Source organism: Pseudophryne corroboree, chromosome 6, assembly GCF_028390025.1.
Source record: "Pseudophryne corroboree isolate aPseCor3 chromosome 6, aPseCor3.hap2, whole genome shotgun sequence".
Lineage (NCBI taxonomy): Eukaryota > Metazoa > Chordata > Amphibia > Anura > Myobatrachidae > Pseudophryne > Pseudophryne corroboree.
In genome coordinates, this window is record NC_086449.1 from 776917947 (window position 1) to 777062125 (window position 144179).

The 144179-nt window shown below is 47.6% G+C and overlaps 1 protein-coding gene across 8 annotated transcripts; it reads left to right on the plus strand.

The window, feature by feature from the left end:
* The first annotated feature begins 530 nt into the window (after positions 1–530).
* On the plus strand, positions 531–97109 carry LOC134933484 (transcription factor SPT20 homolog). Of its 8 annotated transcripts, XR_010179717.1 has the most exons (7): positions 531–670; positions 42278–42514; positions 50809–50943; positions 51963–52302; positions 94863–94931; positions 95007–95219; positions 96377–97109. XR_010179717.1 is itself a non-coding variant. In XM_063928721.1 (5 exons), exons 2-5 carry the CDS (start codon positions 89882–89884, stop codon positions 97051–97053), a joined length of 972 nt encoding a protein of 323 aa, XP_063784791.1. In that variant the 5' UTR covers positions 543–670; positions 89798–89881; the 3' UTR covers positions 97054–97109. The 8 variants fall into 8 exon arrangements, 1 of the variants encoding a protein (XP_063784791.1); XR_010179715.1 differs by lacking the exon at positions 42278–42514 and having other exon boundaries at positions 535–670; XR_010179716.1 differs by lacking the exons at positions 531–670; positions 42278–42514 and adding an exon at positions 696–859.
* The last annotated feature ends 47070 nt before the right edge of the window (positions 97110–144179 follow it).

Consider the following 144179-nt stretch of genomic DNA (forward strand, 5'->3'; position numbering starts at 1 on the left):
ATTAGACTAGGTCTACAAAAAGGTAGCAGTGACCAGCCGGTTGCTCGCCACTTCATACTAGCCAAACATGCTCTGGCAACTATCAAATACAGGATGATAGACCACATACCCCCGTCCCTTAGAGGGGGTGACCGTGGCAGTGCCTTACTAAGGTGTGAATCCAAATGGATTCATAAACTGGACACAGTTAGTCCTAGGGGCCTCAATGACAAGGCACCCCTTTCCTGCTTCATGTAATCCCAGCAACATGTAAACTCTACACCCTCAGTGATAACATTATGTATAACATGACACCTATTGGGTTTCTTGTGATCTGTCCATACTTTGTTTATTCTTCAATCTGTAGTTCTGATTCTCATTCTGTGTATATGGGCCGCGTCATGACATTTATATTTATATATCTATACCTTCATTACTATTATGCTGGCATTTAACTATCTGCTGCATTTTTAGACATGTTCATGTACCTATACCGCAGTGAACTACAAGTATTTGCACTTTGTTATTGTGTATAGCCGGTTTCCATGACACCCGACGTGCATCACGTGTAGCGCGATGACGTCACCAGACTGCGCCACAGCTGACGGGAGATTGCCGCCCGACGGACTCCGGCGGTAGGCGGTCCCCGCTCCGGCCCGCGCAACACACACCAGTGGTGAGGGGTTATAAGGTGAGTGCTTTTTTGTTTTTAAATGTATGTCTTGAAGAAAATTGAATAAATTGAAACGTTGACAGCTACCCAGGGCTCCCGTTCAGTTCGTCCATCAGCGTCTGAGTGCCGTACCACGCCAGTCTTGTCTACATCTTCCTGCACACGGAGGATCAGTAAGGGCACCGGACCAAATTGCCACCTCCATCAGTGAGTGCCAGATCACCACACCATATATATATATATATACATACATACACATACTGTGTATATATATACATACATATATACACATACATACATATACTGTGTGTGTGTGTGTATATATATATATATATATATATATATATATACACATACTATACATAGTATGCATGCATGGGATGCAGTCAGCATACCGGTGTTCAGGATATCGGCATTTGGAATGCTGATGCCGGAATACCAACATTGGTCAGAATGCTGGTGCGGGATACACACGTGGATAAAAACCCGAACGTAAGTGTGCTGTGGTAGGAGATGGAGGGGAAAGGTTTAGGCTGTGGGAGGGTTAGTATTAGGCTGCAGGAAGAGGGTTAGTTGTGGGGAGGGGGGGTTAGGCACCACCGGGAAGGGTTAGGCTGCAGGGGTGGAAAGGTTAGTTTTAGGCTACAGGTGTGTGGGGGGTGGGTTAGGTTTAGGCATCACCGAGTAAAGTTAGGGTCAGGCTGCGGGAAGGGAGGGTTAGGTGGGGGAGTAGATGAGGGTTAGTATACTTACCTTCCAGGTGTCAAGATTTGGCATGTAAGGGTGATGTCTGTATTCTGACCGCTGCCATCACAAAGATCCCGATACCATCCCTGCATGCATATATAGCGTATAGTGTATATATATATATATATTTTTTTTTTATTATTATTATTATTATTATTATTATATATATATATATAAAGTACACACATACAATACACATGCATATATACAGACCCTCCAACATGACCCGCCCCACTAGGTACAAAATGCTCTGTTTCTGGACTTCCCTCTTAATTTATGATTTCCATCACCTGTGTTGAACTAGTTAAATGATAAGAAAGCTGTTTCTTCACAGGTGATGGCAATAATAAATGAAGAGGGAAGTCCAGGAACAGAGCATTTTGTACCTAGTGGGGCGGGTCATGTTGGAGGGTATGTATATAGCGTATAGTATATTATATATATATATAATGCACACACATACAATACACATGCATAAAGCACACACATACAATACACGTACATAATATACATATATATGCAGAGTACATGTTGTATACATAGTATAGATAACTATACATCATACTTGCCTACCTGACCCTCTCCATGAGGGAGAAAATGCTCTGTTCCTGGACTTTCCTGGTAATGTATGATTGCCATCACCTGTGGTGAGCTAGGTAATTGATACGAAAGGTGTTTCACCACAGGTGATGGCAATCATACATTACCAGGAAAGTCCAGGAACAGAGCATTTTCTCCCTCATGGAGAGGGTCAGGTAGGCAAGCATGCTATACATACTGCAAAAGAGCAGGGAGGGTGTTACAGGAGGTGCTGGATAGAGATGGAGCTTGTAGGTTTTGGTGAGGGGAAATGAAGCTTATAAAAGTAATTATCCTGTACAGTACTATACACATGTATGTGTGTGTGACACACTGACAGGTGACTAGTAACCATCTCTCCTGTGTTGAGTTCCTGGCTGCAATATCATTCTTCAGCCTGCTGCCCGGGTAGTTGCTGGTCTGTGTGTGGGTGGGGGGTGTCTGTGCTCTGATTGGCTGAGTGACTGTGTGTGATGTGTCACTCAGCCAATCAGAGCACAGCAGATGCTGCTGAGGAGTTCCTGCACTGATCAGGAATCTCCTCAGCTTTACAGCAGGGCGCACCACGGCTTCAGCAGCTGATAGTGAGTACCTACCGTATACAGCTCGTCACCAGCCCGACCCTGCCTTGGCCACGCCCCCGATGATAGTGGGAGGAGTTACAGAGCAGGGGGCACACCTGGGATTAACCAACAACCCAGGCCGACTCTGATTGTGAGGATAGGCCAGTGGGCGGGGCTATGGACGGATTCGGGGGCAGAGCCTCAGAGGTATTCAGGACTGACTCGGGCCGGCAGAGTTTCAGACCTCTGTGGTCGGAACTTTGGCCAGCTGGTTTGGGGTGTTGTGGGCCTATTTTCAATGGGAGGCCTGGAGCTGCAGCTCCATCCGCCCCATTGTTAATCCGGCCCTGTGTATAGGTGTCAGTGTGTGTATGTCAGTGCATGTCGGTGTGTATGTATAGGTGTCAGTGTATGTCGGTGTGTATGTACAGGTGTCAGGGTGTGTATGTCAGTGTATGCCGGTGTGTATGTACAGGTGTCAGGGTGTGTATGTCAGTGTATGTCGGTGTGTATGTACAGGTGTCAGGGTGTGTATGTCAGTGTGTATGTACAGGTGTCAGGGTGTGTATGTCAGTGTATGTCGGTGTGTATGTACAGGTGTCTGGGTGTGTATGTCGGTGTCTGGGTGTGTATGTCGGTGTGTATGTACAGGTGTCAGTGTGTGTATGTCGGTGTGTATGTACAGGTGTCAGGGTGTGTATGTCAATGTATGTCGGTGTGTATGTACAGGTGTCAGTGTGTGTATGTCAGTGTATGTCGGTGTGTATGTACAGGTGTCAGTGTGTGTATGTCAGTGTATGTCGGTGTGTATGTACAGGCATCAGTGTGTGTATGTCAGTGTATGTCGGTGTGTATGTTAGAGATGAGCGGGTTCGGTTCCTCGGAATCCGAACCCCCCCGAACTTCAGCCTTTTCTCTATCGTCCTAAGTGGATGCTGGGGTTCCTGAAAGGACCATGGGGAATAGCGGCTCCGCAGGAGACAGGGCACAAAAAAATTAAAGCTTTTACCAGATCAGGAGGTGTGCACTGGCTCCTCCCCCTATGACCCTCCTCCAGACTCCAGTTAGATTTTGTGCCCGAACGAGAAGGGTGCAATCTAGGTGGCTCTCCTAAAGAGCTGCTTAGAGAAAGTTTAGCTTAGGTTTTTTACTTTACAGTGAGTCCTGCTGGCAACAGGATCACTGCAACGAGGGACTTAGGGGAGAAGTAGTGAACTCACCTGCGTGCAGAGTGGATTTGCTGCTTGGCTACTGGACACTAGCTCCAGAGGGACGATCACAGGTACAGCCTGGATGGTCACCGGAGCCGCGCCGCCGGCCCCCTTGCAGACGCTGAAGAGAGAAGAGGTCCAAAATCGGCGGCTGAAGACTCCTGAGTCTTCATAAAGGTAGCGCACAGCACTGCAGCTGTGCGCCATTTTCCTCTCAGCACACTTCACACAACAGTCACTGAGGGTGCAGAGCGCTGGGGGGGGCGCTCTGAGAGGCAAATAAAAACCTTATTAGAGGCAAAAAATACCTCACATATAGCCCACAGAGGCTATATGGAGATATTTAACCCCTGCCTAACTTCAAAAATAGCGGGAGACGAGCCCGCCGAAAAAGGGGCGGGGCCTATCTCCTCAGCACACAGCGCCATTTTCTCTCACAGAAAAGCTGGAGAGAAGGCTCCCAGGCTCTCCCCTGCACTGCACTACAGAAACAGGGTTAAAACAGAGAGGGGGGGCACTGATTTTGGCGATATTGTATATATATAAAAGATGCTATAAGGGAGAAACACTTATATAAGGTTGTCCCTATATAATTATAGCGTTTTTGGTGTGTGCTGGCAGACTCTCCCTCTGTCTCCCCAAAGGGCTAGTGGGTCCTGTCCTCTGTCAGAGCATTCCCGGTGTGTGTGCTGTGTGTCGGTACGTGTGTGTCGACATGTATGAGGACGATGTTGGTGAGGAGGCGGAGAAATTGCCTGTAATGGTGATGTCACTCTCTAGGGAGTCGACACCGGAATGGATGGCTTATTTAGAGAATTACGTGAGAATGTCAACACGCTGCAAGGTCGGTTGACGACATGAGACGGCCGACAATCTATTAGGACCGGTCCAGGCGTCTCAGAAACACCGTCAGGGGTTTTTAAAAAACGCCCATTTACCTCAGTCGGTCGACACAGACACAGACACGGACACTGAATACAGTGTCGACGGTGAATAAACAAACGTATTTCTCATTAGGGCCACACGTTAAGGGCAATGAAGGAGGTGTTACGTGTTTCTGATACTACAAGTACCACAAGAAAGGGTATTATGTGGGAGTGAAAAAACTACCTGTAGTTTTTCCTGAATCAGATAAAATAAAATGAAGTGTGTGATGATGCGTAGGGTTACCCCGATAGCAAATATTGGCGTTATACCCTTTCCCGCCAGAAATTAGGGTACGTTGGGAAACACCCCTTAGGGTGATAAGGCGCTCACACGCTTATCAAGTGGCGTTACCGTCTCCAGATACGGCCGCCCTCAAGGAGCCAGCTGATAGGAAGCTGGAAAAATATCCTAAAAAGTATATACACACATACGGTGGTTATACTGCGACCAGCGATCGCCATCAGCCTGGAGATGCAGTGCTGGGTTGGCTTGGTCGGATTCCCTGACTGAAAATATTTTATTCATGTAGAGCATTTAATAGGATGCATTCTATATATATGTATGTGAGATGCACAGAGGGATATTTGCTCTCTGGCATCAAGATAAGTGCGTTGTCCATATCTCCCAGAAGATGTCAGGGACACGACAGTGGTCAGGTGATACAGATCCCATACGGCAGATGGAAGTATTGCTGTATAAAGGGAAGGAGTTATTTGGGGGTCGGTCCATCGGACCTGGGGACCACAGCAACAGCTGGGAAATCCAACCTTTTTTACCCCAAGTTACATCTCAGCTAAAAAAGACACCGTCTTTTCAGCCTCAATCTTTCCTTTCCCATGAGGGCATGCAGGCAAAAGGCCAGTCATATCTGCCCAGACATAGAGGTAAGGGAAGTAGACTGCAGCAGGCAGCCCTTTCCCAGGAAAAGAAGCCCTCCACCGCGTCTGCCAAGTCCTCAGCATGACGCTGGGGCCGTGCAAGCGGACTCAAGGTGGGGGGGTAGTCTCAAGAGTCTCAGGGCGCAGTGGGATCACTCGCAAGTTGACCCCTAGATCGTACGAGTATTATCCCAGGGGTAAAGATTGGAGAGTCGAGACATCTTCTCCTCGCAGGTTCCTGAAGTCTGCTTTACCAACGGCTCCCTCCGACAGGGAGGCAGCATTGGAAACAATTCACAAGCTGTATATCCAGCAGGTGATAATCAAAGTACCCCTCCTACGACAAGGAAAAGGGTATTATTTTTCCACACTATATTGTGGTACTGAAGCCAGACGGCTTGGTGACACATAGTCTAAATCTAAAATGTTTTGAACACTTACATAAAAGGTTCAAATCGAGATAAAGTCACTCAGAGCAGTGATAGCGAACCGGAAAAAAGGGGACTATATGGTGTCCCTGGACATCAAGGATTACCTCCATGTCCAAATTTTGTCCTTCTCATCAAGGGTACCTCTGGTTCGTGGTACAGAACTGTCAATATCAGTTTCAGACGATGCCGTTTGAATTATCCACGGCACCCCGGGCCTTTTTACCAAGGTAATGGCCGAAAAGATGTTTCTTCAAAGAAAAAAGGCATCTAAATTATCCCTTACTTGCACGACCTAAAAAGGGCAAGTTCCAGAGAACAGTTGGAGGTCGGAAGAGCACTATCTAAAGTAGTTCTTCGACGGCACGACTGGATTCTAAATATTCCAAGAATCGCAGCTGTTTTCCGACGATACGTCTGCTGTTCCTAGGGATGATTCTGGACACGGTTCAGAAAAAGGTTTTTCTTCCCGAGGAAAAAGCCAAGGAGTTATCCGACCTGTCAGGAACCTCCTAAAACCAGGAAAGGTGTCTGTACATCAATGCACAAGAGTCCTGGGAAAAATGGTGGCTTTTTACGAAGCAATTCCATTCGGCAGATTCCATGCAAGAATTTTCCAAAGGGATCTGTTGGACAAATGGTCAGGGTCGCATCCTCAGATGCACCTGCGAATAACCCTGTCGCCAAGGACAAGGGTATATCTTCTGTGGTGGTTGCAAAAGGCTCATCTATTGGAGGGCCGCAGATTCGGCATACAGGATTTGATCCTGGTGACCACGGACGCCAGCCTGAGAGGTTGGGGAGCAGTCACACAAGGAAGAAACTTCCAGGGGGTATGGACGAACCTGGAAAAGTCTCTTCACATAAACATTCTGGTACTAAGAGCAATCTAAAATGCTCTAAGCCAGGCGGAACCACTCCTGCAAGGAAAACCGGTGTTGATTCAGTCGGACAACATCACGGCGGTCGCCCATGTAAACAGACAGGGCGGCACAAGAAGCAGGAGTGCAATGGCAGAAGCTGCCAAGATTCTTCGCTGGGCGGAGAATCACGTAATAGCACTGTCAGCAGTGTTCTTCCCGGGCGTGGACAACTGGGAAGCAGACTTCCTCAGCAGACACGATATTCACCCGGGAGAGGGGGGTCTTCATCCAGAAGTCTTCCACATGCTAATAAACTGTTGGGAAAGACCAATGGTAGACATGATGGCGTCTCGCCTCAACAAGAAACTGGACAAGTATTGCGCCAGGTCAAGAGATCCACAGGCAATAGCTGTGGACGCACTGGTAACACCTTGGGTGTACAAATCAGTATATGTGTTTCCTCCTCTGCCTCTCATACCAAAGGTATTGAAGATTATACGGTGAGGAGGAGTAAGAACAATAAAACTAGTGGCTCCGGATTGGCCAAGAAGGACTTGGTACCCGGAACTTCAAGAGTTGGTCACGGACGACCCGTGCCCTCTACTTCTGAGAAGGGACCTGCTACAACAGGGTCCCTGTCTCTTTCAAGACTTACCGCGGCTGCGTTTGACGGCATGGCGGTTGAACGCCAGATCCTAAAAGGGAAAGGCATTCCAGAAGAAGTCATTCCTACCTTGATTAAGGCAAGGAAGGAAGTCACCGCGAAACATTATCACCGCATTTGGCGAAAATATGTCGCGTGGTGCGAGGATCGGAGTGTTCCGACGGAGGAATTTCAACTGGGTCGTTTCCTACATTTCCTACAATCAGGATTGTCTATGGGTCTCAAATTGAGATCTATTAAGGTTCAAATTTCGGCCCTGTCAATATTCTTCCAAAAAGAATTGGCCTCAGTTCCTGAGGTACAGACTTTTGTTAAAGGAGTACTGCATATACAGCCTCCTGTGGTGCCTCCGGTGGCACCGTGGGATCTAAATGTAGTTTTAGATTTCCTCAAATCCCATTGGTTTGAACCATTGAAAAAGGTGGATTTTAAATATCTCACATGGAAAGTGACTATGTTACTGGCCCTGGCTTCCGCCAGGAGAGTATCTGAATTGGCGGCTTTATCTTATAAAAGCCCTTATCTAATCTTCCATTCGGATAGGGCAGAACTGAGGACTCGTCCGCATTTTCTCCCTAAGGTGGTATCAGCGTTTCACCTGAACCAACCTATTGTGGTGCCTGCGGCCACTGGCGACTTGGAGGACTCCAAGTTGTTGGACGTTGTCAGAGCCTTAAAAATATACATTTCAAGGACGGCTGAAGTCAGAAAATCTGACTCGCTGTTGTTACTATATGCACCCAACAAGTTGGGTGCCCCTGCTTCTAAGCAGACGATTGCTCGTTGGATTTGTAACACAATTCAACTTGCTCATTCTGTGGCAGGCCTGCCACAGCCTAAATCTGTTAAGGCCCATTCCACAAGGAAGGTGGGCTCATCTTGGGCGGCTGCCCGAGGGGTCTCGGCATTACAATTCTGCCGAGCAGCTACGTGGTCGGGGGAAAACACGTTTGTAAAATTCTACAAATTTGATACCCTGGCAAAAGAGGACTTGGAATTCTCTCATTCGGTGCTGCAGAGTCATCCGCACTCTCCCGCCCGTTTGGGAGCTTTGGTATAATCCCCATGGTCCTTTCAGGAACCCCAGCATCCACTTAGGACGATAGAGAAAATAAGAATTTACTTACCGATAATTCTATTTCTCGGAGTCCGTAGTGGATGCTGGGCGCCCATCCCAAGTGCGGATTATCTGCAATACTGTACATAGTTATTGTTAACAAATTCGGGTTATATTGTTAAGGAGCCATCTTTAAGAGGCTCTTTCTGTTATCATACTGTTAACTGGGTTTAGATCACAAGTTGTACGGTGTGATTGGTGTGGCTGGTATGAGTCTTACCCGGGATTCAAATTGCCTCCCTTATTGTGTACGCTCGTCCGGGCACAGTACCTAACTGGAGTCTGGAGGAGGGTCATAGGGGGAGGAGCCAGTGCACACCTCCTGATCTGGTAAAAGCTTTAATTTTTTTGTGCCCTGTCTCCTGCGGAGCCGCTATTCCCCATGGTCCTTTCAGGAACCCCAGCATCCACTACGGACTCCGAGAAATAGAATTATCGGTAAGTAAATTCTTATTTTTACACGGGTCCGAGGCAGACTCGGATCTTCCCGCCTTGCTCGGCTAACCCGAGCGCGCCCGAACGTCATCATCCCGCTGTCGGATTCTCGCGAGGCTCGTATTCTATCGCGAGACTCGGATTCTATATAAGGAGCCGCGCGTCGCCGCCATTTTCACACGTGCATTGAGATTGATAGGGAGAGGACGTGGCTGGCGTCCTCTCCGTTTAGATAGAGAGTGAGACACTTGATTTACTAGTAATTTAATTTTATTAATTTTGGGGAGCATTAGGAGTACTCAGAGAGTGCAGAGTTTTGCTGATAGTTATACTAGTGACCACCAGATTTATTTATTATTTAAAATCCGTTCTCTGCCTGAAAAAAAACGATACACAGTCACATACCATATCTGTGCTCAGCCTCAGTGTGCTGCATGATAATATCATCTATGTATATCTGACTGTGCTGAGTGCTCACTGCTCACACAGCTTAATTGTGGGGGAGACTGGGGAGCAGTTATAGCAGGAGTACATAACAGTGCACACTTTTGCTGCCAGTGTGACTGACCAGTGACCACCAGTATATTGTCTGCCTGAAAAAGTTAAACACTCGTGTGGTGTTTTTTTTTTCTATTCTATAAACGCATTCTGCTGACAGACAGTGTCCAGCAGGTCCGTCATTCATTATATTATAATATATACCTGCAGTAGTGATATATATATATATTTTTTATATCATTATCATCCAGTCTATACTAGCAGACGCAGTACGGTAGTCCACGGCTGTAGCTACCTCTGTGTCGGCAGTGCTCGTCCATAATTGTATACCTACCTGTGGTGGGTTTTTTTTTTCTATCTTCTTCATACTAGTAGTTTAGGAGTCTGCTGCTGACAGTGTCCAGCAGGTCCGTCATTATATAATATATACCTGTCCTGCAGTAGTGATATATATATATATATTTTTTATATCATTATCATCCAGTCTATACTAGCAGACGCAGTACGGTAGTCCACGGCTGTAGCTACCTCTGTGTCGGCAGTGCTCGTCCATAATTGTATACCTACCTGTGGTGGGTTTTTTTTTTCTCTATCTTCTTCATACTAGTAGTTTAGGAGTCTGCTGCTGACAGTGTCCAGCAGGTCCGTCGTTATATAATATATACCTGTCCTGCAGTAGTGATATATATATATTTTTTATATCATTATCATCCAGTCTATACTAGCAGACGCAGTACGGTAGTCCACGGCTGTAGCTACCTCTGTGTCGGCAGTGCTCGTCCATAATTGTATACCTACCTGTTTTGGGTTTTTTTTTTCTATCTTCTTCATACTAGTAGTTTAGGAGTCTGCTGCTGACAGTGTCCAGCAGGTCCATCATTATATAATATATACCTGTCCTGCAGTAGTGATATATATATATATTTTTTATATCATTATCATCCAGTCTATACTAGCAGACGCAGTACGGTAGTCCACGGCTGTAGCTACCTCTGTGTCGGCAGTCACTCGTCATCCATAAGTATACTAGTATCCATCCATCTCCATTGTTTACCTGAGGTGCCTTTTAGTTGTGCCTATTAAAATATGGAGAACAAAAATGTTGAGGTTCCAAAAATAGGGAAAGATCAAGATCCACTTCCACCTCGTGCTGAAGCTGCTGCCACTAGTCATGGCCGAGACGATGAAATGCCATCAACGTCGTCTGCCAAGGCCGATGCCCAATGTCATAGTACAGAGCATGTAAAATCCAAAACACCAAATATAAGTAAAAAAAGGACTCAAAAATCTAAAATAAAATCGTCGGAGGAGAAGCGTAAACTTGCCAATATGCCATTTACCACACGGAGTGGCAAGGAACGGCTGAGGCCCTGGCCTATGTTCATGGCTAGTGGTTCAGCTTCACATGAGGATGGAAGCACTCAGCCTCTCGCTAGAAAAATGAAAAGACTTAAGCTGGCAAAAGCACAGCAAAGAACTGTGCGTTCTTCGAAATCACAAATCCACAAGGAGAGTCCAATTGTGTCGGTTGCGATGCCTGACCTTCCCAACACTGGACGTGAAGAGCATGCGCCTTCCACCATTTGCACGCCCCCTGCAAGTGCTGGAAGGAGCACCCGCAGTCCAGTTCCTGATAGTCAGATTGAAGATGTCAGTGTTGAAGTACACCAGGATGAGGAGGATATGGGTGTTGCTGGCGCTGGGGAGGAAATTGACCAGGAGGATTCTGATGGTGAGGTGGTTTGTTTAAGTCAGGCACCCGGGGAGACACCTGTTGTCCGTGGGAGGAATATGGCCATTGACATGCCTGGTGAAAATACCAAAAAAATCAGCTCTTCAGTGTGGAAGTATTTCAACAGAAATGCGGACAACATTTGTCAAGCCGTGTGTTGCCTTTGTCAAGCTGTAATAAGTAGGGGTAAGGACGTTAACCACCTCGGAACATCCTCCCTTATACGTCACCTGCAGCGCATTCATCATAAGTCAGTGACAAGTTCAAAAACTTTGGGCGACAGCGGAAGCAGTCCACTGACCAGTAAATCCCTTCCTCTTGTAACCAAGCTCACGCAAACCACCCCACCAACTCCCTCAGTGTCAATTTCCTCCTTCCCCAGGAATGCCAATAGTCCTGCAGGCCATGTCACTGGCAATTCTGACGAGTCCTCTCCTGCCTGGGATTCCTCCGATGCATCCTTGCGTGTAACGCCTACTGCTGCTGGCGCTGCTGTTGTTGCTGCTGGGAGTCGATGGTCATCCCAGAGGGGAAGTCGTAAGACCACTTTTACTACTTCCACCAAGCAATTGACTGTCCAACAGTCCTTTGCGAGGAAGATGAAATATCACAGCAGTCATCCTGCTGCAAAGCGGATAACTGAGGCCTTGGCATCCTGGGCGGTGAGAAACGTGGTTCCGGTATCCATCATTACTGCAGAGCCAACTATAGACTTGTTTGAGGTACTGTGTCCCCGGTACCAAATACCATCTAGGTTCCATTTCTCTAGGCAGGCGATACCGAAAATGTACACAGACCTCAGAAAAAGACTCACCAGTGTCCTAAAAAATGCAGTTGTACCCAATGTCCACTTAACCATAGTGATGAGCACCGGAAATTTTTCGGGTTTTGTGTTTTGGTTTTGGGTTCGGTTCCGCGGCCGTGTTTTGGGTTCGAACGCGTTTTGGCAAAACCTCACCGAATTTTTTTTGTCGGATTCGGGTGTGTTTTGGATTCGGGTGTTTTTTTCAAAAAACCCTAAAAAACAGCTTAAATCATAGAATTTGGGGGTCATTTTGATCCCAAAGTATTATTAACCTCAATAACCATAATTTCCACTCATTTTCAGTCTATTCTGAACACCTCACACCTCACAATATTATTTTTAGTCCTAAAATTTGCACCGAGGTCGCTGGATGACTAAGCTCAGCGACCCAAGTGGCCGACACAAACACCTGGCCCATCTAGGAGTGGCACTGCAGTGTCACGCAGGATGGCCCTTCCAAAAAACACCCCCCAAACAGCACATGACGCAAAGAAGAAAAAAAAGAGGCGCAATGAGGTAGCTGTGTGAGTAAGCTAAGCGACCCTAGTGGCCGACACAAACACCTGGCCCATCTAGGAGTGGCACTGCAGTGTCACGCAGGATGGCCCTTCCAAAAAACACCCCCCAAACAGCACATGACGCAAAGAAAAAAAGAGGCGCAATGAGGTAGCTGTGTGACTAAGATAAGCGACCCAAGTGGCTGACACAAGCACCTGGCCCATCTAGGAGTGGCACTGCAGTGTCACGCAGGATGGCCCTTCCAAAAACTACTCCCCAAACAGCACATGACGCAAATAAAAATGAAAGAAAAAAGAGGTGCAAGATGGAATTGTCCTTGGGCCCTCCCACCCACCCTTATGTTGTATAAACAGGACATGCACACTTTAACCAACCCATCATTTCAGTGACAGGGTCTGCCACACGACTGTGACTGAAATGACGGGTTGGTTTGGACCCCCACCAAAAAAGAAGCAATTAATCTCTCCTTGCACAAACTGGCTCTACAGAGGCAAGATGTCCACCTCATCATCATCCTCCGATATATCACCGTGTACATCCCCCTCCTCACAGATTATCAATTCCTCCCCACTGGAATCCACCATCTCAGCTCCCTGTGTACTTTGTGGAGGCAATTGCTGCTGGTGAATGTCTCCACGGAGGAATTGATTATAATTCATTTTAATGAACATCATCTTCTCCACATTTTCTGGATGTAACCTCGTACGCCGATTGCTGACAAGGTGAGCGGCGGCACTAAACACTCTTTCGGAGTACACACTTGTGGGAGGGCAACTTAGGTAGAATAAAGCCAGTTTGTGCAAGGGCCTCCAAATTGCCTCTTTTTCCTGCCAGTATAAGTACGGACTGTCTGACGTGCCTACTTAGATGCGGTCACTCATATAATCCTCCACCATTCTTTCAATGGGGAGAGAATCATATGCAGTGACAGTAGACGACATGTCCGCCGTAATCGTTGTCAGGTCCTTCAGTCCGGACCAGATGTCAGCATCAGCAGTCGCTCCAGACTGCCCTGCATCACCGCCAGCGGGTGGGCTCGGAATTCTGAGCCTTTTCCTCGCACCCCCAGTTGCGGGAGAATGTGAAGGAGGAGATGTTGACAGGTCGCGTTCTGCTTGACTTGACAATTTTCTCACCAGCAGTTCTTTGAACCCCAGCAGACTTGTGTCTGCCGGAAAGAGAGATCCAAGGTAGGTTTTAAATCTAGGATCGAGCACGGTGGCCAAAATGTAGTGCTCTGATTTCAACAGATTGACCACCCGTGAATCCTTGTTAAGCGAATTAAGGGCTCCATCCACAAGTCCCACATGCCTAGCGGAATCGCTCTGTGTTAGCTCCTCCTTCAATGTCTCCAGCTTCTTCTGCAAAAGCCTGATGAGGGGAATGACCTGACTCAGGCTGGCAGTGTCTGAACTGACTTCACGTGTGGCAAGTTCAAAAGGTTGCAGAACCTTGCACAACGTTGAAATCATTCTCCACTGCGCTTGAGACAGGTGCATTCCACCTCCTATATCGTGCTCAGTTGTATAGGCTTGAATGGCCTTTTGCTGCTCCTCCAACCTCTGAAGCATATAGAGGGTTGAATTCCACCTCGTTACCACTTCTTGCTTCAGATGATGGCAGGGCAGGTTCAGGCGTTTTTGGTGGTGCTCCAGTCTTCTGTACGTGATGCCTGTACGCCGAAAGTGTGCCGCAATTCTTCTGGCCACCGACAGCATCTCTTGCACGCCCCTGTCGTTTTTTAAATAATTCTGCACCACCAAATTCAAGGTATGTGCAAAACATGGGACGTGCTGGAATTTGCCCAGATTTAATGCACACACAATATTGCTGGCGTTGTCCGATGCCACAAATCCACAGGAGAGTCCAATTGGGGTAAGCCATTCTGCGATGATCTTCCTCAGTTGCCGTAAGAGGTTTTCAGCTGTGTGCGTATTCTGGAAAGCGGTGATACAAAGCGTAGCCTGCCTAGGAAAGAGTTGGCGTTTGCGAGATGCTGCTACTGGTGCCGCCGCTGCTGTTCTTGCGGCGGGAGTCAATACATCTACCCAGTGGGCTGTCACAGTCATATAGTCTTGAGTCTGCCCTGCTTCACTTGTCCACATGTCCGTGGTTAAGTGGACATTGGGTACAACTGCATTTTTTAGGACACTGGTGACTCTTTTTCTGAGGTCTGTGTACATTTTCGGTATCGCCTGCCTAGAGAAATGGAACCTAGATGGTATTTGGTACCGGGGACACAGTACCTCCAACAAGTCTCTAGTTGGCTCTGCAGTAATGATGGATACCGGAACCACGTTTCTCACCGCCCAGGATGCCAAGGCCTCAGTTATCCGCTTTGCAGCAGGATGACTGCTGTGATATTTCATCTTCCTCGCAAAGGACTGTTGGACAGTCAATTGCTTGGTGGAAGTAGTAAAAGTGGTCTTACGACTTCCCCTCTGGGATGACGATCGACTCCCAGCAGCAACAACAGCAGCGCCAGCAGCAGTAGGCGTTACACGCAAGGATGTATCGGAGGAATCCCAGGCAGGAGAGGACTCGTCTGAATTGCCAGTGACATGGCCTGCAGGACTATTGGCATTCCTGGGGAAGGAGGAAATTGACACTGAGGGAGTTGGTGGGGTGGTTTGCGTGAGCTTGGTTACAAGAGGAAGGGATTTACTGGTCAGTGGACTGCTTCCGCTGTCGCCCAAAGTTTTTGAACTTGTCACTGACTTATGATGAATGCGCTGCAGGTGACGTATAAGGGAGGATGTTCCGAGGTGGTTAACGTCCTTACCCCTACTTATTACAGCTTGACAAAGGCAACACACGGCTTGACAAATGTTGTCCGCATTTCTGTTGAAATACTTCCACACTGAAGAGCTGATTTTTTTGGTATTTTCACCAGGCATGTCAATGGCCATATTCCTCCCACGGACAACAGGTGTCTCCCCGGGTGCCTGACTTAAACAAACCACCTCACCATCAGAATCCTCCTGGTCAATTTCCTCCCCAGCGCCAGCAACACCCATATCCTCCTCATCCTGGTGTACTTCAACACTGACATCTTCAATCTGACTATCAGGAACTGGACTGCGGGTGCTCCTTCCAGCACTTGCAGGGGGCGTGCAAATGGTGGAAGGCGCATGCTCTTCACGTCCAGTGTTGGGAAGGTCAGGCATCGCAACCGACACAATTGGACTCTCCTTGTGGATTTGTGATTTCGAAGAACGCACAGTTCTTTGCTGTGCTTTTGCCAGCTTAAGTCTTTTCCTTTTTCTAGCGAGAGGCTGAGTGCTTCCATCCTCATGTGAAGCTGAACCACTAGCCATGAACATAGGCCAGGGCCTCAGCCGTTCCTTGCCACTCCGTGTGGTAAATGGCATATTGGCAAGTTTACGCTTCTCCTCCGACGATTTTATTTTAGATTTTTGAGTCCTTTTTTTACTGATATTTGGTGTTTTGGATTTTACATGCTGTGTACTATGACATTGGGCATCGGCCTTGGCAGACGACGTTGATGGCATTTCATCGTCTCGGCCATGACTAGTGGCAGCAGCTTCAGCACGAGGTGGAAGTGGATCTTGATCTTTCCCTATTTTTGGAACCTCAACATTTTTGTTCTCCATATTTTAATAGGCACAACTAAAAGGCACCTCAGGTAAACAATGGAGATAGATGGATAGTAGTATACTTATGGATGACGAGCGACTGCCGACACAGAGGTAGCTACAGCCGTGGACTACCGTACTGCGTCTGCTAGTATAGACTGGATGATAATGATATAAAAATATATATATATATCACTACTGCAGGACAGGTATATATTGTATAATGACGGACCTGCTGGACACTGTCAGCACTGCAGACTCCTAAACTACTAGTATGAAGAAGATAGAAAAAAAAAAACCCACCACAGGTAGGTATACAATTATGGACGAGCGACTGCCAGTGCCGACACAGAGGTAGCTACAGCCGTGGACTACCGTACTGCGTCTGCTAGTATAGACTGGATGATAAAGATATAAAAAATATATATATATCACTACTGCAGGACAGGTATATATTATATAATGACGGACCTGCTGGACACTGTCAGCACTGCAGACTCCTAAACTACTAGTATGAAGAAGATAGAAAAAAAAAACCCACCACAGGTAGGTATACAATTATGGACGAGCGACTGCCAGTGCCGACACAGAGGTAGCTACAGCCGTGGACTACCGTACTGCGTATGCTAGTATAGACTGGATGATAATGATATAAAAAATATATATATATATCACTACTGCAGGACAGGTATATATTGTAAAATGACGGACCTGCTGGACACTGTCAGCACTGCAGACTCCTAAACTACTAGTATGAAGAAGATAGAAAAAAAAAAAAACACCACAGGTAGGTATACAATTATGGACGAGCGACTGCCAGTGCCGACACAGAGGTAGCTACAGCCGTGGACTACCGTACTGCGTCTGCTAGTATAGACTGGATGATAATGATATAAAAAATATATATATATCACTACTGCAGGACAGGTATATATTGTATAATGACGGACCTGCTGGACACTGTCAGCACTGCAGACTCCTAAACTACTAGTATGAAGAAGATAGAAAAAAAAAACCCACCACAGGTAGGTATACAATTATGGACGAGCGACTGCCAGTGCCGACACAGAGGTAGCTACAGCCGTGGACTACCGTAATGCGTCTGCTAGTATAGACTGGATGATAATGATATAAAAAATATATATATATCACTACTGCAGGACAGGTATATATTGTATAATGACGGACCTGCTGGACACTGTCAGCACTGCAGACTCCTAAACTACTAGTATAAAGAAGATAGAAAAAAAAAAACCCACCACAGGTAGGTATACAATTATGGACGAGCGACTGCCAGTGCCGACACAGAGGTAGCTACAGCCGTGGACTACCGTACTGCGTCTGCTAGTATAGACTGGATGATAATGATATAAAAAATATATATATATCACTACTGCAGGACAGGTATATATTATATAATGACGGACCTGCTGGACACTGTCAGCACTGCAGACTCCTAAACTACTAGTATGAAGAAGATAGAAATATAATGAATGACGGACCTGCTGGACACTGTCAGCAGAATGCATTTATAGAATAAAAAAAAAAAAACACCACACGAGTGTTTAACCTTTTCAGGCAGACAATATACTGGTGGTCACTGCTGGTCAGTCACACTGGCACTCTGGCAGCAAAAGTGTGCACTGTTAAATATGTACTCCTGCTATAACTGCTCCCCAGTCTCCCCCACAATTAAGCTGTGTGAGCAGTGAGCACTACTCAGCACAGTCAGATATACATAGATGATATTATCATGCAGCACACTGAGGCTGAGCACAGATATGGTATGTGACTGTGTATCGTTTTTTTTCAGGCAGAGAACGGATTATATTAAATAATAAATAAAACTGGTGGTCACTAGTATAACTATCAGCAAAACTCTGCACTCTCTGAGTACTCCTAATGCTCCAGTAAATCAAGTGTCTCACTCTCTATCTAAACGGAGAGGACGCCACGTCCTCTCCCTATCAATCTCAATGCACGTGTGAAAATGGCGGCGACGCGCGGCTCCTTATATAGAATCCGAGTCTCGCGATAGAATACGAGCCTCGCGAGAATCCGACAGCGGGATGATGACGTTCGGGCGCGCTCGGGTTAGCCGAGCAAGGCGGGAAGATCCGAGTCTGCCTCGGACCCATGTAAAAAGCGTGAAGTTCGGGGGGGGTTCGGTTTCCGAGAAACCGAACCCGCTCATCACTACTTAACCACGGACATGTGGACAAGTGGAGCAGGGCAGACTGAGGACTATATGACTGTGACAGCCCACTGGGTAGATGTATGGACTCCCGCCGCAAGAACAGCAGCGGCGGCACCAGTAGCAGCATCTCGCAAACGCCAACTCTTTCCTAGGCAGGCTACGCTTTGTATCACCGCTTTCCAGAATACGCACACAGCTGAAAACCTCTTACGGCAACTGAGGAAGATCATCGCAGAATGGCTTACCCCAATTGGACTCTCCTGTGGATTTGTGGCATCGGACAACGCCAGCAATATTGTGTGTGCATTAAATATGGGCAAATTCCAGCACGTCCCATGTTTTGCACATACCTTGAATTTGGTGGTGCAGAATTATTTAAAAAACGAGAGGGGCGTGCAAGAGATGCTGTCGGTGGCCAGAAGAATTGCGGGACACTTTCGGCGTACAGGCACCACGTACAGAAGACTGGAGCAACACCAAAAACGCCTGAACCTGCCCTGCCATCATCTGAAGCAAGAAGTGGTAACGAGGTGGAATTCAACCCTCTATATGCTTCAGAGGTTGGAGGAGCAGCAAAAGGCCATTCAAGCCTATACAACTGAGCACGATATAGGAGGTGGAATGCACCTGTCTCAAGCGCAGTGGAGAATGATTTCAACGTTGTGCAAGGTTCTGCAACCTTTTGAACTTGCCACACGTGAAGTCAGTTCAGACACTGCCAGCCTGAGTCAGGTCATTCCCCTCATCAGGCTTTTGCAGAAGAAGCTGGAGACATTGAAGGAGGAGCTAACACAGAGCGATTCCGCTAGGCATGTGGGACTTGTAAATGGAGCCCTTAATTCGCTTAACAAGGATTCACGGGTGGTCAATCTGTTGAAATCAGAGCACTACATTTTGGCCACCGTGCTCGATCCTAGATTTAAAACCTACCTTGGATCTCTCTTTCCGGCAGACACAAGTCTGCAGGGGTTCAAAGAACTGCTGGTGAGAAAATTGTCAAGTCAAGCGGAACGCGACCTGTCAACATCTCCTCCTTCACATTCTCCCGCAACTGGGGGTGCGAGGAAAAGGCTCAGAATTCCGAGCCCACCCGCTGGCGGTGATGCAGGGCAGTCTGGAGCGACTGCTGATGTTGACATCTGGTCCGGACTGAAGGACCTGCCAACGATTACGGACATGTCGTCTACTGTCACTGCATATGATTCTCTCCCCATTGAAAGAATGGTGGAGGATTATATGAGTGACCGAATCCAAGTAGGCACGTCAGACAGTCCGTACGTATACTGGCAGGAAAAAAAGGCAATTTGGAGGCCCTTGCACAAACTGGCTTTAATCTACCTAAGTTGCCCTCCCACAAGTGTGTACTCCGAAAGAGTGTTTAGTGCCGCCGCTCACCTTGTCAGCAATCGGCGTACGAGGTTACTTCCAGAAAATGTGGAGAAGATGATGTTCATTAAAATGAATTATAATCAATTCCTCCATGGAGACATTCACCAGCAGCAATTGCCTCCACAAAGTACACAGGGAGCTGTGATGATGGATTCCAGTGGGGACGAATTGATAATCTGTGAGGAGGGGGATGTACACGGTGATGAATCGGAGGATGATGATGAGGTGGACATCTTGCCTCTGTAGAGCCAGTTTGTGCAAGGAGAGATTAATTGCTTCTTTTTTGGTGGGGGTCCAAACCAACCCGTCATTTCAGTCACAGTCGTGTGGCAGACCCTGTCACTGAAATGATGGGTTGGTTAAAGTGTGCATGTCCTGTTTATACAACATAAGGGTGGGTGGGAGGGCCCAAGAACAATTCCATCTTGCACCTCTTTTTTCTTTCATTTTTCTTTGCGTCATGTGCTGTTTGGGGAGTGTTTTTTGGAAGGGCCAGCCTGCGTGACACTGCAGTGCCACTCCTAGATGGGCCAGGTGTTTGTGTCGGCCACTAGGGTCGCTTAGCTTACTCACACAGCTACCTCATTGCGCCTCTTTTTTTCTTTGCGTCATGTGCTGTTTGGGGAGTGTTTTTTGGAAGGGCCAGCCTGCCTGACACTGCAGTGCCACTCCTAGATGGGCCAGGTGTTTGTGTCGGCCACTAGGGTCGCTTAGCTTACTCACACAGCTACCTCATTGCGCCTCTTTTTTTCTTTGCGTCATGTGCTGCTTGGGGAGTATTTTTTGGAAGGGCCATCCTGCCTGACACTGCAGTGCCACTCCTAGATGGGCCAGGTGTTTGTGTCGGCCACTTGGGTCGCTGAGCTTAGTCACACAGCTACCTCATTGCGCCTCTTTTTTTCTTTGCGTCATGTGCTGTTTGGGGAGTGTTTTTTGGAAGGGCCATCCTGCCTGACACTGCAGTGCCACTCCTAGATGGGCCAGGTGTTTGTGTCGGCCACTTGGGTCGCTGAGCTTAGTCACACAGCTACCTCATTGCGCCTCTTTTTTTCTTTGAATCATGTGCTGTTTGGGGAGTGTTTTTTTGAAGGGCCATCCTGCGTGACACTGCAGTGCCACTCCTAGATGGGCCAGGTGTTTGTGTCGGCCACTAGGGTCGCTGAGCTTACTCACACAGCTACCTCATTGCGCCTCTTTTTTCTTTGCGTCATGTGCTGTTTGGGGAGTGTTTTTTGGAAGGGCCATCCTGCCTGACACTGCAGTGCCACTCCTAGATGGGCCAGGTGTTTGTGTCGGCCACTAGGGTCGCTGAGCTTAGTCACACAGCTACCTCATTGCGCCTATTTTTTTTCTTCTTTGCGTCATGTGCTGTTTGGGGAGTATTTTTTGGAAGGGCCATCCTGCCTGACACTGCAGTGCCACTCCTAGATGGGCCAGGTGTTTGTTTCGGCCACTTGGGTCGCTGAGCTTAGTCACACAGCTACCTCATTGCGCCTCTTTTTTTCTTTGCGTCATGTGCTGTTTGGGGAGTGTTTTTTTGAAGGGCCATCCTGCGTGACACTGCAGTGCCACTCCTAGATGGGCCAGGTGTTTGTGTCGGCCACTAGGGTCGCTGAGCTTACTCACACAGCTTCCTCATTGCGCCTCTTTTTTTCTTTGCGTCATGTGCTGTTTGGGGAGTGTTTTTTGGAAGGGCCATCCTGCCTGACACTGCAGTGCCACTCCTAGATGGGCCAGGTGTTTCTGTCGGCCACTAGGGTCGCTGAGCTTAGTCACACAGCTACCTCATTGCGCCTCTTTTTTTCTTCTTTGCGTCATGTGCTGTTTGGGGAGTATTTTTTGGAAGGGCCATCCTGCCTGACACTGCAGTGCCACTCCTAGATGGGCCAGGTGTTTGTGTCGGCCACTTGGGTCGCTGAGCTTAGTCACACAGCTACCTCATTGCACCTCTTTTTTTCTTTGCGTCATGTGCTGTTTGGGGAGTGTTTTTTGGAAGGGCCATCCTGCGTGACACTGCAGTGCCACTCCTAGATGGGCCAGGTGTTTGTGTCGGCCACTTGGGTCGCTGAGCTTAGTCATCCAGCGACCTCGGTGCAAATTTTAGGACTAAAAATAATATTGTGAGGTGTGAGGTGTTCAGAATAGACTGAAAATGAGTGGAAATTATGGTTATTGAGGTTAATAATACTTTGGGATCAAAATGACCCCCAAATTCTATGATTTAAGCTGTTTTTTATGTTTTTTTGATAAAAACACCCGAATCCAAAACACACCCGAATCCGACAAAAAAAATTCGGTGAGGTTTTGCCAAAACGCGTTCGAACCCAAAACACGGCCGCGGAACCGAACCCAAAACCAAAACACAAAACCCGAAAAATTTCCGGTGCACATCTCTAGTGTATGTATAGGTGTCAGTGTGTGTATGTCAGTGTATGTCGGTGTGTATGTACAGGTGTCAGTGTGTGTATGTCAGTGTATGTCGGTGTGTATGTACAGGTGTCAGTGTGTATGTCAGTGCATGTCGGTGTGTATGTATAGGTGTCAGTGTGTGTATGTCAGTACATGTCAGTGTGTATGTACAGGTGTCAGTGTTTGTCGGTGTGTATACAGGTGTCAGTGTGTGTATGTCAGTGCATGTCGGTGTGTATGTACAGGTGTCAGTGTGTGTATGTCAGTGAATGTCGGTGTGACTATGTACAGGTGTCAGGGTGTGTATGTCAGTGCATGTCGGTGTGTATGTACAGGTGTCAGTGTGTGTATGTCAGTGTATGTCGGTGTGTATGTACAGGTGTCAGTGTGTGTATGTCAGTGAATATCGGTGTGACTATGTACAGGTGTCAGGGTGTGTATGTCAGTGCATGTCGGTGTGTATGTACAGGTGTCAGGGTGTGTATGTCAGTGCATGTCGGTGTGTATGTACAGGTGTCAGTGTGTGTATGTCAGTGCATGTCGGTGTGTATGTATAGGTGTCAGTGTGTGTATGTCAGTGTTTGTCGGTGTGTATACAGGTGTCAGTGTGTGTATGTCAGTGCATGTCGGTGTGTATGTATAGGTGTCAGTGTGTGTATGTCAGTGTTTGTCGGTGTGTATGTATTATATGCAATAACAGCCCCAACAGGTTATTATTACAGACATTACACACGCATATATACATGATACATATGATACATGACATAAACAGACATGATAGATACATACATGACACAGTACATGATACATACAGTACATGAAACATACATGATGCAAACACGAGACAGACCTGGGCTGGTGCTGAGGCAGCTGGATCCAAACCAGTGCATCAGGGGCCCTCTCCAGTGTCCAGACGTAGGTGAGGAAGGCAGCGACCATCCCCAGCTTGGCTGTCCTTATCCAGGCCTCCAAGAAGCTTGTCTCGTTCCCCAGCAGCAGGGCCACAGTGTCCCCGGGGTGGAGGCCAGGCGGGGAGAGACGCTGCCAAGGATCTCAACACTCCCAGCAGCCGGTAATTAAGCCAGGGCTGCTGCGGAGCTGCAGCTAAAAGTTTCCAGGGAAGGAGAGTGCACCCTGTCCTTCCAGCGCCGCACACATTGGAGGGGCCAGCACACATAACAAAACATCTGCGTTGCAGGGACACACTGTCCCCGGGGCAGAGGCTGGACGGGGAGCGCGACGCTGCAGCCCGGGAGCTCCGCACAGCAGCAGGTATTAAGCCCATGCGGCTGCGGAGCTGAAGCTTGAAGCGACCAGGAAGGGAGGGTGCCCAATGTCCATTAAGTGCAGCACACTGGGGAAGCCGGCACAGTGAACCGCAACGGAGTAATAAATACTCCCGCAGCATAGCCATACATAGTCCTCGGGTCTTTGGCCGGCAGGCGAGATCGATGCTGCAGCCCGGGAGCTCCGCACTGCCAGCAGCCAGTATGTCCGGGCGGCTGCACATTTGCAGCTAGAGTAGTGGCTTTTTGGAATCACGGCACCCTCGAGCATCAGAATTTTTTCACGGCACCTCAAGGACAAAAGCTTCTTATTGAAAAATTTAGAAAGAAATATTAAATGAAGTAAATTGTGTTTATATGTCATCCATAAGTTAAATTGTGTGGTGAGGGACAAGATTTGCTTCTGTTTGTCCACGTATTTTATGATTAGCAGCCACCAGCACCGGTTTTGCCTATTACATTGACCATAAATTATTTTAATTGGTCCTGGACCTCCAATCCAAGGCACCCCTACAAGTGTCCCGAGGCACCCCAGGGTGCCACGGCACACAGTTTGGGAACCACTGAGCTAGAGGATACTTGGAGGGAGAGCGTCTCCTGTCCATCCAGCGCCGCACACTCCGGTTCAGTCAGGAGGTCCGCAGCAAGAACTGCAGCAACTGCGGACATTAAGAAAATAACTTTGGATGCACCGCACTAGTGGCGCCCCCCTCTTCCTGGTCTGTTATGGCGCCCAGGGCACGCGCCCTACCTGCACCTCCCTAGTTACGCCTCGGAGGTGCAATGAGGTAGCTGTATGACTAAGCCAAGCGACACAAACAATTCCCAGGGGAATTATACGTCAAAATCACTGGAATTATACGTCCAAATCACTGTAATTAATTGGCAAGATCACTGTAATTAATAATTATAAATCACTGAAATGAATTGGCAAAATCACTGTAATTATATGTCCAAATCAGTGGAATTAAATGGCAAAATCTCGCTATCGCCTGCCTAGTGAAGTAGAATCTAGATGGGATTTGGTACCGGGGACACAATACCTCCATCAATTGTCTAAATACCACTGCACTAATGGTGGATACCAGACGCATGTTTAACACCAACATAAGTGTCAAGGCCTCAGTTATGAGGGCTTCCATCGTCATGTGAACCTGAACCACTAGTCATGAACATAGGCCAGGGCCTCAGCCGTTCCTTGCCACTCCGTGTCGTAAATGGCATATTGGCAAGTTTACGTTTCTCCTCAGACGATTTAAATTTCTTTTTTTGGTTCTTTTTACTGAACTTTGGCTTTTTGGATTTTACATGCCCTCTACTATCACATTGGGCATTGGCCTTGGCAGACGACGTTGATGGCATTTCATCATCTATGCCATGGCTAGTGGCAGCAGCTTCAGCACTAGGAGGAAGTGGTTCTTGATCTTTCCCTATTTTATCCTCCAAATTTTTGTTCTCAATTATTTTTTTGGAGTTATATAACACAATGGCCCTCATTCCGAGTTGTTCGCTCGGTAAAAATCTTCGCATCGCAGCGATTTTCCGCTTAATGCGCATGCGCAATGTCCGCACTGCGACTGCGCCAAGTAAATTTGCTATGCAGTTAGGATTTTTACTCACAGCTTTTTCATCGTTCTGGCGATCGTAATGTGATTGACAGGAAATGGGTGTTACTGGGCGGAAACTGGCGGTTTTATGGGCGTGTGGGAAAAAACGCTACCGTTTCCGGAAAAAACGCAGGAGTGGCCAGAGAAACGGGGGAGTGTCTGGGCGAACGCTGGGTGTGTTTGTGACGTCAAACCAGGAACGTCAAGCACTGAACTGATCGCAGATGCCGAGTAAGTCTGGAGCTACTCAGAAACTGCTACGAGGTGTGTAATCGCAATATTGCGAATACATCGTTCGCAATTTTAAGATGCTAAGATTCACTCCCAGTAGGCGGCGGCTTAGCATGAGCAAATCTGCTAAAATCCGCTTGCGAGCGAACAACTCAGAATGAGGGCCAATATGCGGCACAGGAATGACTGATGGCTGATGGCCAAGACACTACCACTGATCTGATGTAGCACAACACAACAATACTGTAAGGGACTTGTGGTGGTTGTTGTTATTATTATTATACGGCAGCAGTGGACATATAGCAGCAGCGTATATCGTCACTGGAATTACTGATGACACAGGACACTACCACTGGTCTGCACAACACAGCACCACTTTATACAGCTACACTGGATATATGGCAGCAGAGAACACCAACACTGTGCATGGCTGGACTGATACAGCATAATACACTGACTACACTGGACTGGTCTGCACAACACAGCACCACTTTACAGCTACACTGGATACAGGGGCGGATACAGAATAAAATGATAGGGGGGACACCACAATACAGGAAGGTGCCTGGGGGTCTTTGGCGCGTGCGCTTCTGGTGAAGTGGGCTCATAACGTGGGGCATGGCCCTAACAGAAAATGCCATACCCACGAGCCATGCCCATGGTTTTAATCACGCTGGGGTCCCTGGCAGGGGAAAAAAAACAAAAAACACATTTGTGACCACGGAACAAATTAAAACACACACATTGGCCTACAAAAAAACAAAACAACACATATTGTCCCCAACAGTTTAAAAAAAACAAACACATTGTACCCCAGAGGAAAAAAATAAAACATTAAATGGGTGAGAAAGCCTGCTGGGGGCATATGTGATGGGTTACAGGATGGTAGAGTCTGCAGGGACAGGTGTGGTGGGTGAGAGAGTCTGCAGGGACAGATGTGGTGGGTGACAGGGCGAGTGTCTGTGGGGCAGATGTGGTGTGTGACAGGGTGAGCGTATGCAGGGCATATGTGGTGGGTGACAGGGTGAGCGTATGCAGAGCATATGTGGTGGGTGACAAGGCGAGCATCTGTGGGGCAGGTGGGTGACAGGGTGACGTATGTGGGGCAGATGTGGTGGGTGACAGGATGAGCGTATGTGGGGCAGATGTGGTGGGTGACAGGATGAGCGTATGTGGGGCAGATGTGGTGGGTGACAGGGTGAGCGTATGTGGGTGAGCAGATGTGGTGGGTGACAGTATGTGGGACACATGTGGTGGGTGACAAGGCGAGCGTCTTTGGGGCAGATGTGGTGGGAGACAGGGTGAGTGTATGCAGGGCATATGTGGTGGGTGACAGGGTGAGCGTATGTGGGGCAGATGTGGTGGGTGACAGGGTGAGCGTATGCAGGGCATATGTGGTGGGTGACAGGGTGAGCGTATGTGGGGCAGATGTGGTGGGTGACAGGGAGAGCGTATGCAGGGCATATGTGGTGGGTGACAGGGTGAGCGTATGTGGGGCAGATGTGGTGGGTGACAGGGTGAGCGTATGTGGGTGAGCAGATGTGGTGGGTGACAGTATGTGGGACATATGTGGTGGGTGACAAGGCGAGCGTCTTTGGGGCAGATGTGGTGGGAGACAGGGTGAGCGTATGCAGGGCATATGTGGTGGGTGACAGGGTGAGCGTATGTGGGGCAGATGTGGTGGGTGACAGGGTGAGCGTATGCAGGGCATATGTGGTGGGTGACAGGGTGAGCGTATGTGGGGCAGATGTGGTGGGTGACAGGGTGAGCGTATGCAGGGCATATGTGGTGGGTGACAGGGTGAGCGTATGTGGGGCAGATGTTGTGGGTGAGAGTTGTTACTGCAATCATTGCACTTTCATACTCACCTCATAGCACCCACCCCAAATACACAAACACACACTTCATTAGTCATCTCCCTTCAATAAAGACATCACAGCAAACATCGCACACTCCCCCCAGCACGAGAAATACTTACTCTCTTAATTCACATATTCCCTGGCATTCGGCAGCCTTCCCTGACTCAGTCACGCTTCAGCATGTGCAGGCGAGGAACTCGGGGGGGCGGAGCTAGCACTGGGTGGCCGGGTATCCGGAGAGTTTACTTTCTGCCTGCCGCAGTGCCGCCTCCTCAGCTGAGCCAGACACGTATGTACCCATGCTGCTGCGAGGGTGGTTCTGGGTCTTCAAAATTGTAATGGCCCGGGGAGCAGATGACAGGGTAGCCTGCTCCCTGCCTGTCCACAGCCCGACACTGCAGCGCAAAGCTGGAGGCAGAGCTTGGATGACATGACTCAGATGCATGGGGGATGGCCACGAGCGGCAATCTCGTCCTGGTGGCGGCCCGTGCAGCTAAAATAAAAGTAAAAAAAAAAAGACTCTAAACGACAGAGGGGGCACGTGCCTGCGTGCCCTCCCCCCTCTATCCGCCACTGACTGGATATATCTGCCTGGACTGATACAACACAATACACTGACTACACTGGACTGGTCTGCACAACACAGCACCACTTTACAGCTACACTGGATATATGGCAGCAGAGAACACCAACACTGTGACTGCCTGGACTGATGCAGAACAATACACTGAGTGACTACACTGGACTGGACTGAGCAGCACAACACTTGCCACCACACTTTCCTGCCCCAACACACAGACACTGAACACTGAGGACACGTCTTGTCTATACACTCTCCGAGACTGGAGTGAAAATGGCGGGGGCGCGCGGCTCCTTATATGGAATCCAAATCCCGTGAGAATTCGACAGCGGGATGATGACGTTTTGGCGCGTTCGGGGTTCCGAGTCAAGAGGGAAAATCCGAGCCTGGATCGGATCAAGACTTGGAAGGCAAAGTTTGGTGGGGTTCGGTTCTCTGAGAACCGAACCCGCTCATGTTTTACCCTGCACAGAAACAAAATAACCCACCCAAATCTAACTCTCTCTGCACGTTACATCTGCCCCACCTACAGTGCACATGGTTTTGCCCATTAGAGGAAAATGTTATTTTGCAATTAAAATTGAATTAGGCCCTGAATACACAAGTGTTATTATTGTGAGTAGTTTGTAGGGGTGTATTATGTTATGCCAGCGGTCGGGCTCCCGGCGGCCAGCATACTGGCGCTGGAATCCCGACCGCCGGCAGCTGGGAGAGTGCAAATGCGCCCCTTGCGTGCTCGCTGCGCTCACCACGGTGCGGACAGATGCTATCTAGTCTCACTCCAGGGGGGTCGTAGACCCCCAAAAGGGAGAAAAACTGTCGGTATGCTGGTCGTCGGGAGCCCGGCCACCGGCAAACTGAAGACCACCCGTTTGTAGACTGTACCTGTCTGTATTGTAAAACAGTGTCACCTGTTCATATGGCGCCATATGACACTGCTGCCAATGTGAGCTGCATGCAGGGGAGGCGTGCCCAGTAAGCCTCTGGACTCCCAAGCAATGGCACCCCCAGTACCCACCATAGTTACCTGCAAGTTGAGAAGGTCGATTTATTAATCCCTGCATGCACGGGCGTATCTAGAGAAGAGGGGACCCATGTGCAGTCTCCGTGTGTGGGCCCCCTAATCTACCGTCCCGCAGCAGGCAGTGGTGGGCGGCGGCACTGTTAGAACTCTGAGCAAGCACTAGAGACTCTGGCACAGTGCCAGAGTCTACAGCGCATGCACAGGTCTCCGAAAAAAATGGCGCGGCGACCATTTTTTCGGAGACCTGTGCATGCGCTGTAGACTCTGGCACTCTAGTGCTCACTCAGGGCGGGATGTACTAAAGCAAAAATGCGGTAAAACCCCCGAAAACGGGGGTTTTACCGCATTTTCATATTTACTAACACCCTACCGCCGCGTTTTCGGCGTCCAGGGTATCGCCATCTCTGGATGGCGATACCCTATAGAAGCCTATGGGCTTCTTTTCGCCGACCGCCGCAACCCGCCGACACCGCCGCAGACGCCTCCCCCCCTCCCCCCCAGCTTACCTTCCTCCATGATGCCCCGGACCCGGAAGGTAATCTCCTCCTCCCCCTAGCAACGCAGCCGGACGTCCTTCCGGCTGCAGGGGGGAGGAGGAGGCGCCGGGGGCAGCCTGCTGCTGCTACCCGGCATCAAGGCAGTGTGGGGACCCCATGGAGGTGACGGAGACCCCCCGCAGACCACCTAACGGGTATCGCGGGGGGCCTCCATCACCGCATCGCGATGTTGATCGCATATGTTAGTACATACGCGATCAACATCGCTGCGGTAACCGGCGAGGTGCGGCGATGTATGTTAATACATACCGCCCTCAGAGTGTTAACAGCGCTGACACCCGCCACTGCCGGCTACAGGACTGGAGAGGAGGGGGCCCACACACAGACACCAGAAAGGTAAGTATAGAAGAAATGGGTGCAGAGTATGTGGTGTGGGCCCTTTCTGGACCCAGGGGACCGTGTGCACAGCACACACTGCACCCATTATAGATATGCCACTGCCTGCATGCCCATTTAGAGTCTCTCGCAAAGGCAATGATCAAGTGAGAAAGGTTACTATCTTATATCGGTCATCAAATTTCCTTGTGTCTTGGAGATAAATAGCCCAGATTTATCAAGCATTGGAGAGTGATAAATTGCACGGTGATAAAGTACCAGCCAATCAGCTCCTAACTGCCATGTTACAGGCTGTGTCTGAAACAGGAGCTAATTGGTCGGTACTTTATCACCATGCAATTTATCACTCTCCAATGCTTGATAAATCTGGACCAAAGCCCTTGCCACAGAAAAGAAGGAACAACTTTTCCTAGAATTTATATTTCATTTATTGATAGGACAGAAGGGACCCCTAATAATTACATATAGAAGCTGGTTAAAATGACAAAGGGGAAGATGTATCAAGCCTTGGAGAGAGATAAAGTGAAGAAGCTGCCCGAAGAAACAGCCTCTAACTGTCATGTAAAAGGCTGCTCCTCCATCCCCCTGCCCCATGCCTTGGACATCTCTGCTTTGCTCGCATACCACCATCAGGCTTCTACCTGCTTGCTTGCACCTCATGTCATCTGTCTGTTGCCCCTCCCCACTAGATTGTTAGCTCTTCAGAGCAGGGCCCTCTTTCCTCTTGTCTAAACCCTCTTCTTGACACATTTCACTCAGCGACCATCTTTACCCGCTTTTTCTCCTGCTGGTAAAGGCTCATCTCTATCTATGGCCGCCAGCCCCAAGTAGTACAATGATTACTCCTTCGCTACTTACATCTAAGTTGTATTATGTTTTGAGAACTGTGTTGCTCTTTGTTACCTGCACTCCATTTTTGTTATTTATTTACTGTTATGCTAAGTTTTGTCTCCCTGTACTGTCCTTTGTACGGCGCTGCGAAACACTTGTGGCGCCATATAAATAAAATGTAATAATAATAATAATAAAAGACATAGATAAATGACAGATGATTGGTTGCTTTGGCCAACTTCTCCGCTTTATCGCTCTCCATGGTTGATACATCTCCCCCAAAATGTGACTGGAAACATTGGGGTAGATGTATTAACCTGGAGAAGGCATAAGGAAGTGATAAACCAGTGATAAATGCAAGGTGATAAACACACCAGCCAATCAGCTCCCATATATAAATTAACAGTTAGGATCTGATTGGCTGGTGCATTTATCACCTGGCACTTATCACTGGTTTATCACTTCCTTATGCCTGCTCCAGGTTAATACATCTACCCCATTATTTGAAATCACCAGAGATCCATGACATCGAGGTCTACTTACTAAGATAAAGTGGACGGAGATAAAGTACCAACCAACCAACCAGCCCCGAACTGTCATTTTTCAAACACAGCCTGTAACATGGCAGTTAGGAGCTGATTGACTGGTACTTTATCTCTCTCCGTGGCTTAGTAAATAGACCACCATGGTTACATAAACATATAAATGAGCACGGCTGCAGGCCTCGTGCTAGCTGTTTCGTTACAGTGCCATGTCACTGTACCTGTTTTTTAACTTGTACATCTTAAAGGGAATTACGCCTACATACTGTACATATCGTCTGTCACAAATATGCCAAGAATTCAAATGAAGGTTTTTTGTAACTGACATAACTTTCACATTGAAAATAATAGGAGGCTCAGCAGTATTGCCGGGGTCAATAGGCATGACAGACATATTCATCACGCAGAGAATGCAGGAAGCTACGGTGCTCAGCCAGCAAAGGAGAAGGCCTCAAGAAAGGTCTATCCTTTGGCACCTTATTGAACAATTTCTACACACTGTATGCAGAGGCGTCACTCACCTATTTTGTACTCGGTGCGGCAGGGAACGTGGCTTCGCGGGGCAACCCACGGGAGGGGCGTGGCTTCATGGGAGGGGGCATGGCTAATCTGCCCGACCCGCGTTTTCGTCACTGCGGGGGTCCGGGAGTTGCGGCCTGCAGTGCCAGCTTCTACATGGTGACAGGAGCTGGGTTGCTGCACGTACTGCTACAGTGCACCACCCGGCTCCTGTCACTGAGCAGGAGCCGGCACTTTGGATGACACCAGGGTGCGGGCCGCACCCCCCGCATCCACCTTGCGACGCCACTGACTGTATGACTATATGGAAATAATAGGAGATGCCTGTTTGAATTGTTGGAGAGCTGTCTTTCTGCCTATCTTACCTACTCTCCTGGAAGTTGTGGGTGATTTTAGGTAGTCCCCGCACCCCCGGAAGAGTGGGTACTCCTCTTTCATCCCGCAAAGCAGGCAGGATAGGTAGAAAATGCCAGGAATCAAGGCTCAAAGGAGGGGGCAGAGCTAAAATTACGCAAATCACCATCATTTTGGCCCCACCCCTTTTGATATCATGGGGTGGGGCCTGATGACATGGATGCCGCCACCCACCCTTTAAAGTCGTCAGCGGCTTCTACTCTCCAGCATCTCCCGCAGAGGATTATTAAAATATCATCAAGTATGATCTATCTATCTATCTATCTATCTATCTATCTATCTATCTAATGTTAGAAAACAGCTCCGTATAGGAGGTTATGCCTTCTTTTCTGTGCCAAGGGCTTTGGCCCAGATTTTTCAAGCCTTGAAGAGTGATAAATAGAACGGTGATAAAGTACCAGCCAACCAGTTCCTGTAATTTTTCAAACTTAGCCTGCGACATGGCAGTTAGGAGCTGATTGGTTGGTACTTTATCACTGTGCTATTTATCACTCTCTAAGGCTTGATAAATAGGGGCCTAAGGCGAACATTTACTAAGCAGTGATAAGAGCGGAGAAGTGAGCCAGTGGAGAAATTTCCCAATCAACCAATCAGCAGCTCTGTATCATTTTATCGTATGCAAATTATAGATGTTACTTCAGTGCTGATTGGTTGCCATGGGGTCACTTCTCCGCTCTTATCACTGCTTAGTAAATGTACCCCTAAGCGTGATAACTTTGATACTTTTAACCATCAGCGATAAGCAGCAAGTGCTTGGAAATGAAAACTGTGACAGTCACCGAAGATACTGTAGCAGCCCCCAAGAATAATATTACGACCCATTTCCTGACTCACAGACTCAGCAATAGCATTTTCCTTATGGAGTATCCAGGCTCTCTATTTTTCCAATTTTGTGGAAAACCACTGAAGACATTTAGAAATAACAGTCTAACACTGTGTCCTTCAGCGCAGCTGTTACCTACTGCATACCTCCCAACTGTCCCGATTTCAGTGGGACAGTACCGCTATTTGGACACTGTCCCTCCCGCAGGCGGTGGGGAAGTTGGGGGAGGCTTTGATTACCCGCTGCTTTGCTCTGCAACGCAGAGGGTGATCACTGAATAGATGCCGTGCACACCACACGGCATCTATTCAATGCTAGGGGGGAGCAGGGGTCTGCCCAGCTGCTCGGGGAACGCTGGGCACACCCCCAAAATGCCAAAAAATGGGCCAGTGATGCTCAACCACGCCCACTTGGCTGAGGTCACGCCCATCCCTCATTAAGCCACACACCCTTTTCGGGTCGCGCGCGCCTTCGCCGTGCAGGGGTCCCGGTTTCTCCCTCATCAAAGTTGGAAGGTATGCTACTGTAGTTTGCATGAGATTTGCTAAGATACTATAATTATTCCTTTTTGTCCAGATCACTGTAACTCCTTCCTCTAATCTTTGGATCCGAATACTAAGCAATAGCATAGGCCTGGTTCAGCGTTGTACACAATGTGTATTTAGTATACAGTAGAGCGATTTGTTTCCACTGTGCTCTTGTCTAAGCTACACTGTACATTTCCTGCATAGTATTCGATGGCTGTTGCAGAAAGGATTTATTTGCAAAGTCATTGACACTCAGGGCCATTTGGAGGAGTGGTGGCAAAAACACAGCAGTGACTGCAATCCCATACATACAGTGCCTCCGGAAAGTATTCACTTCACTTTTTCCACTCTTTGTTATGTTACAGCCTTATTCCATAAAGGAATAAATACATTTTCCCCTCAAAATTCTACACACAATACCCCATAATGACAACATGAAAAAAGTTTTGGGGAGATTTTTGCAAATTTATTAAAAACCAAAAACTAAGAAATCACATGTACATAAGTAATCACGGCCTTTGCCACAAAGCTCAAAATTGAGCTCAGGTGCATCCTGTTTCCACTGATCATCCTTGAGATGTTCCTACAGCTTAATAGGAGTCCACCTGTGGTAAATTCAGTTGATTGGACCTGATTTGGAAAGGCATACACCTGTCTATATAAGGTCCCGCACTTGACAGTGCATGTCTGAGCACAAACCAAGCATGAACTTAAAGGAATTGTCTGTAGATCTCCAAGACAGGATTGTCTCAAGGCACAAATCTGGGGAAGGGTACAAAAAAGATTTGCTGCTTTGAAGGTCCCAATGAGCACAGTGGCCTCCCTCATCCGTAAATGGAAGAAGTTCGGAACCACCAGGACTCTTCCTAGAGCTGGCCGGCCATCTAAACTGAGCGATTAGGGGAGAAGGGCCCTAGTCAGAGAGGTAACCAAGAACCCGATGCCCACTCTGTCAGAGCTACAGCATTCCTCTGTGGAGAGAGTTGAACCTTCCAGAAGGACAATTATCTCTGTATCAATCCACCAATCAGGCCTGTATGGTAGAGTGGCTAGATGGAAGCCACTCGTTAGTAAAAAGCACATGGCAGTCTGCCTGGAGTTTGCCAAAATGCACCTGAAGGGCTCTCAGACCATGAGAAACAAAATTCTCAGGTCTGATGAGACAAAAATTGAACACTTTGGCGTGAATGCCAGGCATCATGTTTGGAGGAAACCAGGCACTGCTCATCACCAGGTCAATACCATCCCTACAGTGAAGCATGGTGGTGGTAGCATCATGCTGTGTGGATGTTTTTCAGCGGCAGGAACTAGGAGAGTAGTCAGGATAGAGGGAAAGATGAATGCACAGAGACATCCTGGATGAAAACCTGCTTCAGAGCGCTCTTCACCTCAGACTGGGGCGACGGTTCATCTTTCAGCAGGACAACAACCCTAAACACACAGCCAAGATATCAAAGGAGTGGCTTCAGGACAACTCTGTGAATGTCCTTGAGTGGCCCAGCCAGAGCCCAGACTTGAATCCGATTGAACATCTCTGGAGAGATCTGAAAATGGCTGTGCACCGACGCTTCCCATCCAACCTGATGGAGCTTGAGAGGTGCTGCAAAGAGGAATGGGCGAAACTGCCCAAAGATAGGTGTGCCAAGCTTGTGGCATCATATTTAAATAGACTTGAGGCTGTAATTGCTGCGAAAGGTCCATCAAAAAAGTATTGAGCAAAGGCTGTGAATACATATGTACATGTGATTTTTTTATTTTTTTTATTTTAAATAAATTTGCAAAAATCTCAAAATAAACTTTTTTCACGTTGTCATTATGGGGTATAGTGTGTCGAATTTTAAGGGAGAAAATGTATTTATTCCAGTTTGGAATAAGGCTGTAACATAACAAAATGTGGAAAAAGTGAAGCGATGTGAATACTTTCCGGATTCATTGTAGCTGCAATGTCTCCAGAGTCTTATTTCCTGTGACCATGTTGCGAGACAATAGGGCTACTCGGAACTTCCATAATCGTCTGATCTGCATTGGGTGCTGCGTTTTTGTACGAAGCCGCTGGGACATACTTGCCCACTCTCTCGGAATGGCCAGACGGCTCCCGAAATTCGGGTGGCACCCCCTTCCCCCCGGGAAGCTGTACAAATCTACTGGATCCGGCCTCTGTTCTTTCTGCCCCCACACCCAACCCATCCACCGGACGACAGATGTCGTGATTCGAGCTGAATTGCGTCTTTGTAGCCAACCCCCTCCACTGTACGATGCCGGTAATACTAGCATTGCTCAGCGGGGGGGGGGGGGGGGATACGATTACGCAAACATGATGCCACACCCCTGCAAAGCCCCTGGACACCTCTCCGACCCCCGTGCTGCAAAACACCCACAATCCACCCCCCACTGGCTGACCTGGCTATTCCCCCCTCCCGGAGATAGACTTTTGAACGTAGGCAAGTATGCACTGGGATTAGCAATACAGATCCAGGCAGCTGCAACGTTTGCATACTTTTACACAGTGGGGGTCATTCCGAGTTGTTCGCTCGTTATTTTTTTCTCGCAACGGAGCGATTAGTCGCTAATGCGCATGCGCAATGTCCGCAGTGCGACTGCGCCAATTAAATTTGCTATGCAGTTAAGTATTTTACTCACGGCATTACGAGGTTTTTTCTTCGTTCTGGTGATCGGAGTGTGATTGACAGGAAGTGGGTGTTTCTGGGCGGAAACTGGCCGTTTTATGGGTGTGTGCGAAAAAACGCTACCGTTTCTGGGAAAAACGCGGGAGTGACTGGAGAAACGGAGGAGTGTCTGGGCGAACGCTGGGTGTGTTTGTGACGTCCAACCAGGAACGAAACTGACTGAACTGATCGCAGATGCCGAGTAAGTCTGGAGCTACTCAGAAACTGCTAAGAAGTGTCTATTCGCAATTCTGCTAATCTTTCGTTCGCAATTTTGATAAGCTAAGATTCACTCCCAGTAGGCGGCGGCTTAGCGTGTGCAAAGCTGCTAAAAGCAGCTTGCGAGCGAACAACTCAGAATGACCCCCAGTGGCTGCATACACATTCACAGCAGCAAATGCCCTGGAGTACATCTCTGAATCAATCTTATAGTTATGTACACCCTCAAAATACACAATTACTTTGTGAGTATTTTTAATTTGCCGTGCACTAAGGGATGTTAATTTATCACGGCAGAGATGAGAAACCGTCAGCTACTTTTGCCAGTGTGTCTGTATTGATTTCATATGTAGTTAAAATTATCAACTGTGGGCGAAATAAATATTGTAAACAAATTTGTTATTTTAATGTGACAGATGATTAGCTGTGTATTTGACAGTATTATTCATTGGCGATTGCATCATCGCTTTTAGCAGCGATACCTCTGACCATCTAATGGAGCATTGCACAACAAACTGTAAGCAAGATAAATGGGAAATAGACCTCTTTTGTAGTAAAAAGTGATGTCGCCAATGTAAATAAATCAAGTTCTTCTTTGTAGATTTTGGTATTCTAAAGAACCACAATTTCTTGCCAATTTGTACTCACAAGATGTTCTTAGACTCCGTTTTGTGGAGTTGCTAGGTACTAAATTGGCTGCAGCTAAGTATGTAACATTCTAAGAATACACACTGTTTGTGAATAGTGATTATAACCAGAAATTCTTTTTCAGATAGTTTTCAGTTTCGTGGATTTTGATTCATGAATGATTTACTTAATGCGGTTATTTTCAGGTACTACTATCTATTTCAAAGTGACATTCAGTCTCAATTTGCATGTAGGAAAGAAAGATACGATTCATTTGCTAACCATCCATGCCTTGATCCTGAAAAACAAAATACATACATAAGGCCCATTTCTGAGTTACCCGTAGGTCACATCCAGATTCCAGCGTGTTTTAGCAAACTGCACATGCGTCATAACGAACATACACATCTTAATGTATCTCCAGGGGATTATTTGATGTTTCACCCTAGCACTACACTCCCACTCTGAGGATCATAACCTAGCCCCTGTAAAGTGGTCTGTGTGCAAATCACCACATGATTCTGGAGAGCTGCAGAAGTGTGTCTTTACTACTGCAGGTCATACTGAACAATGGGGGTCATTCCGACACGTTCGCTCGCTGCGTTTTAACGCAGCAGAGCGAACGGGTCCCTGCTGCGCATGCGCCGGCGCCGTGGCAGAGGCGATCGATGGGCGGGAGGGGGCGAAACGGCGGCGTTTGGAGGCCGTTTCATAGGCGCAGTCCGGCCAATGCAGGCGTGGCCGGACCGAACAGGGGGCGGACCGAAGCGGCTGCGTGACATCATCCCCTCTGTGGGCCGGGGAGCGAGGAGTAGCTCCCGGCCAGCACGCTAAAGCTGCGCTGGTCGGTAGCTACTCCTGAAGTGCAAAGGCATCGCCGCTGTGCGATGCCTTTGCACTTCTGCAGGGGGGCCGGCACTGACATGCGGGGCGGGCTAGCCCTGTGCAGGACGTCTCCCCGCATGTCAGGTAAGATGATCGCAGCTATGCTAAATTTCGCACAGCTACAATCAACTCGAAATGACCCCCTATGGCTGAAGCAACACTTCCTGCATAACAAAATTTCCTGTCTAACAAACACTTCCTGTATGACAAGTGGGTAGCAGTGATGCACTCCACATACAGAGTACATCTACAACCCCCACGTAAAACCCATTAATGGAAAAAAAGAAGTGACATGGCTTTGATGTCTCAGCCTAGCACCACACTTCCAGACCCTCCAACATAACCCCTTCTACCAGGTACACAATACTCTGCTTCAGGGCTTCCCTCTTAATTTATGATTGCAGCCACTGTTTTGTTCATACGTTTGTAAATCCAGTCATCAGGACACAGAGACGTGAGTTCACTGCTGTGCTGTTTTATTTAATCACCAACTCCAGGCACACTCCACACACTGGACCACCCACTTCCCAGCATCCCCCTGGTCCTAGGGACCGTCACTGAAGATTCAGGCTTACACATATTACTAAGGGAGTGTCTACAAATATTAAGCATTCTAATACACTAACATCACATCCTCTTTTCTTTAAAGATAAGCCCTGTACGCTACAATGCAACAATTAACAACGTCATATTAAGAACATCATCGAACACATTTCAATGAGTCTCTCAGGTCTGCGTATTTCCCTTTTGGCTCTTTCATACTCAGTCTGTGTTTCATCGACCATGTTGGACCTTTCTAGAATCGTGGTTTGTTCACCATTATCAGGATCATCATACATGTCAGATGAAGGGTATTCGTCAGTCATGTTGTCTTCATTATGGTTAGGTTGAGATCTTAAATCCACCCGATTTCTTCTTACTTCCGTTCCTCGGTACTTATAGTATAAGATCTTGGTGCTACTTGTGCTTGCACAATACCTTTCTGCACCCAAATACCTTTCTCGTGATCTCTGAGACGGACTTGGTCACCCGATTTTAGATCAGATAAGCTTTTTGCTCGCCTGTCATGGAACAGTTTCTGTTTCGCCTGTTGACGTTCCGTACTCAGTCTGACCAACGCTGAGTTATGTGTATTAAGCAGTTCATCATGTATCAGGAGATTTGCTCTAATCCTCCTTCCCATCAGCATTTGTGCAGGAGACAGTCCATTCTGTAAAGGTGTACTGCGGTAGATTAAAAGACTTTTGTAAAAATCTTCTTTACCTTCTTGAGCTTTTTTCATGAGACTCTTTACAGTTTTTACTGAACTTTCCACTAACCCATTTGAGCGTGGATAGTGGGGACTTGACGTAGTATGGACAAATTCCCACTCATCAGCAAATTGTCTAAATTCAGCACTGGAAAACTGAGGACCATTGTCAGTGAACACTTCCATAGGAACACCATGCCTTGCAAAGATTGACTTCATGCAATTGATTACGGCTTTACTAGTAGTTGTATGTAGTGTCTTCACCTCAGGGTAGTTAGAGTAATAATCAGTCACGACAATGTACGTTTTCCCATTACAATCAAACAAATCTGCGCCAACTTTCTGGTACGGTCTCTCTGGCACTGCGTGAGGACTCAATGGCTCGACTTGTTGTTTTGGTCTATACGTAAGACATAATTCACATGTAGCTGTAGTCTGTGCTATGTCTTGGTTCATTCTTGGCCAATACATAACTTCACGCGCTCTCCGCTTACATTTTTCTTCTCCTAAGTGGCCTTCATGTATCTTGCACAGCATAATTTTTTCTTAGTCGTGCAGGTATTACAAACCTATTGCCTTTGTAAATAATACCATCGACAACTGAAAGGTCACTGCGGTACATCCAATAATCATGAATAGACAGCGGGCACGCATGTTTTTCTGCTGGCCAACCTTTCAGAATTACATCTTTCAACACTTTCATTGTGTTATCTGTCTCAGTTTCTTTCTTAATCTGTTCTTGTCTTGCAAGAGACACTGGTAGAGAAGCTACGATCAAATTAACATAGGCTTCTATCTCTTCATCCATCAGACTTTTGGAACCTTCACTTTTGTCCACAGCACGAGAAAGTGTATCAGCAATGTACATGTATTTGCCGGGACAGTACAGCAAGAGTACATCATATTTCTGTAGTCTGATAAGCATACGTTGAATTCTTATGGGACAGTCATGTAATGATTTAGTCATGATAGCTATCAATGGCTTGTGGTCAGTTTCCACTGTAAATGTTTGACCATACACAAACTGATGAAAACTGATGAAATCGCTCACGTGCATATGTGATCACTAGAAGTTCTTTTTCTATCTGAGCATACCTTGTTTCAGCACTTGTCAGTGCTCTTGATGCATAGATTACTGGTTGCCATGTATCCTCATGTTCTTGTAACAGCACTGAGCCTAGGCCAAATTGTGAGGCATCTGCTGAAATTCTTATTCTTTTCGCAGGATCAAAGAATTTTAGCACTGGTTGCTCTGTAATGATCTGTTTCAAGTTTTTCCAACTTTCTTCTTGTTCATGTGGCCACATCCACTCGTTATCTTTGTCCAACAACCATCTAAGAGAGACTGTTCGTTCAGAGTTGAGAAATAAACTTTCCTAAGTAAGTAATCATTCCTAGGAATCTTCTGACATCCTCTTTGTTGTTAGGACGTTCCATGTTCACTATGGCTGATATTTTCCTTGGGTCTGGTTTTACACCTTGATCCGAAACCACGTCGCCCATAAAGGTAAGTGTATTCACGCCAAATTCACATTTGTCGTTGTTTAGCTTTAGATTCACTTTCTTGACAAGTTCCATTACTTGTCTCAATCTAGAATCATGTTCTTCCTTTGTAGATCCCCAGACAATAATGTCATCCATCATTGTTTCAACACCTGGAATATGTTCAAAAATCATGTGTATCTTTTTGTGATATACTTCTGGAGCAGACAATATTCCATATGGTAGTCGAAGAAATCTGTATCGACCTACCTTCTGGTGTATTAAATGTACAAAGCTTTGAGCTGGCCTCATCTAGCTTCATTTGCCAGAATCCTGAAGATGCGTCCAATTTACTGAACCATTTTGCTCCCGCAAATTGCGACATGATTTCATTTCTGGTTGGTAGTTTGAAATGTTCTCGTTTAATAGCTTTGTTTAAATCTCTGGGGTCTAGACATATTCTGAGTTGTCCATTTTTCTTTTCAACAATTACTAGGGAGCTTACCCATTCAGTAGGCTCATCAACTTTCTGTATCACACCCAAGGCTTCCATGCGATTTAACTCTTGTTTCAGTTTTTCTCTCAGCGCAAACGGCACTTTTCTACAGGGGTGTATCACTGAAGAAACTTGCGTGTCTATATTTATTTTATGCTCTCCAGGCAAACAACCTAGACCATCAAACAAGTCTCTGTATTCTGTAAACATCAATTTACAGTCATCTTCTACTTGTGATGTCACCATAAAAACTTTCTTTAGCAAGCTTAGTTTCATACAGGAACTTAATCCTAGAATCGGTTGCACAATTTTATCAGTAGAGATGTTTTAAACTGTTGTCCCTTATATTTCAGTGTCACTAAGCATGTACCTTTCACAGGAATTTCCTCCCCAGTGTACCCTGTAACTTTCACTTTGGCTGGGTGAATTTTAGGTTTTACTCTAAAAGTCTTATAGTCTTGAAATTATATTAAATTCACCTGCGCACCAGTATCAAGCTTAAAGGGAATGACAATCTCATTCACAGTTAAAGGGACAATCCATTCTTTCTTATCTGCACTGCAAAGTTCAATGCAATCCACAAATAATTCATCTGTTTGTTTAACAGCATGCACTTTGGTTGTTTTACTTTTAATTTTGCAGCATTTAGCAAAGTGATTAAGTCTACCACATTTCATGCAGGTTTTACCATAAGCAGGGCACATTTTAGGATTGTGAGCGTTTCCACATCTACATATTTCCTTATTAGACTGTGGCTTAGACTGCTTCATTCTTGAGAATGGAGGTTTGCATGGCTCTGTTTTCTGCACTACATGCACATCAGCTTCCTTGTGTAACTTTTTGGCTTGAAATCTAGTTATTTCTGCAGATCTACACATAGTCACTGCCTTTTCTAGTGTTAGGTCTTGCACTCTCAGCAATCTCTCTCTGAGTCCATTATCAGGTATTCCACAGACAATACGATCTCTAATCAGTGAATCCTTTAAATCACCAAACTCACAGGTTTTACTGAGTGATTGCAGCTCTGTAACATACTGATCAAATCCATCTACAGACTTCTGATCACATGTGAAAAACTTATATCTTTCAAATGTCACATTTTTCCTTGGCACAAAGTAATTTTCAAACTTTTGCGTTATAGAAGATAGCACCATATTCTGCCCCTCATCAAACTGAAAACTATCATAAATGTCCAGCACATCCTCTCCTATCACATGGAGGAAAATGGATGCCTTCGTTTTGTCAGCCTCTGAATCAGCTCCACATGCAGCAAGATATATATTGAACCTTTGCTTAAATCTTTTCCAGTTTTCAGACAAGTTACCAGACATCAGCATGCTGGTTGGAGGAGCTAGTTTATCCATGGTTACTCACTGTTTGAAGATAGAAGCACACGGCAGGCTTTGCAGACACCAAGTATCACAGCCACAGACTTCTGCAAGATTCTTTCACACTCTGAGAGCACTAGCAGTCCAAGTTAAACTTCTTCTGACACCATGTTTTGTTCATACGTTTGTAAATCCAGTCATCAGGACACAGAGACATGTGAGTTCACTGCTGTGCTGTTTTTATTCCATCACCAACTCCAGACACACTGCACACTGGACCACCCACTTCCCAGCATCCCCCTGGTCCCAGGGACCATCACTGAAGATTCAGGCTTGCACAGATTAGTAAGGGAGTGTCTACAAATATTAAGCATTCTAATACACTAACTGTGTTGAAACTCCTTTCTCATCAATTAGCTAGTTCATCATAGGTGACAGCAATCACAAATGAAGAGGGAAGTGCAGTAGCAGAGCAATTTGTACCTGGTGGAAGGGGCCATGGCCCTCATTCCGAGTTGATCGTTCGCTAGCTGCTTTTAGCAGCAGTGCAAATGCTAAGCCGCCGCCCTCTGGGAGTGTATCTTAGCTTAGTAGAAGTGTGACCGAAAGGATTGCTGCACTGCTACAAAAAAAGAGTCACAAACACGCCCTGCGTTCGGCCAGCCATGCCTACGTTTCCCCAGCCACTCCTGCGTTTTTATCCGACACGCCTGCGTTTTTACACACACTCCCCGAAAACGGTCAGTTACCACCCAGAAACACCCACTTCCTGTCAATCACTCTGCGGCCAGCAGTGCGACTGAAAAGCGTCGCTAGACCTTGTGTGAAACTGCATCAGCTTTTGTGAAAGTACGTTGCGTGTGCGCACTGCGCCCCATACGCATGCGCAGAAGTGCCGCTTTTTTACCTAATCGCTGTGCTGCAAACGAAAGCAGCTAGCGATCAACTCGGAACGAGGGCCCATGTTGGAGGGTTTGTACTCCCACTCTGAGAAGCATAAAATTCATTACCCCGCATCTTGGCGGCCCACTAAGGAATTAGTGACAGGGCTGGAGGCACAGTGTTGATTGGGGGTCTGACTAGGGCACTAACAGTCCTAGTGCTCTTAACCACCCAAATTGCGCTACAATGGTTAATGCAAGTTTTTAAAATAGAGATAGAAATCTCTTAATTTAAAAATTTAAATGATGCCAAGTTCAACAGGGCCTGATCAACCAATAGGCTGATCAGGCTGCAGCCTGGAGCACAGGATCCTGGGGGAAGGCCTGGCGGGTGCGGACTTCATGTGCATCATGACGTCACACGCCGTCGCCGTACAAGCCGCGCACCCAGAGACACTACAGACAGCCTGCACCGTTCCCGCCCGCACTTCCAGAGCCACTGGTCCGCTGCAGTCTGCAGCCATTGGCTGCCCAGAAGAGGAGGGTCCAGGAAGGATCTCACCGCCACCATCCCGCTCCAACCGCAGGATCCAGGAGACTTCTCACTGCCGCCGTCCAGCTCCAGCTGCAGGGTCCACTTCTGTATTAACCTAGGGTGGCTGAAACCCTTAATCAAGCCCTGGATGCCAAGGATAAATGGTATAAAATGCCACCTAATTCATAATATGGGTGTGTACACTACAGGGGCAATTCAGTTCAGTGGCTGTGATGTCCTGGCCCGGAACAGTACATCGCAGCCAGCATTGTAAGTTTTGCCTCACATTCTATAGAACATACCTCCCAACGTTCTTGTCTACAACATCAAGTTCCTAATGCTTGCATCCGAAAAGGGGACAGAGCCTCGCAGAAGGTGACGTGGCCTCACTGCACCCTCCCCTCCATTTTCATCTCAGTGGCGGCATGTCCAGCACTCTCCAAGATGCTTGGCTGACTCCAGGGCTAAACCAGGACTAAGTTTATTACAAGTTATATAGAAATATTTGTGCTCTAGAGCAGAGTTTAAACACAAGGATAAGAGACATATTTGTGCGAAAGTTTGTGCAAAGCTAACAGATAGTTATTGCTGAAAGGATTGAGCTAATAAAACAAGTGTTGATCAAGCCCTGGAACTGAAAGAGACTGGGTTTGTTAACTACCATACCATATTGTGACATAAGTGCCATTGGCAAGAGACATTGCTATTTCTTTGCTAGTTACATCCTCTTTGAAATAAAGAACTGAGTTATATTGACATTGTCTATCCCAGGATTCCCCCCCCCTCAGTAACTGTGCCTATTTTCCCCATTGACGCACTGTGGCACAGCAAACTTAAGCAAGAGCTCCAAAGATATTTGCCAGTGAAGATACTTTTCGCCTTAACTAGGGAAAGTTAGAAAGTCAGAAATTAGGATTACTGAAATTTATTGTCTTTATTCTTCTTGTGATTACATTATAGAATGGAGTGCACAGTGTCTGATTTGATTTTGCTGATTTTAATGATTTTATGTTAACTTTGTGATTCCAATTGTTTCTCATCCTGATTCTAATTCTTCTTGATGATTCTAATAACTTGTCTTTTGCAAAATGGAAGACCTTTTGTGATGTGAACTGTAGAAAAATTGCATATTCCTGTTTTCTTGAATGAGAAAGTCTTCTTTTTTGTGATTTACCACCCGAGCAACGTTCCTTAATCAACCAATCATCCCAAATCCAGAGTTCACTGCAGATTAATAAATGACTTGCTTTTGGAATTGCTCACTCACTCCTGATTTGTATCAATCTTTCCTACCTCTCTGAGCATGATACTACGAGACAAGATACGGGGAACAACATTTCAGGGGAAAGGTCAATCATATAGCCACCCACCACCTGTGATCAGGGCCGAATTTAAGGGTCAGGCCGCCCCTAGGCACAATATTATTGCCGCCCACCCCACCCCACCCCAACATTTTCATTACTGGGTTACTTGGTGTAACTTGCCAATTGCCACATACCAGTTCACAGTGCTCTCCACCTGATAAAGCTCCACTGTTAAGAGTCTCATCCCTTAGTCCTCTGCAGCCTGTAAATAATGTCCCCCTGAGGGCATTGCCGCTCGCTCCTCAGCCCGGTCCTCTGCTACCTGTAAATAATGTCCCCACTCCCCTGCAATGAGGCTGAGGGACTTGCCGCTCGCTCCTCTTCCAGGCCAGTCCGTCCTCTGTTGTGGTGCTGCCTGTAATAATGTCCCCCCCCCCCCCACGGCCCCTGAGGCTGTGAGCGGCGCCATCGGCGTGGAGCGGGCACTCGCTGCTCTCTCCTCCTCTCCTCTGATGTCATTGTCAATTCGATTCCCACTAGACGCTCTCTCCTCCTCTGCTGTTAATGTCCCCCTGAGGCTGAACCTGTGAGCTGCAGCGGCAGCGTGGGCGCTCACTGCTCTCTCCTTCTCTCTGCTGTCAATGTGACAGCAGAGAGGAGGAGAGAGCAGTTAGCGCCCGCTCAGCGCCGCTGCTGTGGCTCACAGGCTCAGCCTCAGGGGGACATTAACAGCAGAGGAGGAGAGAGCAGGGAGCGCCCGCACCGGTGGTGCCGCTCACAGCCATGCGCAGGTGGACATTATCACTGATCACTGGTACCAGCCAGATGGACATTATCACTAAGCCCTGGTCCATGGCTTGGCTACTGTGTTACTAACCAGGGCTGCGCTGCCAGGAGCAGTCAGCTGCCCGGTGGGACATCAGCTAGACTAATGGGGGGAGGGGGGAAATTAGCATGCCGCCCCCAGCAGGTGCCACCCCCCGGCACGTGCCTCACGTGCCTAGTGGGAAATCCGGCTCTGCCTGTGATACCTCTCACAATCACTTAGACATACCCAGTCAATCACGGGGTTGTAACATACCTATATTCTACCTGTTCTCTGGCAGTGTGTTCTAGACCAATATGTTTCTCACTTATTACAATTTATGAAAAATATACAATTGGTTTTGCCTTGCCAATGATTGCTGCTTTATGATAACATTAGCTGGAATTCCTACACAGTCTGACGCTCACAGACTATTGAATAAGCCCCTTAGTCCTGTCAGCATGTGGCTGTATTCCCCAGGGGGATCGATTCTACTATAAATCTGTGCTCGCCCCACTTATAGCAACACTGTCCCACACTATAAGCACAAGGCCCATTCCAAAACCCTATGTGAACTGGGTGTTGGATAGCTTTTACAATTAAAGAGATATTGTAGCATTTTTCTATCTTGCACTACTGACCTCAACATAATGTAAGCATCTTTATTACACCTTTTAGACCGCCAGCTTGTAACCCAGGTTATTACACATAAGCGCGCATAACCCAGGTTGCTGTGCAGTCTGAAAGGGCCCAGGGGAAATATCCCAGGTCGGCTACAACCCCGGTTGCTGTGCGGTGTGAATGCACTGAGGGCACACCATCTGGCAGCACACCCACCCCTTCCCCCGCACGGCCGCTATCTCGTCACTACTCACTCCGAGTCCTGCCGTCACCTCTGCCTGTCTCCCATCCAGTGGCGTAACTAGAAATTTTTCTCCCCCAAGCCAAAAAATTCTTCGGCGCCCCCCCCCCCCATCCCTCATAATTGGCACTATTATAGGGTGTGTGGCTTCGTTGGGATGGGCGTGGCTTCACATAAAGGGGCGTGGCATTGCTGGAAAAGACTACGTTATACCCCAGTTTTCCAACCTGCACGCCCAGACGTTAGCCACCACGGGAAAGAAAAATAATCCTGATTCATGCCCCTTACATTATTTGTAATTTTTCCTCCTTATAGTAATGCCCAGTATACATTATGCCACATACTGCAATGGCCCTTAGACATTATGCCACACACAATAATGCACATGACACAATATGCACACACCATAATGCCCCCGACACATTATGCCAAACACCGTAATGCCCCCGACACATTATGACAGGAATCGCAATGCCCGTTATACATTATGCTACACACTGCAATGCCCCTGATATAGTATACAACACACCGTAATGCCCCCAACACATTATGACAGGAATCGCAATGCCCGTTATACATTATGCTACACACTGCAATGCCCCTGATACATTATACCACATACCACAATGCCCGTGATATAGTATACAACACACCGTAATGCCTGACACATACCGCAATGCCCGTTATACCCTATGCCACACACCACAATGCCCGTTATACATTATGCCACACACCGCAATGCCCGTTATACATTATGCCACACTGCAATGACCCTGAGACATTATACCACATACCACAATGCCCGTGATATAGTATACCACACACCGTAATGCCTGACACATTATGACACACACTGCAATGTCCGTGATACATGATGCCACACACCGTAATGCCCATTACACATTAAGTCGTACAGTAAGGCTTCTAATTACTTTTGAATTACCTGCTCGTTGCCAGGGGTTTCATGTACTGGGTGTCATGCTCGTTGCCAGGGGTTTCATGCACTGGGTGTCATGCTCGTTGCCAGGGGTTTCATGCTCTTGGTTCCATGCACGGTGCCAGGGGTTTTCATGCTCAGGGTGTCATGCTCGTTGCCAGGGGTATCATGCACTGGGTGTCATGCTCGTTGCTAGGGGGTAGTGCTTGTTGCTAGGGCTGTGCTCCCAGTGCCACATATGTCCCCAGTGCCAGATATTACCCCACGGTGCCAGGTACTCACATGACCCCAGTGCACAATATAGCCCCCCCCCCTATGTGCCAGGTACACATATACCCCCCACCCCCCCAGTGCCACATATGCCTCCAGTGCCAGATATTCCCCCCAGTGCCACATATGCCCCCAGTGCCAGATATCCCCCCCAGTGCCAGATATCCCCCCCAGTGCCAGATATTCCCCCCCAGTGCCAGATATGCTCCCAGTGCCAGATCCCCCCCCCAGTGCCACATATGCCCTCAGTGCCAGATATCCCCCCCCCAGTGCCACATATGCCCCCAGTGCCAGATATTCCCCCCCAGTGCCAGATATGCTCCCAGTGCCAGATACCCCCATTCCCCCTCAGTGCCACATATGCCCCCAGTGCCAGATATCCCCCCCAGTGCCAGATATTCCCCCCCAGTGCCAGATATGCTCCCAGTGCCAGATTTCCCCCCCCCAGTGCCACATATGCCCCCAGTGCCAGATATTCCCCCCAGTGCCACATATGCCCCCAGTGCCAGATATCCCCCCCCCCCAGTGCCAGATATGCTCCCAGTGCCAGATTCCCCCCCCCCCCAGTGCCACATATGCCCTCAGTGCCAGATATCCCCCCCCCAGTGCCAGATATGCTCCCAGTGCCAGATTCCCCCACCCCCCCAGTGCCACATATACCCCCAGTGCCAGATATTCCCCCCCAGTGCCATATATGCCCCCTCCCCCCTCCGCCGCCACCGCTCCCCCGCTGGTTTGTGTTGGAGGGACACGGAGGGCACAGCGCGCGCCTCTCCTGTGTCCCTCCTGCATATTCTCCGGCGGCCGCGGGTCTAATAAACGAAGTGCCGGTTCGTGAGCCAATCAGAGCTCACGAACGGCACTTCGTTTATTAGACCCGCGGCCGCCGGAGATTATGCAGGAGGGACACAGGAGAGGCGCGCGCTGTGCCCTCAGTGTCCCTCCAACACAGCAGGGAGGGTTAGCAGGAGCAGATTGACATGCGGACGCTCGTCCGCATGTCAATCTGCGCTAAATCAGTGGCGCCCCCGCAGCCCCTCGCCCCCAAGCCACCGTGAGGGCTGCGGGGGCAGTAGTTACGCCACTGCTCCCATCACTGCCGCCACCTCTGCAAGGGACTCAGGAGCACTGCCAGCAGCTATCTCCAGTCACTTCTCTCTCCATCTTTGAGTCCCACCACGGCGCTTATCTCCCACCCCGTCTCTGCAAGGGACTCGAGAGCACTGCAACAGCCGCTAGCTCCCAACACATGATGAGTGTCTCTGCCATTGCCATCCCTGGATGCCAGATGGCCCCCCTCCTCCCTGCAAGTCAGTAGAGACGTCAGATGTCTCTCCCAGCTTACTCAGTCTCCCACACTGCCCTGCACCCTGCCCTGTGCCGCGAGGAGCTGCTAGCTGAGGGGAAGACTCATGCAGGAAGGAGAATAGGAGATGCCTGCCAGCTGGTCACAGGTAAATATAATACTTACACACACACTCTTTCTCTCATGTAAAAAGGGGGCTCTGCCTGCCTATTGTGTAAAAAGGGGACTCTGTCTGCTTAGTGTGTAAAAAGGGGACTCTGTCTGCTTAATGTGTAAAAAGGGGGACTCTGCTGCTGTAATGTGCAAAAAAGGGGGACTCTGCCTGCCTAATGTGTAAAAAAGGGGGACTCTGCCTGCCTAATGTGTAAAAAAGGGGACTCTACCTGCCTAATGTGTAAAAAAGGGGTACTCTGCTGCCTAATGTGTAAAAAGGGGGGCTCTGCCTGCTCAATGTGTAAAAAAGGGGGGCTCTGCTCCCATAATGTGTAAAAAGGAGCTCTGTGGCCATGCCCCTTCCCCCATGAAGCCACGCCCCTATATTTGTTGCGCTCACTGGCCCGTTTTGTTAATGGGAGGGCATCGATGCTGTTTCTTGCACAGAGCGCTAAAATGTCTAGTTATGGCACTGCTCCTGGGTGCAACCCACCATTTGCAGTCTGAAAGGGCTATAAGTGTTTGTATATGCTGGCGCTTGTAATACAACAAGTACCAGGATACCCATTACTGCTAGGTCTTGCTGGGATCTGTAGTGCAATTTGGAAAAACAATGAAATGAAAGATCACAGTGATTTAAAAATGATTTGTTAAAAAATAAAAACACCCCACATAGACAATCAAATCAAGGTACTGTAATTACCACAAGAAAAGTAATTTCAGTACATCTTAAACTGTAATCCACCGTTTTAACTGTGGTGCACAGAAACACCCCCATAATAAGTAGAAAACTACAGCGAATCATGTACAACGTCTGTTTTACATTTGACATTTGGAAAATTGAGCCACAAATGCGCTCTCCTGTCACCTAAATGAATATTTAAAACAGATTATTCCAGCAGAATTATTAGAGGGACGTGTCTGCATTATTAATGTGTAACTGTCATGCAGTTGTGAACCATCTAACATTAATAGTACAGCCTTATTAAAAAAACTTAATTGCAATGTAAAGCTGTTGTTTTCCATACACTATATATAAAATATAAAAGAAGGTCTAAATCTGGACCCTTCCTATCGGTCATAAATGTCTTTGGCCTGGAGCATAACACATTGGACCCCAGTTGCAAACGCAGGATTTCTAGTGGGGGGTTTACAAATGTGCGGCGGTCTGGGGGAGCGGTAGAAGAACCTAGTAATGACCCTGGACATTAATGCAAACATTGGTCTTTTTATACACGGATACTGTATGGCATACAGTATTAATATCTAACACTATAGATGGTCTATAGTATAGGCTGTATCAAACATAATGAAATAATATAAATAAGATAAGTGGTCAGGAAAAGGTTCAACATACTATAATAAATAAATACACAAAAATAACAGAACCAGTACTGGTCTTTCTAAGCACACATTCTCCCACCTCATGCTAAGGCTCCTGTCATTTCTTCTTGGCAGCTGCTCTCTGGTCCAGTGCGCTGAATGAAGACTCAGAACCACACACAGCAAAGTTTGTAGAAGAAGCTGTTACCACTGGGCATGTGCAGCCGCTCTGTTCTGTCCCCTAAACTGCATAATGTGTCGGGAGTTCTTGTAAGTGTATAAAATACCATTGCTTTTGTCATAATTTGAGTCACCTGCCTAGAGAAGGGGGTTTCCGGGCAACCAGAAACCCCTCCCCATGCGTTTGCTTATGGACGCCACAGCAAAATGTTGGAGGGGCCAAGTGACCTTTCCTTCTGAGCCTATACTTGGACTGTACTTAGGGGCTGGCACATGCACAGTGAAGCCCTTCACTACCCATGCATCAGAGGAGCGACCAATGTAGCGGATAGGAGATCATCACCGGGAGTTCACACTGTTGGGCAGTAAAGCAGCTGCAAGAGCCATAATAGATCATAAAGTGTCATTGATGGGTTAATTCATGGTAATATTCAGCAATATATTGTATGATCAAAATGTTATATTTGTTACTCAAACAGAAAAGTATTTACCAATGGGCTAATTCAGGTCGGATCGCAAATCGCGATCCAGTCGGAATTTTTGTGGGGTTGCCGCGGGCGCATGCGCAGCAGACCCTACTGCGCATGCATCCGCATTTTCTGCAGGGGCCGCAGAAAATGCGGTCGCCTCTACCTGTCAATCAGGCAGAAGCGGTCGCGGTGCGGGAGGGGGGAGGCAACACTCCGTTTTCAGGGAAGAAACGGAGCGTTGCGGGGGCGGCTTACCCAAACGGTAGGCTGTGCAATGCGAACGGGGGCTCGGTCACTGCAGCTGCGTGACATCACACGCAGCTGCCGCAACAGGTCAGATGGCGCTGGGACTCCTGCGACAGGAGTCAACCTTAGTTTCTGCTGATACGCAGAAATTGCGAGGCGATCGCAATTTCTGCTTGTAGCAGGGGGGGAGGTGCCGTTCAGTATGCTGGGCAGCCTTGCCCAGCGCTGGGAGGCCCCCAGCATGTGTACAAAAGGATAGCAAGTTCTGCTGATTAGAAGAATTTAATATCCTCACTGAATTGGCCCCTAAGTCCTTTTAAGGTGTCACTCCATGTGATTTTAATATTATCTTTTATATAATCCTACAAAATGTCTGTCTGTCTGTTTCATCAGAAACCGTATCACCTTATACACGGAGAAATGCGTTAAGGAAGCTACCTACTGCTTGTATCCATTATAAACCACCTGGATTCCTTACTTACTGGAGACCGCCTTCACATCTTCTTACAGTGACCCGGAGCAGCGCCTGGTTTCTCCCTCCCCGAGGACATCGAGATACCGCCGCGCTACATATGCGCACCACCGGATAAACATTACATCAGCCGGCCTCGCAGCAGCGGCAACGGTGAGAGATCAGCTGGCGGTGGGGAGGGACACCTGTAGAGCGCTGGGTCCTCGGATTCATTAACATTACCTGAGGCAGTTGGCGGCTTCTTCATTGGATGCACGGTTGGTACGTGCACCTAAACATTCTGGTTTACACCATCAGTAGTCCCTTTGGAGTTACAAAAATAGCACTATATTGTGCTTAATTATTCCATGCTTGGAGCTCCAGGACAGTTATTTGTGGACGCATCTATTGGTGGGCATATGGACTAAATTCAAGCAGTGGTAGCTATTGGTGCAAGATATGTTTTACTAAATGTATTGTTTTTAAACAAAATTAATTAAATAATTTTTAACAATTATTATGGTATAGCGCTCTCTCATGATACTGTGTAGCCACATTCTATTTTCTTGTCTTTGTATTAGCGAGTACTACAGAATACTCGTGTGAGAGCAGCTGAAAAGGTATTATACCAATTATTCACTATATTGGTTAACAGCTTTTGAAACCAGTTTTAGGTAAATTATTTAATATTATTTTATATTGTGCGCCGAAAAATAACTCAATATTTTATTGGTTATTTATATTAGGTTTAATAACAGTAATGCACTGTAGAAAATACACCATAGTCCAGTATAAGGTAACATACGTATAATGTATAATTCAAGTGCACAGTCTGGAACCTGATCCTTAGAGCAGGAGGTGGGGCCCATCGGTGGTTTCCCCTGTGGGCCAGTCCAAACCTGTAAACAATTACGTAACTATTTAACTTATCTTCATAGTAGTGAATAGAACAGTAATGCCCTAAAATCAGCATTGAAGCTTACAGCAGTTCTGATCGCAATTGTGGCTCCATTTCTATATACAATTGTATAGGATTAAAAATATACCTCTATTGTATCATAGTTGTTAAACCATAGCCTTGGTAAAACAGAACTGTTGTGAATATATATGCATCCTGATGATGGGCTGCTGGCCAAAACATGCTGGATTCTTCATTACATTTTGGTTACAAAGTCTCATGAGTGCTGCCTTTCACTTTTTCATTGTGCATATATATATCTTGAGTTGCAACATATCCAATAAAAGGTAACTCCTTCACACTATCTGTTCCTAGTTGTTGCAACTGATATAGGGGGTAATTCAGACCTGATTGTAGCAGCAAACTTGTTAGCAGGGCTGTTTCTAGCCAATTTGGCTACCAGTGCGAGATTTAAAAATGCACCCCCTCCTTTGACATAAAAAACATGCACCCCCTATAAATATTAAAAAAAAAAAAAATCTGTGCTTGTAAGGGGGCATGGCCTCGTATAATAGGCATGGTCTCATTAAAAAAGGGCGTGGCCTTGTAGGAAAAGACTACCTTACACCCCAGTTTTTGACCCTGCACCAACAGATCACGGCCACCACAGGAAAAAAAAAATCTACCATATTAAGCCCCACACAGTAATGCCCCTGCACCATATTATGCCACACACCGCAATGCCCTTGATACATTAAATCTCCATTTTACACATTACAGCAGGCAAGAGTCCCCATTTTACACATTACGGCAGGCAAGAGTCCCCATTTTACACATTACGGCAGACAAGTGTCCCCATTTTACACATTATAGCAGGCAGAGAGAGAAAGTTATGCTTACATTTGCAGCAGCATCCGTCCTCTTCCATCCCGCTCCCGCTCTTCGGCCTGCGCCGGCCCACCTCTCCCCCTCCGTGTCCCGGGGGGCTTCCCCTCCTCCCCGTCATCAGTACTCCGCTCAGGGGTGGAGTTTCGTGTAATGATGCATTTGCCATGACGCAAATGCGTCATTGCACGAAACTCCGCTCCCCAAGTGGAGTAGTAATGACGGGGAGCACAAACTGAGCCACCAAGAATGCACACCTCGCCCGTCGCAAGAAACACTCTGCTTGTTAGCAGTTGGGCAAAACCATGTGCACTGCAGGGGGGAGCAGATATAACATTTGCAGGGAGAGATAGATTTGGGTGGGTGATATTGTTTCTGTGCAGGGTAAATACTGGCTGCTTTATTTTTACACTGCAATTTAAATTTCAGTTTGAACACACCCCACCCAAATCTAACTCTCTCTGCACATGTTACTGTATATCTGCCCCCCCTGCAGTGCACATGGTTTTGCCCAGCTGCTAACAAATTTGCTGCTATGATCAGGTCTGAATTACCCCCATAGTCTCTACAGCCTTTTCCAATGGCTACAAAGGGTGTCTGCACTTTAGTTAAGCAGCTTATGCAGGCAGAGTTATATACTTAGTGTTGGGATTAATGTGGGCAGCTAGTTTGCCATGAGTCTTCCATTTCTGGGGTCAGTGGCGGAACTACCGCCAGTGCAACCAGTGCGTTGCACTGGGGCCCGCCACTGTCTAGGGTCCCAAAGCTGCGCGGCATGTAATGAGTCAAACTGACTCATTACATGCCGCTGTGTGCTGCGGGCAACCGCCGCCCGCAGCACACAGCCGCCGCCGAGGACAGGAGAGGAGCAGCGGCTACGGGGGTGAAGGAGGAGGAGGGAGGTGGAGGAAGGAGCTGCAGCAGCGCACTGTAATTGGTAGAGGCGCTGCTGCTGCTGTCCATTTCCTTCCCCATAGGCTGTCCTCCGCCGCTGTGAATGCTGGGAAGCGGAGGATAGCCAATGGGGAAGGAAAGGGAAAGCAGCAGCAGCGCCTCCACCAATAACACAGCGCTGCTGCGGCTCCCTCCTGCACCTCCCTCCTCCACCTTCTCTCCTGCCCGGGATCATCATCTGCCAGAAGCTGCACGAGGAGCCTGAGCCAGCGGAGACTGTAAGTATAGTTTTCTTTCTTTCTTTCTTTCTTTCTTTCTTTCTTTCTTTCTTTCTTTCTTTCTTTCTTTCTTTCTATTCTGTCTGCCTCAATGTGTAAAAAGGGGGTCACACTATCTGCCATAATGTGTAAAAAGGGGTCACTGTCTGCCGTTATGTGTAAAAAGGAGGTCACTGTCTGCTGTTATGAGTAAAAAGTGGGTCACTGTCTGCCGTTATGTGTAAAAAGTAGTGATGAGCGGGTTCGGTTTTACTTGGTTTTACTCGGTTCTCAAAACGGCATCTTATTGGCTATCCAAAACACATGACATCCGTGAGCCAATAAGATGCCGTTTTGAGAACCGAGTAGAACCGAGTAAAACCGAACCCGCTCATCACTAGTAAAAAGGGGGACGCTGTCTGCCGTTATGTGTAAAAAGGGGGTCGCTGTCTGCCGTTATGTGTAAAAAGGGGGACGCTGTCTGTCGTAATGTGTAAAAAATGGGACGCTGTCTCCCGTAACGTGTAAAAAGGGGACGCTGTCTGCCATTATGTGTAAAAAGGGGACGCTGTCTGCTGTAATGTGTAAAAAATGGGACGCTGTCTGCCGTAATGTGTAAAAAGGGGACGCTGTGGTACTATTTTGTGGCCACATCCCTTCCCTACAAAGCCATGCCCCTATATTTTTTTGCGCGCCTACGCTGCGCACTGCCCCTGTTTTACATGGAGGTGGGGGGCTCTGATGCCGTTTCTTGCACACAGTGACGGCACTGTTGCTAGGTATCCATTTCTCTGGCACTGAGCAGGTCCCACTCACCAGATCCTCTCCAGGGGTGAGGGGGTAGAATTGGATGGGATGGGGGGGTCCAAAGCATTTTGTCACACTTGGGCCCACCGCTCGCTAGTTCCGCCACTGTCTGGGGTATATCCTATGCTGCTCTGACAGTATCTTTGCTGTGTGTTGCTAGGGCTGCCTGTCTGGGGTGGGGAGGTATGCTCAGGAATACACAGACCTGTTACAGATAAGCTCACCCTTCTGATGCTGCAATCAAATGTCTCGCCCCCTAGTGACACAGATCAGCTGTGTACCTTCTCCTCAGCGCTGGCTCTCTCTGTCACTGGGGTGTCAGCTTTGTACAATGTTCCACCTCCTTGCCAGCCCCCTGGTCTGTCTCTGGGCCTTCCAGCCGTCTTTTCACTCAGCTGCTCACTGGGTCCACATCCAACTATGGCTGACTTGGAGGGAGGACCGGCTTTGATCCTCAGCACCACCCAATCAGTGCCTCAGGCAGCTCTGTCTCACGCTACCCTGATTGCCAGCTGGAAGGGCCTTTAACCCTTTTACCAATGGTTCATATCTCAATTCTGGCTGGTGAGATACTAGTGATTCATACGAGATTTAACTGGCCTTCAGTGCCATATATAAGCCAGCTGCTGGATATCCCCACTGTCTGGGTCTGTCGGTAGCTCTCCGCTTCCAGCGTCCCACTGCTGGAATAATACCATGCTTGTGGTGCCGGCAGTCTCACCACATGTAGACCGGCTGGAATTGCCTTGGCAAGTGATGAGGATTGACTCTTAAAGCCCGCTGAAGGAACAGCCAGATTGTTACAGCTGAAAAACGCATTAGATGTTCGCTTTAAAGGTGCTCCGGGACCCGTGAATTTGTCTACTCAATTCCTATGGCAACTGGCGGTTATCCTTTTCACGGTACAGATCCTCATCACCCGCCAAGGCAATTGCCTATCTACATGTGGTGAGACTGCCATTTAAAAAGCCACAGATATACACCTAATACCGGGCGGGCTGTTCGGCAGCAAGCACAGTATTATTCCAGTGGTAGGACACTGCAAGTGGAGAGCCACGACCGACCCAGACAAAATTAGAGATGTGCGGCTGGCACTTTTTGTGTTTTGTGTTTTGGTTTTGGTTCTAATTCCACTTTTGTGTTTTGGTTTTGGTTTGGTTTTGCCGAAACCACCCTTTTGGGTTTTGGTTTTGGATCTGGATGATTTTTGAAAAATTTGGGGGTAATTTTAATCCTACGGTATTGTTAACCTCAATAACATTCATCATTTCCACTCATTTCCAGTCTATTCTGAACACCTCACACCACACAATAATGTTTTTAGGCCAAAAGGTTGCACCGAGGTTGCTGGATGACTAAGCTAAGTGACACAAGTGTGCGGCACAAACACCTGGCCCATCTAGGAGTGGCACTACAGTGTCAGACCGGAGGGCAGATATAAAACAAAGGCCCCAAACAGCACATGATACAAAGAAGTAAAAGAGGTGCAATGAGGTAGATGTATGACTAAGCCAAGCGACACAAACAATTGGCCCATCTAGGAGTGGCACTGCAGTGGCAGACAGGAGGGCAGATATCCAAAAAAAGGCCCCAAACAGCACCTCATGCAAAGATGTTGAAGAGGTGCAATGAGGTAGATGTATGACTAAGCCAAGCGACACAAACAATTCCAACTGGAATTATACGTCCAAATCACTGAAATTAATTGGCAAAATCACTGTACTTATACGTCCAAATCACTGGAATTAATTGGCAAAATCACTGGAATTATACATCCAAATCACTGTCATTAATTGGCAAAGTCACTGTAATTAATAATTATACGTCCAAATCACTGGAATTAAAATAGAGATGTGCACCGAAAATTTTTCGGGTTTTGTGTTTTGGTTTTGGATTCGGTTCCGTGGCCATGTTTTGGATTCGGACGCGTTTTGGCAAAACCTCCATGAAATTTTTTTGTCGGATTCGGGTGTGTTTTGGATTCGGGTGTTTTTTTTTCAAAAACCCCTCAAAAACAGCTTAAATCATAGAATTTGGGGGTAATTTTGATCCCATAGTATTATTAACCTCAATAACCATAATTTCCACTCATTTCCAGTGTATTCTGAAAACCTCACACCTCACAGTATTATTTTTAGTCCTAAAATTTTCACCGAGGTCACTGGATGACTAAGAAAAGCGACCCAAGTGGTCGGCACAACCACCTGGCCCACCTAGGAGTGGCACTGCAGTGTCAGACAGGATGGCACTTAAAAAAATTAGCCCCAAACATCACATGATGCAGGGATAAATAAATAAAAAAAGAGGTGCAAGATGGAATTGTCCTTGGGCCCTCCCACCCACCCTTATGTTGTATAAACAGGACATGCACACTTTAACAAACCCATCATTTCAGCCACAGGGTCTGCCACACGACTGTGGCTGAAATGACTGGTTGGTTTGGGCCCCCACCAAAAAAGAAGCAATCAATCTCTCCTTGCACATACTGGCTCTACAGAGGCAAGTTGTCCACCTCCTCCTGATCCTCCGATTCCTCACCCCTTTCACTGTGTACATCCTCTGAATCATATAGAGGGTTGAATTCCACCTCGTTACCACCTCTTGCTTCAGATGATGGCGGGGCAGGTTCAGGAGTGTTTGCTGGTGCTCCAGTCTTCGGCACGCGGTGGCTGAATGCCGAAAGTGGCCCGCAATTCTTCAGGCCACCGACAGCATCTCTTGCACGCCCCTGTCGTTTTTGAAAAAATTCTGCACCACCAAATTCAATGTATGTGCAAAACATGGGACGTGCTGGAATTTGCCCACATGTAATGCACGCACAATATTGGTGGTGTTGTCCGATGTCACAAATCCCCAGGAGAGTCCAATTGGGGTAAGCCATTCTGCGATGATGTTCCTCAGTTTCCGTAAGAGGTTGTTAGCTGTGTGCCTCTTATGGAAAGCGGTGATACAAAGCGTAGCCTGCCTAGGAACGAGTTGGCGTTTGCGAGATGCTGCTACTGGTGCCGCCGCTGCTGTTCTTGCTGCGGGAGGCAATACATCTACCCAGTGGGCTGTCACAGTCATATAGTCATGAGTCTGCCCTGCTCCACCTGTCCGTGGTTAAGTGAACATTCGGTACAACTGCATTTTTTAGGACACTGGTGACTCTTTTTCTGACGTCTGTGTACATTCTCAGTATTGCCTTCCTAGAGAAGTGGAACCTAGATGGTATTTGATACCAGGGACACACTGACTCAATAAATTGTCTAATTCCCTGTGAATTAACGGTGGATACCGGACACACGTCTAACACACCAACACAGCTGCCAAGGCCTGAGTTATCCGCTTTGCAGCAGGATGACTGCTGTGATATTTCATCTTCCTCGCAAAGGACTGTTGGACAGTCAGTTGCTTACTGGAAGTAGTACAAGTGGTCTTCCGACTTCCCCTCTGGGATGACAATTGACTCCCAGCAGCAACAACAGCAGCGCCAGCAGCAGTAGGCGTTACACTGAAGATCCATCGGAGGAATCCCAGTTAGGAGAGGACTCGTCAGACTTGCCAGTGACATGGCCTGCAGGACTACTGGTGTTCCTGTCTAAGGAGGAAATTGACACAGAGGTGGTGTGGTTTGCAGGAGTTTGGGTACAAGAGGAAGGGACTTAGTTATCAGTGGACTGCTTCCGCTGTCACCCAAAGTTTTTGAACTTGTCAATGACTTCTGATGAATGCGCTCCAGGTGACGTATAAGGGAGGATGTTCCTAGGTGGTTAACGTCCTTACGCCTACTTATTACAGCTTGACAAAGGCAACACACGGCTTGACACCTGTTGTCCGCATTTCTGTTAAAATAATTCCACACCGAAGAGGTGATTTTTTTTTTTTATTTGACCAGGCATGTCAAAGGCCATATTCATCCCACGGACAACAGGTGTCTTCCCGGGTGCCTGACTTAAACAAACCACCTCACCATCAGAATCCTCCTTGTCAATTTCCTCCTCAGCGCCAGCAACACCCATATCCTCATCCTGGTGTACTTCAACAGTAACATCTTCAATTTGACTATCAGGAACTGGACTGTGGATGCTCCTTCCAGCACTTGCAGGGGGTGTGCAAATGGTGGAAGGCGCCACCTCTTCCCGTCCAGTGTTGGGAAGGTCAGGCATCGCAACCGACACAATTGGACTCTCCTTGGGGATTTGTGATTTAGAAGAACGCACAGTTCTTTGCTGTGCTTTTGCCATCTTAACTCTTTTCAGTTTTCTAGCAGGAGGATGAGTGCTTCCATCCTCATGTGAAGCTGAACCACTAGCCATGAACATAGGCCAGGGCCTCAGCCGTTCCTTGCCACTCTGTGTTGTAAATGGCATATTGGCAAGTTTACGCTTCTCCTCAGACGCTTTTTATTTAGATTTTTGGGTCATTTTACTGAACTTTAGTTTTTTGGGGATTTTACATGCTCTCTACTATGACATTGGGCATCGACCTTGGCAGACGACGTTGATGGCATTTCATCGTCTTGGCCATGACTAGTGGAAGCAGCTTCAGCACGAGGTGGAAGTGGATCTTGATCTTTCCCTATTTTACCCTCAACATTTTTGTTCTCCATTTTTTAATGTGTGGAATTATATGCCAGTAATATATCAATAGCAATGGCCTACTGTACTGTACTATATATGTATACTGTTGGTCACCAAAATGCTGCACTGTAATACTATATATACTGCTCACAATAATGCAGCACAGATATGGAATGCATACTTGCAGTGACACAGAGCTGCAAGATACAGCAATGGCCTACTGTACAACTATATACTGTTGGTCACCAAAATGCTGCACTGTAATACTATATATACTGCTCACAAAAATGCAGCACAGATATGGAATGGATACTTGCAGTGACACAGAGCTGCAAGATACAGCAATGGCCTACTGTACAACTATATACTGTTGGTCACCAAAATGCTGCACTGTAATACTATATATACTGCTCACAAAAATGCAGCACAGATATGGAATGGATACTTGCAGTGACACAGAGCTGCAAGATACAGCAATGGCCTACTGTACTGTACTGTACTACTATTATACTGGTGGTCCCCAGTCCCCACAATAAAGCACACTGAGCACAGATATTTGCAGCACACTGAGCACAGATATTTTCAGCACACTGAGCACAGATATTTGCAGCACACTGAGCACAGATATTTGCAGCACACTGAGCACAGATTACGGAGCTTTTCAGGGAGAGAACGCAGCCACGTCCTCTCCGTTCAATCTCCAATGCACAAGTGAAAATGGCGGCGACGCGCGGCTTTTTATATAGAATACGAATCTCGCGAGAATCCGACAGCGGGATGATGACGTTCGGCCTCGTTCGGGTTAACCGAGCAAGGCGGGAAGATCCAAGGCTGCCTCGGAACCGTGTAAAATAGGTGAAGTTCGGGGGGGTTCGGATCTCGAGGAACCGAACCCGCTCATCTCTAGAATTAATTGGCAAAATCACGGTAATGATACATCCAAATCACTGTAATTAATTGGCAAAACCACTGGAATTAATAATTATACTGTACGTCCAAATCACTGTAATTCATTGGCAAATCACTGTAATTATACGTCCAAATCACTGGAATTAATTGGCAAAATCACTGTAATTAATAATTATATGTCCAAATCATTGGAATTAAATGGCAAAATCTCGGTATCGCCTGCCTAGTGAAGTGGAATCTAGATGGGATTTGGTACCGGGGACACAATACCTCCATCAATTGTCCAAATCCCACTGCACTAATGGCGGATACCGGATGCACGTCTAACACCAACATAAGTGTCAAGGCCTCAGTTATGAGTAGGAATGTGCACTTGAAATTTTTCGGGTTTTGTGTTTTGGTTTTGGGTTCGGTTCCGCGGCCGTGTTTTGGGTTCGAACGCGTTTTGGCAAAACCTCACCGAATTTTTTTTGTCGGATTCGGGTGTGTTTTGGATTCGGGTTTTTTTTTAAAAAAAACCTAAAAAACAGCTTAAATCATAGAATTTGGGGGTCATTTTGATCCCAAAGTATTATTAACCTCAATAACCATAATTTACACTCATTTTCAGTCTATTCTGAACACCTCACACCTCACAATATTATTTTTAGTCCTAAAATTTGCACCGAGGTCGCTGGATGACTAAGCTCAGCGACCCAAGTGGCCGACACAAACACCTGGCCCATCTAGGAGTGGCACTGCAGTGTCACGCAGGCTGGCCCTTCAAAAAAACACTCCCCAAACAGCATATGACGCAAAGAAGAAAAAAAGAAAAAAGAGGTGCAAGATGGAATTGTCCTTGGGCCCTCCCACCCACCCTTATGTTGTATAAACAGGACATGCACACTTTAACCAACCCATCATTTCAGTGACAGGGTCTGCCACACGACTGTGACTGAAATGACGGGTTGGTTTTGGACCCCCACCAAAAAAGAAGCAATCAATCTCCCCTTGCACAAACTGGCTCTACAGAGGCAAGATGTCCACCTCATCATCATCCTCCGATTCATCACCCCTTTCACTGTGTACATCCCCCTCCTCACAGATTATTAATTCGTCCCCACTGGAATCCACCATCTCAGATCCCCGTGTACTTTCTGGAGGCAATTGCTGCTGGTGAATGTCTCCAAGGAGTAATTGATTATAATTCATTTTAATGAACATCATCTTCTCCACATTTTCTGGAAGTAGCCTCGTACGCCGATTGCTGACAAGGTGAGCGGCGGCACTAAACACTCTTTCGGAGTACACACTGGAGGGAGGGCAACTTAGGTAGAATAAAGCCAGTTTGTGCAAGGGCCTCCAAATTGCCTCTTTTCCCTGCCAGTATACGTACGGACTGTCTGACGTGCCTACTTGGATGCGGTCACTCATATAATCCTCCACCATTCTTTCAATGGTGACAGAATCATATGCAGTGACAGTAGACGACATGTCCGTAATCGTTGGCAGGTCCTTCAGTCCGGACCAGATGTCAGCATCAGACTGCCCTGCATCACCGCCAGCGGGTGGGCTCGGAATTCTGAGCCTTTTCCTCGCACCCCCAATTGCGGGAGAATGTGAAGGAGGAGATGTTGACAGGTCGCGTTCCGCTTGACTTGACAATTTTCTCACCAGCATTTCTTTGAACCCCTGCAGACTTGTGTCTGCCGGAAAGAGAGATCCAAGGTAGGTTTTAAATCTAGGATCGAGCACGGTGGCCAAAATGTAGTGCTCTGATTTCAACAGATTGACCACCCGTGAATCCTTGTTAAGCGAATTAAGGGCTCCATCCACAAGTCCCACATGCCTAGCGGAATCGGTCTGTGTTAGCTCCTCCTTCAATGTCTCCAGCTTCTTCTGCAAAAGCCTGATGAGGGGAATGACCTGACTCAGGCTGGCAGTGTCTGAACTGACTTCACGTGTGGCAAGTTCAAAAGGTTGCAGAACCTTGCACAACGTTGAAATCATTCTCCACTGCGCTTGAGACAGGTGCATTCCACCTCCTTTGCCTATATCGTGGCCAGATGTATAGGCTTGAATGGCCTTTTGCTGCTCCTCCATCCTCTGAAGCATATAGAGGGTTGAATTCCACCTCGTTACCACCTCTTGCTTCAGATGATGGCAGGGCAGGTTCAGGTTTTTTTGGTGGTGCTCCAGTCTTCTGTACGCGGTGCCTGCACGCCGAAAGTGGCCCGCAATTCTTCTGGCCACCGACAGCATCTCTTGCACGCCCCTGTCGTTTTTTAAATAATTCTGCACCACCAAATTCAAGGTATGTGCAAAACATGGGACGTGCTGGAATTTGCCCAGATTTAATGCACACACAATATTGCTGGCGTTGTCCGATGCCACAAATCCACAGGAGAGTCCATTTGGGGTAAGCCATTCTGCGATGATCTTCCTCAGTTGCCGTAAGAGGTTTTCAGCTGTGTGCGTATTCTGGAAAGCGGTGATACAAAGCGTAGCCTGCCTAGGAACGAGCTGGCGTTTGAGAGATCCTGCTACAGGTGCCGCCGCTGCTGTTCTTGCGGCGGGAGGCAATACATCTACCCAGTGGGCTGTCACAGTCATGTAGTCCTGAGTCTGCCCTGCTCCACTTGTCCACATGTCCGTGACTGGTGAGTCTTTTTCTGACGTCCGTGTACATTCTCGGTATCGCCTGCCTAGAGAAGTAGAACCTAGATGGTATTTGGTAACGGGGGCACACTACCTCAAGAAATTGTCTAGTTCCCTGTGAACTAGCGGCGGATACCGGACACACATCTAACACCAACATAGTTGTCAAGGCCTCAGTTATCCGCTTTGCAGCAGGATGACTGCTGTGATATTTCATCTTCCTCGCAAAGGACTGTTGGACAGTCAATTGCTTACTGGAAGTAGTACAAGTGGTCTTCCGACTTCCCCTCTGGGATGACGATCGACTCCCAGCAGCAACAACAGCAGCGCCAGCAGCAGTAGGCATTACACTCAAGGATGCATCGGAGGAATCCCAGGCAGGAGAGGACTCGTCAGACTTGCCAGTGACATGGCCTGCAGGACTATTGGCTTTCCTGGGTAAGGAGGAAATTGACACTGAGGGAGTTGGTGGGGTGGTTTGTGTGAGCTTGGTTACAAGAGGAAGGGATTTACTGGTCAGTGGACTGCTTCCGCTGTCGCCCAAAGTTTTTGAACGTGTCACTGACTTATGATGAATGCGCTGCAGGTGACGTATAAGGGAGGATGTTCCGAGGTGGTTAACGTCCTTACCTCTACTTATTACAGCTTGACAAAGGCAACACACGGCTTGACACCTGTTGTCCGCATTTCTGGTGAAATACTTCCACACCGAAAAGCTGATTTTTTTGGTATTTTCACCAGGCATGTCAATGGCCATATTCCTCCCACGGACAACAGGTGTCTCCCCGGGTGCCTGACTTAAACAAACCACCTCACCATCAGAATCCTCCTGGTCAATTTCCTCCCCAGCGCCAGCAACACCCATATCCTCCTCATCCTGGTGTACTTCAACACTGACATCTTCAATCTGACTATCAGGAACTGGACTGCGGGTGCTCCTTCCAGCACTTGCAGGGGGCGTGCAAATGGTGGAAGGCGCATGCTCTTCACGTCCAGTGTTGGGAAGGTCAGGCATCGCAACCGACACAATTGGACTCTCCTTGTGGATTTGGGATTTCGAAGAACGCACAGTTCTTTGCTGTGCTTTTGCCAGCTTAAGTCTTTTCATTTTTCTAGCGAGAGGCTGAGTGCTTCCATCCTCATGTGAAGCTGAACCACTAGCCATGAACATAGGCCAGGGCCTCAGCCGTTCCTTGCCACTCCGTGTGGTAAATGGCATATTGGCAAGTTTACGCTTCTCCTCTGACAATTTTATTTTAGATTTTTGAGTCCTTTTTTTACTGATATTTGGTGTTTTGGATTTTACATGCTCTGTACTATGACATTGGGCATCGGCCTTGGCAGACGACGTTGATGGCATTTCATTGTCTCGGCCATGACTAGTGGCAGCAGCTTCAGCACGAGGTGGAAGTCGATCTTGATCTTTCCCTATTTTTGGAACCTCAACATTTTTGTTCTCCATATTTTAATAGGCACAACTAAAAGGCACCTCAGGTAAACAATGGAGATGGATGGATACTAGTATACTTATGGATGGACGTGCGACTGCCGACACAGAGGTAGCTACAGCCGTGGACTACCGTACTGCGTCTGCTGCTAATATAGACTGGATGATAATGATATAAAAAATATATATATATCACTACTGCAGCCGGACAGGTATATATTATATAATGACGGACCTGCTGGACACTGTCAGCAGCACTGCAGACTCCTAAAGTAAGCTACTAGTAGTATCAAGAAGATAGAAAGAAAAAAAAAACACCACAGGTAGGTGTTATACAATTATGGATGCACGAGCGACTGCCGACACAGAGGTAGCTACAGCCGTGGACTACTGTACTGCGTCTGCTGCTAATATAGACTGGATGATAATGATATAAAAAATATATATATATATCACTACTGCAGCCGGACAGGTATATATTATAATGACGGACCTGCTGGACACTGTCAGCAGCACTGCAGACTCCTAAAGTAAGCTACTAGTATCAAGAAGATAGAAAAAAAAAACACCACAGGTAGGTGGTATACAATTATGGATGCACGAGCGACTGCCGACACAGAGGTAGCTACAGCCGTGGACTACCGTACTGCGTCTGCTGCTAATATAGACTGGATGATAATGATATAAAAAATATATATATATATCACTACTGCAGCCGGACAGGTATATATTATAATGACGGACCTGCTGGACACTGTCAGCAGCACTGCAGACTCCTAAAGTAAGCTACTAGTAGTATCAAGACGATAGAAAAAAAAAAAAAACACCACAGGTAGGTGGTATACAATTATGGATGCACGAGCGACTCCCGACACAGAGGTAGCTACAGCCGTGGACTACCGTACTGCGTCTGCTGCTAATATAGACTGTATGATAATGATATAAAAAATATATATATATCACTACTGCAGCCGGACAGGTATATATTATAATGACGGACCTGCTGGACACTGTCAGCAGCACTGCAGACTCCTAAAGTAAGCTACTAGTATCTAGAAGATAGAAAAAAAAAAACACCACAGGTAGGTGGTATACAATTATGGATGCACGAGCGACTGCCGACACAGAGGTAGCTACAGCCGTGGACTACTGTACTGCGTCTGCTGCTAATATAGACTGGATGATAATGATATAAAAAATATATATATATATCACTACTGCAGCCGGACAGGTATATATTATAATGACGGACCTGCTGGACACTGTCAGCAGCACTGCAGACTCCTAAAGTAAGCTACTAGTATCAAGAAGATAGAAAAAAAAAAACACCACAGGTAGGTGGTATACAATTATGGATGCACGAGCGACTGCCGACACAGAGGTAGCTACAGCCGTGGACTACCGTACTGCGTCTGCTGCTAATATAGACTGGATGATAATGATATAAAAAATATATATATATCACTACTGCAGCCGGACAGGTATATATTATAATGACGGACCTGCTGGACACTGTCAGCAGCACTGCAGACTCCTAAAGTAAGCTACTAGTAGTATCAAGAAGATAGAAAAAAAAAAAAAACACCACAGGTAGGTGGTATACAATTATGGATGCACGAGCGACTCCCGACACAGAGGTAGCTACAGCCGTGGACTACCGTACTGCGTCTGCTGCTAATATAGACTGGATGATAATGATATAAAAAATATATATATATCACTACTGCAGCCGGACAGGTATATATTATAATGACGGACCTGCTGGACACTGTCAGCAGCACTGCAGACTCCTAAAGTAAGCTACTAGTATCAAGAAGATAGAAAAAAAAAAAAACACCACAGGTAGGTGGTATACAATTATGGATGGACGAGCGACTGCCGACACAGAGGTAGCTACAGCCGTGGACTACCGTACTGCGTCTGCTGCTAATATAGACTGGATGATAATGATATAAAAAATATATATATATCACTACTGCAGCCGGACAGGTATATATTATAATGACGGACCTGCTGGACACTGTCAGCAGCACTGCAGACTCCTAAAGTAAGCTACTAGTATCAAGAAGATAGAAAAAAAAAACACCACAGGTAGGTGGTATACAATTATGGATGCACGAGCGACTGCCGACACAGAGGTAGCTACAGCCGTGGACTACCGTACTGCATCTGCTGCTAATATAGACTGGATGATAATGATATAAAAAATATATATATATCACTACTGCAGCCGGACAGGTATATATTATAATGACGGACCTGCTGGACACTGTCAGCAGCACTGCAGACTCCTAAAGTAAGCTACTAGTATCAAGAAGATAGAAAAAAAACAAAACACCACAGGTAGGTGGTATACAATTATGGATGGACGAGCGACTGCCGACACAGAGGTAGCTACAGCCGTGGACTACCGTACTGCGTCTGCTGCAAATATAGACTGGATGATAAAAAAACTATATATATATCACTACTGCAGCCGGACAGGTATATATTATATAATTAATGACGGACCTGCTGGACACTGTCAGCAGAATGCGTTTATAGAATAAAAACACCACACGACGAGTGTTTAACTTTTTCAGGCAGACAATCACAATATAGTTATACTGGTGGTCAGTGGTCACTGGTCAGTCACACTGGCAGTGGCACTCTGGCAGCAAAAGTGTGCACTGTTAAATAATATGTACTCCTGCTACTGCTCCCCAGTCTCCCCCACAATTAAGCTGTGTGAGCACTGAGCACTCAGCACAGTCAGATATACATAGATGATGCAGCACACTGAGGCTGAGCACAGATATGGTATACTGTTACTGTGTCACTGTGTATCGGTTTTTTTCAGGCAGAGAACGGATTATATAAATAATAATATAATAAAACTGCACTGGTGGTCACTGGTCAGTCACTAGTAAACTCTGCACTCTCTGAGTAGTACTCCTAAGCTCCAGTAAATCAAGTGTCTCACTCTCACTCTCTCTTCTAATCTAAATGGAGAGGACGCCAGCCACGTCCTCTCCCTATGAATCTCAATGCACGTGTGAAAATGGCGGCGACGGGGGGGTTCGGATTCCGAGGAACCAAACCCGCTCATCACTAGTTATGAGGGCATCCATCGTCATGTGAAGCTGAACCACTAGTCATGAACATAGACCAGGGCCTCAGCTGTTCCTTGCCACTCCGTGTCGTAAATGGCATATTGGCAAGTTTACGTTTCTCCTCAAATTATTTAAATTTCTTTTTTTGGGTCTTTTTACTGGACTTTGGCTTTTTGGATTTTACATGCCTTCTACTATCACATTGGGCATCAGCCTTGGCAGACGACGTTGATGGCATTTCATCGTCTATGTCATGGCTAGTGGCAGCAGCTTCAGCACTAGGAGGAAGTGGTTCTTGATCTTTCCCTATTTTATCCTCCAAATATTTGTTCTCCATTATTTTTCTGGAGTTACATAACACAATATGCGGCACAAGAGAGCGTACCCCTACACCTCATAGGGCAAACCCTGTAAAAATTATTTGGATTAAATATTAACAACCCCCTTTATTTGGAGTAAATAATATACAGGACAGCACCACTGAATTTAAATGGCAGCACCACTGGACTGGATTTATACAGAATTATATGGATTTATATGGAATTATACGGCAGGATAACTGGAATTATATGGCAGTATCACAGGAATTATACGCCAGTATTCCAAGAATTATACGGCAATGTCACAGGAATTATACGCCAGTATTCTGAGAATTATATGGCAATATCACAGGAATTATACGGCAGGATAACTGTAATTATACGGCAATATCACAGGAATTATACGCCAGTATCACGGGAATTATACGCCAGTATTCCGAGAATTATATGGCAGTATCACAGGAATTATACGCCAGTATTCCAAGAATTATACGGCAATATCATAGGAATTATACGCCAGTATTCCGAGAATTATACGGCAATGTCACAGGAATTATATGCCAGTATTCCGAGAATTATATGGCAATATCACAGGAATTATACAGCAATATCATAGGAATTATGCGCCAGTATTCCGAGAATTATACAGCAATGTCACAGGAATTATACGCCAGTATTACGAGAATTATACGGCAATATCACAGGAATTATACGCCAGTATTCCGAGAATTATATGGCAATATCACAGGAATTATACGTCAGTATCACGGGAATTATATGGCAATATCACTGGAATTATAAGGCAATATCACAGGAATTATACACCAGTATCACGGGAATTATACGGCAATATCACAGGAATTATACGCCAGTATCACGGGAATTATATGGCAGTAACACTGGATATATGGCAGTAGAGGACACCACCACTGTGACTGGTCACTGGACTGATGCTGCAAAAGACACTACCCCTGGTCTAATGCAGGACAACACAGCACCACTGAAAGGGACTTATACAGCTACACTGGATATATGGCAGCAGAGGACACCACCACTGTGACTGGTCACTGGACTGATGCTGCACTAGACACTACCCCTGGTCTGATGCAAGACAACTCAGCAAAAATGCAAGGGACTTATACAGCAGCCAGCAGCACTGGGGACATATAGCAGCAGAGGACACCAACACTGTGACTGGCTGGACTGATGCAGCATAAGACACTGGCTACACTGGACTGGACTGAGCAGCACAACACAGCACTAGACTCGCCACCCCACTTCCCCGCCCCCACACAGACACTGAGGACGGAGACACGTCCTCTCGCTACACTCTCCCAGACTGGAGTGAAAATGGCCACGACGCGCGGCTACTTATATGGAATACAAATCCCGCGAGAATCCGACAGCGGGATGATGACGTTTTGTCTCGTTCGGGTTTCCGGGTCAGGCGGGAAAACCCGAGTCTGGCTCGGAACCGGACTCAGATGGTGAAGTTCGGTACGGTTCGGTTCTCTGAGAACCGAACCCACTCATCTTTAGACAAAATGCACAATTTTTGTCCATTCCAAAAACTACAGTCGGCAGAGAACTATTACACAGGGCTGCGTAAACTGTAAATCAGGAATCCAGAACTGTTTGGCCTGGCCAATCTTATGGGTGGTCAAACTGGAATGCATTCAGGAAGATTAGCCTATGCTTGGACAGAAACAACAGAGCGCATTATCTGAATGATGAACAGTTTTGCAGAATGCAGGACAAAGAACATCTCCGTTTTACTGTATTATTGTCTATTATTATTAGAGATGTGCGGCGGGACTTTTCGTGTTTTGTGTTTTGGTTTTGGTTCTAATTCCTGCTCGTGTTTTGGTTTTGGATTGGTTTAGCCAAAACCACCCTTTTGTATTTTGGTTTTGGTTTTGTATCTGGATGATTTTTGAAAAAACATAAAATGGCTAAAATCACAGAATTTGGGGGTAATTTTGATCCTACGGTATTATTAACCTCACTAGCATTCATTTCCACTCATTACCAGTCTATTCTGACCACCTCACACCTCACAATATTGTTTTTAGGCCAAAAGGTTGCACCGAGGTGGCTGTATGACTATGCTAAGCGACACAAGTGTGCGGCACAAACACCTGGCCCATCTAGGAGTGGCACTGCAGTTGCAGACAGGATGGCACTTAAAAAAACTAGTCTCCAAACAGCACATGATGCAAAGAAGAAAAAGAGGTGCAAGATGGAATTGTCCTTGGGCCCTCCAACCCACCCATATGTTGTATAAACAGGACATGCACACTTTAACAAACCAATCATTTCAGTGACAGGGTCTGCCACACGACTGTAGCTGAAATGACTGGTTTGTTTGGGCCCCCACCAAAAAAGAAGCAATCAATCTCTCCTTGCACAAACTGGCTCTACAGAGGCAAGATGTCCACCTCATCATCACCCTCCGATTCCTCACTCCTTTCACTGTGTACATCCTCCTTACAGAGTATTAATTCGTCCCCACTGGAATCCACCACCACAGGTCCCTGTGTACTTTCTGGAGGCAATTGCTAGTAAAGGTCTTCCCGGAGGAATTTATAGTTCATTTTGATGAACATCATCCATTCCACATTTAGTGGAAGTAACCTCCTACCTAGAGATGTGCACTTGAAATTTTTCGGGTTTTGTGTTTTGGTTTTGGGTTCGGTTCCGCGGCCGTGTTTTGGGTTCGACCGCGTTTTGGCAAAACCTCACCGAATTTTTTTTGTCGGATTCGGGTGTGTTTTGGATTCGGGTGTTTTTTTCAAAAAACACTAAAAAACAGCTTAAATCATAGAATTTGGGGGTCATTTTGATCCCAAAGTATTATTAACCTCAAAAACCATAATTTCCACTCATTTTCAGTCTATTCTGAATACCTCACACCTCACAATATTATTTTTAGTCCTAAAATTTGCACAGAGGTAGCTGTGTGAGTAAGATAAGCGACCCTAGTGGCCGACACAAACACCGGGCCCATCTAGGAGTGGCACTGCAGTGTCACGCAGGATGGCCCTTCCAAAAAACACTCCCCAAACAGCACATGACGCAAAGAAAAAAAGAGGCGCAATGAGGTAGCTGTGTGAGTAAGATAAGCGACCCTAGTGGCCGACACAAACACCTGGCCCATCTAGGAGTGGCACTGCAGTGTCACGCAGGATGGCCCTTCCAAAAAACACTCCCCAAACAGCACATGACGCAAAGAAAAAAAGAGGCGCAATGAGGTAGCTGTGTGAGTAAGATAAGCGACCCTAGTGGCCGACACAAACACCGGGCCCATCTAGGAGTGGCACTGCAGTGTCACGCAGGATGGCCCTTCCAAAAAACACTCCCCAAACAGCACATGACGCAAAGAAAAAAAGAGGCGCAATGAGGTAGCTGTGTGAGTAAGATAAGCGACCCTAGTGGCCGACACAAACACCTGGCCCATCTAGGAGTGGCACTGCAGTGTCACGCAGGATGGCCCTTCCAAAAAACACTCCCCAAACAGCACATGACGCAAAGAAAAAAAGAGGCGCAATGAGGTAGCTGTGTGAGTAAGATAATGGGGAGAGAATCATATGCAGTGACAGTAGACGACATGTCCGTAATCGTTGACAGGTCCTTCAGTCCGGACCAGATGTCAGCATCAGCAGTCGCTCCAGACTGCCCTGCATCACCGCCAGCGGGTGGGCTCGGAATTCTGAGCCTTTTCCTCGCACCCCCAGTTGCGGGAGAATGTGAAGGAGGAGATGTTGACAGGTCGCGTTCCGCTTGACTTGACAATTTTCTCACCAGCAGGTCTTTGAACCCCAGCAGACTTGTGTCTGTCGGAAAAAGAGATCCAAGGTAGGTTTTAAATCTAGGATCGAGCACGGTGGCCAAAATGTAGTGCTCTGATTTCAACAGATTGACCACCCGTGAATCCTTGTTAAGCGAATTAAGGGCTCCATCCACAAGTCCCACATGCCTAGCGGAATCGCTCCGTGTTAGCTCCTCCTTCAATGTCTCCAGCTTCTTCTGCAAAAGCCTGATGAGAGGAATGACCTGACTCAGGCTGGCAGTGTCTGAACTGACTTCACGTGTGGCAAGTTCAAAGGGCAGCAGAACCTTGCACAACGTTGAAATCATTCTCCACTGCGCTTGAGACAGGTGCATTCCACCTCCTATATCGTGCTGAATTGTATAGGCTTGAATGGCCTTTTGCTGCTCCTCCAACCTCTGAAGCATATATAGGGTTGAATTCCACCTCGTTACCACTTCTTGCTTCAGATGATGGCAGGGCAGGTTCAGGCGTTTTTGGTGTTGCTCCAGTCTTCTGTACGTGGTGCCTGTACGCCGAAAGTGTCCCGCAATTCTTCTGGCCACCGACAGCATCTCTTGCACGCCCCTGTCGTTTTTTTAAAAATTCTGCACCACCAAATTCAAGGTATGTGCAAAACATGGGACGTGCTGGAATTTGCCCAGATTTAATGCACACACAATATTGCTGGCGTTGTCCGATGCCACAAATCCACAGGAGAGTCCAATTGGGGTAAGCCATTCCGCGATGATCTTCCTCAGTTGCCGTAAGAGGTTTTCAGCTGTGTGCGTATTCTGGAAACCGGTGATACAAAGCGTAGCCTGCCTAGGAAAGAGTTGGCGTTTGCGAGATGCTGCTACTGGTGCCGCCGCTGCTGTTCTTGCGGCGGGAGTCCATACATCTACCCAGTGGGCTGTCACAGTCATATAGTCCTGACCCTGCCCTGCTCCACTTGTCCACATGTCTGTGGTTAAGTGGACATTGGGTACAGCTGCATTTTTTAGGACACTGGTGACTCTTTTTCTGAGGTCTGTGTACATTTTCGGTATCGCCTGCCTAGAGAAATGGAACCTAGATGGTATTTGGTACCGGGGACACAGTACCTACAACAAGTCTCTAGTTGGCTCTGCAGTAATGATGGATACCGGAACCACGTTTCTCACCACCCAGGATGCCAAGGCCTCAGTTATCCGCTTTGCAGCAGGATGACTGCTGTGATATTTCATCTTCCTCGCAAAGGACTGTTGGACTGTCAATTGCTTGGTGGAAGTAGTAAAAGTGGTCTTACGATTTCCCCTCTGGGATGACCATCGACTCCCAGCAGCAACAACAGCAGCGCCAGCAGCAGTAGGCGTTACACGCAAGGATGCATCGGAGGAATCCCAGGCAGGAGAGGAATCATCAGAATTGCCAGTGACATGGCCTGCAGGACTATTGGCATTCCTGGGGAAGGGGGAAATTGACACTGAGGGAGTTGGTGGGGTGGTTTGCGTGAGCTTGGTTACAAGAGGAAGGGATTTACTGGTCAGTGGACTGCTTCCGCTGTCGCCCAAAGTTTTTGAACTTGTCACTGACTTATTATGAATGCGCTGCAGGTGACGTATAAGGGAGGATGTTCCGTGGTGGTTAACGTCCTTACCTCTACTTATTACAGCTTGACAAAGGCAACACACGGCTTGACAAATGTTGTCCGCATTTCTGTTGAAATACTTCCACACCGAAGAGCTGATTTTTTTGGTATTTTCACCAGGCATGTCAACGGCCATATTCCTCCCACGGACAACAGGTGTCTCCCCGGGTGCCTGACTTAAACAAACCACCTCACCATCAGAATCCTCCTTGTCAATTTCCTCCCCAGCGCCAGCAACACCCATATCCTCCTCATCCTGGTGTACTTCAACACTGACATCTTCAATCTGACTATCAGGAACTGGACTGCGGGTGCTCCTTCCAGCACTTGCAGGGGGCGTGCAAATGGTGGAAGGCGCATGCTCTTCACGTCCAGGCATCGCAACCGACACAATTGGACTCTCCTTGTGGATTTGGGATTTCGAAGAACGCACAGTTCTTTGCGGTGCTTTTGCCAGCTTGAGTCTTTTCATTTTTCTAGCGAGAGGCTGAGTGCTTCCATCCTCATGTGAAGCTGAACCACTAGCCATGAACATAGGCCAGGGCCTCAGCCGTTCCTTGCCACTCCGTGTGGTAAATGGCATATTGGCAAGTTTACGCTTCTCCTCCGACAATTTTATTTTAGATTTTGGAGTCCTTTTTTTACTGATATTTGGTGTTTTGGATTTTACATGCTCTGTACTATGACATTGGGCATCGGCCTTGGCAGACGACGTTGCTGGCATTTCATCATCTCGGCCATGACTAGTGGCAGCAGCTTCAGCACGAGGTGGAAGTGGATCTTGATCTTTCCCTAATTTTGGAACCTCAACATTTTGGTTCTCCATATTTTAATAGGCACAACTAAAAGGCACCTCAGGTAAACAATGGAGATGGATGGATACTAGTATACTTATGGATGGACGAGCGACTGCCGACACAGAGGTAGCTACAGCCGTGGACTACCGTACTGTGTCTGCTGCTAATATAGACTGGATGATAATGAGATGAAATCAATATATATATATATAATATCACTAGTACTGCAGCCGGACAGGTAGATATATTTATTATGTAATGACTGATGATGGACCTGCTGGACACTGTCAGCTCAGCAGCACCGCAGACTGCTACAGTAAGCTACTATAGTAGTATGTATAAAGAAGAAAGAAAAAAAAAAAACCACGGGTAGGTGGTATACAATTATGGATGGACGAGCGACTGCCGACACAGAGGTAGCTACAGCCGTGGACTACCGTACTGTGTCTGCTGCTAATATAGACTGGATGATAATGAGATGAAATCAATATATATTATATCACACTAGTACTGCAGCCGGACAGGTAGATATATTTATTATGTAATGACTGATGACGGACCTGCTGGACACTGTCAGCTCAGCAGCACCGCAGACTGCTACAGTAAGCTACTATAGTAGTATGTATAAAGAAGAAAGAAAAAAAAAAAAACACGGGTAGGTGGTATACAATTATGGATGGACGAGCGACTGCCGACACAGAGGTAGCTACAGCCGTGGACTACCGTACTGTGTCTGCTGCTAATATAGACTGGATGATAATGAGATGAAATCAATATATATTATATCACACTAGTACTGCAGCCGGACAGGTAGATATATTTATTATGTAATGACTGATGACGGACCTGCTGGACACAGTCAGCTCAGCAGCACCGCAGACTGCTACAGTAAGCTACTATAGTAGTATGTATAAAGAAGAAAGACAAAAAAAAAAAACACGGGTAGGTGGTATACAATTATGGATGGACGAGCGACTGCCGACACAGAGGTAGCTACAGCCGTGGACTACCGTACTGTGTCTGCTGCTAATATAGACTGGATGATAATGAGATGAAATCAATATATATATATATATAATATCACTAGTACTGCAGCCGGACAGGTATATATATTTATTATGTAATGACTGATGACGGACCTGCTGGACACTGTCAGCTCAGCAGCACCGCAGACTGCTACAGTAAGCTACTATAGTAGTATGTATAAAGAAGAAAGAAAAAAAAAAACCACGGGTAGGTGGTATACAATTATGGATGGACGAGCGACTGCCGACACAGAGGTAGCTACAGCCGTGGACTACCGTACTGTGTCTGCTGCTAATATAGACTGGATGATAATGAGATGAAATCAATATATATATATATAATATCACTAGTACTGCAGCCGGACAGGTATATATATATTTATTATGTAATGACTGATGACGGACCTGCTGGACACTGTCAGCTCAGCAGCACCGCAGACTGCTACAGTAAGCTACTATAGTAGTATGTATAAAGAAGAAAGAAAGAAAAAAAACACGGGTAGGTGGTATACAATTATGGATGGACGAGCGACTGCCGACACAGAGGTAGCTACAGCCGTGGACTACCGTACTGTGTCTGCTGCTAATATAGACTGGATGATAATGAGATGAAATCAATATATATTATATCACACTAGTACTGCAGCCGGACAGGTAGATATATTTATTATGTAATGACTGATGACGGACCTGCTGGACACAGTCAGCTCAGCAGCACCGCAGACTGCTACAGTAAGCTACTATAGTAGTATGTATAAAGAAGAAAGAAAAAAAAAAACCACGGGTAGGTGGTAAACAATTATGGATGGACGAGCGACTGCCGACACAGAGGTAGCTACAGCCGTGGACTACCGTACTGTGTCTGCTGCTAATATAGACTGGATGATAATGAGATGAAATCAATATATATATATATAATATCACTAGTACTGCAGCCGGACAGGTATATATATTTATTATGTAATGACTGATGACAGACCTGCTGGACACTGTCAGCTCAGCAGCACCGCAGACTGCTACAGTAAGCTACTATAGTAGTATGTATAAAGAAGAAAGAAAAAAAAAAACCACGGGTAGGTGGTATACAATTATGGATGGACGAGCGACTGCCGACACAGAGGTGTCTACAGCCGTGGACTACCGTACTGTGTCTGCTGCTAATATAGACTGGATGATAATGAGATGAAATCAATATATATATATATATATAATATCACTAGTACTGCAGCCGGACAGGTATATATATTTATTATGTAATGACTGATGACGGACCTGCTGGACACTGTCAGCTCAGCAGCACCGCAGACTGCTACAGTAAGCTACTATAGTAGTATGTATAAAGAAGAAAAAAAAAACCACGGGTAGGTGGTATACAATTATGGATGGACGAGCGACTGCCGACACAGAGGTAGCTACAGCCGTGGACTACCGTACTGTGTCTGCTGCTAATATAGACTGGATGATAATGAGATGAAATCAATATATATATATATAAATCACTAGTACTGCAGCCGGACAGGTATATATATTTATTATGTAATGACTGATGACGGACCTGCTGGACACTGTCAGCTCAGCAGCACCGCAGACTGCTACAGTAAGCTACTATAGTAGTATGTATAAAGAAGAAAAAAAAAACCACGGGTAGGTGGTATACAATTATGGATGGACGAGCGACTGCCGACACAGAGGTAGCTACAGCCGTGGACTACCGTACTGTGTCTGCTGCTAATATAGACTGGATGATAATGAGATGAAATCAATATATATATATATAAATCACTAGTACTGCAGCCGGACAGGTATATATATTTATTATGTAATGACTGATGACGGACCTGCTGGACACAGTCAGCTCAGCAGCACCGCAGACTGCTACAGTAAGCTACTATAGTAGTATGTATAAAGAAGAAAGAAAAAAAAAAAACCACGGGTAGGTGGTATACAATATTATATATATATTATATACAATTATATATATATATATATATATATATATTAAACTGGTGGTGACTGGTGGTCAGGTCACTGGTCACACTATCAGCAACTTGCAAGTAGTACTCCTAAGCAGACAATCACAATATATATTATACTGGTGGTCAGTGTGGTCACAATGGCAGTGTGGCACTCTGGCAGCAAAAGTGTGCACTGTACGTTATATGTACTCCTGAGTCCTGCTCTCAGACTCTAACTGCTCCCCACTGTCAGTGTCTCCCCCACAAGTCAGATAATATACAGTCACACTATCTATCACTTCAGCAAGTAACTAGTACTCCTCCTAATGCTCCCCAAAATTACTACTGTGTCTCTCTCTACTGTCTCACTCTCTTCTCTATAAACGGAGAGGACGCCAGCCACGTCCTCTCCCTATGAATCTCAATGCACGTGTGAAAATGGCGGCGACGCGCGGCTCCTTATATAGAATCCGAGTCTCGCGATAGAATCCGAGCCTCGCGAGAATCCGACAGCGGGATGATGACGTTCGGGCGCGCTCGGGTTAACCGAGCAAGGCGGGAAGATCCGAGTCGCTCGGCCCCGTGTAAAAAAACATGCAGTTCGGGCGGGTTCGGATTCCGAGGAACCGAACCCGCTCATCCCTACTCCTACCCCGATCACTGACAAGGTTACCGGCTGCACTAAACACTCTTTCGGAGTACACACTGGAGGGGGGGGGTAACTTAGGTAAAATAAAGCTAGTTTGTGCAAGGTCATCCAAATTGCCTCTTTTTCCTGCCAGTATACATACGGACTATCTGACATGCCTACTTGGATGCTGTCACTCATGTATGCAGTGACAGTAGACATGTCAGTAATCGTTGGCAGGTCCTTCAGTCCGGACCAGATGTCAGCTTTCGCTCCTGACTTCCCTGCATCACCGCCAGCGGGTGGGATAGGAAATGTTATCCTTTTCCTTGCAGCCCCAGTGGCAGGAGAAATTGAAGGAGGAGCTATTGACGGGTCGCGTGCCGCCTGAGTTGACAATTTACTAACCAGCAGGTTTTTTCACCTCTGCACACTTGTGTCTGCTGGAAAGAGAGATACAAAGTAGGCTTTAAACCTAAGATCGAGCACGGTGGCCAAAATGTAGTGCTTTGATTTCAACAGCTTGACCACCCTTGAATCCTGGCAAAGCGAATGAAGGGCTTCAACCACAAGTCCCACATACTTTGCGGAATTGCTCCTTCTTAAAAAGAAAAGACAGCATCTCCTGCACACCCGTCATTTTTCAAAAAATTCTGCACCACCAAATTAATTGTATGTGCAAAACATGGGACATGCTGGAATTTGCCCAGATGTAATGCATGCACAATATTGGTGGCGTTGTCCGATATCACAAATCCCCAGGAGAGTCCAATTGGGGTAAGCCATTCTGCGATGATGTTCCTCAGTTTCCGTAAGAGGTTGTCAGCTGTGTGCCTCTTATGGAAAGTGGTGATACATAGCGTAGCCTGCCTAGGAACGAGTTGGCATTTGCGAGATGCTGCTACTGGTGCCGCTGCTGTTGTTGCTGTGGGAGGCCATACATCTACCCAGTGGGCTGTTACAGTCATATAGTCCTTAGTCTGCCCTGTTCCACTTGTTCACATGTTCGTGGTTAAGTGGACACTGGATACAACCGCATTTTGTAGGACACTGGTGACTCTTTTTCTGACTTCTGTGTACATTCTCGGTATCGCCTGCCTAGAGAAGTGGAACCTAGATGGGATTTGATACCGGGGACTCACTATCTCCATCAATTCTCTAAGTCCCACTGAACAAATGGTGGATACCGGACGCACCTCTAACACCAACATAGCTGTCAAGGCCTCAGTTATCCGCTTTGCAAAAGGATGACTGCTGTCATATTTCATCTTCCTCACAAAGGACTGTTGGACAGTCAATTGCTTACTGGAAGTAGTACAAGTGGTCTTCCGACTTCCCCTCTGGGATGACGATCGACTCCCAGCAGCAACAACAGCAGCGGCAGCAACAGCAGGCGTACCACTCCAGTATCCTCTGGAGGAATCCCGGTTAGGAGAGGACTCCTCAGTCTTGACAGTGACATGGCCTGCAGAACTACGGACGTTCCTGACTGAGGAGGAAGTTGACGTTGAGGGAGTTGGTGGTGTGGCTTGCAGGAGCTTGGGTACAGGAGGAAAAAGGGATTTAGGTGTCAGTGGACTGCTTACGCTCTTACCCAAAGTTTCTCAACTTGACACTGACTTCTGATGAATGCGCAGCAGGTGACGTATAAGGGAGGATGTTCCTAGGTGGTTAGCATCCTTACCCCTACTTATTATAGAATGACAGAGGCAACAGATGGCTTGACACCTGTTGTCCGGATTTTTGGAGAAATAATTCCACACAGAAGAGGTGGCCCAGGCATCACAATGGGCTTCTTTGTCCCAAGGACAACAGGTGTCACCCCCGGTGCCTGACTTAAACAAACCACATCACCATCAGAATCCTCATCGTCAACTTCCTCCTCAGCGCCAGCAACACCCATATCCTCATCCTGGTGTACTTCAACAGTGACATCTTCAATTCCAATATCAGGAACTGGACTGTGGGTGCTCCTTCCAGCACTTGCAGGGGGCGTGCAAATGGTGGAAGGAGCAAACTCTTCCCGTCCAGTGTTGGGAAGGTCAGGCATCGCAGCTACCGACACACTTGGACTCTCCTTTGGGATTTGTGATACCATCTCAGAACGCACAGTTCTTTTCTGTGCTCTTTCCAGCTTAACTCTTTGAATTTTTCTAGTGGGAGGATGAGGGCTTCCATCGTCATGTGAAGCTGAACCACTAGCCATGAACATAGGCCAGGGCCTCAGCCGTTCCTTGCCACTCAGTGTCGTAAATGGCATATTGGCAAGTTTACGTTTCTCCTTAGACGATTTAAATTTATTTTTTTGGTTCTTATAAACATCTTAGTGATATTTGGTGGACCCCTTTCTTTGAAAGTAAAGCATTCATAACCTAGAACCAGAAATAACGACACGGAGACTTGAATTTTGGCAGAAAATTGCTAGCTATTTATTTGTCCCTATCCATTAGGAAACCTGTAATAAAGAAATTAATTTAATATGCCGCTCCAGCCGGCATATGGTGGCTGCCCAAAAGAACGGCTCAATTAACCTAAATTAACCTTAAATAACTAACCCTATAAATTTACTAAAACTTATCATAAACCGGTAATAGGTGACAACTCAACCCCCACAGTGACTACCCACCGCTCCTGGGTGCCCTGCCGCTGCCTTCCCGGACGGGTGGTCAAGCGGCCATAAGTCGATGGAGGTGAGTGCACCTAAACCACAACAAACTGTAAAACACTACAGTTTTCCCTACCATACAAAACTGCCGTTCTTTTCCGCCAATAAATAGCCAACGATAACAGCCAACAACTTAACGCCAAAGCACCACGTGCCAGAATTTCCTACTACCAGGGCGGGAGGGTGGGAAAGCAAATCCACCAAGAGAACTAAGATGGCCTCACCTTCCCTATATATATCAAACCCTCCCCCTAAAGAAGGCTGTACTTTCCTAACAGCTAGGTCCACCCCTCCCCAGATGTTTAACTCTTTCCTCTCCTATACAGTCAATACTCTCTCCTAAACATCTTAGTGATATTTGGTGGACCCCTTTCTTTGAAAGTAAAGCATTCATAACCTAGAACCAGAAATAACGACACGGAGACTTGAATTTTGGCAGAAAATTGCTAGCTATTTATTTGTCCCTATCCATTAGGAAACCTGTAATAAAGAAATTAATTTAATATGCCGCTCCAGCCGGCATATGGTGGCGGCCCAAAAGAACGGCTCAATTAACCTAAATTAACCTTAAATAACTAACCCTATAAATTTACTAAAACTTATCATAAACCGGTAATAGGTGACAACTCAACCCCCACAGTGATTACCCACCGCTCCTGGGTGCCCTGCCGCTGCCTTCCCGGACGGGTGGTCAAGCGGCCATAAGTCGATGGAGGTGAGTGCACCTAAACCACAACAAACTGTAAAACACTACAGTTTTCCCTACCATACAAAACTGCCGTTCTTTTCCGCCAACAGCGAAAGACTCATCCCCACAGTCTTTCGCACCGCCACCATAAACCTACCCTAACTCCTGCAAAGCGAAACCTAGATCCTCCAGAAAAAACATCATCCCCTCATTGGATAGATGTACTCCATCACGCCGGAAAAGGTGGCTGTCTCTGAACCGAATCCTCGGGTGGCGAACCACCCTCCCTCCGTGGGACAGCACCCACTTTGCCACCGCCCCGTTCACCTTTTTCCGGGCCTCATCAATCTGGCGACCATCCGCCACACCCCTCCAACTCAACCTCGGCACCATCAATGAAAAAACCAACACACAATTGGTCCATGCCGCGGCCACACTTGCCAGATCTTGTATCATGGCCCACCGCAGATCCAAGGATGTCCTCTTCCCCAGGTCGTTGCCACCTAGATGGACAACCAAGACCCTAGGGACTCCATGCTTGCTGGCCTGACTCACTAACCTACTCCTCAGCTCACCCCACATCATTCCTCGCCAGCCAAGCCATCTGACACCCTGTGCTCCAAGCAATGCCTGAGACCCTTCCGAGGCCACAAACCTGGCCGCCCAGTAAATGTAAGAGTGGCCAACCACCCAAATGGTCAAATTGTCGTCAAACCATCCTGAAGGGGAAAAGAGGGGTAGAATTGATTACTAAGAGGCTTATTAATTGTTTACACTGAAGGATCTGCCAAAAAGAAAAACTTTAGATCTCGCTATTTGCAGCAGTCACGGCCTAGCCGACTGCACCATGTTTCGTTGCCAATTTAAAGCGCAATTAAAGACACAAAGGGGAAAGATCAAATAAAAACAAACGAAATAAAAAGGGGGGGGGGGTATAAAATGGGAAACACATGTAATAACTCAGCTGGAGGTGAAAGCGTAAAGACCTGCTGAGGGACTCTGATTAGACCAGATTAGCCGAATTGTAGATTAGAATTCAGTCCGTCAAGTCAGGCAAAAAATCGCAAAATAACTCCAGACCCCCGCTGCCGACTCATGTCAGCAACGCAACGGTGAGTAGCTAATCCCTGAGTAGGATAAAAAAAGGGGGAAAACACTAACAAACGCACAACACCATAAAATCACAGAACTGGCACAGCATAATACATTGCAATAAACAAAGCACCAAGCGCAAACCGACCTCTCATGTGACGGGGCGAATATATCGTCTGTAACTTGACGACTTCCATCGCCCCACCGCCTGGATTTCAGTTCTGGAAAAACCCGCCGCAGCAGCCGACGTCGCCGCGCCTATTCGAAAGGAATGGGTACCGAAAGCAGCGGGTGGAAGGCCCAAGCCCGCCAAACAACGACCCAGCATCCAACGGAACTGGTATTTCGTGACTGGCAGCCCGTCATAATGCAATAGCCATGACCCCTCCTTAACGGGTCGCACCACCACATATTGCATTGCCAGACCCACTGGGCAAACGCTTTCCTCTAGCGCTGGAACCATAGTGACCCAGCGCCCTCTCCCCACTTGATCCGTCTTGGAGCGCCGCAATCTGCAAAGCAAGGACCTCTCACCCACTACCACGTCTCCGACCAGCATGCGCGAATCTGCTCTCTTGGAAGGCGCTACCAACTCAGAAACTCGAAAAGCCCCATGGTAAGCCATTGAGAACGCCAAACTGAACAAAAGCGTCTCAAACCTGGACGACGCGACTCGCCCCACCGCCGCGATGACGGCCGGCAACAAGGCCGCATTGATGGGCCGCCTCCTATCTGGTGGCGTCGGCGCAACTCGCGCCCACCCTTTCATTGCCTTCCGCAGAACCTCGCTTTTTGTTACATCAGGGACGCCTCGCAGCTTGCAGAAAAATGAGACGCCAGCCAAGTACCGTGCTACCACCGCTCGTGACCTACCGGAAACGTAAAGCTGCCAAATAAAAGAAAGCATCAGCCGATGCTTGCTCTTACCTTGATGCTGACGACCCTGGACAAACTCCTCCCACTCGCTCCAAGCTTGTCCGTAAGCCTTGAGTGTGGCTGGCGCGACTGACCGCAACGCTAGACCCTCCAGTCCGGCCCGATCACCTGCCAAACATAACCGGGACAGTGAAAACCTTGCTCCTCGGCCTCGGGTGCCAAAACCCAAAATCTCTCCCACTGTCCACGCGACAACGCGTCTGCGATTCCGTTCTCCAAACCGGGCACGTGTTGTGCCCTGAACCATAGGTTCCTACGCAAGCACGTCAAAAGCAATTGCCCGAGCACCCGCAGAACCACTGGCGATTTCGCCCTCTGGTTATTAATTGCATGCACCACGCCCAGATTATCGCATCTAAACAATATGCTGCGGTTAGCCAACCGATCGCCCCAGACTTCCAACGCTACCATAATGGGAAAAAGCTCCAGCAGCACCAGATCTCTTGTAAGACCCTCGCTATGCCAGTTTGCCGGCCAAGATGCCGCACACCACGATCCCTCCAAAAAACAACTGAATCCCAAGGCACCTGCAGCATCGGTAAACAGCTGCAACCGCTCGCTGTCTACGGCTGGCGCTTGCCATATGCTCACCCCGTTGAAATCCTCCAGGAACGAAGCCCAGACGGCCAAATCCCTTTTTAATTCAGAGGACAATCGAACGAAATGATGAGGCCTGGCACACCCCGCCGTTGCCCTTTCGAGCTTCCGGCAGAAAACCCTGCCCATCGGTATTACCCGACAAGCAAAGTTCAGCATGCCCAGCAAGGACTGCGCCTGTCGCAGCGTGACTTTACGCGAGCCGTTGAACCGGCAAATGGTTTCACGGAGCTTCGACACTTTGTCCCGGGGCAGGCGACACTCTCCCGCCACGGTGTCAATTTCAATCCCCAAAAATGATAGGCAGGAGTCCGGACCCTCCGTTTTGTCCCTGGCTACAGGAACACCGAAGTGGTAAAAAAGAGCCCGGGTGCTAAACAGCAAGTCGCCGCACCTTGTGTCATTAGCCGGACCCGCACATAGGAAATCATCGAGGTAATGTGCAACCCCGTGACCGCCTGACGCAGACTCCACGCACCAATGAAGAAAAGTGCTAAAGCGCTCGAAAAATGAGCATGAAACGGAACATCCCATCGGCAGACATTTGTCGATGAAATACTCCGCCCCAATCCTGAAACCCATAAAACGGAATGAGTCCGGATGCAATGGCAGTAATCTAAAGGCTGATTCAACATCAATCTTAGCCATGAGGGCCCCGCTCCCGTAGCTGCGGACCATCTCTAGCGCCTCGTCAAATGACTGATACACCACCGAGCAATAAGCCGGTGGTATTGCGTCATTGACCGATGCCCCTGGCGGGTAAGAAAGATGCTGGATGAGCCGGAAAGCGCCTGGAGTCTTCTTCGGTACCACCCCGACCGGGGAGATGACCAAGTCATCCACCGGGGGTGACCTAAAAGGCCCCTCCATCCTGCCCAACCTGACCTCCTTATCCACTTTCTCCCGTAGCACAGCCGGCAAAGCTCGGGCAGACTGGAGGTTCCTCTGCGCGCGCACGGACACTTCGCTTGCAACAGGCAAGCGAAAACCAAACTTAAAACCGTCTAACAAAAATTTTGCATCCCTTTTATTTGGATACAGATCCAACCACTTGCCCATCGTTTCCAGTTTAACTGGCGTTGGGGCTCTGCTGAGCGGTCCCGCTCGCGGCCTGCTTCGGGTATGCTTGTTTTCCCCGATTTCCCTGTCGCCCCCCTTTGAAACAAGAGGAGGCTGGGTGGGCTCCTCCACACTGCTGGCAGGAGTGACGAAAACGACACTGCTTGCCAAAGGAACATGCTCCGCTGTTAAAAGCGAAGCATTTCCCTCGAGGGGCAGACCGCCCACCCACGCGAACGGCCAATCCGCCTGTCCTGGCAAATCCCCCGTCTGCGCCCGCCCCCTGGGCTGATGACCCCGCGCGACGCCCACCTGCTCCCTGTTTCTGGGGTTCCTCCTCCTGCTGGGAAGCCCGGGTCACTTTGAGCCAGACCTCCACGTCCTTGAACCCAAAATCCATGACCCGTAGCCCGTCCTGTTTCTCCCGAAACTCTTGGTCATACCGCCGCCATTCCGAGCCCGAGGACGTGCGCTGCATGTCGTGGACGAGATGCAGGTACCGGATAATATTCATGTGCTCTTCCGGCCTATCCTCCAAATAGCATGCCGCAAACACCCAGAAACCGGCCAGCCAATTATCAAAAGACCGGAAAACCTCTGTCCCCATGCCCTTCTTAGCGGCCGCCGCTTTGTAGTCCTTCTTCATGGCCTTAGTCAATACGAATAAGTCCACGAAGTCACCCCTACGTATCTTCTTGCGGCAGCTGTCTTGCAGCCCCCGCATAACTGCGGTGTACTCGCAGCGCACTACCCCCGGAAGATCGCGCCGCTTTTTCGCCCTACGCTCCTCCTCACTAAGTCGCTTGCGTCGCTTACGCCTCTTCTGCTGTTTTGCTGCCCGCTTGGCAAATTTTTCGGCCTCCCTCCTTGCTCTAGCAGTACTGTCTGCGTCGGACGCTTGCGACGCCAAAGAAGAGGAAGAGGAGGAAGATGAAGAGCTATGCGAACTCGAGCTCGTGGTGGAAATTGATATAGCCTGCACCAACTCACCGGATGCCATCGACCTCTCCGACCCGAAATCTTCATCCTCCTCAGCCCAATCATCGTCCTCCACGAAATCTGCCAAATCCCCTTCTTCTCGGCCCTCTGTGGAAGACAAAACAGAAGAGGGCCCGGCCCATGCTTGCGGCGCACGCCGGGCCCCCCGTGTGGAATGCGCAGTGAGCTCGCGCCCCTGCTGCTCCCGGTCCGTCCCCAGCTCCAGCTCCGCAGCGGCGGCCCCCAGCTCCCGGCAGGCTCGTGCCACCCGCTGGGCCGCTGAGGCCCTCCGCTTGCCAGACGCCCTGCCTCCCGCAGACTGGCCGAAATCCGCCATCGTCCTAGGGGAGGCCACTGCAGCTAACGGCCCCAGAGCCTCTACCACCGTGGCCAGCGCCGACGCTATGGCCCCAGGGGGATCCCGCGTGCCGCGACCCCCGTCGACAGCGCCCGAAGGATGACCGGTCCTTGGTTGGGCGCGAGCCTGCGCCCGACGACTAGCCGATGTGACCCGGGGACCCGGCCCCCGCTGCTCCGACGTGAAGGCTGGTGCCCTCCGGCCGGACCATCCGCTCTCCACTTCTGATCCTTCGTCCTCTTTCCCCGACGAAGCAGAAGCATCCCCCGGTCGTGGGGAGGACCCGCTGTCGTGCGCAGCGGCCCGAGCCGCGGCCCTGCGGCCGCTGACCCATTCCCTGTCTCCCCGCCCCCCGCGGGACCCGCTGCGACCCGCCTCTGTGGGGCTGGTATGTGTAGTCAAAGAAACCCGCGGTGCACCCGCGCGTGTTCCCCCGCGCGGCACATGACCTGCGGAGTGCGCACGCGCATGCTGCTCCCGGCCACCCCTTGCAGTTCCTGCCGTGGCTCCACCTCTTGTTGCTATCCTTATGCGCCCAGCGCTGCCTACCAGAGGCACACGCTGCACCCCCCTTGCGTGCCCCCTCCCCCTGCCGGATTCCGGCATCCGGGGAGTAGAACTGAGTGGCCGGTGCGTTGGTGGCGCCGGACTGTGTCTCCTCCTCGGCCGCCGCGCGAGGCTCCTGCACTGGCCCCGCGCGGCGACCGCCAGCTCCCCTTCTCGTCCTCTCCCCCCGCCCGGCACTAACATTCGGCCGTGGCAAGGGAGGAGGGCTAAGACCTGCATACACCGGGCGCCCCCCGCGGCGCGCCCGCGGGCGCTGATCCCGGACTCGGCGGCTCCCGGCGGGGACGGCCGCCGCCCGTCACTCCTCGAGCGGCCTGAAGGGACCCCTGGTCCCCCACGCCGCCCTCGCCCGGCCGGTGTAACCGACTCGGCTGCCGGCGGCGAGCCCGACCGGGCCCTGCTTGTGACGCCCGCGGCCGTGTTTGTTGAGGCCCCGAGGGACGGAGCCCCGTCCCCCATGCTGCCCTCTGCAACCTCAGGGCCCGCTCGACCGTCTGACCCACGGTACCGAGCCGGGGCCCTAATCACACGTTGGGGGCGAGCAGCCATACCAGCAGTAACAAGAAGGAGGAGAGGGGGGAGTACAACACTGAGGAAGGGGTTTTGTGTTATTCTGCTTGCAGTGAATGAAAAAACAAAATTGTCTGCAATGCAGCACTCACCTAAAGCAAATCCACCAAGAGAACTAAGATGGCCTCACCTTCCCTATATATATCAAACCCTCCCCCTAAAGAAGGCTGTACTTTCCTAACAGCTAGGTCCACCCCTCCCCAGATGTTTAACTCTTTCCTCTCCTATACAGTCAATACTCTCTCCTTACTGGACTTTGGCTTTTTGGATTTTACATGCCCTCTACTATCACATTGGGCATCGGCCTTGGCAGACGACGTATGATGGCATTTCATTGTCTATGTCACGGCTAGTGGCAGCAGCTTCAGCACTAGGAGGAAGTGGTTCTTGATCTTTCCCTATTTTATCCTCAAAATGTTTGTTCTCCATTATTTCTTGGGAGTTATATGAGACAATATGCAGCACAGGAATGACTGATGGACAGTGCACTACCACTGGTCTGATGCAGCACAACACAACAACACTTTAAGGGACTTGTGGTTGTTGTTATAATTATTATACTGCAGCAGTGGACATATAGCAGCAGCGTATATCGTCACTGGAATGACTGATGAGACAGGACACTACCACTGGTCTGCACAACACAGCACCACTTTATACAGACTCGCCACCCCACTTTCCCGCCCCCACACAGACACTGAATACTGAGGACACGTCCTCTCAATACACTCTCCGAGACTGGAGTGAAAATGGCTGCGACGTGCGGCTCCTTATATGGAATCCAAATCCCGTGTGAATCCGACAGTGGGATGATGACGTTTTGCCTCGTTCGGGTTTCCGAGTCAGGTGGGAAAACCCGAGCCGGGCTTGGATCCGGACTTGGAAGGCAAAGTCCGGTAGGGTTCTGTTCTCTGAGAACCGAACCCGCTCATCTCTAGTACTCACTGCCCTTCTTAGCAGAGCAATGGTGAATAGACGCTCTCAGCGCTTATTCATGAGACAGAGGGACTGGGGGCAGCTCACAGTGATGAAAATGGGCGGGTGCGGCTTCTCAGCGCAGAAAGCTCCCGCTTAGATGATTCTAAATTTTGGGTGGTATGACTATGTAATGCAGTGGTTCTCAAACTGTGTGGCATGGCACCCTGGTGTGCCTTGGAACATTTGCAGGGGTGCCCTGGGTTGGTAGTCCAGGACCAATTAAAATTATTTATGGTCAATTTAATAGGCAAAACCAGAGCTGGTGGCTGACAATCCTAAAATATGTGGAAAAAGGGAGTGAATCTTATCCCTCACCACATTACTGACCCTAAGGATGACATATAAACACAAATTACTTAATTTAATATTTCTTTCTAAATTTCTCAAAAAGAAACTTTTGTCCTAGGGGTGCCGTGAAAAAAATTCTGATACTTTAGGGCGCTGTGATTCAGAAAAGTTTGGGAACCACTACCCTAATCTACTTCTGTACTTCTACATGCCTATATGGTACCTAAACAACAAAAAGCTATACCTAGAGATAATCTAAATATCCTATCATCACAATTCTGGTAGCGGTGAATCAGTTTGTGATCGCAAATGAAAAAGTAACTCAGTATAAAAATCATCTTCTAATATGTTGTTTTTGAATAATTCATTTTATTAAAATTGTTAATGAAAGGTATGGTAACGAACAAATTGATTAATGTACTTAATAAACAGTTTTTATATCGTTATAAGGTTGGAACCAGTAACAAAAGGTTTGTGAATGCACAAAATAAAACTCCATGCCATGAATCTTCCAGTGAATTAGGGCGATTTCTGATGCTGGAACAAGGTATGTCTGCCATCTTGTGGCCAGATTTCATAGTTACACACGCAACTTGCAAAGCAAACGCACTTGAGAACGGTATCCGGACTCTGGGTCGTTACCACTTAGGTCGACACCCATTAGGTCGACATCCATTGGTCGACAATAAATAGGTCGACACTAGAAATAGGTCAACACGACCATTAGGTTGACATGAACAACGTCGACATGAGTATTTGAAAACAAAAATTATTTTTTTGAACTTTTTCATACTTTACAATCCACGTGGACTACGATTAGGAATAGTAAAAATGCTGAGCACTGCGGTAGCGGTGTAAGGCACCTTGGTGGTCATTCCGAGTTGTTCGCTCGGTAATTTTCTTCGCATCGCAGCGATATTCCGCTAACTGTGCATGCGCAATGTTCGCACTGCGACTGCGCCAAGTAAATTTGCTATGCAGTTAGGTTTATTACTCACGGCATTAAGAGGTTTTTTCTTCGTTCTGGTGATCGTAATGTGATTGACAGGAAGTGGGTGTTTCTGGGCGGAAACTGGCCGTTTTATGGGTGTGTGTGAAAAAACGCTGCCGTTTCTGGGAAAAACGCGGGAGTGTCTGAAGAAACGGGGGAGTGTCTGGGCGAACGCTGGGAGTGTTTGTGACGTCAAACCAGGAACGAAACTGACTGAACTGATCGCAGTTGCCGAGTAAGTGTGGAGCTACTCAGAAACTGCTAAGAAGTGTCTATTCGCAATTCTGCTAATCTTTCGTTCGCAAATCTACTATGCTAAGATTCACTCCCAGTAGGCGGCGGCTTAGCGTGTGCACAGCTGCTAAAAGCAGCTTGCGAGCGAACAACTCGGAATGAGGGCCCTTGCCCGAAGCATGGCGAGTGAAGTGAGCCATGCGAGGGGACACGGTGCACTAATTGGGGTTTCTGGTCACTTTACGAAGAAAACGACACCCAAAAAACATGAAAAACTCATGTCGATCTTGTTCAAGTCGACCTAATGGCTGTGTCGACGTATTTTTAGTGTCGACCTAGCCACTGTTGACCAATGGGTGTCGACCTAATGGGTGTTGACCTAGACACTGTCGACCATGAGTCCCATACCCCTTGAGAACTGTCTCTATTACAGAATACATTCACGTTATCGTATTTAGAGTGTCTGATTTCCAGCCTTATTGTAAGTATGTGAACCCAGCTTGCAGTTCTAAATAAATGGCTTCTACTCCTGCCTGATCTAAAACAAGCGGCATATGGTAAGTATAATACAAAAAATATCAGTGAGCTAAAACTATACTCTTTTAATGTACATGCAGGAGATGTGGGTTGGGTATGCATGACCTGCAGTCAGGAGACTGCCGGTCAGCATACCTCCCCCGGTACCTCGGCAGCAGAATGCCAGCGGGGTAGGGGGGACGAGCACAAGAAGCCCTTTGTGAGCTCGCTGTGCTTGCCATGCTACGGGCTCGGTGGCGACTTGTGGTTGCCACAGGTTCTATTCCCACTGGTGTCGTGGACACCCATGAGTGGGAATAGCCCCTGCTAGTCGGCATGCCAACTGTCGGGATTCTCAGGGGGCGGGATGTAAGGGGAGGTGTTGTGACCGGTGGTCTCCTGACCACCAGGCACATAACTACATCCCGAGGAATCCTGCATGTGTGTGTAGAGCATATCTGGCTTGTTCGCATGATCTTACGCAACTACAGGTGACTGAGTTGGCGTTATCAGTGGCATCACTGGGGGGTGTGGGCCACATCCCTCCAAGAGATGACACAAAAATGGTGACTGTACTGTGACATTTATGAGCTGGCGTGGCAGCCAGATGAATTCCCAGGGCAGTGCCATTTATTGCAGTGGGCAAGCCGTGCAATCGCACAGGGTGCCCGCCGCGGCACTTTGTGTCCCCTATACGGCTCTCCCTCCTCTCTCTTCCCTATTACTCACTGGGGGGGTGGAGTTTTGTGGAATTACGCGGTTTCATCGTGATGTCATGACGCAACCGCGTCATTCTGTGAAACTCCACCACTCTGAAAGGAGTAGTAATAGGGAAGAGGAAGGAAGGGGAACGCCCACCAGTGAATATACTTACACCCCCTTGGCAATGAGCATTCCCCTAGGCAACGACCACGTATCCCAGAGCATGAAACTCCTGGCAATGAGCATGACACCCAGCACATGAAACCCCTGGCAACGAGCGTGACACCCAGTGCATGAAACCACTGGCAATGAGCATGACACCCAGTGCATGAAACCCCTGGCAACAAGCAGGTAATTTAAAATTTATTTGAAGCTTTATTGTAGGGCATAATGTTTCACGGGCATTGTGGTGTAGACATAATATGGTGCAGGGGGTATAATATGGTGCAAGGGGCATTACTGTGTGGGGCTTAATTTGGTGTAATGTTTATTTTTTCCAGTATTGGCTAAGGTCTGTTGTTGCAGGGTCAAAAACTGGGGTGCAAGGTTGTTTTTTTCCTGCGATGCTACGCCCATTTGAGAAATGCCATGTCCCTCACTGGAGCGCAAAATAGTTTTTTTTATGTCTGGATGGGGGGTGCATTATTGAGTGTCTATGGGGGGGGTGCATTTTTTTTAAAGATCACACTGGGAGCCAAGTTGTCTAGAAACAGCACTACCCCAGGGGCAGCCCAGCATCCCTGGGAATGCTGGGTACTCCCTCGGACTGATGAAAATGGGGGTTGGACCAAGAGAACACACCGCTTCTCATGAAGCCACGCCCCTTTTGAAGGGGGAGGTTTTCCAGCGCACCAGGTGCCACTGGCCCCAGTAACATCCCTGGACGTAGCTGATCTGTATTGGTTGGCTAGGTTTAGAGAGGACGTGATTGTCAAAGTCGAAAAATATTACAGAACACACATCACGTACAAACTGCACACACATGCCCACTGCGCGTGCACTTGTTCTGCAGTGCGTGTACATGTACGCACTTTGCGTATGGTCGCTCCCGCGGTCCAGCGCATCGGTGCGTGGTATAGGTATTTACGGCAGAGTTTGTGTACGCATGGAGGGCCATCAGAACACATTACATATTTAATCCAAATAGTGCACAAAGTACACATAGGGGTAAATTTACTAAGATTCGTAATTTTCCGTTTGTGGTCAAAGTACCATCACGAATAACATCGAAAGTGTAAAGGTGCAACTTTTTGAATTTAGTACGACTAATTTACTAAGCTGTCGTATTTGTATTTGTATTTTGTTCCGATGTCGATGTCATTCGTGGTTTTGTAAGGTAGAATGCGGCCGATTTTGTGGTTTTACGGCCGTGTTCTGAGCTTTTTGTTATGACTGCGTCACATGTCAGTTACGGCAGTGTTTGTCCGTTCCCGGCCGCATTTTTTTCCTAAGCTTCGTTTTTGTCACTCGTCCGTGATTGGTTGTATCCGTGATGGAGGAGTGTCTGTGCACATTACTATAAAAACGCCCCAAACCGTCCGCACCTCGTGGGTTTAGCTAGTGGAGAGGAGAGAGGAAGGTGTATTAGGAGTTGGTGAGTTTGGTGGAGTTTTTGGTGGATTTTGTGCGGATTATTGCGATTGTTGAGTGCTGTACTGTGTGTGTAAGTAGTCTTGTCATACTTGTTGTGTAGTTTTTTCAAAGTTTGTATACTTTTTTGTCCTTGTTTTTTTTTCCAAAGTCTATTGTCATTGTTTGTGAGTGTGTGTGTGTGTGTGTGTGTGTGTGTGTGTGTGTGTGTGTGTGTGTGTGTGTGTGTGTGTGTGTGTGTGTGTGTTGGGTGTGTGGTGTGTAGTGGTAGTGGAGGAGTGTGTTCTGTTTTTTTTTCTCTGTGTTATTTGTCGTTTGTTTGGATTATTTCTCAGTCAGAGGTCAGTGTTGTGGAGGAGGTGAGTGAGAGGGAGGAGGTGAGTGAGGTGAAGGAGGTTAGTGAGAAGGAGGAGGTGAGTGAGGTGGAGGGGGTTAGTGAGAGGGAGGAGGTGAGTGAGGTGGAGGAGGTTAGTGAGGAGGAGGGGGTGCCTGTTGTTGCGTTTTCCAGTGATAGTGATGGTGTTGTGGCTCCGCAGCCACGCACCACTACAAAGACTGGGCGCAATGTGAAGTTCAGCTATGCTGAAAACATGGCTTTGGTGCGGGAGCTGATGAGGCATCATCGGCAATTGTTTGGGCAGGATGCTGCCAAGGTGTCCACACGTAGGAAGTCTGTGCTGTGGGGTAAAGTGATTGCGGCAGTTAATAGTGAGGGTGTGGTGAGGCGGACTGAGGACACATGTCGCAAGCGCTTTTATGACATAAAGCGCCGTGTCAAGGCCAAGATGGCCAAGGAGGCCAAATCAGCCCGCCAAACCGGGGGTGGACACCCCTTCCGGGCTACTTATCGGGATTGGGAGGAGCCTGTGCGTTCCCTTATTCCACCCAAAGTGGTTGGTGCCACTCATGTGCGGGATTCTGACCGGCCAAGGCAGGATGGTGAGTTTATTTTTTACATTTTTTTTTTGTTTTTTGTTATTTTAAATTACATTTAATCCTGCTAATTGTGATTGTCATTTTTAAAATTGTTACATTGTGTTGGTGATGTCGTGCAGGCCTGTGCAACCTGTAGCTCTAAAGGTGTTGCCAAACTACAAGTCCCATCATGCATTGCCTCAGTTTTGTAAATAGTGAATGCTACATCTGTTGCAGTGCATGCTGGTATGTGTAGTTCTAATACATAATCATAGTTCCTGCTTGTCCATAATTGTTTTTTTTTTTAAATGTTTTTTTTTTTTACTGCAATTTAAAAAAAAAAAATTAAAACACAATATTGTGCTGATTTTGGGTTTGAATATGGATTATTTAGTGCAATACAATCTTATTTTAATAATACACACCCAATTAAGTAATCCAGAATAGCTTAAACATAAAATAGTTTACTTATCATTATGTTCCAGATGTTTACATCACAATGAGGATTTTCAGATAACAATGAGTATTCAAAGTATGTTCATTTTGTTTTGTCACATTTTTCAACAGTACGCCAGAGAAGCACCACAGCCAGGCCCCAGCCAACACTGCCAAGTGATGCAGATGCTGGCGAAGCAGGTAAGAAGTCACTGTAATCTCATATTCAGCAAACACATAGAAGTTCAAAATATTAATGTTTCTCTTTTCACATAGGTTCTTCTTCTGCAAGCCGCCCTCCACTAAGGCGACCATCACAGGGCTCGGTGAGTGTGCCTAGGAGGCCAAGCAAGACACGTCGCGTTGAGCCTGAGTCTGCGGCTCCATCATCACCACCCCGGCGGCGCATCTCCGCAGTGTTGCCCCAGCCACCACAGGCAATTTTGGCAAGTCCACAAAGTGATGAGCCACAATCACCTCAGCTGTCTGGTGAGTATACAAAATGTTAAAAAAAAATATAAGTTTTACACAGTGTGGTCTATGAATGAACCTGGATAAGGCATAATGCTTTTGAAATACAATTATATGTGCAAGGTGTTATATGCATAAAAAGAATAATATTAATCTTTAGAAATGTAAAACGTCTCTGTTTGTCTTGTGCCTTTATCACCTTGCACATATGATTGTCTTTTCAAATCCTTAGGTCTTCTCCTGGTTATTTCTGCTGCACCGCTGTTTGTGTAGTGTCAATACAATTATATTTGTGTAATTTATTATTCCTGGCCATAATGTCAAACAACAAGCACATGTTTTTTTTTTAAATAAATTTGGTAAACCATTTTCAGCTGTGATGTTGGCCATAGCAACCATTTTGTGCTTTGAAAATGAAATCCACAAGAAAAATAAAAAATGTAATGTTTAATACAAATGTTTGCCATGGCCAACATCTCCATTTAGAAACATAGGCCACCTTAAGACATTTGCATGGTTCTTGAAGATTACTAAATTAAAATATTGTTTACTAATAATTTAAACAAATACTGACTGGCTTAATCAATTAATGAGTGTGTAACAAACCACATTTAATGCATTGTGTGTGTTTCTCAAAAGGAAGGGGCATACACAATCTTGAAATGCATTAATGTAAAATGGCGAAAGAAATTCGTGTTTCCCAAATCATTATGGCTTAGAGTCTGTGAACAAACAAATTTAAAAAAACATTCAGTTTTGAAATTTAGAAGGCACACACAGGCCTGCGCAGAAACTGAATTGCGGGAACCGCACAGGACTTCCCCCCCCCCTCCACGGCATTATAGTGTTCTCTCACCTCCCCTGTCCTGGATAAAGACTGCTCACCTGGTCCGCACCTCTGGTCCGTCCAGGTGAGCAGTCTATATCCAGGACAGGGGAGGTGAGAGAACACTATAATGCTGTGGAGGGGGGGAAGTTTGGAGCGGAACCCGCCAGTCAGTCTCTGCGCATGCCTGTGAAGGCACATATGTGTTTCTATTGGAAAGATTCCTAGTTAATTTGAACACACAAAATCGGTCACATTTTCAACATGAGTATTATTAAGTAAGCCATGTTTAGGACAAGCAAAAAACTGTTAGTTATACTAAATAGTGGCTGATCTCAACCCCATACAGAACCACCCATCATGGTCGAGGACGCCCAGCAGGAACCTGACCAACAGCCTACCTTCAGACTACACCTGCAGCCCATTGATCCTACCCAGCCAACCCCGCAGCAGGATATACCACAAGCATCCGTTAGCCCCCAATTAATTCCAACTCCACCCCAGCAACAAATGTCCCCTGACTTTTGGAACAGTTGGGCCACACAACAGGTCCAAAACTCTGCCTACCTGAACACACACACACAACACCTTGCCAGTCTGCCCCATCATCTTCCTCGCATTAGTCGGAACTCGGGCAGACTGATTGTTCAGGTTGGCAGAATAGCAACTTCAATGGAGCAGATCAGGGTGGACAACACTCAAATGCTTGCAAATTTGACAAGAATAATCGATGAGCAACAGCGGCAGCAACAAACCCTAATACAAGTAATACAGCATAACCAAGTGGTGAACGAAAGTTTGTCGCGAATTATTGCCAGCCACACTGCCACAAATATCCAACTTAATGCGAGTATACACAACCTCAGCCAAAGTATTACTGTGATGGCAGCCCAACAAGTCACCTCAAGCTCCGGAACGACTACCCCAAGCGAGACCCCAGTTACCTCCCCTGTTCGACGCTCAAGCAGAACACGGGCCAACGACCCTGGTCAAACCTCTGCACCCAGCACACACAAAAAAAAATGAAGGCTGCATGAAATGTTTGGAACACAATAAATTTTAAGCAATTGTATTCCCAGAAATCCCTGTGTCCGTGCAAATCATTTTAAAAGACGCAATGTATGGTTTAATGGGGTAATGAGTGACACTGTAAGTAATTCAAATTACAGTATAAATGTGCAGACCAGTATAAAGAACAAACAGTAACGCAACAAAAAATAAATACAAAAATACAATACATTTAATAAAAGTGGTTAGTCAAGGTTAGTTAAAATAAAAAAATACTTACCAGAAAAATAACGCAAAATAACTTCTTGCCTTACCTGTCTCCCTACATCTGTACTCACACTGTCACCAGATGTTTCTAACTCCTCTGCTTGCTGGCTGTTTTCTTCAGCAACATGTGGAAGATGTTGGCTCAAACACAGATTATGAAGAAAACAGCAGCAGAACACAATCCTAGTCACCTTTGAGGGACTATACAACAGAAGCCCAGCAGATTTATCCAGACACCGAAACCTAGATTTCAGCACCCCAAAACATCTTTCTATCACATTCCGCGTAGACTTATGTGCATGATTGTAACTGTGTTCAGCAGGAGAATCAGGTTGGGACAATGGAGTAAGGAGCCAAGAGTAGCAGCCATAATCACCATCACCTGAAATACAGATATAGGCAACATTAGTACATGTGTATGATGATTAATTACCTAAATAAAAAACAGGAGTTTGAAGTTAACACATATACACACAACACACTTGGAACATACCCAGCAGCCAGCCATCAGGCATTTGTCCGTCTTCAAATTTATCAAAGAGGGATGACTGACTGAGGATGAAGGAGTCATGGCAGCCGCCAGGGTAACCTGCAACCACACTCATAATTTTTAGATTTGCATCACAAACCACCTGGACATTAGTTGATTGGCTAGAATGCCGATTGGTAAATATATATTGCTTGCCCCTAGGTGGTCTCAGCTCAACGTGTGTGCAATCTATGGCACCCAGCACACTGGGCATGCCAGCAAGCTCATAGAAAGCTACCCTGACTGCATGCCACTCCGACTCCTGGGTAGGGAAGCAGATAGAGGCATCTATATGGGGTTCCAAGACATCCAAAACCTGAGTGGACAATAATAAATATAAGGTGAGTGTCATGATCTGTAATCAATACAATACTGTGTTGTAAGACCTAACAGAAGCAACACTTAGACATAGACGTGTATGTATATTTCAACTCACCTGAGTCAAATATTTGGAAAAGGTGGGCTGGGAGATACCAATGACGTCGCCTGTCACAGCCTGGAAGCTCCCAGTAGCCATAAAGTGCAACACAGCCAGGAGTTTGTGCAGGCCTGAGACAGAGCGAGAGCGTGCTGTCTCAGGGTCTAGGCCCTGTTTGACAAGGTCATACAGACGGAAAATGTTGTTTCTCTTTAGCCGAAACCATCTGTATGACCCTATCATCAGACAATGCGTTTAAGTTTAAACGCCCTCTAAAAAAACGTGGCTGGCGCAGCCTCCGCGGCACCTGTTCAACCTGCTGACTTACCTGGCCCAGATTACTTGAAGACTCATGGAGCAGTCTCAGGTATCCACCAGCAACCAGAAAATCTGTAGCACACACAACAGCAGCCATTTCAGAGTGAGAGATTTTCAAAATGTGCCTGGGACCCTTTTATAGGGCCAAACATTCAGGTGTGACTAATGGATAATTGAATACACATGTAAACACGCTTATCAAAAGCAGATCTACTTTTTTTAGCACTTTTTTATGATTTGTATTTTTACACGACCGCAAAGGCATTTTCACGGGACACAATACAAATACGAATGGTTAGTAAATGACCGAGATTCATACCTAAACAGCCGCGTTTGACCGATGATGTATTTAATTATTCGTATTTTTTAACTAGAACTTCCAAAAAAATACGAATGACCTCATCACTACCGTAATTTGTGCTTAGTAAATGCCCGAGATGACACTTTGAAGAAAAAACGGCATCTCAGTCAAAATCGGGACCTTAGTAAATATACCCCATAGTCTCCTTGCACCACATCAGAAAGTTATAGCTGTTTAAATGGTTGCAGAACAAAGGGATTCACCTTTACAGGATAAGAGGGGACAGACTAAGGTTATAAGGTGGTATTTGGTATCCAGCTGTAGGGTATTTTAAGGGTAACATTCCGGTGTTGGTCTGCGGAAGATCGCATGTTCCTGTGGATAGTTATGTGCAGAAGCAGAATATAGATATAAACTGTATTTACTGTATATTATGTATGCAGCGGGAATCCAGAGGAGACCACCCACAAGAGCAGTTGAGAAAGACATCGCCTACCTTTTCCTATCAACCTATGACCTCTCCTGTACTGTAAAAGTGCATTCCTGTGTCCAATGGACAAAGGGATTACAGTATCCATTGTATTGCTTTTGGAAGAATTGTATAAATAAAGCCTGTAGCCATTATTCTGTTATATTGTTTTGTATTGTAGTGTATAATTTGTATTGTAAACCCCCTTTCAGAAATAATCCACTGTGGTGTCGGAACCCAGCGGTAAAATCACAATTGGTGTTGTGTCCTCATTGCCCTAGTCAGGTTTAAAGTGTACTATTATTGCATAGCATTGCTGTAGAAGGTTTAAAGTGTATCTCTGGGTGTGTATGCACTGTGAGTACTTTGTACCGTCAGCGCGGCGTGTGTACGCAAAGTCCGTACACTACGGAACCCTTTACGCTAATAGCATAAAAGGTGCGCAGTGTGAATTAAGTATAGCGGCCGCAGCGGCTAAAGGTTTAAAGCAGAGGTTCTCAAACTCGGTCCTCGGGGGCACACACAGTGCATGTTTTGCAGGTCTCCTCACAGAATCGCAAGTGAAATAATTAGCTCCACCTGTGGACCTTTTAAAATGTGTCAGTGAGTAATTAATACACCTGTGCACCTGCTGGGTTACCTGCAAAACAAGCACTGTGTGTGCCCCCGAGGACCGAGTTTGAGAACCTCTGGTTTAAAGTGTATTTACGGTGTGTTTAAGGTATAGCTTTTATTCCTGTAAAGATAATCAGCATTATCATGATATTCCTGTTTCAAGATAGATCTTTTGAACCAAGGATATGATTGGCAGAAATCTGCACTAATGATGATGGCAGCTATGAAATACAGGGCCATTACAAGGCGTGTGCCAGCGGTGCCTGGCACACAGCGCATATGCACTGCTGGCACAGTACCACTGGCAACACCATAGTTCTGTGCCGCAATATGTGTCCACAGGGTACAGCTGGGCAGAGTTGCATGGCGGGGGTACTCTGTGCTCTTCTTCCCACGCCTTCCCTCTACCACCTGACCACCCCCTCCCTTCTCCCCCGAGCGGAGGTTATAGTGAGCCGTGGGCAGCAATGCCCTATCCCACCCCAGCAGCCCTATCCCTCCTGACCACCGCCTCGCCCCCCCCCCCCCTGCACGGAGGTTACAGTGTGAGCCACGGCAGAAATGGCCAATATCACCACCTGCCCTCACCATGCAGCCTGAGCATCCCCCCGGAGTTTACTGCGCAGCCTGACAGGGGATGTGGCTGGTATGGGGCCTGGGCTGATTCCAGGTCCCGCCATTCCCCTGCAACCAGACACCTGTAGTATCTTCCAGCGCTGGACTCTAAGCCCCACCAGCTCTCCCCGGAGCTCACTGCTCCGTGCTACACAGTGCACGCTGCCTGAGTCCAGAATCCCAGATCTCCACCCCATAGATGACCTGTGCATGCCCTGCCGCCTGCTCAGGACCGAGGTGAGTGTAAAAGTGAACTCTACCTGCCATAATGTCTAAAAGGGAACTCTTCCTGCCATAATGTCTAAAAGGGGGCTCTACCTGCCGTAAAGTGTAAAAAGGGGAACTCTGCCTGCTGTAATGTGTAAAAAGGGGACTCTACCTGTCTTAATGTGTAAAAGAGGACTGTACCTGCCGTACTGTGTAAAAAGGGACTCTATCTGGCGTAATGTGTGACAGGGGCTCTACCTGGCGTAATGTGTAAAAGGGGCTCTACCTGGTGTAATGTGTGTACGTGGCGCTACTGTGCAGTGTAATATGAATTGGTATTTTTTTGTGTCCATGCTCCTTCCCCATAAGGCCACGCCCCTAATTTTTTTTACATGCGCCTACGGCGCACACTGGCCCTATTTTAAATATGGGGCTGGGGGGTGCCAATGCTGTTTCTTACACACAGCACTAAAATGTCTACTTACAGCACTGATGAAATATAGCATATGGACAGAGGTAGTCCTGTCACAGAGAAACACAAACATCAGGGTCACCATCAGTAGGATATGATGGGTATCAATCTGTGTATGGAGCCCAGAATAGCCAACAATGTCCCTAATATAGTGTGCCCACACAACCCAGCAAGTATAGAGAGGCCTATCAGATCTCCCGTCTCACTGCCAAACATTATAATCAGCCCATGATCATATGTGCCGCCCACAATTTTGCAGTGATTATACTTGCATTGCCCCACAATTATTTTTTTATCAGTAGATCATCAAACTGATTACAGACTTACCAAATTGAAAGATTTTTTTTCCCAGTGCACCCATCAAGAAAATCTTAGCATGGTCTGTACTGTGTGCTGTAAAATGACTTATAGTTACATAGATATTTATATTTGAACTTTTATCTATGGAGCTCTAGTATATACCCCGTACATTACAATTAGGATGCATTTAGAACATACTTGCCGACTTCAGCAAGATGTTCTTTCCGGAGTCCTCAGAGCAGGATGATACAGGTGGGCGGGACACTGTGAATTGCATCATCACGGCATTCTGTTCTGAATGACTTTGTGGCTTTTCCCTAATCTCCACCATGCATCACCCAGGAGCCATTACATGTGGCATCCATACTAGGCTGATGTGATACAGACCGGATAGAGTTTCCCAGTGCAGTGCGCCGGCGCATGCCAGTCAGCCGACGGCCATCTCAGCCCTGTGATCGCCTCTGCCTGCGGTCACTGGGCGGCAGGGGGAGGGCCGGCGGTGTTTGGCCGCTGTTTTAGGGGCGCGGTCTGGGCAACGCAGACGTGCCTGCTGTGACCCGGACAGTGACGAGTAGCTCCCTGCCAGCGCGTAGGAGCTGTGCTGGTAGTGAGCTACTCGTCAAGTACAAAAGCAGTGCAGGGGTGGAGGTGGGGTAGAGCCTGACATGCGGGGCAGACTAGCCCTGTGCTGGGGGCGTCCGCCCGCATGTCAGAGTAAATGATCGTAGCCATTCAAAATTTTGCACGGCTACGATCAACTCTGAATTAGGCCCACAGTCCCAGTACTTCTGTAGTCAGTGGGGGCTTCAGCTTTAAGGTTCCAAACTTTCACATTTCACAAACAATTATATGGCTCTTAACGAAGACCGATGCTACATGCCTTATAAGGTTATAAACATAAAATAATTAAAATCATTGGCTACTGCATGATTACAGGAAAACACATTCCTCCACATGCTCTATTTATGATTAGCAGTAGGGGGTAGTATTGCCTCAAATCTGGTTATTGGCAAAGTATTATAACAACAGGCATTGACATTCAAACAGATTTTTGATACAATATTATATGTTCAAGACTCCTTGCTAAAAGCAAACAATGGCACACAGTCTTTTATGCAGCTTGTCAAATATGAAACTAAAGTACATTCCTTTAAGAATCAGAATATGTCAAAGGCACTTTCTATTAAAGCAGTACAAGATGGCTGAAATGTTTGGCCAACATAATTGCAGCAAGCTGTGCTAAATAATTTATAACTAGAGATGTGCAAAGACCCCACTGTTTTGATTTTGGTTTTGTATCTGTATTAACTTTGTGTTTTGGTTTTGCCAAAACCGCCCTCACATGTTTTGGTTTTGGTCCTGTATTTTTTTTTTTAAATTAATAAAAACAGCTAAAATCACATAATTTTTTGTTCCTACAGTATTACTAACCTCAATAACATTAATTTCCAGTCATTTGACCACCTGACAGCTCACAATATTGTTCACCAATATAGGCCAAAGACTGGCTGGCTAAACTAAGCTAAGCAGCAGAGCAGCGGCACAAACACACGACAGTCAATTCTGTTTAAAAATGTTTCGCAAATTAGTAATGTATTAGCAATGAAAATCGAACCAACTCGCAAGTACTTTCAATAGAAAACAATACAACACAGAAATTTACTAAGAATCGTGTGTGGAATATAATTGCTCTAAAGTAGTAGTAGTTAACAAACAGCAAAAAAAAAAAACTAAACCATGTGTAAAATAGCAACAGCCAACGTGGATGCCCCCTACACAAGTCCACATGCCCCAGCACATGCCTACTTCCAGTGCCAAATCTATACCTCCCTGCTGGGGCTTTGGGCCACTGATGACTGACACTCTGTGTCCATGTAAAGCCCTGATCAATCAGCCATTTTGTTGAGCATCTCCCCAAAATTTCCCCAACTATAAAAATAGTGTTCTCTACCTGCTAGATACAGAGCAGGTTACAGTGCAGAATACACTGGGACATACAGTTAAATATTGAACGTGTTACTGTACACACACTGCAGCTCAGACACTGTGCAGGTCGGATACAGTGCTTGTTACAGTGCAGGTTGTATGCAGTGCTTGTTACAGTGCAGGTTGTATGCAGTGCAGGTTACAATGCAGGTTGGATACAGTGCAGGTCGGATACAGAGCTAGTTACAGTGCAGGTCAGATACAGTGCGGGTTATGGGTTGGGCTTGAAATGCAGACTGTTGGTATGCTGGCCGTCAGAATACCGACCGTGGCCTCCCGAAGATCAGAATACCAACAGGTGAAGGTATGTATACTTGCGTTCCCCCACTGGCCCACTAACCCTTTTCTAGCAACCTAAACCTAACCCTCCTACCTCGGCATCCTAACCCTCACCTACCCTTGTGGTGCCTAAACCTAACCCCCCCTCCCACAGCCTAAATCTAACCATCTCCTCCCGCAGCCTAACCCTAACCCTCCCTGGGCCAAAACCTAACCTCCCCTTCCCCCCCAAGCTGGGAATTACCTCTCCGATGGCCGGCAGATGGTCGTTAGGGATCCTGCGGGCAGTGGCGGATCTAGACTTAACTTTTACGGGGGGCGGTTTAAGAATTATGACTCCTCCCCCTAATCATAGCCCCTCCCACTTAGTAATGCCCTTCCCGTTCGCTTCTAAAATTTCCTATTGTTGCCATTACTAATAAAATGTTGCCAGTTAGTGGAGAGAACCCTGCACACTGGTGATACAGACTGGTGAATCGCCATTCCTTCCATCAGGGGTGGTAGAGGATAAGACAGTAGGGCAATTTAAACATGCATGGGATAGACATAAGGATATTCTTACAAAGAAATAAGGATCAGATAAGGTTAGAGATAAAAAATAATGTAAAAAAAAAAGGGACAGACTAGATGGGCCAAGTGGTTCTTATCTGCTGACAAATTCTATGTTTCTATAGCACACTGAATGAGCCAAAATTCACATTATAGCACACTGTATGAGCTGAAATTCACATTGTAGCACACGGAATGTGCCGAAATTCACATTATAGAACACTGTATGAGCTGAAATTCACATTATAGCACACTGAATGAGCCGAAATTCACATTATAGCACACTGTATGAGCTGAAATTCACATTATAGAACACTGAATGAGCCGAAATTCACATTATAGCACACTGAATGAGCCGAAATTCACATTATAGCACACTGTATGAGCTGAAATTCACATTATAGCACACTGAATGAGCCGAAATTCACATTATAGCACACTGTATGAGCTGAAATTCACATTATAGCACACTGTATGAGCTGAAATTCACATTATAGAATAGGGATGAGCGGGTTCGGTTCCTCGGAATCCGAACCCGCCCGAACATCATGTTTTTTTACACGGGGCCGAGCGACTCGGATCTTCCCGCCTTGCTCGGTTAACCCGAGCGCGCCCGAACGTCATCATCCCGCTGTCGGATTCTCGCGAGGCTCGGATTCTATCGCGAGACTCGGATTCTATATAAGGAGCCGCGCGTCGCCGCCATTTTCACATGTGCATTGAGATTCATAGGGAGAGGACGTGGCTGGCGTCCTCTCCGTTTATAGAGAAGAGAGTGAGACAGTAGAGAGAGACACAGTAGTAATTTTGGGGAGCATTAGGAGGAGTACTGTTATGATTCCCGTACTCCAGACAAGAAGAGATCTTATGGCAGAGGTCTGAGTACTGGGAAGATATGCTGGTTGTGGGAGCAGGAGAGCCTAGTAACCCCTGGCGCCCTAACTCCGTTGTCTCGCCCGTGTTATCAGAAATCCCTTGCGAGACTATGGTTGCTTGAGCCCATGGCAGCCGCGTTCGAAGGGCGGATTATGTCTGCCCAACCCCGATGCCCCCGCAGGTCTTAATGGGAGACAAAGGGAAATCCGAGACAGGGTGATAACAAGGGGCCCTCTGACTAAGCAACCAGGCCAGGGGTTACAAGCTAACTAACTTTAACCAAAGGTATGTGCGGACTAGCCGCCAGGGAAAAGGACAACCAAAGAACCACTGATCCGTTACTCCTATCCAGCACTGCTGGATACCAGAGTGGATCTGTGGGAGCGGAATCCTCCGCAAAAGCTCCAGAACACAAATTAACTAAATAATAAACAGTAAGCGGACAAGCCGCAACACACGGCTGAGCCGCGACTCACGAACACCACAGGATGTTAAAGGTGCTCGGTCAGACTCCAGGAATAGATGGCAAACTTCCGAGTACAGGATCTCTGAGGACAGGAACAACCGGATTGAGCAGGACTGGAAACTCTCTGTAGCAGACACAGGCAAACAGGAAGCTATCACCGGCGTCTGTAAGAAGTCCTGAGGGTGCCTTTATTCAGGAACCCTCCAATCAAGATCCAGACAGGGTAATCAATGGAAATGCCGTGCAGCTTGCATGCTGCACGGCCAGCACATAATCAGGTAATTTAGGACAGACCCAGCAACGGGGAACGCGGCTGAACGTGGCGTCCCCGTTGCTAAGGTCAGAGCGGCTCTGTGCGCCCGGCGTCTAGCGTTGCCAGGGAGCCGGCGGCTGAACGCGCACGGCGTCCCTGGTTGCAAGGCGCCGGGCCGCACCGACGAGCGGACCCCGGCGCCTAACAAGTACTAGTTACTTGCTGAAGTGATAGATAGTGTGACTGTATATTATCTGACTTGTGGGGGAGACACTGACAGTGGGGAGCAGTTAGAGTCTGAGAGCAGGACTCAGGAGTACATATAACGTACAGTGCACACATTTGCTGCCAGAGTGCCACACTGCCATTGTGACCACACTGACCACCAGTATAATATATATTGTGATTGTCTGCTTAGGAGTACTACTTGCAAGTTGCTGATAGTGTGACCAGTGACCTGACCACCAGTCACCACCAGTTTAATATATATATATATATATATATATATATATAATTGTATATAATATATATATAATATTGTATACCACCTACCCGTGGTTTTTTTTTTTCTTTCTTCTTTATACATACTACTATAGTAGCTTACTGTAGCAGTCTGCGGTGCTGCTGAGCTGACTGTGTCCAGCAGGTCCGTCATCAGTCATTACATAATAAATATATATACCTGTCCGGCTGCAGTACTAGTGATATTATATATATATATATTGATTTCATCTCATTATCATCCAGTCTATATTAGCAGCAGACACAGTACGGTAGTCCACGGCTGTAGCTAGCTCTGTGTCGGCAGTCGCTCGTCCATCCATAATTGTATACCACCTACCCGTGGTTTTTTTTTTCTTTCTTCTTTATACATACTACTATAGTAGCTTACTGTAGCAGTCTGCGGTGCTGCTGAGCTGACAGTGTCCAGCAGGTCCGTCATCAGTCATTACATAATAAATATATATACCTGTCCGGCTGCAGTACTAGTGATATTATATATATATATATATATTAATTTCATCTCCTTATCATCCAGTCTATATTAGCAGCAGACACAGTACGGTAGTCCACGGCTGTAGCTAGCTCTGTGTCGGCAGTCGCTCGTCCATCCATAATTGTATACCACCTACCCGTGTTTTTTTTCTTTTTCTTTCTTCTTTATACATACTACTATAGTAGCTTACTGTAGCAGTCTGCGGTGCTGCTGAGCTGACAGTGTCCAGCAGGTCCGTCATCAGTCATTACATAATAAATATATATACCTGTCCGGCTGCAGTACTAGTGATATTATATATATATATATTGATTTCATCTCATTATCATCCAGTCTATATTAGCAGCAGACACAGTACGGTAGTCCACGGCTGTAGCTACCTCTGTGTCGGCAGTCGCTCGTCCATCCATAATTGTATACCACCTACCCGTGGGTTTTTTTTTTCTTTCTTCTTTATACATACTACTATAGTAGCTTACTGTAGCAGTCTGCGGTGCTGCTGAGCTGACAGTGTCCAGCAGGTCCGTCATCAGTCATTACATAATAAATATATATACCTGTCCGGCTGCAGTACTAGTGATATTATATATATATATATATATATATTGATTTCATCTCCTTATCATCCAGTCTATATTAGCAGCAGACACCGTACGGTAGTCCACGGCTGTAGCTACCTCTGTGTCGGCAGTCGCTCGTCCATCCATAATTGTATACCACCTACCCGTGTTTTTTTTTTTTTTCTTTCTTCTTTATACATACTACTATAGTAGCTTACTGTAGCAGTCTGCGGTGCTGCTGAGCTGACAGTGTCCAGCAGGTCCGTCATCAGTCATTACATAATAAATATATATACCTGTCCGGCTGCAGTACTAGTGATATTATATATATATATATATATTGATTTCATCTCCTTATCATCCAGTCTATATTAGCAGCAGACACAGTACGGTAGTCCACGGCTGTAGCTACCTCTGTGTCGGCAGTCGCTCGTCCATCCATAATTGTATACCACCTACCCGTGGTTGTTTTTTTTCTTTCTTCTTTATACATACTACTATAGTAGCTTACTGTAGCAGTCTGCGGTGCTGCTGAGCTGACAGTGTCCAGCAGGTCCGTCATCAGTCATTACATAATAAATATATCTACCTGTCCGGCTGCAGTACTATTGTGATATAATATATATTGATTTCATCTCATTATCATCCAGTCTATATTAGCAGCAGACACAGTACGGTAGTCCACGGCTGTAGCTACCTCTGTGTCGGCAGTCGCTCGTCCATCCATAATTGTATACCACCTACCCGAGGTTTTTTTTTTTCTTTCTTCTTTATACATACTACTATAGTAGCTTACTGTAGCAGTCTGCGGTGCTGCTGAGCTGACAGTGTCCAGCAGGTCCGTCATCAGTCATTACATAATAAATATATATACCTGTCCGGCTGCAGTACTAGTGATATTATATATATATATATATATATTGATTTCATCTCCTTATCATCCAGTCTATATTAGCAGCAGACACAGTACGGTAGTCCACGGCTGTAGCTACCTCTGTGTCGGCAGTCGCTCGTCCATCCATAATTGTATACCACCTACCCGTGGTTTTTTTTTTCTTCTTTATACATACTACTATAGTAGCTTACTGTAGCAGTCTGCGGTGCTGCTGAGCTGACAGTGTCCAGCAGGTCCGTCATCAGTCATTACATAATAAATATATATACCTGTCCGGCTGCAGTACTAGTGATATTATATATATATATATATATTGATTTCATCTCCTTATCATCCAGTCTATATTAGCAGCAGACACAGTACGGTAGTCCACGGCTGTAGCTACCTCTGTGTCGGCAGTCGCTCGTCCATCCATAATTGTATACCACCTACCCGTGGTTTTTTTTTTTTCTTTCTTCTTTATACATACTACTATAGTAGCTTACTGTAGCAGTCTGCGGTGCTGCTGAGCTGACAGTGTCCAGCAGGTTCGTCATCAGTCATTACATAATAAATATATATACCTGTCCGGCTGCAGTACTAGTGATATTATATATATATATATATATTGATTTCATCTCATTATCATCCAGTCTATATTAGCAGCAGACACAGTACGGTAGTCCACGGCTGTAGCTACCTCTGTGTCGGCAGTCGCTCGTCCATCCTTAATTGTATACCACCTACCCGAGGTTTTTTTTTTTTTTCTGCTTTATACATACTACTATAGTAGCTTACTGTAGCAGTCTGCGGTGCTGCTGAGCTGACAGTGTCCAGCAGGTCCGTCATCAGTCATTACATAATAAATATATATACCTGTCCGGCTGCAGTACTAGTGATATTATATATATATATATTGATTTCATCTCATTATCATCCAGTCTATATTAGCAGCAGACACAGTACGGTAGTCCACGGCTGTAGCTACCTCTGTGTCGGCAGTCGCTCGTCCATCCATAATTGTATACCACCTACCCGTGTTTTTTTTTTTTTCTTTCTTCTTTATACATACTACTATAGTAGCTTACTGTAGCAGTCTGCGGTGCTGCTGAGCTGACAGTGTCCAGCAGGTCCGTCATCAGTCATTACATAATAAATATATATACCTGTCCGGCTGCAGTACTAGTGATATTATATATATATATATATTAATTTCATCTCCTTATCATCCAGTCTATATTAGCAGCAGACACAGTACGGTAGTCCACGGCTGTAGCTACCTCTGTGTCGGCAGTCGCTCGTCCATCCATAAGTATACTAGTATCCATCCATCTCCATTGTTTACCTGAGGTGCCTTTTAGTTGTGCCTATTAAAATATGGAGAACAAAAATGATGAGGTTCCAAAATTAGGGAAAGATCAAGATCCACTTCCACCTCGTGCTGAAGCTGCTGCCACTAGTCATGGCCGAGACGATGAAATGCCAGCAACGTCGTCTGCCAAGGCCGATGCCCAATGTCATAGTACAGAGCATGTAAAATCCAAAACACCAAATATCAGTAAAAAAAGGACTCCAAAATCTAAAATAAAATTGTCGGAGGAGAAGCGTAAACTTGCCAATATGCCATTTACCACACGGAGTGGCAAGGAACGGCTGAGGCCCTGGCCTATGTTCATGGCTAGTGGTTCAGCTTCACATGAGGATGGAAGCACTCAGCCTCTCGCTAGAAAACTGAAAAGACTCAAGCTGGCAAAAGCACCGCAAAGAACTGTGCGTTCTTCGAAATCCCAAATCCACAAGGAGAGTCCAATTGTGTCGGTTGCGATGCCTGACCTTCCCAACACTGGACGTGAAGAGCATGCGCCTTCCACCATTTGCACGCCCCCTACAAGTGCTGGAAGGAGCACCCGCAGTCCAGTTCCTGATAGTCAGATTGAAGATGTCAGTGTTGAAGTACACCAGGATGAGGAGGATATGGGTGTTGCTGGCGCTGGGGAGGAAATTGACATGGAGGATTCTGATGGCGAGGTGGTTTGTTTAAGTCAGGCACCCGGGGAGACACCTGTTGTCCGTGGGAGGAATAGGGCCGTTGACATGCCTGGTGAAAATACAAAAAAAATCAGTTTTTCGGTGTGGAAGTATTTCACCAGAAATGCGGACAACATTTGTCAAGCCGTGTGTTGCCTTTGTCAAGCTGTAATAAGTAGGGGTAAGGATGTTAACCACCTCGGAACATCCTCCCTTATACGTCACCTGCAGCGCATTCATAATAAGTCAGTGACAAGTTCAAAAACTTTGGGCAACAGCGGAAGCAGTCCACTGACCAGTAAATCCCTTCCTCTTGTAACCAAGCTCACGCAAACCACCCCACCAACTCCCTCAGTGTCAATTTCCTCCTTCCCCAGGAATGCCAATAGTCCTGCATGCCATGTCACTGGCAATTCTGACGAGTCCTCTCCTGCCTGGGATTCCTCCGATGCATCCTTGCGTGTAACGCCTACTGCTGCTGGCGCTGCTGTTGTTGCTGCTGGGAGTCGATGGTCATCCCAAAGGGGAAGTCGTAAGCCCACTTTTACTACTTCCACCAAGCAATTGACTGTCCAACAGTCCTTTGCGAGGAAGATGAAATATCACAGCAGTCATCCTGTTGCAAAGCGGATAACTGAGGCCTTGACAACTATGTTGGTGTTAGACGTGCGTCCGGTATCCGCCGTTAGTTCACAGGGAACTAGACAATTTCTTGAGGCAGTGTGCCCCCGTTACCAAATACCATCTAGGTTCCACTTCTCTAGGCAGGCGATACCGAGAATGTACACGGACGTCAGAAAAAGACTCACCAGTGTCCTAAAAAATGCAGTTGTACCCGATGTCCACTTAACCACGGACATGTGGACAAGTGGAGCAGGGCAGGGTCAGGACTATATGACTGTGACAGCCCACTGGGTAGATGTATGGACTCCCGCCGCAAGAACAGCAGCGGCGGCACCAGTAGCAGCATCTCGCAAACGCCAACTCTTTCCTAGGCAGGCTACGCTTTGTATCACCGGTTTCCAGAATACGCACACAGCTGAAAACCTCTTACGGCAACTGAGGAAGATCATCGCGGAATGGCTTACCCCAATTGGACTCTCCTGTGGATTTGTGGCATCGGACAACGCCAGCAATATTGTGTGTGCATTAAATATGGGCAAATTCCAGCACGTCCCATGTTTTGCACATACCTTGAATTTGGTGGTGCAGAATTTTTTTAAAAACGACAGGGGCGTGCAAGAGATGCTGTCGGTGGCCAGAAGAATTGCGGGACACTTTCGGCGTACAGGCACCACGTACAGAAGACTGGAGCACCACCAAAAACGCCTGAACCTGCCCTGCCATCATCTGAAGCAAGAAGTGGTAACGAGGTGGAATTCAACCCTCTATATGCTTCAGAGGTTGGAGGAGCAGCAAAAGGCCATTCAAGCCTATACAATTGAGCACGATATAGGAGGTGGAATGTACCTGTCTCAAGCGCAGTGGAGAATGATTTCAACGTTGTGCAAGGTTCTGCAACCTTTTGAACTTGCCACACGTGAAGTCAGTTCAGACACTGCCAGCCTGAGTCAGGTCATTCCCCTCATCAGGCTTTTGCAGAAGAAGCTGGAGGCATTGAAGGAGGAGCTAAAAGGGAGCGATTCCGCTAGGCATGTGGGACTTGTGGATGGAGCCCTTAATTCGCTTAACAAGGATTCACGGGTGGTCAATCTGTTGAAATCAGAGCACTACATTTTGGCCACCGTGCTCGATCCTAGATTTAAAACCTACCTTGGATCTCTCTTTCCGGCAGACACAAGTCTGCTGGGGTTCAAAGACCTGCTGGTGACAAAATTGTCAAGTCAAGCGGAACGCGACCTGTCAACATCTCCTCCTTCACATTCTCCCGCAACTGGGGGTGCGAGGAAAAGGCTCAGAATTCCGAGCCCACCCGCTGGCGGTGATGCAGGGCAGTCTGGAGCGACTGCTGATGCTGACATCTGGTCCGGACTGAAGGACCTGACAACGATTACGGACATGTCGTCTACTGTCACTGCATATGATTCTCTCACCATTGAAAGAATGGTGGAGGATTATATGAGTGACCGCATCCAAGTAGGCACGTCAGACAGTCCGTACTTATACTGGCAGGAAAAAGAGGCAATTTGGAGGCCCTTGCACAAACTGGCTTTATTCTACCTAAGTTGCCCTCCCACAACTGTGTACTCCGAAAGAGTGTTTAGTGCCGCCGCTCACCTTGTCAGCAATCTGCGTACGAGGTTACTTCCAGAAAATGTGGAGAAGATGATGTTCATTAAAATGAATTATAATCAATTCCTCTGTGGAGACATTGACCAGCAGCAATTGCCTCCACAAAGTACACAGGGAGCTGAGATGGTGGATTCCAGTGGGGACGAATTGATAATCTGTGAGGAGCGGGATGTACACGGTGATATATCGGAGGATGATGATGAGGTGGACATCTTGCCTCTGTAGAGCCAGTTTGTGCAAGGAGAGATTAATTGCTTCTTTTTCGGTGGGGGTCCAAACCAACCCGTCATTTCAGTCACAGTCGTGTGGCAGACCCTGTCACTGAAATGATGGGTTGGTTAAAGTGTGCATGTCCTGTTTATACAACATAAGGGTGGGTGGGAGGGCCCAAGGACAATTCCATCTTGCACCTCTTTTTTCTTTCATTTTTATTTGCGTCATGTGCTGTTTGGGGAGTGTTTTTTGGAAGGGCCATCCTGCGTGACACTGCAGTGCCACTCCTAGATGGGCCAGGTGTTTGTGTCGGCCACTAGGGTCGCTTATCTTACTTACACAGCTACCTCATTGCGCCTCTTTTTTTCTTCTTTGCGTCATGTGCTGTTTGGGGAGTGTTTTTTGGAAGGGCCATCCTGCGTGACACTGCAGTGCCACTCCTAGATGGGCCAGGTGTTTGTGTCGGCCACTAGGGTCGCTTATCTTACTCACACAGCTACCTCATTGCGCCTCTTTTTTTCTTCTTTGCGTCATGTGCTGTTTGGTGAGTGTTTTTTGGAAGGGCCATCCTGCGTGACACTGCAGTGCCACTCCCGGATGGGCCAGGTGTTTGTGTCGGCCACTAGGGTCGCTTAGCTTACTCACACAGCTACCTCATTGCGCCTCTTTTTTTCTTCTTTGCGTCATGTGCTGTTTGGGGAGTGTTTTTTGGAAGGGCCATCCTGCGTGACACTGCAGTGCCACTCCTAGATGGACCAGGTGTTTGTGTCGGCCACTAGGGTCGCTTAGCTTACTCACACAGCTACCTCATTGCTCCTCTTTTTTTCTTCTTTGCGTCATGTGCTGTTTGGGGAGTGTTTTTTGGAAGGGCCATCCTGCGTGACACTGCAGTGCCACTCCTAGATGGGCCAGGTGTTTGTGTCGGCCACTAGGGACGCTTAGCTTACTCACACAGCTACCTCATTGCGCCTCTTTTTTTCTTCTTTGCGTCATGTGCTGTTTGGGGAGTGTTTTTTGGAAGGGCCATCCTGCGTGACACTGCAGTGCCACTCCTAGATGGGCCAGGTGTTTGTGTCGGCCACTAGGGTCGCTTAGCTTAGTCATCCAGCGACCTCGGTGCAAATTTTAGGACTAAAAATAATATTGTGAGGTGTGAGGTATTCAGAATAGACTGAAAATGAGTGGAAATTATGGTTTTTGAGGTTAATAATACTTTGGGATCAAAATGACCCCCAAATTCTATGATTTAAGCTGTTTTTTAGTGTTTTTTGAAAAAAACACCCGAATCCAAAACACACCCGAATCCGACAAAAAAAATTCGGTGAGGTTTTGCCAAAACGCGGTCGAACCCAAAACACGGCCGCGGAACCGAACCCAAAACCAAAACACAAAACCCGAAAAATTTCAAGTGCACATCCCTATTATAGAACACTGTATGAGCTGAAATTCACATTATAGCACACTGAATGAGCTGAAATTCACATTATAGCACACTGAATGAGCCGAAATTCACATTATAGCATGTAGAATGAGCCGAAATTCACATTACAGTACACTGAATGAGCCAAAATAATGCAGGCACTGGGGGCAAGGGGAAACCTACCCCCTTATTAACTTTTACTGGGGCAGCGAGGAAAAAAAACACAGGGGAGCCTGCCCCCTTCTTTACTCCGAGTATTGCAGCGTAAGGGCTTAAACAGTATCTCACCCCAAGCTGCGGGCCTGCGGATCTTTGTCCCATGTCACACTGTCCGAGATTCGCTTCTAGACTGGAGGTCCTCTGCCAGATCAGTCATGTGTCCCGCCACTCCACTCAAATGTCCGTCGAGCTGTCCCTGTCTTGGAGGGACATGGTGACATACACACTGGGTCTTTGAGGGACATAGTGACAAATACGGAGGCCAGGAGAGGGATTTGGTGACAAACATACTGGGGGAGGAGGGGCATGGTGACATACACAATGGGGCCTGGGACAGTACAAGAGCAGACACACACTTTAGCTAGGAGAATTGGGGGGAGACATGGCACACAGATACTTTAGCTAGGAGGGGAGGGGGGGAGACGTGGCACACATACACTTTAGCTGGGGAGGGAGACGTGGAACACACACACTTTAGCTAGGAGGAGGGGGGGAGACGTGGAACACACACTTTAGCTAGGAGGGGGGACATATCATACACTTTCGTTAGGAGAAGAGGGGGAGAAATGGCACACAGACACTTTAGCTAGGAGGGGAGGGGGGAGACATGGAACACAGACACTTTAGCTAGGAGGGGAGACATGGCACACACACTTTAGCTAGGAGGAGAAGGGGGGGGTGGAAGATATGGCACACACACACACTTTAGCTTGGAGGGGAGGAGACATGGCATACACACAATCAATCGCTTTAGCCTAGCTCTTTCCATGGAGTCCGTGCCCGCTCCTCCACTGCTGCAAAATGGCGCCAGCCTGCCCCTGAATGCTTTCTCGGCGTCCACTAAAGCCTACTGCGCATGACAGTGTGTGTCATTGCGCAGAGGCATCAAAGGAGGAGGTGCCGCTGGGACGGGGGAAGGGAGGTCGTCGCTGACTGACAGCACACACTGTCTATCGCACTCTCAGCGGCAGTAGGCGGGCCGCGGCCCGGCCGGCAGTGTCAGTGGTTGCTGCCTGCCGCTCAGCCTCTGCTCGCAGCAGGTGATCGTCGCTGGCGCCGGGGCGGGCGGAATTCAGAATTTAGAAGTACTGAAATCTGAAAACCCGGCCCCGGCCATTTTTCCCGGAGCAGTGCAGTGTAGGGGGGGCGTTCGCCCATTTCGCCCCTGTCTGTATCCGCCACTACCTGCGGGTTACAAAGCAGGGCGGATACAGTGTGGATTACAGTGCAGATCGGATACAGTGCAGGTGGGATACGGCTGAGGTGCATTGCATTGGGGCCCCTGAGGGCTAAGGGGCCCACTGCTGCCTAGACCAGCAATGAGTTATCCCCTGGCCCCGCCGCAGACAATTTTGAGCAATGTCAGATGAATGGCACAGTGCAGAGAACAGGGTGGGCCCTACTGCCTATGGGGCCAGCCCCTTACCCTAGGTAGGTTGGGCTAACCTTGTGTGTGCTGGACTGATAGAGGAATCCTGCCACCTATCAGCACTGATGATTACAGACACATACAACAGACAGCTGTACATTTATTCTGAGTCACTGCTGTCTGTGAATTAAAGGCGGCTCACACCCAGTGTAACTGCCACTGTGAGAGCTGCCTGCCCGAGTGCCAAACTGAGGAAAACACAAGGGGTGGATGCCCCTGTCACAGACAGAGCAGAGGCCGCTGTGTTCCTGCCCCCACCATCGTACCAGTGACGTGCGGTGAGGGCAGTGACTGGTGAGGCACTAGCGCCACCTCCCCCCCCCCCCCACACCAATACAAGACCCCACAAACAAAAAAAACAAAAAATCATAGGGTTCCCCTTCTTTTACAAAGACCAGCACTAGGCTGAACCAGCCAGGGGGGATAATGCCATAGCAGGGGAGACACTCAGTGTGGGATCCCCCTGCCATAGCATTAAACACCCCCCAAACCAGTCAGCCCAGGGTTGGAATTCGTCAGGAAGTGGGGACCCCAAAAATTTAAATGGGGTCCCCCCTCCTCCTGAGCAACAACCAGCACTGGGCTGATGCTATGCCCCGCACCCCTGGTGGCGGTGGGTGCGGGGTTCATGGCATACTAATATTGTTCTTTACAGTCGGCCTACAGGTCCCAGCAAGCCTGCCCAAGCATGCCGGCACTTGGAGAACCACAAATGCCAGCATGCCCGGACATTAAAGGCCCGCTGGCACTTGTAGTCCGTCTGTAAAGAAAATATTAAAATAAAAACAACAACACCTGATGTTTTAATATTTTATTGTGCTGGACCTTCACCTGGGGGAGACGACCTTTAAGCTCTTTTGCATGGCTGCCCCCACTCCAGGACTTCTGGCATCTTCACCTGGGGAACGGCGGCCTTTAAGCTCTTTTACATGGCCACCGCCTCCCCAGGGCTTCTGGCGTCTTCGGTCTTCTGGAGCTCTTGACTGCTCCCTCCCCGCCGTCGGACTGCCCGCCGCTACCTCGCCGCTGGCTTACATAAGCCAATTGAGGGGACAGGGCAATGGCGAGGCGAGCCGTGATTGGCTCGCGGCGGCCATCTTGAATTTCAAATATTACGCTGAGGCGCCATTTTTTAAATTGGAAGTTGCTCTCCGATGCCGAACTTTGCAGAATGGCTGACAGGGCCTGGATCCTCTTGGCTCCAGGTCTGCCGCCAGCCACCCTTTCCCCGTCGGGTCCCGGAGCCACAATGCCCGCCGCGTCGTGCAGCAGCATGTGCCCGCTGGCCAGCGGATCCAGTGGATCCGTTGGCCCAATCACATCTGGGTTACTGACAGGGGCGTGCATTCATGTGGTATGAATGCACGCCCCTGTCATTGAGGCACCAGTATAGGTGCAGCTTCACCATACATTTTCAATGGGCTTTTACAGTCCATTGCTTCGTCCTGCCCCCTGTCTGCCCCCCACTGCCCACACTTTAATGTTAGCAGCGGTACGCACCTCTCCCACTGCCTCCCACCCAAAAATGCAGGAATTTTCTAGGAGGAAAAATGGTTAAAATAATAAAAGAAGATATTTATCACAAACTCTGTGTTATAAATATCTTCTTTTTATTATTTTAATCATTATGACAGGGGAGGCACTGCCTCCCCTGCCTCCCCTGACTGCACGTCCCTACATCGTACATGTTCTCCACACTGCTGTCACCCTCTACTCTCCTTGTTTTCCTTTGTCAACCTGCTAAAACTAGCATAAATGTTTCATCATATAATTGAGAAATATTGTCAAACAGCGTAGCAAAATCGAAAAGTAATGAAAAAACACAATTAATGGTACTGTATAAACATTAAAAGTACACTGAACAGTTAAACAACAAAAAAGCGCAGCATTTTGTTTGTGTCCCCTGTCACACAGCTCCTGTCATTTTTCAAACCCAGCCTGTAACACGGCAAAGCTCTCTCCACTTTATCTCTGTCCAAGGCTTAGTACATAGGGGGTCATTCTGAGTTGATCGCTAGCTGCCGTTGTTCGCAGTGCAGCGATCAGGCTAAAAATCGGCATTTCTGCGCATGCGTATGCACTGCAATGCGCACGCGCGACGTACGGGTACAAAACCCGTTGTGGTTGTGCACAGGTTCTAGCGAAGTTTTCAGTCGCACTGACGGCCGCAAGAAGATTGACAGGAAGGGGGCATTTCTGGGTGTCAACTGACCGTTTTCAGGGAGTGTTTGCAAAAACGCAGGCGTGTCTGAAAAAATACAGGCGTGGCTGGGCGCTCGCTGGGCGGGTGTATGACGTCAAATCCGGACACGAATAGGCTGAAGTGATCGCAAGCGCTGAGTAGGTTCAGAGCTACACTGAAACTGCACAAACTGTTTCTGCAGACCTCGGCTGCACATGCGTTTGCACTTCTGCTAAGCTAAAATACACTTCCCATTGGGCGGCGGCATAGCGTTTGCACAGCTACTAAAACTAGCTAGCGAGCGATCAACTCGGAATGACCCCCATAGACATATATATTAGTTCTCTAGATAACAATTGATAACTTGGGAAAACTCAATATATCCTTAGATTTTTTTCGAATAAGTTTCCATGCATTGTGGGTAGAAATGATGGATTGTGCTTATTTAGATGGTGGGTAACTGTGATCCTTGAGCCAACACCCCATAGCGGCTTCAGAGAACAAGGTCTTTTAGAAGCTATTACGGGTGAAAATAATCCACCCTGACTATGGAAAATATCTCCAACATTAGGATGTCTGCTTCAACTAGACCACAGGTCCGGGGACTAGGCCACGCCCAGTCACAAGGAATCCCCCCGGAGCAGGGCTGTGAGATCCCGGCCTGGATGCCTCATTATACCGTCTCAGGGGTCCTGCACTACATTCAGCATGAGTGCACTTGCTTTGAGATGGAGAGATTGCACTGGGAGGTAGAGAGAGCGAAGTTGCAGGTGAGAAGGCAGGCCTGGAATTCGGGCAGGGGAGATACCTATACTCCAATGTTTACATATCCATGTAATAATCATCTGCTTGGCAGGTGGCAGGTCACTCTGGGGGAGGCCATCATGGTCTGGCACAGTAAGGGTGCCATGTACCAGATGTGCCCTTACTTGGTGCCCAGACTCCTCAGCAGGGAACAGTAATCCTGACTATGGGGGTCATTCCGAGTTGATCGCTAGCTGCCATTGTTTGCAGGGCAGCGATCAGGCTAAAAATCGGCATTTCTGCGCATGCGTATGCTCTGCAATGCGCACGCGCGACGTACGGGTACAAAGGCCTTTGTGGTTATGCACAGGTTCTAGCGAAGCTTTCATTCGCACTGGCGGCCGTAAGAAGATTTACAGGAAGGGGGCATTACTGGGTGGCAACTGAGCATTTCCAGGGAGTGTTTGGAAAAACGCAGACGTGTCTGAAAAAACACAGGCGTGGCTGAGCGTTCGCTGGGCGGGTGTGTGATGTAAAATCCGGACACAAATAGGCTGAAGTGATCGCAAGCGCTGAGTAAGTCTGGAGCTACTCAGAAACTGCACAAACTGTTTTTGCAGAGCTCGGCCGCACATGCGTTTGCACTTCTGCTAAGCCAAAATACACTCCGCGCGCTCCCGGCAAGGGGGCGTGACCTCAATAAAATGGGTGTGGCTTTGTTAAGATGGGCGTGGTCTCATCTGATCTCATCATCACGGCCACCACAGGATAAAAAAACAAAAAAGTCCTCATTTTACACATTACAGCAGGAAAGTGTCCCCATTTTACACAGTACAACAGGCAAGTGTCCCCATTTTACACAGTACAACAGGCAAAAGTCCCCATTTTACACAGTACAACAGGCAAGAGTCCCCATTTTACACAGTACAACAGGCAAGTGTCCCCATTTTACACAGTACAACAGGCAAAAGTCCCCATTTTACACAGTACAACAGGCAAGAGTCCCCATTTTACACAGTACAACAGGCAAGAGTCTCCATTTTACACAGTACAACAGGCACGTGCCCCCATTTTACACAGTACAACAGGCAAGTGTCCCCATTTTACACAGTACAACAGGCAAGAGTCCCCATTTTACACAGTACAACAGGCAAGAGTCCCCATTTTACACAGTACAACAGGCAAGTGTCCCCATTTTACACAGTACAACAGGCAAGTGTCCCCATTTTACACATTGCGGCAGGCACGTGCCCCCATTTTACACAGTACGGCAGGCAAGTGTCCCCATTTTACACATTGCGGCAGGAAAGTGTCCCCATTTTACACATTGCGGCAGGAAAGTGTCCCCATTTTACACATTGCGGCAGGCACGTGCCCCCATTTTACACAGCACGGCAGGCAAGTGTCCCCATTTTACACATTGCGGCAGGCACGTGCCCCCATTTTACACATTCCGGCAGGCAAGTGTCCCCATTTTACACATTCCGGCAGGCAAGTGTCCCCATTTTACACTACGGCAGGCAAGTGTCCCCATTTTACACATTACAACAGGCAAGTGTCCCCATTTTACACATTACGGCAGGCACGTGCCCCCATTTTACACATTCCGGCAAGGCAAGTGTCCTCATTTTACACATTCCGGCAGGCAAGTGTCCCCATTTTACACTACGGCAGGCAAGTGTCCCCATTTTACACATTACAACAGGCAAGTGTCCCCATTTTACACATTCCGGCAGGCAAGTGTCCCCATTTTACACTACGGCAGGCAAGTGTCCCCATTTTACACATTACAACAGGCAAGTGTCCCCATTTTACACATTACGGCAGGCACGTGCCCCCATTTTACACATTCCGGCAAGGCAAGTGTCCTCATTTTACACATTCCGGCAGGCAAGAGTCCCCATTTTACACATTCCGGCAGGCAAGTGTCCCCATTTTACACTACGGCAGGCAAGTGTCCCCATTTTACACATTCCGGCAGGCAAGTGTCCCCATTTTACACATTACGGCAGGCAAGAGTCCCCATTTTACACAGTACAACAGGCAAGAGTCCCCATTTTACACATTCCGGCAGGCAAGTGTCCCCATTTTAGACATTCCGGCAGGCAAGAGTCCCCATTTTACACATTCCGGCAGGCAAGTGTCCCCATTTTACACATCCCGGCAGGCAAGTGTCCCCATTTTACACATTCCGGCAGGCAAGTGTCCCCATTTTACACATTACGGCAGGCAAGAGTCCCCATTTTACATATTACAGCAGGCACGTGCCCCCATTTTACACATTCCGGCAGGCAAGTATCCCCATTTTACACATTTCGGCAGACAGGTGTCCCCATTTTACACAGTGCGGCAGGTGGTGGGGGGGGGAGGGAGAGAGAGAGAGGGAGAGGGGCTGACTTACATTTGAAGCGGTTCTTCCCGCTCTTCAGCCGCCTCTCCCTTGTCTGCGCAGCGCTGGCCGGCTTGGCTCCCCCTTCTCCCTCCTCCCGAGTGCCCAGCTCAGGGGGCGGGGTTTCGTGGAATGACGCGATTGCGTCGTGACGTCACGACGCAAATGTGTCATTCCGCGAAACCCCACCCCCCAAGCTGGGCACTCGGGAGGAGAGGGGAGGGGGGTTTGAAAATGTTCAGGAAGTGCCACGGCGGGCGCCTCGTGCGGTTGCACGGCTTGCCCGCCGCAAGAAACGGCACTGTGTGTTTTCATAAATGTGCCCACCTTTGTCCTGTACAACATGGTCATCCTGTCAAGCATGTTCTATGTGTTGAATCCAAAAACAGACTTCAGTCCTCCTCAGATGTGATGTGTGTCATCCCATTTTGTGTCATCTGTTCTAGGTGTGACATGTTCCACCCAGGGTAATCCTACGTAGTGAGCCCAACATGGCTGCCTCACTTGATACTTTTCGTGGGTGGAATATATATCTCATGGAATTTATTGCTCAAAATGACTGCACCAACCCTGCATTATGCCTATGTGTAAGGGGCACTACAGCTGTGTGGGCACAATGTGTAAAGGGCCCTACTACTGTGTGAGTGTAATATGCAAGGGGCATTACTACTATGTAGGCATAATGTGTAGGGGCGAGGCACTACAGCTGTGTGGGCATAATGTGTAAGGGGCACTACTACTGTTGGTGTAATGTGTATGAGGCACTACTACTGTGGACATAATGTGTAAGAAACATTCCTACTGTGGGGGCATAATGTGTAAGGGGCACTACTATTGTGTGGGCATAATGTGTAAGGGGTACTACTACTGTATGGGCATAATGTGTAAGGGACACTACTACTGTGTGGCATAATGTGTAAGTGGTACTACTACTGTATGGGCATAATGTGTAAGGGGTACTACTACTGTATGGGCATAATGTGTAAGGGGCACTACTACTGTTGGTGTAATGTGTATGAGGCACTACTACTGTGGACATAATGTGTAAGGAGCACTCCTACTGTATGGGCATAATGTGTAAGGGGCACTACTACTGTGTGTCATAATGTGTAAGTGGTACTACTACTGTATGGGCATAATGTGTAAGGGGTACTACTACTGTATGGGCATAATGTGTAAGGGGCACTACTACTGTTGGTGTAATGTGTATGAGGCACTACTACTGTGGACATAATGTGCAAGGAGCACTCCTACTGTGTGGGCATAATGTGTAAGGGGTACTACTACTGTATGGGCATAATGTGTAAGGGGCACTACTATTGTGTGGGCATAATGTGTAAGGGGTACTACTACTGTTGGTGTAATGTGTATGAGGCACTACTACTGTGGACATAATGTGTAAGGAGCACTCCTACTGTGGGGGCATAATGTGGAAGGGGTACTACTACTGTATGGGCATAATGTGTAAGGGGTACTACTACTGTATGGGCATAATGTGTAAGGGGCACTACTACTGTTGGTGTAATGTGTATGAGGCACTACTACTGTGGACATAATGTGTAAGGAGCACTCCTACTGTGTGGGCATAATGTGTAAGGAGCACTACTATTGTGTGGGCATAATGTGTAAGGGGTACTACTACTGTATGTGCATAATGTGTAAGGGGTACTACTGCTGTGTGGCATAATGTGCAAGTGGCACTACTGTGTTGCATAATGTGTATCACTGCTACTACTGTGTAGCATAACTTTAATAAGGGACTCTAGTGTGTGGCATAACATGTATAAGGGGTACTACTGTGTGATGTAATGTGGATAAGGGACAATAGTGTGTGGTGTTATGCAGTGGTGTCACAATGGGGGTGCTTGGGGTGCAGCCCACACCCAGTTGTCACCCGCCGAGGGGTGACACCAAAATGCAGACTCCTCTTCAGTGGCAGGAGCAGGGTGCCGCACTGTGACATTATGTGAAGCACCCAGCACCTGTCACTGTGTAGGAACTGTCACCGGAGCCAGTAGTGAATAAAGGGACTACTGTGTGGTGTAATTTGAATTGAGGGTACTATTGTGTGGGCACGCCTGTTCCCCACAAGAGCACTCCCTTTTTTCAGCATGCCTTCCCTATTTCAAATAGGAGATGGGCAGCAGCCCCTTACTTTGCCAGGGGCGCTTGGACCCCTAGATACATTCCTGCAAGTGCATACCACCCAACACATACTTGACGACTTTTTGGCTGCTCTCTCCGGGAGAGAGCAGCCAGGTCGGCTCAGCAGGGGGGCGGGCTCCGACGAGCAGTGCAGACGGGTGGCGGAGGCGGAACGGGGGCGTGGCGGCAGGACGCGTCATGTAAGCCACGCCCCCCGCTGTGTAATGCCACTATTACAGGTATTGTCCAGCAGGGGGCGTGGCTATGATGACGTGATCGCGTCATCGCCTGCCCGGACCACCCACTTTACTCTCTAAGTGGGCGGCTGGGCAGGGGGGGACCCCCGAAATCGGGAGACTTGCCTGCCCTTCCGAGGGGCCGGGAGGGTCACCCGATTTTCGGGAGCCTCCTGGCCATTCCGGGAGAGTAGGCAAGTATGACCCAACATGACCCTCTCCAGGAGAGACAAAATGCACTGCTCCTGGACTTTCCTCTTAATGTATGATTGCTGGCACCTGTTTTAAACAGATTAATGGATAAGAAAGGTGTTTCAACACAGGTGATGCTAATCATATATTAAGAGAAGCCCAGAAGCAGAGCTTTCTGTCCCTCCTGGAGAGGGTCATGTTTGGAGTTATGCTGCTACAGTATGTACTACAGTGAACTCAGAGTATTCTGATCTGTTATTTCCAAAAATCACCACATGAGGGCAGTAGTTGTCCCTAAAAAGCTCAAGGCTTATAGGCCCTCATTCCGAGTTGTTCGCTCGCAAGCTGCTTTTAGCAGCTTTGCACACGCTTAGCCGCTGCCTACTGGGAGTGAATATTAGATTATCAAAATTGCAAACGAAAGATTAGCAAAATTGCGAATAGACACTTCTTAGCAGTTTCTGAGTAGCTCCAGACTTACTCGGCAACTGCGATCAGTTCAGTCAGTTTCGTTCCTGGTTTGACGTCACAAACACTCCCAGCGTTCGGCCAGACACTCCTCCGTTTCTCCAGCCACTCCCGCGTTTTTCCAGAAACGGTAGCGTTTTTTCGCACACACCCATAAAACGGCCAGTTTCCGCCCAGAAACACCCACTTCCTGTCAATCACATTACGATCACCAGAACGAAGAAAAAACCTCGTAATGCCGTGAGTAAAATACCTAACTGTATAGCAAATTTACTTGGCGCAGTCGCACTGCGGACATTGCGCATGCGCATTAGCGACTAATCGCTCCGTTGCGAGAAAAATATAACGAGCGAACAACTCTGAATGACCCCCAGAATTTCTACAGGCTGCTATACCCATACAAGTGCTCTCTCCCTGTCTTCAGTACCAAATTACAAAAAGATCACCTTCCCTCCATGGAAATGAACAAATATCTAGAGCAGCAATTCCCAACCTCGGCCCTCAAGGCACACTAACAGTCCAGGTTTTAGTGATATTCATGCTTAAAAACAGGTGACTTAATTAGTACTTCTGTAATTTTGATTTAACCATCTGTGCTGAAGCCTGGATATCATTAAAACCTGCCCTGTTAGTGTGCCTTGAGGACCGAGGTTGGTAATGCCTGATCTAGAGAAGCAATGGAGGAACATATATGGAAACTGCCCTGCTATCTATCTATCTATCTATCTATCTATCTATCTATCTATCTATCTATCTATCTATCTATCTATCAGACATAAGTGAGGGCGGTGTAGTCCCAGTTAGTGATGAGCGGGTTCGGATCCTCGGGATCCGACCCGCCCGAACTTCACCTTTTTTTTACACGGGTCCGAGCGACTCGGCTCCTCCCGCCTTGCTCGGTTAACCCGAGCGCGCCCGAACGTCATCATCCCGCTGTCGGATTCTCGCGAGATTCGGATTCTATATAAGGAGCCGTGCGTCGCCGCCATTTTCACACGTGCATTGAGATTGATAGGGAGAGGACGTGGCTGGCGTCCTCTCCGTTATATTAGAAAAGAACAGAGTAAACTGAGTGACTTAGTTATGTGGGGAGGATTGGGGACGGGGAGCAGCTGTTAGGGAATACAGTGCAGGGTTTACCACCAGTGAGTTAGTTTAATCCTTTGTTTCTCTGCCTTAAAAAAAACGCTCCACCATATCTGTGCTCAGTGTGCTGCACTGCTGCATGATATATCTGTGCTGAGTGCACTGCTCACACTGCCTAATTGTGGGGACTGGGGAGCAGTTATAGCAGGAGTACAGTGCACAGTTTGCTGACAGTGACCACCAGTCCAGTATACGTTTGTCTGCCTGAAAAACACTCCTGTGGTGTTTTTTTTTCTTCTTCATACTAGTTTAGCAGTCTGCTGACAGTGTCCACCAGGTCCGTTATATACAGTATATTATATATATAAGCAGTACGGTAGGCCACGGCTGTACCTACCTCTGTGTCGTCAGTGCACTCGTCGTCCATAAGTAATATAATACTATACTTACTATCCATCCATCTACATTATTGTATACCTACCTGTGGTGTTTTTTTTTTTCTTCATACTAGTTTAGCAGTCTGCTGACAGTGTCCACCAGGTCCGTTATATACAGTATATTATATATATAAGCAGTACGGTAGGCCACGGCTGTACCTACCTCTGTGTCGTCAGTGCACTCTTCGTCCATAAGTAATATAATACTATACTATCCATCCATCTACATTGTATTGTATACCTACCTACCTGTGGTGGTTTTTTTTCCCTTCATACTAGTTTAGCAGTCTGCTGACAGTGTCCACCAGGTCCGTTATATACAGTATATTATATATAAGCAGTACGGTAGGCCACGGCTGTACCTACCTCTGTGTCGTCAGTGCACTCGTCGTCCATAAGTAATATAATACTATACTTACTATCCATCCATCTACATTATTGTATACCTACCTGTGGTGTGTTTTTTTTTCTTCATACTAGTTTAGCAGTCTGCTGACAGTGTCCACCAGGTCCGTTATATACAGTATATTATATATATAAGCAGTACGGTAGGCCACGGCTGTACCTACCTCTGTGTCGTCAGTGCACTCGTCATCCATAAGTAATATAATACTATACTTACTATCCATCCATCTACATTGTATTATATACCTACCTACCTGTGGTGTTTTTTTTTTCTTCTTCATACTAGTTTAGCAGTCTGCTGACAGTGTCCACCAGGTCCGTTATATACAGTATATTATATATATAAGCAGTACGGTAGGCCACGGCTGTACCTACCTCTGTGTCGTCAGTGCACTCGTCGTCCATAAGTAATATAATACTATACTTACTATCCATCCATCTACATTGTATTGTATACCTACCTACCTGTGGTGTTTTTTTTTCTTCTTCATACTAGTTTAGCAGTCTGCTGACAGTGTCCACCAGGTCCGTTATATACAGTATATTATATATATAAGCAGTACGGTAGGCCACGGCTGTACCTACCTCTGTGTCGTCAGTGCACTCGTCCTCCATAAGTAATATAATACTATAATATCCATCCATCTACATTGTATACCTGTGGTGGCTTTTAGTTGTGCGGATTAAAATATGGAGAACAAAAATGTGGAGGTTAAAAAAATAGGGAAAGATCAAGATCCACTTCCACCTCGTGCTGAAGCTGCTGCCACTAGTCATGGCCGAGACGATGAAATGCCATCAACGTCGTCTGCCAAGGCCGATGCCCAATGTCATAGTACAGAGCATGTAAAATCCAAAACACAAAAGATCAGTAAAAAAATGACCCAAAAATCTAAATTGAAAGCGTCTGAGGAGAAGCGTAAACTTGCCAATATGCCATTTACGACACGGAGTGGCAAGGAACGGCTGAGGCCCTGGCCTATGTTCATGGCTAGTGGTTCAGCTTCACATGAGGATGGAAGCACTCATCCTCTCGCTAGAAAAAAGAAAAGACTTGCGGCAAAAGCACAGCAAAGAACTGTGCGTTCTTCGAAATCCCAAATCCCAAAGGAGAGTCCAATTGTGTCGGTTGCGATGCCTGACCTTCCCAACACTGGACGGGAAGAGCTTGCGCCTTCCACCATTTGCACGCCCCCTGCAAGTGCTGGAAGGAGCACCCGCAGTCCAGTTCCTGATAGTCAAATTGAAGATGTCACTGTTGAAGTACACCAGGATGAGGATATGGGTGTTGTTGGCGCTTGGGAGGAAATTGACAAGGAGGATTCTGATGGTGAGGTGGTTTGTTTAAGTCAGGCACCCGGGTTCCACTTCTCTAGGCAGGCGATACCAAGAATGTACACGGACGTCAGAAAAAGACTCACCAGTGTCCTAAAAAATGCAGTTGTACCCAATGTCCACTTAACCACGGACATGTGGACAAGTGGAGCAGGGCAGACTCAGGACTACATGACTGTGACAGCCCACTGGGTAGATGTATTCCCTCCCGCTGCAAGAACAGCAGCGGCGGCACCATTAGCAGCATCTCGCAAACGCCAACTCGTTCCTAGGCAGACTACGCTTTGTATCACCGCTTTCCGGAATACGCACACAGCTGAAAACCTCTTACGGCAACTGAGGAAGATCATCGCAGAATGGCTTACCCCAATTGGACTCTCCTGGGGATTTGTGGCATCGGACAACGCCAGCAATATTGTGCGTGCATTACATCTGGGCAAATTCCAGCACGTCCCATGTTTTGCACATACCTTGAATTTGGTGGTGCAGAATTATTTAAAAAACGACAGGGGCGTGCAAGAGATGCTGTCGGTGGCCAGAAGAATTGCGGGCCACTTTCGGCGTACAGGCACCGCGTACAGAAGACTGGAGCACCACCAAAAACACCTGAACCTGCCCTGCCATCATCTGAAGCAAGAGGTGGTAACGAGGTGGAATTCAACCCTCTATATGCTTCAGAGGATGGAGGAGCAGCAAAAGGCCATTGAAGCCTATACATCTGGCCACGATATAGGCAAAGGAGGTGGAATGCACCTGCCTCAAGCGCAGTGGAGAATGATTTCAACGTTGTGCAAGGTTCTGCAACCTTTTGAACTTGCCACACGTGAAGTCAGTTCAGACACTGCCAGCCTGAGTCAGGTCATTCCCCTCATCAGGCTTTTGCAGAAGAAGCTGGAGGCATTGAAGGAGGAGCTAAAAGGGAGCGATTCCGCTAGGCATGTGGGACTTGTGGATGGAGCCCTTCATTCGCTTAACCAGGATTCACGGGTGGTCAATCTGTTGAAATCAGAGCACTACATTTTGGCCACCGTGCTCGATCCTAGATTTAAAACCTATGTTGGATCTCTCTTTCCAGCAGACACAAGTCTGCAGAGGTTCAAAGAACTGCTGGTGAGAAGATTGTCAAGTCAAGCGGAACGCGACCCGTCAACATCTCCTCCTTCACATTCTCCCGCAACTGGGGGTGCGAGGAAAAGGCTACGAATTCCGAGCCCACCCGCTGGCGGTGATGCAGGGCTGTCTGGAGCGACTGCTGATGCTGACATCTGGTCCGGCCTGAAGGACCTGCCAACGATTACTGACATGTCGTCTACTGTCACTGCATATGATTCTCTCACCATTGAAAAAATGGTGGAGGATTATATGAGTGACCGCATCCAAGTAGGCACGTTAGACAGTCCGTACGTATACTGGCAGGAAAAAGAGGCAATTTGGAGGCCCTTGCACAAACTGGCTTTATTCTACCTAAGTTGCCCTCCCTCCAGTGTGTACTCTGAAAGAGTGTTTAGTGGCGCCGCTCACCTTGTCAGCAATCGGCGTACGAGGTTATTTCCAGAAAATGTGGAGAAGATGATGTTCATTAAAATGAATTATAATCAATTCCTCCATGGAGACATTCACCAGCAGCAATTGCCTCCAGAAAGTACACGGGGACCTGAGATGGTGGATTCCAGTGGGGACGAATTAATAATCTGTGAGGAGGGGGATGTACACAGTGAAAGGGGTGATGAATCGGACGATGATGATGAGGTGGACATCTTGCCTCTGTAGAGCCAGTTTGTGCAAGGAGAGATTGATTGCTTCTTTTTTGGTGGGGGCCCAAACCAACCAGTCATTTCAGTCACAGTCGTGTGGCAGACCCTGTCGCTGAAATGATGGGTTCGTTAAAGTGTGCATGTCCTGTTTTTACAACATAAGGGTGGGTGGGAGGGCCCAAGGACAATTCCATCTTGCACCTCTTTTTTCTTTCATTTTTCTTTGCGTCATGTGCTGTTTGGGGAGTATTTTTTTAAGTGCCATCCTGTCTGACACTGCAGTGCCACTCCTAGATGGGCCAGGTGTTTGTGTCGGCCACTAGGGTCGCTTAGCTTAGTCGTCACACAGCTACCTCATTGCGCCTCTTTTTTTCTTTGCGTCATGTGCTGTTTGGGGAGTATTTTTTGGAAGGGCCATCCTGCGTGACACTGCAGTGCCACTCCTAGATGGGCCAGGTGTTTGTGTCGGCCACTTGGGTCGCTTAGCTTAGTCGTCACACAGCTACCTCATTGCGCCTCTTTTTTTCTTTGCGTCATGTGCTGTTTGGGGAGTATTTTTTGGAAGGGCCATCCTGCGTGACACTGCAGTGCCACTCCTAGATGGGCCAGGTGTTTGTGTCGGCCACTAGGGTCGCTTAGCTTAGTCGTCACACAGCTACCTCATTGCGCCTCTTTTTTTCTTTGCGTCATGTGCTGCTTGGGGAGTATTTTTTGGAAGGGCCATCCTGCGTGACACTGCAGTGACACTCCTAGATGGGCCAGGTGTTTGTGTCGGCCACTAGGGTCGCTTAGCTTAGTCGTCACACAGCTACCTCATTGCGCCTCTTTTTTTCTTTGCGTCATGTGCTGCTTGGGGAGTATTTTTTGGAAGGGCCATCCTGCGTGACACTGCAGTGACACTCCTAGATGGGCCAGGTGTTTGTGTCGGCCACTTGGGTCGCTTAGCTTAGTCACACAACGACTTTGGTGCAGCTCTTTTTTTCTTTGCATCATGTGCTGTTTGGGGAGTATTTTTTTAAGTGCCATCCTGTATGACACTGCAGTGCCACTCCTAGATGGGCCAGGTGTTTGTGTCGGCCACTAGGGTCGCTTAGCTTAGTCGTCACACAGCTACCTCTTTGCGCCTCTTTTTTTCTTTGCATCATGTGCTGTTTGGGGACTATTTTTTTGAAGGGCCATCCTGCCTGACACTGCAGTGCCACTCCTAGATGGGCCGGGTGTTTGTGTCGGCCACTTGTGTCGCTTAGCTTAACCATCCAGGACTAAAAATAATATTGTGAGGTGTGAGGTGTTCAGAATAGACTGAAAATGAGTGGAAATTATGGTTATTGAGGTTAATAATACTATGGGATCAAAATGACCCCCAAATTCTATGATTTAAGCTGTTTTTTAGGGTTTTTTGAAAAAAACACCCGAATCCAAAACACACCCGAATCCGACAAAAAAAATTCGGTGAGGTTTTGCCAAAACGGGTGTGGTATTGAAAGTCGACAGTAACTAGGTCGACAATGTTTAGGTCGACCACTATTGGTCGACAGTAACTAGGTCAAAAGGTCGACATGTTCTAGATCGACAGGTCAAAAGGCCTGTCGATCTAGAACATGTCGACCTTTTGACCCTGTCGACCTTTTGACCCTGTCGACCTAGTTACTGTCGACCAATAGTGGTCGACCTAGACATTGTCGACCTATTTACTGTCGACTTTCAATCCGGATCCCGCCAAAACGCGTTCGAACCCAAAACACGGCCACGGAACCGAACCCAAAACCAAAACACAAAACCCGAAAAATTTCAGGTGCACATCACTTTTCCCAGTAGTGTAGTACAGTGAAGGCAGGTTATTCAAGCATGCAACAAACCAATGTCAAATCTGGAATGTACTCCAGTGACTCCCCTCATAATATGGCAATGTGCAAGGAACAACAGCTATGCCAGTGACAGGCTCCTGGAAATATGGCAAAGAAACAGGACAGGCAGCAATAAAATTGAATACTCATGGTTCTCCTTGGAGAAGGGGAGGGTTAGGGTTAGGCCCCAGGAAGAGGGTTAGGGTTAGGCTACAGAAGGGGAGGGTTAGGCCCCAGGGTTAGGGCTAGGCTACAGAAGGGGAGGGTTAAGGTTAGGCCCCAGGGGGAAGGTTAAGGCTAGGCTACAGAAGGGGAGGGTTAGGGTTAGGCCCCAGGGGAGGGTTAGGGCTAGGCTACTGAAGGGGAGGGTTATGGTTAGGCCCCTTGGGGAGGGTTAGGGCTAGGCTACAGAAGGGGAGGGTTAGGGTTAGGCCCCAGGGGGAGGGTTAGGTCTAGGCTGCTGAAGGGGATGGTTATGGTTAGGCCCCAGGGGGAGGGTTAGGGCTAGGCTACAGAAGGGGAGGGTTATGGTTAGGCCCCATGGGGAGGTTTAGGGCTAGGCTACAGAAGGGGAGGGTTAGGGTTAGACCCCATGAGGAGGGTTAGGGCTAGGCTACAGAAGGGAGGGTTATGGTTAGGCCCCAGGGGGAGGGTTAGGTCTAGGCTGCTGAAGGGGATGGTTATGGTTAGGCCCCATGGGGAGGGTTAGGGCTAGGCTACAGAAGGGGAGGGTTATGGTTAGGCCCCATGGGGAGGGTTAGGGCTAGGCTACAGAAGGGGAGGGTTAGGGTTAGGCCCCATGGGGAGGGTTAGGGCTAGGCTACAGAAGGGAGGGTTAGGGTTAGGCCCCAGGGGGAGGGTTAGGTCTAGGCTGCTGAAGGGGAGGGTTATGGTTAGGCCCCATGGGGAGGGTTAGGGCTAGGCTACAGAAGGGGAGGGTTATGGTTAGGCCCCATGGGGAGGGTTAGGGCTAGGATACAGAAGGGGAGGGTTAGGGTTAGGCCCCGAGGGAGGGTTAGGGCTAGGCTACTGAAGTGGAGGGTTATGGTTAGACCCCATGGGGAGGGTTAGGGCTAAGCTACATAAGGGGAGGGTTAGGGTTAGGCCCCAGAGGGAGGGTTAGGGCTAGGCTGCTGAAGGGCAGGGTTATGGTTAGACCCCATGGGTAGGGTTAGGGCTAGGCTACAGAAGGGGAGGGTTAGGGTTAGGTCCCAGGGGAGGGTTAGGGCTAGGCTGCTGAAGGGGAGGGTTATGGTTAGGCCCCAGGGGGAGGGTTATGGCTAGGCTACATAAAGGGAGGGTTAGGGTTAGGCCCCAGGGGAGGGTTAGGGCTAGACTGCTGAAGGGGAGGGTTATGGTTAGACCCCATGGGGAGGGCTAGGGCTAGGCTACAGAAAGGGAGGGTTAGGGTTAGGCCCCAGGAGGAGGGTTAGGGCTAGGCTACAGAAGGGGAGGGTTAGGGTTAGGCCCCAGGGGAGGGTTAGGGCTAGGCTGCTGAAGGGGGGGGGGTTATGGTTAGGCCCCAGGGGGAGGGTTAGGGCTAGGCTACAGAAGGGGAGGGTTAGGTCCCAGGGGGAGGGTTAGGGCTAGGCTTCAGATAGGGAAGATTAGGATTTGGCTTTGCAATGTTGACCTAAGTCCATGTCGGCCATTTATCTGTCAACCTTTTGACTTTGTTGACCTTTTGACCCTGTCAACCTACTGAATGTCGACTATCTGGTGTCAACCTATTGACTATCTATACACTGTTAATATTTTAATTCACACCCATCATATATTAGAGGTAGGCAACCTGTGGCATTCCAACTGCCATGGAACCAGGGGTGTATCTAAGGGTCAGAGCGCCCCTGGCAAAGTAAGGGACTGGCGCCCCCCATATTTGAAATAGGGAAGTTGCATGTGCTTAAGAGGGACATGATCTTATGGGAAAGGGGCATGACCATACAATAGTTTCCCCAATTCAAATTATGCTACAGAGTAGTAACCCTTATACACATAATGCCCACACAGTAGCAGTTCCCTTTACACATTATGCCCACACAGTAATTCTTATAACACTGAGGAGACATCAGCAGTACCTGGCCTGGCTGAGGAGGCAATGCTACCCAAGGCCAGGTAGTATAATTAAATAGTAGCGCAAAGAAGTGCAGTACAGCGCACTACTCAGTGGTGCACGCATGCCAAAAAATGGGTGTGGCCACATGCCACATAGGGCATGGCAAATGAAAATGGGGGCACAATACTCATATGACCCAAATAGTGCAGTGCCAGATACACATATGCCCCCAGTAGTGCCAGATACACATATGCCCCCAATAGTGCCAGAAACACATATGCCCCCACAGTGCCAGATACACATATACCCCCACAGTGCCAGATACAGATATGCCCCCACAGTGCCAGATATGCCCCCATGTTGCTAGATATGCCCCCACAGGGACATCTATGCCCCTACAGTGCTAGATATGTCCCCACAGTGCCAGATACACATATGTCCCCACAGTGCCAGATATGCCCCCACGTTGCCAGATATGCCCCCATATTGCCAGATACACTTGCCCCCATGGTGCCAGATATGCCCTCATAGTGCCAGATAATGCCCCCACGGTGCTAGATATGCCCCCACGGTGCCAGACACACATATGACCCCACAGTGCCAGATAAGCCCCCACACAGAGCCGGCCCTAACCAATATGATGCCCTAGGCAAGATTTTGTCTGGTGCCCCTTAGCACCACCATCTCTGACCCTGCACCCCTTTCCCAGCACCATCACCCCCCACCCATAGCAGTCCTTTTTTTGTTTTCCTACCCCCTGTAATTTAAATAAGAACAGTGTGCACATTCGGCGCACAGCCCAAAAAGCTATGTGTTTTTGCTGGCAAGGGGCATGGCCACACAATTGTACCCCCAATTCAAATTATGCCTCACAGTAGTGCAACTTTATTCACAATTTATCATACGATAGTGTCCCTTATTCACATTACATCACATAGTAGTACCAATTTACCTTATATACGTTACTTCTCACAGTAGTGCCCCTCATTCACATAACATCATACTAAATTGCTCCTTATCACATTACACCACACCATATTGCTCTTTTCTCATTACACCACACCATATTGTTCCTTAGTCACATTACACCACACCATATTGCTCTTTATTCACATTAGACCACACAGTAGTGCCCTTTCTATATGTTACGCCACACAGTAGAGCACCTTATACACATAATGCCACACATTGGTAATGCATTTATACACATAATACCACACAGTAATGCCTCTTACACATATGACACACATTATTAATGTCCTTATAAACATAGTGCACCTTACACATTATGCCAACCCTTATTAATGCCCTTATACACATAATGTCCCTTACTCATATGCCGCACATTATTAATGTCCTTAAACACATAATTTCCCTTACACATATGCCGCACATTGTTAATGTCCTTATACACATAATGACACACATAGTGCCCCTTACACATATGTTACACATTATTAATGCCCTTATACAAATAATGACACATATAGTTCCTGGCGTGAATCAACTGGCAGCTCTGCTAACGTCTGGTGCCTATTTTTTATGAAAATACGTATTATTTGCATTGCTATGTGGCTAGGATGCACAAGCAGCTTCTGCTGATTAAAATGATATGCAGCATGCCTATATACTGTGTGCGACTGTGGCTGTATCTGCATACGAAATGCTGCACACAGAATATAGGCATGCCGCATATCATTTTAATCAGCAGAAGCTGCTTGTGCCCCTAGGCATTCCAGATGCCCTAGACAATTGCCTAGTTTGCCTATGCCTAAGGCCGGCTCTGCCCCCACACTCATATAGACATAGTCCCCATCCCCCTCCCAGCACATAGCCATACTCCCCTCCCAGTAAATAGCCATAGCCCCCACCTCCCCAAGCATAGCTGTAGTCTCCACCTCTCCCAACACAGTCATACAGTAGTCCCCACCCTCCTCCCATCACATAACAATAGTTCCCTGCCAGCATAGATAGCCATAGTCCCCCTCCCTGCACATAGCCCCTCACCTCCCCAAGCACATAGCCATAGTCCCCATCCCCCTCCCAGCACATAGCTGTAGTCCACCCTTAGCACATAGTAGTAGTCTCCCCCACTCCCAGCACCCCAGCAGATAGCCGTAGTGTCTGGCAATACCTGCTGTGGTGAGCTGCCTGGGATGGAGGGCTGAGGATCGCTCAGAAGGCAGGAGCTGGCGCCGGTGTCCGGCACCGCACCAAACTACGTGAAAAAACTGGGGGGGAAAACTACAGCTCCCAGCATCTCTTGCCGCCGGGAGCTCCCAACAGCAAGGGTTGCTGGGAGTTGTAGTTTATTTTCAGTTTCTTCCCTATAGTGCATTGCGGTGCCGGACACCGGCGCCAGCTCCTGCCTGCTGTGCGATCCTCCGCCCTCCATCCCAGGCAATGCACAGGGAGCTCGGCACAGCAGGTATTGCCAGATACTACGGCTTAAGGGATTCCACCCATTGGCTGAGAGTGGCACCATCGGGCGGCGCCCCCTGCTCGGCTGGCACCCCTGGCAAGTGCCATCCTGGCCAATGGGTAGATACGCTCCTACATGGTACTACACATCCCAGCAAGCTCTACCACAGTTTTATAATGCCCTAACAGCAAAACTGCATCAGGGCATGCTGGTATGTGTAGTACCACAACAGCTGGAATGCTACAGGTTGCCTACCCCTGTTACATATGATGAACCAATGGGTAGGAGAGCTCTGATCATGAGATGATCAAGCTTACATTTTAATTGGAAGAGTATACCCCCTTTAGATCCCGCGCTTCTGCCATGTAAGGCTCTATTGCATACCTGCGTACTCTCCCAGAATGGCTGGGAGGCTCCCAAAAATCAGGTGGTGCTCCCAGCCACCCAGAACAGTGCCGGCCAGAAGCCCAGCTGCCCACGTACGAGCGGAAGTCGATGATGCGATTCATGCTGAATTGCGCACTGTACAGTGTGGGGTGTGGCCTCCGCTGGTGAATTTATAATGCATGCAGTGTGTGCACAGCCTGCACCCATTAATTTTAGTACTTACCCTCTGGAGTCTCGCGCCACAGCAACAGCGATGCAGAAATCACTAGGAAAATGGCAGCAGGACCATTTTCCCGGCATTTCGCGCATGCACAGTGGGAAAATCACTGGGAAAATGGCAGCGGCGCCATTTTCTTAGTGATCTGCGCATGCTCTGTAGACTCTGGGACAGTGCTAGGGTCCCCTAGTGACCCTATTGCCTATAAATATAGCGCTACCAGCTGGAGAGGAGGTGGCCCAGACGGAGCCTTCACATGGGCCTCCTCCTCTCTAGAAACGCCCCTGGTGGCCACGGTGATGCAATAATGCAGCCATGCCCCCACCAAGCCCATGTACCGCTCCCTAATTCAAGCCATGTGCCCTACCCGGCTACTGCTGTGCCAACCTGGCTGCCACCATATACACTTGCCTTAAAATGTTATTAAGAAATCACTGCTTTTTCATGGGGCATCATTTTTACATTTTTGCACTATTCATTTATTTTACAGTGCCGGGACAGACCTGTCCTGGCGCACATTTAGCCAATGAGCCGTTCATTAAAATTACTGTTGTAATTTCCAGTAGCTTATTTTATGTAAAAAAACACAACTAACATTTATCTATTTTGTATAACTTAAAATGTTAACAAGAATTTTTTCTTCACTCACAATTTATGACTATTTGCAGTGTGATTGTATATATTTATGTAGTTATTTATCCCTGTAAGAGGTACAGGATGCAAGGCAAATGAAAAAAATAAATTATTTTAAAACGTGTTAGTGGCACAATAACCAATGGCCACCACAAGGGGGAGCTGTTATACAAGTCGATCTTAGCCAATATTTAAAAAAATGAGGATGAGCCCGGTCGCATTAAAAGGCTAATGTTATTGTGACATCATATTGTATCATCATTAAATATTAATTTTGTAAATACCATCAAGATCAGCAAATACAATACACCAATTAAAGTACACCAAGAGATTATGCGGTGCTACAGTATCCTTTAATGTTAATTCATACTGTATCACTTCCTGTCGTGGGGAGCTTGCAATCAGCGGTATTCCCTAACATACAGACACTAGGAGCATTTTAGGGCGTGGCCAGGAGAAGAAACAACGTCGTTAGTATGAAATCCAAGTCATCAATGCTAACCACTGAGCCACCTGGTACTGCCAATTTGTATGACTCATTTATTACACTTTACTGGCCAAGTCAAGAGCAGCCTATCAGTACCACCCAGCAAATGCTTCTTTGTATTATTGTGATGATGATGATGATGATGATGATGATGATGATGATTATTATTAACATTAAATGTAATAATACAAATCAGGGCCACAACAAGGAGTGTGCCATCAGACAGGGCGCAGGACTCTAAGATTGGCACCACCACTGTCCCATGGCACATGCATTTGGCTTGCAGGCCTCCTGGAACGGAACACTGAAGCCAGTAGAGATGCCCGGGCCGTCCTCAGGATGCTATGAGCAGGTCTCTATTTTATTGTGCCTTTAGTCTCACCCCCTTGGAGTGATATGATGACGTTCTTAGGGAACAGGGTCAGCACATGGTAGCTCGGAGCCATGCTCCAGTGTTGCTACAAATTACCAATAGTTTGCTATTTAAGCAAATGTGTACATTTAAACAGGGTTGGACTGGCCCATTGGAGCACAGGGGAAATCCCCGGTGGGTATCACTACTTTCTTTAATGTCAGGTTCCAGACTGTGCGCTCATATTATACATTTTTACTATATTATGGGGTCAATTACATGGTCTTTGACTGCTAGCCAAGCCTCTGTGAATACTAGCTACACTCCCAGTGGTAACTGGCCGCACCATTTAAGCATGGGGCCCTGTCACTGCATTCTCCTGGTATGCCCTTCATGCCCCAGTTCAACACTGCATACTCCATTTATAAATATGTCAGCAGCAATTATTGTAGGTTTTAAGCTCTCTCACAAGCAGGGTCTGTAACACCCTGGGTCCGCAGGCGTGTCTAAGTGGTTGGGAGAGGTATCACAGGTGTGTTGGTGGCTATATGACAGACCCTTTCCCTAAGATGTTTTTCCTCATACCTTGTTCATTATACCTTGCTCAGAGAGGTATGATAGATTGATACAAAAATAAGATTTTAAACCTACCGGTAAATCTTTTTCTCGTAGTCCGTAGAGGATGCTGGGGACTCCGTAAGGACCATGGGGATAGACGGGCTCCGCAGGAGACATGGGCACTTTAAGAAAGAACCTTGGGTATGGGTGTGCACTAGCTCCTCCCTCTATGCCCCTCCTCCAGACCTCAGTTATAGAAACTGTGCCCAGAGGAGACGGACAGTACGAGGAAAGGATTTTTGTTAATCCAAGGGCAAGATTCATACCAGCCCACACCATTCACACCGTATAACTTGTGATATACTAACCAGTTAACAGTATGAAAACAACACAGCATCAGTCTGATACCGATGAAAACTATAACATAACCCTTATGTAAGCAAAACTATATACAAGTCTTGCAGAAGTAGTCCACACTTGGGATGGGCGCCCAGCATCCTCTACGGACTACGAGAAAAAGATTTACCGGTAGGTCTAAAATCTTATCTTCTCTTACGTCCTAGAGGATGCTGGGGACTCCGTAAGGACCATGGGGATTATACCAAAGCTCCCAAAAGGGCGGGAGAGTGCGGATGACTCTGCAGCACCGATTGAGCAAACATGAGGTCCTCCTCAGCCAGGGTATCAAACTTATAGAACTTTGCAAAGGTGTTTGACCCCGACCAAGTAGCAGCTCGACACAGTTGTAATGCCGAGACACCTCGGGCAGCCGCCCAAGAAGAGCCCACCTTCCTAGTGGAATGGGCCTTAACCGATTTTGGTAACGGCAATCCAGCCGTAGAATAAGCCTGCTGAATCATGTTACAGATCCAGCGAGCAATAGTCTGTTTTGAAGCAGGAGCACCAACCTTGTTGGCTGCATACAGGACAAACAGTGCTTCTGTTTTTCTGACCCTAGCCGCTCTGGCCACGTAAATTTTCAAAGCCCTGACCACATCAAGGGACTCGGAATCCTCCAAGTCTCGCGTAGCCACAGGCACCACAATAGGTTGGTTCATATGAAAAGATGACACCACCTTCGCAGTGGCGTAAGTTCGTCACAGTCGCCCGGAGGCAAGATTAATATTGGTGCCCCCCTATTTCCTCTATTAAGATAAATATATGTATGTATTGGTATGCCTTGAGGAAGGGGCTCTGCCCCGAAATGTCGCTCTTGTCAATACAATCTGTTTTTTGTATCAAGCCTCTGGAGTGCCTTATTGTCCGCCATGGGACTTGTGTATATATATATATATATAAATACGTGTGTGTGTGTGTGTGTGTGTGTGTGTGTGTGTGTGTGTGTGTGTGTTTGTGTGTATGTGTGTGTGTATATGGAGTGTTCTGAAAAAAATTATATACTGTATTTATACATTCAATTGTCTTTTATTTTAAATCAAACATTTCTTAGCAGTCATACCCAGGATTAGAAGCCATGACCTGTTACACTGACAGCAGACACTTTACTGATGGAGCTATTTGCTCCTGTAGAGGAAGCATGAGAATTCTAACTATATGAAGTTACGTGTAATTGTCAGAGAAGTATCTTCATATAGTTAAAATTCTCATATTTCCTATACAGGAGCAAACGGCTTCATCAGTAAGGTGTCTGCTTCCAGTGTAATAGATTGTGGTTTCTAATCCTGGGTGTGACCCTTGTAAAATGTGTATAATAAAGAGGGTGTGATTTGTAAGGTGCAGGGACCAGTGAGGAAGTCGGCCACTGAAAAGACAGCGGCAGCTATCAATTAACTTAATTCAATGGTGTCACAGAATGGGAGGAGAGGTGCCCCCCTTCAGAGCAGGAGCCCGGCGGCAGATGACTCCGTTGCCTCCCAGAGTTCTGCCTCTGCACCTTCGGCAAAAATTGAGGACGGGTCTGCAATTCCGCTCTATCCATATGGAAAACCAGATAGGGGCTTTTGTGAGACAAAGCCGCCAATTCCGACACTCGCCTAGCCGAAGCCAAGGCTAACAACATGACCACCTTCCAAGTGAGATATTTTAACTCCACTGTTTTAAGTGGTTCAAACCAGAGCGACTTAAGGAAACTCAACACCACGTTAAGGTCCCAAGGCGCCACCGGAGGTACAAAAGGAGGCTGAATATGCAGCACTCCCTTCACAAAAGTCTGTGCTTCTGGGAGAGAAGCTAATTCCTTCTGAAAGAAAATGGATAAGGCCGAAATCTGAACCTTAATGGAGCCTAATTTTAGGCCCAAATTCACGACAGTTTGTAGGAAGTGAAGGAAACGGCCCAGATGGAATTCTTCCGTAGGAGCATTCCTGGCCTCACACCAAGAAACATACTTTCGCCATATACGGTGATAATGTTTTGCTGTCACGTCCTTCCTAGCCTTTATCAGAGTAGGAATGACCTCATCCGGAATGCCCTTTTCCGCTAGGATCCGGCGTTCAACCGCCATGCCGTCAAACGCAGCCGCGGTAAGTCTTGGAACAGACAGGGTCCCTGTTGCAAAAGGTCCTGTCTTAGAGGAAGAGGCCATGGATCTTCTGTGAGCATCTCCTGCAGATCCGGATACCAGGCCCTTCACGGCCAATCCGGAACAATGAGAATTGTCTGCACTCCTCTTTTTCTTATTATTCTCAACACCTTTGGGATGAGAGGAAGAGGAGGAAACACATAGACCGACTGGAAAACCCACAGTGTCACTAGGGCGTCCACAGCCACTGCCTGAGGGTCTCTTGACCTGGCGCAATACCTCTGTAGCTTTTTGTTGAGGCGGGACGCCATCATGTCTATCTGTGGCAGTCCCCACTGACTTGCAATCTGTGCGAAGACTTCCTGATGAAGTCCGCACTCTCCTGGAAGCAGGTCGTGTCTGCTGAGGAAGTCTGCTTCCCAGTTGTCCACTCCCGGAATGAACACTGCTGACAGTGCGCTTACATGATTTTCCGCCCAGCAAAGAATCCTGGTGGCTTCCGCCATTGCCACTCTGCTCCTTGTGCCGCCTTGGTGGTTTACACAAGCCACTGCGGTGATGTTGTCTGACTGGATCAGAACCGGTAGGTCGCGAAGCAATGTCTCCGCTTGACGAAGGGCGTTGTATATGGCCCTCAGCTCCAGGACGTTGTTGTGAAGACAAGTCTCTTGACTTGACCAAAGACCTTGGAAGTTTCTTCCCTGTGTGACTGCTCCCCAACCTCGGAGGCTCGCGTCCGTGGTTACCAGAATCCAGTCCTGAATGCCGAACCTGCGACCCTCTAGAAGGTGAGCACTCTGTAGCCACCACAGGAGAGATACCCTGGCCCTGGGGGACAGGGTGATCAACTGATGAATCTGTAGATGTTACCCGGACCACTTGTCCAGTATGTCCCATTGGAAAGTCCTCGCATGGAACCTGCAGAAGGAAATGGCCTCGTAAGATGCCACCATCTTCCCCAGGACCCGAGTGCAGTGATGCACTGACACTTGTTTTGGCTTCAATAGGTTCCTGACCAGAGTCATGAGTTCCTGGGCCTTTTCTATCGGAAGATAAACCCTTTTCTGGTCCGTATCCAGAATCATGCCTAAGAAGGTCAGACGAGTCGTAGGAACCGACTGCGACTTCGGGATATTGAGAATCCAGCCGTGTTGCTGTAACACCTTCAGTAAAAGTGACACGCTGTTCAGCAACTGCTCTCGTGATCTCGCTTTTATGAGGAGATCGTCCAAGTACGGGATAATTGTGACACCTTGCTTGCGCAGGAGCACCATCATTTCTGCCATTACCTTGGTGAAAATCCTCGGGGCCGTGGAAAGCCCAAACGGCAACGTCTGAAATTGGTAATGACAATCCTGTACCGCAAATCTCCTTCCAGGCTGGCGATGACCGCTCTGAGCGATTCCATCTTGAACTTGAACCTTTTCAAGTATAGGTTCAGGGATTTTAAATTTAAAATGGGTCTGACCGAACCGTCCGGTTTCGGGACTACAAACAGGGTTGAGTAATATCCCCTCCCTTGTTGAAGTAGGGGAACTTTTACCACCACCTGTTGAAGATACAATTTGTGAATTGCATTTAACACTATCTCCTTTTCTGGGGGAGAAGCCGGTAAGGCCGATTTAAATAACCGGCGAGGAGGCACCTCTTCGAATTCCAGCTTGTAACCCTGAGAAACAATTTATATTGCCCAGGGATCCACCTGTGAGTGAACCCAGATGTGGCTGAAAAGTCGAAGACGTGCCCCCACTGGGGCGGACTGCCTTAGCGGAGCCCCAGCGTCATGCGGTGGATTTAGTAGAGGCCGGGGAGGACTTCTGTTCCTGGGAACTAGCTGTGTTTTGCAGCTTTTTCCCTCTGCCCTTACCTTCTGGCAAGAAAGGACGCACATCGTACTCTCTTGTTTCTCTGTGACCGAAAGGACTGCATTTGATAATGTGGCGCTTTCTTAGGTTGTGAGGGAATATAAGGCAAATAATTTAATTTACCTGCCGTAGCTGTGGAGACCAGGTCCGAGAGACCGTCCCCAAACAGTTCCTCACCCTTGTAAGGTAAAACCTCCATATGCCTCTTTGAGTCGGCATCACCTGTCCATTGCCGGGTCCATAGGACTCGTCTAGCAGAAATCGACATAGCGTTGACTCTAGAACCCAGTAGACCAATGTCTCTTTGAGCATCTCTCATGTATAAGACAGCATCTTTAAAATGTCCTAGGGTCAATAAAATGGTATCCTTATCCAGGGTATCAGTTTCAGTCGATAAGGTATCTGTCTACGCTGCTACAAACCCAAGCCGACGCTAACGCCGGTCTGAGCAAGGTACCAGAATGTGTGTAAATGGACTTCAAGGTACCATCCTGCTTGCGATCAGCAGGATCCCTAAGGGTAGCCGTACTTTAGGATGGCAGCGCTACCTTTTTGGATAAGCGTGTCAACGCTTTGTCCACCCAAGGGGAGGATTCCCACCGAATCCTGTCCTTTGCTGGGAAAGGATACGCCATAAGAATCCATTTGGGAATCTGCAGTTTCTTGTCTGGAGATTCCCACGCTTTTTCACACAACTCGTTCAGCTCATGAGAGGGGGGAAAGGTTAACTCAGCTTTCTTTCCCTTAAACATGTGTACCCTTGTGTCAGGGACAGGGGGTTCCTCTGTGATATGCAGTACATCCTTTATTGCAATAATCATATATCAAATACTTTTAGCCAATTTTGGCTGTAATTTTGCATTATCGTAGTCGACACTGGAGTCAGAATCCGTGTCGGTATCAGTGTCTACTATTTGGGATAGTGGGCGCTTTTGAGACCCCGAAGGTCCCTGCGACATAGGGACAGGCAGGGGTTGACTCCCTTCCTGTTCCCTAGCTTCAGCTTTGTCCAGTCTTTTGTGCAATAAATTCACATTAGCACTTAAAACATTCCACATATCCATCCAGTCAGGTGTCGGCGTTGTCGACGGAGACACCACACTCATTTGCTCCACCTCCTCCCTAGGAGAGCCTTCTACTTCAGACATGCCGACACACGCGTACCGACACACCACACACACAGGGAATCCTCTTATCTGAAGACAGTTCCCCCACAAGGCCCTTTGGCGAGACAGAGAGAGAGTATGCCAGCATACACCCAGCGCCAATGACCCAGGAAAAAACACACAATATGTTTACCCAGAAAGCACTGTAATCTGTATTTTGCGCCAAATTATGTGCCCCCCCCCCATTCTTTAAAACCCTCTTTCACCGTGGATAAGCAGGGGAGAGTCCGGGGAGCTTCCTCTCAGCGCTGTGCTGTGGAGAAAATGGCGCTGGTGAGTGCTGAGCAACAAGCTCCGCCCCCTCATCGGCGGGCTTCGGTCCCGCTCAAATATTGAAAAAACTGGCGGGGGCTCTTTTATATACAGTGCCTAGCTGTATATATGTA

Coding starts and splice junctions, on each gene's coding strand:
- LOC134933484 (XM_063928721.1), top strand. Junction 94,932..95,006: donor TGCAGATGCTGGCGAAGCAG/GTAAGAAGTCAC, acceptor CTTTTCACATAG/GTTCTTCTTCTGCAAGCCGC. Junction 95,220..96,376: donor ACAATCACCTCAGCTGTCTG/GTGAGTATACAA, acceptor AACCCCATACAG/AACCACCCATCATGGTCGAG.